Source organism: Hemicordylus capensis, chromosome 4 (genome assembly GCF_027244095.1).
Source record: "Hemicordylus capensis ecotype Gifberg chromosome 4, rHemCap1.1.pri, whole genome shotgun sequence".
NCBI classification, from domain to species: Eukaryota; Metazoa; Chordata; class Lepidosauria; order Squamata; family Cordylidae; genus Hemicordylus; species Hemicordylus capensis.
The window spans coordinates 266,109,174-266,228,136 of NC_069660.1; the positions used below are offsets into that span (position 1 = coordinate 266,109,174).

Below are 118,963 nucleotides of genomic sequence, written 5' to 3' on the forward strand. Positions count from 1 at the left end.
CACCCTCACTAGCTTTGAGAGGGGGTCACCTACTGCAGGTTGGAGTGAAAAATCAGGGGGGAATGTCCCCCATTAAGGACCATTATGGTTCTTTTGTTAACTCTTATACAATTGAGGATGCATCAGCCAAGCATTTTCTGACCATTAGCAAATGATCAAAGTAACAAAAGATAGTCGACTTCCCCATTCTGTCACAGTTCACCCAGCGATATTCACCCCATTCTATCACGGTTCACCCATTGTTTTTAAATGGAGGAAGAATTGGTAATTTGGCACTCTAAAATATCCATAAATGCCTTTCAACATTCTTCAAAACAAAACCATATGAAATCACTGGACTGCTTTTAGAGTCATTCCAAGGAAAGGTGTTGCATCTCCTGACATTTCTCAGAACGAAAGGCCTGAAAGGCACAGGATGACTTTTGTAATCTGTGTTTCTGGATGAGAAAGCATTTGTTACTAAACAAAGATAAATCAAATCAGTGACCTTTCACTTAAACAGAACCATAATGTCTTCCAGTGATCTGATGATTGTTGTTTTTTGTTTTTCTTTTGCTCTCCTGCCTAGTTACCTGGGATGTGAAGACTTCCAATGCTGGTCTTTCAGTTGGTTGTGTGCTCTCCAGAGCTCCAACTTTGCACAGTGCCACACAAGCAGTGAGGATGAAAACTTGAAACATTCTCCAGTATTAGATGGGTGGATGGATGGAATACCCCTAGTCATGTGATGTTCTGCATATTCATCAGAGCTCATGCATACAAACACATCAGGATCCCCAGATCTGGATAATGATAACTTCTCCTTACTAAGAGCCGCAAAAGTCCCAAATGTGTTTGCAGACACACATAACCACTATCTTCTGCCATCAAAGAATGATATTTAATTGGGAATCTTGATTTATTTCATGGCGATAAGATCTCTTACTCTCCACTTTATTTTTCAGTATTCATTTGATATTCCCTCCCACCCACCCCTTGAAATTGCCATTGGAAATACACGGATAGGAATGCTGAAACTCATCATATACATACTTTGAAAATGTCATCCAGTATTTCTTTTTAGACACTTAAACAATCCCATGAACATTCACATCTTCCCATTCCATCTTACCATTTGTGGATCTCCAGGGACGGCCACCCTGTAGCACCCACCTTTAACCCTGGCTTGCTCGCATGAGCCATAGCATCGCCCAGGTGAGCAAAAGGGGAGATGATCACACATGATACCAAAAAAGGTGTTTGAATAGGAATTCTTCTAATTCCACATCAAGACTATGATCAGCGTCCAACCTTTCCTGTTCTAAAGAACAGGGTTTTTTGTTGGTTACTTCTTTGTCCTGATGGTTCATTTGTTTATTTTAAAGAATGCATGAGCTGCCCTTTAGCACAAGCTCTCAGGATAACATACAATTAAAAGACTAAAACAATGCAATAAAAACCAGTCAAGCAAAACAGTAAAAGTACAAAAGCAGCAGCAACATCACTGTTAAACCAGCTGAACCATACAGCGACCATTAAAACTAGCTATTCATCATGCTGGAATGCCTGGGCAGATACAGTCTTCAGCTGGAGCCAAAAGGCAGGTGTGTCTAGAGTTGGCCCAGAGTTCTGAAATTTGTTAAAGATGTAGGTCAGGTTATCAGGATGCTGTGTAATGACTTTAAAGCAGATTGATTAATCCTTTGATTTGTAATATTTATTTATTTTTAATTTTTAAAAAACCTTCAAAATTGTCCTATATTCATGGACAAATTTTCATGGCTGAGAATTACAAAAACTTCTGGAACTGAAGCCCAATCACCCAATCACTGCCTTGGACCATCATTCAACCCCCATGTGGAGGAATCTGCCCATTGACTTCATTTAAAAAGGTAAACATCACCCCCTTTTCACCCCCCTTTTATATTTCCAGGATGGCTTGGCCTAGAGTTCTGAAATTGCAAACAAATGTAGGACATGTTTGCAGGACTCTGTGTGTTTATTTTGGAACAGAATGGTCCCTCTATTATTAGTATTATTATTTTTACATTTTATATCCCACTCTTCCTCCAAGGAGCCCAGAGCACTATACTACATAAGTTTCTCCTCACAACAACCCTGTGAAGTAGGTTAGGCTGAGAGAGAAGTGACTGGCCCAGAGTCACCCAGCTGGTTTCATGGCTGAATGTGGATTTGAACTCAGGTCTCCCCAGTCCTAGTCCAGCACTCTAGTCACTACACCACGCTGGCTCTATTAATTTTTAATTTTTTAAAAAATTAAAAATGTAAAAGATTTTTAAAAAATCTTAAATAATCTTCTTAATCTTTTTTAAAAAGATTTTTTAAAAAGATATATATATGGAGATAATGCTTATTTTGCTGTGGGTAGGATCATTAGGCCTAGGGTCCTAACCTGTCTGTACCCCTGCCAAAAGGACATCAGAACCGGTGCCAGGCAACCTCCTCTGGAACAGGCCCAGCCTCTGCAATGGCTGAAGTAGCCTGGCAAACCACTGCCCCCTACCCCTGCAGCCTACGGAGCACACCCCACTACAATGTCTCCACCCCACCCCAGCCTCCTCACCTTTGGTGGACAGAGTGCACCACAGGACAGTGTCCCCCCACTCCCATCTCTCTCTTTTTTTTGCCGTGGCAGTGGTACTGCTGTTGCCCCTCATCCTCATCCCACTCCCCACCCTTTAGAAAGGAAAGAGGACAGGGTGGGAAGTGGGAGGGCGTCCTCCACAAGGAAAGGAGTCTTCCACTTCTTCACTCTGTTCCCTGCTCTGAGAGCAGGACAAGTGGAAGGAGGAGGAAGAAGGACAGCATGGTAGCAGAGGTGGGCACACTACCACCAGCAGCACTGGAGGATTGGGTAGGTGTGGCCCTGCAGCCACTAATGCAAGGAATGATGCGGCAGGCTTCTGGTGAAGGCAGGTGTGGGTCATCCCAGTCTCTGCCAATCTGCCACACCTCATTAGTGGGCTGGGCTGGCTCTGGGGAGTGCATTTCACATACGAGACACCAGAGCCAAGAAGGCCCTCTCTTCAGTTATCACTTACCTAACCTCAAAAGGAGGACCTCCAATGAAGATCCTAAAGTTTGAGCTCACATATTGGGGCCTTCAGGTTATGCCTTGTACAATTGCACACAATAATTCGCAATATTCTCCATGATAAAAAAGTACAATGAAATAAGCAGGATGAAATGTGTAACTGTGACACAATCATTAACAGGTGAAGGGGAAATTGTCACAATTTAGAGGCGGACAACAGAAACTAGAAACCACAGGTGGCAGCTACTGTATGCTTTCCTAAAGCAACTCCAAATAATTCAGTTGGATTCAAAGTAGTTCTAATATAAGATAAACAGAATGTATCAGGGAGGTCAGGTGTCAGATATCAAAAGTCATATGCTATCAACTATCAAGTATTTTTAGAACTGCAATAAAAAGTTCAAGTAAAATGGAAAATTTTTGTTTGAATAACAAAAGAAAGTCAAACTTGGCCAGTGCTGAATCTGATTAGATCACTTGTCCGAGAGAACAAGGAACCAGATTGGTTATATATCTCTTTTATAGCGGCTCCAAAGGTTTTAGTTAACTGGAAGATACATAGCACACTGTATATCAGTCACAAACTTTGCTTGTATTTAAAAAACAACAACAACAACTCTACAATTGACTCAAGGTTTAAATGTCAATAACGCCTCCTTTTTTTATGCTTCAGGCCAGTTTTAACAAACAGAAGCTTCTTCACATTCCAGCATGCTTGAATATATGTCAGAATCTATAGACTTGACATTTCCCATCCACTCTCTGTAATGAAGGCTGCAAAGATGATATATCACAGTCCTCTTTTGCTGTGATAAAGGTTTAAAAATATTGCACTGTGTAAATTATTTGGCTATGATCGTTCTATAAAAATCGACACAAAAGGCACAATCTTCATGCACCAAAGGCGCAGCAACCATACAGGAGGAGATTATCGGCCAATGAAAGTTAGTTGACTTTGGAGCACAAATAACTTGCAAGACATAGAGAAAGAGGATGGATAGAGACATGGGAATGTTCCATGCACAGGCAGGCCTCTCAGTCCCCCTCCCCCACCCACAACAGGCTGTTGCAATTCCCAAGTACATGTCTATTGGCGTATGTAGTAGTACTACTATTACAAATATTTATTTACCACTTTTCAAGAAAAGGGCTCACACAGAAAAACTAATAAATGAGATGATTCCCAGCCCCCAAATAGCTCAAAATCTAAAAGGAAATATGAGGTATACACCAGCAACCGTCATTGGAGGGATGTTTTCTGGGGTTGGATAGGCATAGTTGCTCTCCCCCTGCTAAATTAAGAGAGTTGCCACTTGAAAAGGTGCCTCTTTGCTCAATTTTAGCGGGATTAGTAGGCAAAGACTGAGGGGAAGAAGCCTACTGAAAACATCCACATGGAGGTGGATGCTAGTACACTTGCCAGCAGTGGAAGCAGATCGTGCTCTATGAATTTTCCTCCCAAGACCAGTTCTTGGGAGGAATCTGACAACCAAACGTCCGTATCAGGGTGGTTTACAGCAAGATAAACAAATTAAAACAGAAATTAAAACCTTAAAACAATTAAAAACCACAGGCCTAATTTAAAAGCTTGGGTGAATAAATGTGTCTTTAAAGACAACTGCAGATGACCTCTCTAGATGACCTCTAGACAATGGGGCTCATAGTGAAGAAGATGTTCTCTTAAATACCCTAGGACTAAAAAGTTTAGGGCTTTATAGGTTATAACCAGCTCCTTCCTTGTTTTTTGCCCAGAAAGCTATTGGTAGCCATTGCAGTTATTTTAATACAGGAGCAATATGGTCTCTTTAAGATGATCCAAAGATCAACCTGGCTGCCGCATTCTGTACCAACCGCAGTTTCCAAATTACATACAATCGACCAAGAAAAGCGCAGCGGGGGGGGGGGACCACCTTCTTCTAATGATATATCTATTTTCTACCCCAAAAAACCCCATAAATAATTCATTAAAATCCTACCAAATTGCTGAAAATTCCTCTTATTTACCTTTCTGTCAGAAAAAGACCACTTCACCATATCAGTTATCCAAAGTTGCATTTCAGGAGTAAATTTGTCCTTCCAATGCTGGATTATAATCCTTTTGGCAATTCTGCACCCCTATCGATGAAGAATCCACAATTATTGATGTAATGCTAGATTCCATATGCTGCGGATGTACCCCAAGAAAACATGAACATCCTTGATAGGCAATGATTACCGCAGAGTCCTGTTAACAATCTTATGTATCTCAAGCCAAAATGACACAATAACCTGACAGGACCAAACCATATGAGGAAGTGAACCCTCATAAAGATTGCACCTCCAACATCTAGAAGTCTGCACAGCCCTTGTTTCTTATTATTTACTTATTTAACATATTTTTATACCACCCATAACTTATGTCTCTGGGCGGTTTACAACAAAATAAAAACAGAAAAAGTAAAACATTAGTTAAAACAAAAACAAAAAGTTTAAAACATTACAACAATTTAAAGATTTTAAAACAATATTTTCAAACAGCATTAAAACCATTAAAACAATATTAATTAAAAGCCTGGGTGAACAGATGCATCTTTAAAGACTTTTTTTAAGCTATCAGAGATGGAGAGGCTCTTATTTCAACAGAGAACGCATTCCAAAGCCTCAGGGCAGCAGCGGAGAAGGCCTGTCCCTGAGTAGCCACCAGACGAGCTTGTAGTAACTGCAGACGGACCTCTCCTGATGATCTCAATGGGCAGTGGGGTTCATGACAAAGATGTTCTCTTAAATACCCAGGGCCCAAGCTGTTTAGGGACTTATAGGTTATAGCCAACACCTTGTATTTTGCCTGGAAACATATCAGCAGCCATTGTAGCTCCTTCAATACGGGCGTATTATGGTCTCTCCGAGTAGGGATGTGCGAACTAGTTCGGTGGTTCAGTGGTTCAGTTGGCGGTTAGGAGTCGAACTGAAACCGCCCCCCCCCCCCCGTTCCACCCGGAGCGAAACCGAACCCCCACAGCAGTTTGTGAATTAATTTTTTTAAAAAAATTAATTACCTCTAGCCCCCTCGGGGGGCTTCCTAAAGGCCATGGGGGAGGGGTGTCCATGAAGGTTCCCCCTCCCCCTCCAGCCTCTTAAATCACAGCCATGGCCCATAATATGATTTTTTTTTTGGCCCGTTCAGGCCTCTGTAAGTGCGTGCGGTGGCCATTTTGCCTGCTGTCTCTGCGAGGCCCTGGACCATGCCAAGCCTTGCAGAGGCCATTTGCAAATGGTGGCAAATGGTGGCATTTTGGTGGCAAAATGGCCACCATGTGCAATTACAGAGACCCGAATGGACCAAAAAAAGGTCACTGCCGCGGCAGTGATTTAAGAGGCTGGTGGGGGGAGGGGAAACCTTTGCGGGGACACACCCACACACCCGCGGCCTTTAAGAAGCCCCCCCAAAGGGGCTAGAGGTAATTATTTTAAAAAATTAAAAAAATTAGCAACCCATGGGGGTGGTTGGAATCCTCGCTCTGGGCTACCCCAGCACCCCCCAAGTGCAGTTGTGGGGCTGCTGAAACCTCCATTTTTCCCTATGGAGAAAAACCTTAAAGCCACTTGAGGGGTGCTGGGGTGGCCCAGAGTGAGTGGTGGTGGAGTTCACAGAGGGTGCTAACCACCCCCATGGGTTGCTAACCCATGGGGTACTGGGTTTTGTTGTTTCTGAAGTGTTCTGAGTGTAGATTCTTTGGTAGCATATACGATTTTCAATGACAAACCATGAATCCACTCTCATTTGTTAACCTTAAAGACACATAAACTTCAAAAAATCACTTAAAAATCAGCCCATTGCCCAATTCCTTTCAAATAATTCTGATAGTTTCCTTGCCCCCCTTGGGCACTACCACCCACCACACTCTGCTCTAGGCCACCCCTTTGCCCCCGACATGAAGTTATACATTTGCTGACACCTCCATGCTGCTTTATGGGGAAAAACCTTAAAGATGCGTTAACTTAAACAATCACTTAAAAACCAGCCTTTTGCACAATTTCTTTCAAATAATTCTGATAGCTTCCTTGCCCACCTTGGGAATGACCACCCTCCACACTCTGCTCTAGGACACCCCTTTCCCCCACAATGTGAAGCTATACATTTGTTGCAATCCTCATTATTCCCTATGAGGAATTCAAAAATACTTTTAAAATTCACCAATAATCGGAGGAGTGTCCGATTGCCTTAGGGTTTTGTGGGTGGTAGGCACCCCTGAGTGCCTAAAAATGAGAACCATTTTTAAATATGGGAACAACTACTGCTGTTTTCCATTGCTCTGGTATAATTCCTGTGCTGTTAATAGATGTAAATAAATTGGCTAAAACTAAGGCCCACCATTCTATATTAGCTTTTAATAGTTCGGGAAGAATAAGGTCTGGACCAGGGGCTTTTCCATTTTTTAAACGTCCTACTAAATTCGTTATTTCTGCAGGAGTAACGGGGGGCCAACAGGGTAACACATCAATCAAAGGTGGTACAAAAACCTGGCTAGGCTGTGCATCATTATAAACTGTAAAAAAGTGGGTTTCCCATGATCTAGCCGAAATCCTACAAGGCATGTTAACTTGGCTTGTTACAGAAACAATTCTGCAAAAAGTGTGGCTATTATTAGTAGCCATTATAAGCTTATTCCAGGCATTTCGAGAGCCTTGATGTTTAGCAAATTTGTGACTGCTTTTGTATGCTTTCTTTATCTGAAAATAGATTGGTGGGAGAGTTTGTTCTGAGCCCAATCTATAGTCTCTGTAAATACTCTTCAATTGTTTACATAGTGTCCTACAGCATGAGTCAAACCAATTATTAGTTGCTCTCTTGCAATGAGCATATGAAGACTGTAACTTGCTCAGACATGAAAACTTTTGTATAAGAATATCTTCTAATTTTCCATAAGCAGTAATTGTTTGTGGGCCCAAATGTGCTTGCACAATAGAGTTATATAGATTTCTATCTTCGGGAGAGTCATAGAACATGGATATCTCACCTTCTACTTCCTTTGACCATTTTATTTTGCACCTTGAATTGATAGAGCTATCATCAAAAACACAGGGGAAAAGATTATCCCTCCTTTCCTGGGGAAGATCTAGATAAATGAACATAAGAAAATGATCACTGAAAATTTGCTTCCCCACCTCAAAGGAAGTGACATAAGGAAGAATAGATTCAGAAACCATAACATAATCCACAACACTACTCCCCTGTGAGGAAAGAAACGTGTATTCCCCAGGAATATCCAGGGGTATAGTACCATTTAATATTGTCAACTCAAATATCCTAGATAGATAGATCAGTTGGGCTCCTGATGAATTAATGGCTTTATCTTTAGAAAAATGATTGGAAGTGGGAGCACCGTCTATACAGTCACCCCATGTCCAAAAAATGGGAGGCCATCAACGTTGTATCATCAGTACTGCATCTAGAGTTGAAATCCCCCATAAGGATTATAGAAGCATAAGGATAGTTCAGTTATAATCCAACTGTTGCCAAATAGTAGAAGAAGAATTGAGTGTTTGACCCAGAGGCAGATAAACATTAGACAATAACAAATCTCCGCTCTTAGCCTTAATCAGAATTGCCATAGCATAAGGGGAAGGTCAGATAATCGAATGGATTCTACATTCAAAGCTAATGATATGCAGCATACTAATCCGGCCTTCAGCCTTCCCTTCTTAGTATATGAATGGGCTTTCAATAAGTAAATAGTATAGCCACTAATATTAATCTCTTCTTTTGTCCATGTCTCCTGAAACACTAAAATATCCCACTGTTGTATGAAGGTAATAAACTCTATATCATATCTCTTCCCATTCCACCCAGCAATATTCCAGCCAAGAATTTTCCAGGTTGACTGTTTACAACTCACATTACAAATCTCCGATTGAGCAGGAATAGATTGTTCAAGTGAAGATTCCGAGAATAAAGCCATTTCCCATCAGTAACGTTAGCACAGGGGATTTCACCTCTGAAAAGCTTTCCATATTCCCTTCAGACAGTGCAAAACCAGACATAGGCATCAAATAATCCTGCTTATCAAAAACAGACTGAAACTGTCATTTCTGCGGAAGAGGACCTGATAACTTTTCCAAGCTACCTAAGGTCTTTTCCAAGGGAGGAAAAAAAATTGAGATTGTCTCAGGTGATGTAAATCAGCAGTGGGCAAGCTGCACAGTTGATCCTTCATGTAGGAGGAGTTAGATTTATCCTTCTTCTGTAAATAAGAATGTGTAATAATATCTCTTACACTTTCCTCCTGTAGCATCTTCTTCCTTTGATTTTGAAAATGAGAAACCAGCAAATTAGATTCTGTACTAGAACAAATCGTCCCATGAGGGAGCAAGGCTGAAGACCTTTCCAAAGTGGAGCTTGGGAAAGAAGTTGGACTCCCAGGAGATACAGTGAGGAAATCTTTCCTAAATTTACGGTTATTGGCCAAGATGGATTCAAGGCGGGATAATTTGGCGATATTCAGCCAAAGGCCGTCCTTAAGGAAGGAGGGAGGATCACAGGTCATATCATCCTCCACCGCAGATGGCTCCTCTGAGAGACCCTGTTCCTTGCCTCCCCAGATTCGACGCATTCTGTGAAAGCCAATCGAGGGATGATATTCCACTTTGCCAAGTGGTCCCTCATACGTAACAAGGCCAAAGGGACCAAATTTCTAGTAAACATCAGTTGTAATTTTAATATATAAGGTGATGTAGAATCCAGCAGAGAAAAGTCCTCCAGATCAACCACGTGAGAATGAAATGCTAGCAGGGAAGCAAGCAAGCTAACAATTTGGTCCTTAGAATGCCATCTGTCACTATTATAAGAGTTCAAAAAAAATTCCAAAAACAGTTGGTTTGGTTGATAAATTAGAGAGTAAGAAGATTTCTTATCAGCACATACCCTCCCCTTGTCAGCCAAAAAAGTTTGTAGAGGGGTTCCTCTATGTTGAGGGCGAGGGCTCTGGGCCAGAGAAGTCAGAAGGGAGTAAGAAGACACCTCTGTCTGGGTCCCCGCTTCAGTAGTAGTGGAGAAGCCCTTGTTAGGCTTATTAAGTGAATTACCATCAAGACGATAACACCTAAAGGCTCTCCTCATCTCAGATAGCAGGTGTTCCAAAAGCTCAGTAACAGCTGTGAGATGATGAAAGAGCAGCTTCAAGGACTCCTGAACTAGAGGAACCATACTGGACGCAGATCCCTCCGAAAGCTCAAACGAAGGCTTTCGACTTGTGGCTAATCCTTGCTTGGGGAGAGGAGAGATGACAGGAGTTTCATGCAAAATAAGAGGTGGTTCCTCAACTCCACTCTCCATCTGGGCAGCAAGCAAAGTGGAAGAATTCTTGTGGGCCACACAGCGTGCAGAAGAATACATACAATAACAAATAGTAGGCTCAGAAGTGTGGCTAGGCGAAAGAAAATTGCCCTCCTCCATCATATCCTTTGAATTACAGCTTAATTGCAAACGGGACAGCTGGGAAGATAAGGAGAAACGCCTAGGAGGAAAATACTCCACTCCTTCAGACTGCAGTACTCTTTCGTCAATCACCGAAGAGGTATTTGCTGAAGGGCAACATTACTTCCCCGCTCTTTTAAGTTTATGGAGAATCTTGGATTTAGAAATAGTTCTTTTTTTGAGCTTAGGACCCATCATTCACTACATTCCCCTGTGTTGGCGTTCCAATAGTCCAGATAGCCCGAATGGTGAAATAGCCCTAATAAATCTGGCAATGCCCTTGGCCCCTAGTAGAACCCAAAGTAAAGAGAAAAAATGGAACAAACCATCCGAGGAGAAGATTTATGGGCCATTAAAATCAAAACTCAGGAGAGCAAAGAAAAACGCTTGTCCTCCCGAGAGCTTCGAACGGAAGTCTCGAATGCACCACTGTTTTAAGGTCGTTTATCTCCAGAAATGGATGTAGCTGGTGTATCAGCCGAAGCTGATAGAAAGCACTCCTGGCCACTGCCTCAACCTGAGAAATCAGGGAGAGGTTTGGGTCCAAAAATACTCCCAGGCTACAAACCAGCTCTTTCCAGGGGAGTGCAACCCCATTCAGAACAGGTAGATCAACTTCCCACAATGAGTACTTCCGTCTTGCTTGGATTCAGCCTCAGTTTGTTCTCTCTCATCCAGCCCATTATCACCTCCAGGCAGGCATTTAGGGAAGTTATACCAGTTTCTGGTAAACTTGACATGGAGAAATAAATGTGAATGTCATTGGCATATTCATAACACCCTGCACCAAATCTCCTGATCATCACTCCCAGGGATTTCATGTAGATGTTAAAAAGCATTGGAGATAGAATGGAGCCTTGGGGGACCCATACAATAACTCTTGCTATGAAGAGCAACAATCTCCAAGTGATATCATCTGGAACCTACACAAGAGATTGGAGCAGAACCACTGCAAAGCAGGGCCTCCTACTCCCAAACCCTTCAGGTGTTCCAGAAAGTCGATTAGAGGCATTCCAGGTGATCCATGGTCAATTTAATAAAATAAATAGTCTTTCCCAAATGAACTGGGATCCCCAAATACATGATTTTAATGGCAAGATTCTAATTCCAGGGTGGGCACCCTGGTTTGGAGGATCCTATTGGCCTTCTGTAATATGCCCAAAGCAAAATCAACAGAGGAACGTTTCTCTTCTCAATGAGAGATTTTGCCTTCCAACACCCACAATCTGACAGTAATATCAACAAGAGTCTTGAAGTGAAATAATTGAAACTGTAATGTTTTTAAAGTCAGATTTAAATCAGCAGACATCGTCTTAAGAAATGTCATAAGATCTCCTTTCCTGGAGGAGAAAATGAGGGGGTAGAAGGAGGCTGAAACTTCTTTCTTCCTCCCTTAAAAGCCATTATGAAATTCAACAGTAGGACTTCCCTAATAGAAAAGGAAACATAACCACCTGTTTAATGACCAAATCTGCTCTGTTATGAGGAGATTAAGCAGTTCAGGATAAGAAAATCAGGCAGGAGGCTCTGGAGCGTGCTGAAGTGCATCTGACTACATTGCCATCTTGACCCGGACGTTTTGCAAATGGTCATTTTAATACATCCCCAGCCACTTAAAGCCAGGCAAACATTTTCACTCACACTGCTTGTGAGTGGATATCTGGATTCCCAGGCAGTTCTGTGCATCTCAAGTGTTTTATAGGTGGCTTGCAAGCAGAACAAGGTGATGGAGACGACTCAAAATTTATGTTTAATGATCCGCTGCCCTTGTCCTTCTGCTACTTTTAATGAAAGGGTGGCAATGTCCTCTCAGTGCTCCAAGCAGAAGGTCTCAGAACTATGAGCCTAGCTATTACAACATACAGTGATCTCCCAAGTTTCCAGTATGTATGAAAACGAGCCTGATGTCTCATATAGTGCCTGCATCTGCTAAGGCCTTTTTGTTTCAACTTTTTGTTCCAGCTTATACTAGTGGTTAGCTCAGGCACAATTTAAAATACAGGTGAAACTCAGAAAATTAGAATATCGTGCAAAAGTCCATTAATTTCAGTAATGCAAATTAATTGTTCTATTCTTCAATCATATTGTTCTATTCTTCAATCCTTGTCTTCTTGGTTCCATGTAATATTCTAATTTTCTGAGATTGTGGATTTGGGGTTTTCATGAGCTGTACGCCATGATCATCACAATTATAACAAATTAAGGCTTGACTTATCTCGCTTTGCATGTAATACATCTGTCTCATATATCAATTTCACCTTTTAATTTGCATTACTGAAATTAATGGACTTTTGCACGATATTCTAATTTTCAGAGTTCCACCTATAAATTAAGAGATGTTTTGATCCAGCAAGATTTGTCACTGCTGTCCAAGATATTTGACAGCATGCCTCTTGGAACTGTATGATAACATTTTACCATTAGCGTAAAACATATCTCCTCATACTCATTGTATTTTCAAAAAGGAGAAATTAGAATCCAATAAATCCCCCCTATCTCTTAACATTCATTAAAATATTCCATATTATCTGAGGCATTGCATTTGCCATGCTAGTAGACATTTTTCATTATGTATTTGCTTGCCCCAGTAATAAGGTCAGATAAAGGTTTGTTCCTTAACTCCCACTTTGACTTTTGGTCTAGTCGAGAGAAAACAAATTTTATTTTTAACTAGCAAACAAAATAGGCAGATTGTGGAAAAATACCTGCATTTGCATTGGTAGCAGAGAAATCAGATATCATTATATGACTATAATGTGGGTTGCTTTACAGGTACTTAATGTTATTTGGTGGTTTTACAGAACTTTAATGCTTTGTGTTTTTATACAACATGTTTTAAATTTTTGTGTTCTACCTTATTCATCTTGTTCAATACACTTGGTTTTTGTTTTGTTTTTTATTTTGTTATGCCATATGGTCAAAACCAATCAACTTTGAACTCAGCCTACATAGCCTCAGGAGTCCTAGTTCTGAAGAGATTCATCACTGCAGGCCATATGTGTAAATCATAACAATCAATGTCTGATGGCATTTACTCTCCAATTAGTTGGCATTTATTTTGAAATGACTCAAAAATGGGCAGCAATTATGTAGATGATTTCACCACAAAAATATCTGAGATTAACAAGGCCTTCCTCTGGGCACCTTACAAGGCAGCTTGTCACTTTTAACAGGTGGGTGGGTTTGTGACAAGGCAGCCGGACAATTTTTAAGCTGTCACTTGAATCTTTCAGAGCATTTGGAAATATGATTTAACAAGAAAGGAAGAAAACAAATGAGCTTTGTGTGAGTCTCCGGGGATTTCAACTGCTGCAAAGAGAGGTGGAGTTATTGATTACAGCTTAATATGCCAGAAGAAAAGATTGAGGTTACAGCATTTGCCCAATCACTTGTGATGTAGCAAATCAAATCATCCCATCTGTGGTGCCAGAACCAATATTTCTCAATGCTAGAATGGAAGCGTTGTATTCTATCTAGTGTGGAGGGTGGAGTCAGAAAAAGGAAAAGGGAGGGACAGGAGAAGGAGAAAATTGAGTTGCTTCTGAATAACGCTTTAGTTAAATCTACATAAGATTTATTTGTGCCTGTGAGGGAAGCAGCTATAAAACATTTGACGATGAGCTTTTGAACCAGCTCAGCTTGTGAGCCTGCAAAGCTTGTGCATGTTCCTGCAACCTCAGAACTGATTTCTACTATCTCTGCTGCTGATTGTTTCTCCAGTTGACCTGCACAACCTCTGAAGGTACTTTCTCCTTATCAGTCCTGGACTCTGTTGTTCACTGGATGCCCACTGCAGCATGGCTCAGATCCCACCACCACCTTTTTTCTTGTCCACCCCAGGAGAACCAGCTCTTCCCTGGAAACAATGGAGGTCCTATTTCTGCTATTACCGCCTCACTATACAGACCCCTGATTTTACTCCAGCAAAGTAGAAAGCTATATTGCTTCACTGCCTGGGCCCTGAAGGTCAGATAATCTATTATATTAATTCTCCGGGGTGTGCCTTGGAATGTGCGTCCCAGAGCCCAGCTGATTGGCTGGGAGGTGGACGTGCCTGATTGGCTGAGGCGCACTCAGGAGGATTGGTTGCTGCTGCTGCGGCCCAGCCATGGAGGCCAGAAATGGTGGGCCCGGCCCAGCCACGGAGACGAGGCCCAGGAGGGGGTAAAGAAAGTGGGAGGGGCAGAAGTGGTAGTGGTGGGGAGGAGAGGTGGCTGGGTCCGGAAGCAGAGACTGAGGCAGAAGAGGGGGAGAGGTAACCACCAGCCCCAAACAGTGCATAGATGCTCTGTGCGGGGTCGGCTAGTATATAATAATTTGCCCTTTCCTGCCACCTTGGAAGGGGATGCCAGTTCTTATGAAGATGCTGTTCAAGCCTTAGATGATCATTTCAACCCTTTGAATGTGATTATTGAACGTTACAAGTTCTATTCTAGTTCCCAACTGCCTGGAGGCTTTACACACATGGCTTTTACTGTGAATCTCCTCTGGAATGGAGTGTGCCAGTCCACATATTAGCTGCATTTACCCTGAAGTCCATGCAGACTATCAGGGACCAGTACAGACATGACTCTGTTTTCCCCCAAATCAAGGCTGTGCATTCTGGCTTAGCCCAAATTATGTCTAACTTTTTAAAAATCCTCTATCTCCGGCAGCTTAAAAAAAACAAAAAACACCCCGAGGCTTTTGTTATGCCCTGCCGCTTCTCCCTTAATGTGTATAGGGGCCATTGCCAGTAATTCAGCATTTTTCAAAACTCAGTGAAGGGGAGTTTGACAGCTGTGTTGGTCTGCTCTGAGTGATTTGCAATTGCAAGTGCGGGGGTGGGAGGGCTTGTGGCAGATAGGTGAAATTCTGTGGCGGGAGTCCAGAAGGGGAGTGGGAGGGAGACATTCCTGATTTAAATGCAAGCACAAACAGCAAAATGTGGGTCTATGTTTTACCTTTAGATAAAAGGTAAATGCATTCAGCTTTAGATATGCATTCCATTTTAGATACGCATTCAGTTATGCATTCAGCTTTAGATATGCAGAATGAAACTATAGCTTCGATGTAACCTGAGCCCTTTTTGTCTGAGCTGATTCGCCTGCATTTTTCTTCATGACAGAGAGAAAGCAATGCTTTAAACTTTCCTGCCTCTTAAATGGTCTGGGGTGGGCGGGGGGACGGACATTATAATTATTGTTGTTGTTATTGTTATTCGCTTTCTATACCGCCCTTCCAAAAATGGCTCAGGGTGGTTTACACAGAGAAATAACAAATGAATAAGATGGCTCCCTGTCCCCACAGGGCTCACAATCTAAAAAGAAACATAAGATAGACACCAGCAACAGTCACTGGAGGTACTGTGCTGGGGGTGGATAGGGCCAGCCAGTTACTCTCCCCCTGCTAAATAAAAGAGAATCACCACGTTAAAAGGTGCCTCTTTGCCAAGTTAGCATGAGGTGATGAAAGCATCACTCACAAAGACAATTTCATTATAAAAATCAGCAAAGATTTGGGTCAGATTCGGCAGGTTCTGCGTTTAATCTGGCTGCTTGGCAACCTGTCATGGCATTCTTCCATAAGCAGCTGTCAAACTACCCCCCCCCCAAAAAAAATGCTCTCTTGCCTCCTCCTCAGCTGGGGATGTGATTGGTTGGAGAAAAATCCTGGCGCAAGCTGTAGGAACGGACAAGGGGAAAGATCTGCAAGGGTTGTGGAGAAGAGTCGACCCTATGTGAACTGTCCATTTAATCACCCAAATTAAACATCTGCAAATCTGCTGCAAAGCAGATTTCCTCTTCAGACACCACGTAGTATGAATCCATGTGTGAAGAACTCCCTGGTGAATCTATCAAATCAGTATATCACAGAATTGTGTACCTTTAGTATAACCTGTGAGTTTGCCAGCTTTACTGATGAACTGATCAGGGATCAGATTGTTATCAAAACAAACTGCTCCAAACTGTGTGGAAAAATTGCTACTGGAGCAGAAACATATCTTGGATAAAGTTATAGAGATGACTGGGAGGGTGGAAAATGCTCTTCACTGTGCCAAATCACTCTCTTTGGTATTCCAAGCCTAACCTCCTGAAATCCAGGCTGTTCAGCCTAATTCTTTTCAAACCCAGTCTTCTCAGAATGCACTGTCTCAGAAAGTGGAAGCACAAGAAAGCAGGAGCAGCCAACACTACCTACTGTATGTAGCGACTCTGCCCACAAAGCCAATTTTGCTCACTTTCCTGCACAGAAGGTCACTTGCAACAGGGGCAAAAAAGTGGGACACTTTGCTAAGGTTTGCAAGTCTGCTGTCCACTCCAGTACTGATTCACCATATGACAAGGATGAGGCAGATGAAACACTTCCTGACAGCATTTTAAGTGCTACAGAAACAAAGCCTGCTTCTCCACATTGTCAAGTTAAACTTAATGGCCATGAAGTGTGAATGCTTACTGATTCTGGTTCTCTGGTACACAAGAAACTCCTTACTATTAGGGATGTGCATGAATCGATATTTTGTTTTGATTTGTACCCGAATCAAATCACCCCTGATTTGTTTTGGGTCTGAATCTGCCCCCCAAATCACCCCAGATTCTATTTGTACCCAAATTTTCTGAATCTGAATCCAAATTGATTCAGGGCAAAAAAAGGGGTCCCGGGGGCAAAAGAGTGGGGTGGGTGGTAGCCACCCTGGTGCCTGCCATGTGGAGCTTCAAGGTTGCTGAAATCCCCATTATTTCCTATAGGAAAAAGCTTAAAGATGCGCCAACGTCAACAATTCTTTTAAAATCACCCCTTTGCCCAATTTCTTTGAAATTTGGGTGGTAGCTTCCACCCATTGGGCACAACCACCCAACCCACTTTGGCCACAAAACAGAGGCCTGAATCTCCAAAATTTGGGGGTCTGAATCTGTGATGATTTGTTTTGTACCCGAATCTGGGCAACTGAGGACAGGGGTGATTTGTTTTGGCTACAAATCACCCAAATCAGCCAGATTTGGGTACAAATCATTTTGTACCTGAATTGTTTCGCACATCCCTACTTACTACATCAGATCTGCACCTGCAGCCTTCAGACATGGATACTTCACTGCTTTCCTAGAATACAAAGGACGTACTGCAGAAGGGAAAGTGCATGTGTCAGAAAAAGAAAAATATTGGGCTGGATACATCAGAAAGATCTAAGGTAGTATTACAGCCAAATAGCACAGAACCCATATTACGGATAATGGAGCATCCATATGCTGATATGATCACTGATTTCTCTGATGTTTTTGCTGAAACTCCTGGCACTGCCATACTTTTCAAATGTAAAATTCAGATGAAGGCAAATGCAATACCTGTACAACACAAAGTGAGGAACATACTCATAGCATTGCACCACCCACTTAGAGAGGAGCTTTCAAAACTAAAGCATGCTGACATCATAGGGCCTGTTGATTCATCTGAATGGGTCTCTCATTGTTATTGTTTGGAAATGAAACAATACTCTCCGAATGTTCATAGATTTAAGAGATGTGAACTCCAACATGGCAGTGGATTGTCATCCATTACCCAATATCAATGAAATACTGCTTACTCTGAAAGAGGCCTCTGTGCTCACAATTGTGTACTTGTCTTCGGCTATCATCAAATTCCTCCGCTTAAAAGTTCTCGCAAATACACAACCCTCATTATCCCAGAGAGTCTTTTTCAATACAAAAGACTGCCCTTTGGATTAGCCTCTGCAGCTTCAGTATTTCAACAAATGATGCGTGTTATTTGGGTCTACGTACGGCATCATTTCAGGATGGCATTTTAATGTGTGGCAAAACCATTTAGGAGCATGATGCTAAACTGACAGACATCTTAAGAGAACTCTGACAACATGGACTTACTATCTCTGCAGAGAAATGTCAGTTTTGCACACACTTGGTGATGTACTTGGGACACACAATATCTCTGAGTGATGTACATCTCCAAACAGACTTGATGAAAGCTACTGGGGAAGCACCAGAGCCACACAACAAGGATTCACTTTGATCATTTTTAGGACTCTGAGTATTACTCTAAATTTGTTAGACAATTTGCCTCCAAAGTTGCTCCATTGCATCTTTTTTTTTAAATGTAGCATTTAACTGGGATGCATCCTGCAAGACTAGTTTTCAGACTTCTTTTGACAACCACACCATTGTAACCATGGAAGCTTCTGAATATGATTTGGGTGCTGTCTTGACCCAGCAAAAAGGGGACAGGGAAGTTACAGTTGTGTTTGCTTCCAGATTGCTTGCTGCTTCAGAGAAGATGTATTCTGTTATTGAAAAAGAAGCTCTAGCATGCTTCTGGGCAGTAAGGCACTTCAGGACTTACTTATGGGGCAGAAAATTCACTTTATATTTGTTGGGAATTCTCTCTGGTAAGAGAAACCCTTTTTCATTATAGCAGAGTGCACAGAGGCACAACAGCGGAATTTGGTTAGGCATGCATGTATGCTGAGAGTAAAATAACTTGGAGCCAGTTCATAGTTTCAAATCAACATATGGAGTATTTATTATAGAACTCCTTTCTAGATAGGAAAGTGAGGAGATAGGATCTCTAATCTATCTATCTAGCTGGATGCAGATGGATTCTGCATCTCTGCACACACGTTGCAGGGAGAGAGGAGCTTGCATGTTGCAAGGTAGAATGAAGGGAAGAGAAAGGGAAGAGGAAGTGGAAGGAAGGAAGGAAGGAAAGAAGTCCCTGAGATTAGCAATCTACAAATCAAAGGGATAGTGTCAGAGTAGTAGAGAAGAGATGACCAATGTCTTGAACCTCTAGCCCTCTGACTCACTACTCTGTCCTCCTGTGTCATTGAGACAAGAGACAGCACATAGTACTTCACTTCCAACACCCTCTCCCGATGTCTCGTGACTCAGTTCACAAGATTCATTTTCTCTCTCAGCTTTTCAAAGCAGGGTCTTGGTAGTGGCTTAGTGAGTAGATCTGCAAGCATTTCATTTGTTGGGCAGTAGATCAGCTTGATTAGTCCATCCTTTTGCAGACTTCTCACTACATGGTACTTCACATCAATATGCTTGGTATGCATCTTTACATCTTCCTTTTTGGAGAATTGAATGCAGCTTTGGTTGTCTTCATACAATGGTATGTGCTGTGGTACATCTATACCTAGATCTTTCAGTAGTTGACACAGCCATTGTATCTCGTGACAGCCCTGTGCAGCTGATACATATTCTGCTTCAGTGGTTGATGATGCTGTTATGTCTTGCTTGGTGCTTGATCAGCTTATGGCTCCATCTCCATAGAAAATTATGTGACCGCTGGTGGATTTCATTTCTGTTAGGTCTCCACCCCGGTCTATATCTACATATGCTTCTAGTTTTGGTTCACTGTTAGCTGGCAGCTTGAGCTTAAAGTGTGCAGTACCCTTTAGGTACTTAACAAGTCTCTTAATCGCATCACAGTCCTTGACTGTTGGTGATGCAGTCTTTCTGCAAAGTAAGCCAACTGCTGTACTAATATCTGGTCTAGTGCATGTACTAATGTATAGAAGCTTACCCAGTGCTTCACAATATCTATGGTTGTCAGATAGTGGCTCAGTTTGATCTTCTTGCATTATGTTGTTCACTTCCATTGGAGTTGGTGTAGGATTCACATCTTCCAGTTTGAGCAGGTTTATCAGGTCTTTAATTTTCTGTTCTTGGTTGATGAGGAAACTTCCATCTTTCTCTCTTTGTACTTGAATGCCCAAGTAGTGTGCAATGTTGCCAAGTCGCTTGACTTCCACATCTCTTTTCAGATGATGCATTATTTCCTTGCTGTCATCTAGATTCTCATAGGCAAGAATCAAATTATCAACATACTCCAAAATGTACTGTAAGTCCATTTGCCATCTCTGAATTTGGTGTACAGGCAGGGATCAGCTTCACTTCTTTTGAAGTTTGCTTGAAGCAGCATATCATTTAGTTTTGTGTTCCATGTTCTGGCAGCCTGTTTTAAACCATAAATGCTCTTTTGCAGTTTGCATACATAGTCCTCTTTGCCTTTCTCTAAGAAACCTGGTGGTTGTTGCATGTAAATGTCCTCTTCTAGTTCACCATGCAAGAATGCAGTTTTCATGTCTAGGTGTTCAACATGCTTTCTTTTGCTAGCAGCAATACTTAACAGAGTCCTTACTGTGGTATGTTTGACTGCTGGTGCTAATGTTTCATCGTAGTCCTCTCCATATTTTTGTGAATATCCTTTCGCTACTAATCTGGCTTTGTAGCGCTGAATCTCACCATCAGCATCATGTTTGAGTTTGAAAACCCATTTGCAGCCTATAACTTTCCTTCCTTGAGGTAACTTAGTAAGAGTCCAGGTTTTTGGTTTTTTTTGTAGAGCCTCAAGCTCTTCAATTGCAGCTTGTTTCCACTTCTGGGCTTCTGGTTGTGGTAGCTAGGATATTTTCTCCCATGATGAGGGTTCTGGTTGTTCCGCCATTCTTGCGAGGTAGGACAGTCTCGCGGTTGGAACACCTCTGGTTGAGCACATTGATTGCCTCACCTCACCCTCTGTGGTCCCTTCCATTATCTCAGGTGCATCTGGTGGATCGCTGGGGGTCTCTGTGTCGACTGCGGTTGGATCTGGATCTGCTGTCTCCTCCTCCTCAATTCTGCTGAGATCAGGAAGCATAATCCAGTCATAAGGATGTTTGGTCTGGTTGCTTGCTTCGGTGTAGGCCCCCTCTGAAGACTTAGCTCTTTCATTCTCATCAAAATACACTGATCTGCTTATGGTTATCTTGTTGGTGTCAGGATCCAGAATTCTGCAGCCTTTGGATTGCACTGAGTAGCCTACAAAAATCCCTTTTGTGGCCCTAGCCCCTAACTTAGTCCTTTTTTCCTTTGGGATGTATGAGTAAGCCATGCTTCCAAAGACATGCAAATGTGTCATGGACAGCTTATGACCATGCCCAAGTTCATATGGTGCTGTTCCTACAGGCTTTATGTGAATTCTGTTTTGTATGTACGTAGCAGTCATTATGCCTTCTCCCCAGAGTTTCTGTGGGGGGTGTGCATCAGCAAGCATGCATCTTACCATATCCAGTAGAGTTCTGTTCTTTCTTTCTGAGACTCCATTTTGTGATGGATTGTAAGGTACTGTGGTTTGATGCACAATTCCATGTTCTCTCAGGAACTGCTGTGTAGCACTGGACATATATTCTCCTCCATTGTCTGTGCACAGGATCTTTGGCTTCTGCTCAGATTTGTTGCTTGCCATGGCCACGTAGTCCTGGAGTTTCTCGAGCATCTGTGATTTCTCCTTTAGTAGAAAGACAATTGTGTATTGTAGGTAATCATCGATGAATGTTAGAAAGTATCTGAAATTACCTATGGTTGCTGGTAGTGGTCCAGATATATCGCTGTGGATCAGCTCCAGGGGTCTTCTGGTCTTCCTTTCACTCTGCTTAGGAAATGGCTTGTTAACTGCTTTGGACTCAAGACAACAAACACAGTTAGTCACAATGTCACATGGTACAAAATCAATGCCATCAGCTAATCCCTTTTCCTTCATGTTCTGGATTGACGCATAGCTCCTGTGTCCTAGGCATTTATGCCACAGTTGCAAGCAATTTTCATGCAGGCATGACTGAGCAAGGTTCACTTCATTGGGCTGGTATGCTTCAGGTTTGGACCAGGCCGGTCTTTCTCTGTCTGTCTTTGATACAGGTTGCTCCTGCACGCTGTACAAGTCTTTGCACTTAGAGCCTACAAGGCAAACTTCTTCATTCTGGGTAGCAACACATTGTCCATTTCTAATATGAAGTTCACAGCCTTGTTCCTCTAGCTTGGATATTGAAAGCAAGGAGCTTGAGAAGTCAGGGATATACAAAACATCCTTCACCAAAAAATGTTTAATTGGTCCACCTGGTAACTCGCAATACAAAATTCCTTCGCCTTTCTTCTTTGCTTTAATTGTAGTATTATTGCCCAAATGAACAATCTCTTCAGGAGTATCAAACAGTTCAGTATAGAAATCCAAACAATTTGAGATATGAACCATGGAACCAGTGTCCAGAATAAATTTTTCATCACCTTGCATCAGGCAAACACTGAAATTCTTATTTGAATCAGCACTCTTATAATCATTCAAATCTCTTTCTGTAAAGTCAGCTTTCTTTGTCTGATTCTTGAGACAGTTCGCCACCTTGTGGCCCAACTGGTTACACAGAAAACATCTAAAGGCATTAGTCCCAGTTGGCCTCATTCCAGGAGCAGTCTCCCTGCTGGTGGTCATGTGACCCCTCTCTCTGGACTGAATTCTCTTGGCAACGGAGCCAGATCTCTTTGTATGCAAATGTGGGGGGCCCATGCAGTTTTCCATTCCAAGTCATTGTCTGGGTTCAGGATAGTCAGCCTGAGCTTTCCCTCTAGATAAGTAGCCATCCTCACTGAGCTCCTTAAAAGGGCAGCTGCTGTAGATTAGCAATTCAAAGTGTCCACAGCTAGATCTCACTGGATCTCCTGGAACAAACCTAACTCTTTAGTTGCAGTACACGCAGCTCAAAATACCGGGCTCCCATAACCTGTTGGGAATTCTCTCTGGTAAGAGAAACCCTTTTTCATTATAGCAGAGTGCACAGAAGCACAACAGCGGAATTTGGTTAGGCATGTGTGTATGCTGAAAGTAAAATAACTTGGAGCCAGTTCATAGTTTCAAATCAATATATGGAGTATTTATTATAGAACTCCATTCTAGATAGGAAAGTGAGGAAATAGGATCTCTAATCTATCTATCTAGCTGGATGTAGATGGATTCTGCATCTCTGCACACATGTTGCAGGGAGAGAGGAGCTTGCATGTTGCAAGGTAGAATGAAGGGAAGAGAAAGGGAAGAGGAAGTGGCAGGCAGGAAGGAAAGAAGTCCCTGAGATTAGCAATCTACATATCAAAGGGATAGTGTCAGAGTAGTAGAGAAGAGATGACCAATGTCTTGACCCTCTAGCCCTCTGACTCACTAGTCTGTCCTCCTATGTAATTGAAACAAGAGACAGTGCATAGTCCTTCACTTCCAACAATAGTCAGACCATAAACCCCTATCTGTTTTATTTACTACTCGGGGATCAAATCCAGCAACCCCAAGAAGAGCCAAATGGATCACCAGACATGGATTTTAATTTCCAGGAGGAATATCTTCCAAGTCTTCAGAATACAGCAGCAGATTGTTTAACCTGACTTCCACTTCCAGGCCAAGAGGAGACCCCAGAAGATGAAAATGAAGGAGTAGTAATTGCACAAATGGCTTTATCTACTCATGGAGTGATCACATCTTCTGAGTGGAAAGCGGCCCTCAATGCTGATCAAGTGCTTACTGAACTTAAGCCTTACATAACAAATGGATGGCCACGCAAAAACAAGGTACCTGAACATCTTTAACCATACATGCATGTAGCCAGGGGAGGGGCCACCATTGGGTGAATGGGTTCAAAGAACTCGGGCCGCCACCAATCAGGGGTCATGAGCACGGCCCCAGACATGCCCCCCGCATCTGACGTCAGATGCAAGAGGTGTTATTTTGGTCCCGAACAGGGCCACACGGCTCTGTTTGGAACCGAAATCAGCCCACACTGTGTTGGCTGGGAGAGCTGCTCCTTAAAGGCAGGGAGAGCCACTCCTGGTCTCACTGACAACGCAGCTATGCTGGCCCTGGGCCGAAATAAACAAGTACAATTGGTCCAATACACTGCCAACGCAGTGAGGCAGATCAATCTCCCTCACAAACGGGGCCACGCAGCCACGTTTGGGAGGGATATCAGCCCGCGCTGCATTGGCAGTGCAGCCGGAATGGTTCTTCCTGCCTTTAAGGCAGGGAGAGTCACCCTGGCCCACACTACCCAATGCAGCATGGGCCAATCTCCCTTCCAAATGGGGCTGCGTGGCCCCATTTGGGAGGGAGACCATGCCCCCTCATCTGACATCAGATGTGGGGGCATGGCTAGCTGGTCCGCTGAGTCTGATGTAAGGCATGGGGGGCGGGGCCAAGGGGCTGTGGTGGTGGCCACACACGGGCCACCGCCAGCCTCCCTATGCTTCTGCATGTAGCGACTGAGCTGTCTCTGTTCTGGTGGCCAGGTATGGACAAACACATCGAAAATGTAATCAGGCACTGTATGGCTTATGCTGTATCTGACAAATTGCAAAAAACTTTTACCACTCTTGTGACTCCAGTAAAGTATCCCAATGGTCCCTGGGGGGAAAACATGCTCTGGATATAATGGGGCCTTTTGAGAACCCATCCACGCAACAAAGAATTATTATAGTGACGGTGGATTACTATTCCAGGTGGCCAGAAGTTTCATTTGCTGACAACATGACTACATACAAGGTGATCCAGTTCATGGCTGCAGTTTTTGCGAGGGAGGTTCTCCCTAAAGAACTAGTGACTGACAATGGGACACAGCTTATTTGAAATGGAGCAATATTTGCATACCTATGGGATAAAACACAAGACATTTTCCTAACTCGGTACAGCTAACAGGGTAAAGAAGAACCCTTTAAAGTGGTGGTTCTCATATTTAGCAAAGGAAAAGCAACTGTCCTTATTCAGTTCAGAAATAACCAAACAACCCACCATGACTAGAACAATCTGTTGTATTGTTGTATCTGTTGTATTGTTTTTATCCCTGTTTTAAATGTTTTTAGCTTGATGTTTTTATTGCTTGATGTTTTTATTGCTTTTTATTGTATGTTTTAATTTTTGTAAACCGCCTTGGGGTTTTCTTTTAACGAAAGGTGGTATAGAAATGTAAAAATAAATATAAATAAATAAATAAATAAATAAATAAATAAATAAATAAATAAAATCTAAATAGGAGTACTCAGACTGTCAACTTAACTTCCACAATAAATTTATCTGATGAACATATCAGAGCCAAAGTGGCTTACATGCTGGATATGACAAAGTACATAAACATATATAACAAGAAGTATTCCCCCAGATGTATGTTACAACTTCCCATACAGGGATAAACAGTTCTTATCCTGTAGATGTATTGGTTCACAGTAGAAGTGCAAATTCCGTGGAATCCAGTGGGGAGGATGTTTCTCTTCTTAATTCAGTAATCTGATGATACGTCTCCTTCTCCATATAATCCAAGTGGAGACAATCTGCGTAGTTTAATCAGATACAGAGCGTGATCCTAAAACATTGGCATCTAGTTTCGGGGATAGAAGGTTGCAATAACCCCACCCCCTCTTTGCTTATAGGAGGACTAGGAATTTAGGTAGCTTTTTGACAAGGGCGGACTCCCTGGAGAAAGGAGATCAGAACACAGGATTAAGAGGCTTTTATCCGTGTGGGAGATGTTCAGTTTGTGCACAAGCGGAAAGCACGATTAGTGTGATAGATCCTAACACAGGGAGTAAAAGGAACTTGGACTTTTTTGCCACGTGTGATACCAAGAGAGTAGTATATGCGCTTAAATGTGCATGCCCCAAACTGTATATAGGTAAGAGTATACGTAAAGTGAGATCTAGAATCTTGGAACATAAATCTAGAGTGAGGACATGTCATAGCAAGTCACCCATAGTAGCCCATTTTTTAGAAAAGGGACATACATGTGATGAATTCAAATTTTTTATCCTTTTTAAATACACACCGCGAAGATTCAGTTATGAAGATATGAATACTACATTATTAAGGAAAGAGGCGTTCTTCATACACTTGTTTCAGACTTATGTTGGAGGTCTTCATACCAATCAAGATCTTTCGTGTTTTTTTGGGAGAACATTAGGAAAGAGAGGAATGCACACAGTTACTTTGGAATATCTATGGATGCTGTTATCATGAGTTTTACGGAATCAGGAGAGAAAGAAGAAGCTACCTGATTAATTTGGTAAAAGGACGCAGCTGTGGGTCATTAAAACTTAGCGTGCTTAATTGGGGATCAGTTTAAAAAGAAAGAGTGAGCGCAGAGATTCTAAGCATGTCTCTACAGGCGTATTAGTCTAAACACCATGGTAAGATAAAGCCGGTAACAGAATGTAAGCATACATTGCTTATACTGTACTTAAAATGGTGAGTGTTTAGAATTGGATCTGTATGTGGGAGAAACAGTATTTGGCAGGAAAGTTTCTATGATGTGATGCATTGTTTTCTTGTTTAGGTTTAAATGAGGAAGTAACAATTAGTTATGAAACAGATTAATATCTGGAAAATCTGAATATTGCATATCGTTTGCTGTACTGCACATGTATTTGGCTTTGAAAGCGTAAGATTAAACTACACAGATTGTCTCCACTTGGATTATATGGAGAAGGAGACGTATCATCAGATTACTGAATTAAGAAGAGAAACATCCTCCCCACTGGATTCCATGGAATCTGCACTTCTACTGTGAACCAATACATCTACGGGATAAGAACTGTTTATCCCTGTATGGGAAGTTGTAACATACATCTGGGGGAATACTTCTTGTTATATATGTTTATGTACTTTGTCATATCCAGCATGTAAGCCACTTTGGCTCTGATATGTTTATCAGATAAATTTATTGTGGAAGTTAAGTTGGCGGTCTGAGTATTCCTCTTTAGATTGTTCTAGTCATGGTGGGTTGTTTGGTTATTTTTGTTACTATCGCGTGACTCCTGTTAGTTTAGCAACACTTATTCAGTTCAGTGCAGCAGTGTGTGTGTGTGTGTGTGTGTGTGTGAGAGAGAGAGAGAGAGAGAGAGAGAGACTGTGAACCCTTTTGGGGGACATGGAGCCATTTTCTCATACTTTTTGCTGTGAAAAGCAGTATATTATTATTATTATTACATTTTTATACCACTTAAATGTTTGGTCTCCAGGCAGTGTAAGAACAAATACAAGAAATCATAATTTAAAATTAACATCATCATTGTTTGTTTGTTTGTTTGTTCTGTTTCTATACTGCCCTTCCAAGAATGGCTCAGGGCGGTTTACACAGAGAAATAATAAATAAATAAGATGGATCCCTGTCCCCAAAGGGCTCACAGTCTAAAAAGAAACATGATAGACACCAGCAACAGTCACTGGAGGTACTGTGCTGGGGGTGGATAAGGCCAGTTACTCTCCCCCTGCTAAATATAGAGAATCACCACGTTAAAAGGTTTAAAATTAGATTAATTTTAAGCTAATGCCTGCATAAATAAATGCATCTTCAAGGCTTTCTTGAAGGCAGACAAGGAAGTCAAACCTTGCATCTTGGCAGGGAATGCGTTCTAAACCTCAAGAGCAACTATAGAAAAGGTCCAACTCTAAGCAGCCACCAGCTGAGCCGTCAGCATATCTATAATCAGACCTCTTTAGATTATCTTAATAAGTGATGGGGTCTGTGAAGAGAGAAAAAGGAGAAGGAGAAGGAGAAGGAGAGCCTACATGCAGACTTATGTTATGCTAAAATAATGCTGTTGCGCTAGTGCAATGACGTAGAAGCATGATGTTCAGCAAAGAAAGGAAAGTCTGTTCCAGACGAGTTCTTGTGCTTGAGAAATGGCATCATGCCCTTGCATTACAGCTGGTGTTCTCAAACTTGGGTCCCCAGATGTTGTTGGCCAGCCTTTGTGGCTGGGGATTATGGGAGCTGAAATCCAACAACATTTGGGAACCCAAGTTGGAGAACCCTTGCATTACAGGTTGCCCAATGTCTTGCACAGCAGGTTGTGCAACCATATATGTGTCCCAGAGGAGGCCTTCCACCAAATGGTTGCGCAACATAGTAGAACACTACAACATTGTGCTTCTCCTCAAACCTAAGTGTGCACAACTTCTTTCATTGCAACACTAGTACAGCACTAGTTTGCAGGCCAGTCAATGTGTAAAGAGGACTCTGGACAATATGTGGCTTCACCTTTCTCTTCAGTGTCCAAGACAGTTCTCTGTGTGTGGTGGGAATATTCCACAGATGCAATGGAGCACCTTGAATCATTGTGGTTATTGCCATTTTAATACACAATAAGTGCAAGAGGGTTTTTTTAACCCTCATTGTGGCTACAAGCCAAACTTTCAACAGTTCATACATCATAATAGCCCTAACAAAATCTCCTCAGCAGCACTGTCAGATCTGTGACTAGGCTGCACTCTCGTGGAGGTGCTATTTACAGGAACAGGTGTGTCCATTTGGGTGTTTTATACAAAGCTTCTATGATTTTCTCCAGTGGCAGTAGCACTTTGGGCAGCCACTGATATTGTGGAGTTCACAACAGCCAGCCACATGTACAGCACCCTTGTGATGTCCCAGCTCATACAAACATTGCCTATACACAAACAGAGCCCAGCCACAAGGCTATCAACAGGACAACATGCTCCCTAAGTGAGGGAAGGTGCCCCAATCTATGAACTGGCCCACACTGTATCATAAAGTTATCGTAGCTTACTTTTAGCATAACAAATAGACCCATATGTCAGGCACACTAGCATACAATGCCCTCCTATTTTTTTAACTTTTTGCTTCCGGAAGCCAAAACTGTTGCACCTTCAGGTGGGGAGGGGAGAAAAAGCAGATCAATAGAAATTATTTTACAGTCTTCACCATTCTTTGCTCATGCTGATAAATGAAGCTAATGAATAAATCATGTTCTTTTGATCTTTTTTTAAAGGCAACTGCATTGTGTCATCTCCATTGATAAAGAGGTAATGGAAATAATTCTTCATCGTCTCCTTACTTCTGTGTCCCATGCATTTCAATAAGCTAACTCTGTTCGCTGTGTGCCAAGTTGAGTTTCACGGGAGAGGCTGGGGCAAATGCTGTGTTAAGAAAAGGGTGTTTTGGGTCTTAGGGGATGTTTGCTGCATTTTGCTCCCTCCTGATGGAACATGCAGTGGCACAGCTGAAGTGACACACGGGCATATACATAGCCACTGTTCATGTATATCTTTGTCGTAATTCAAAGAAACAAGTCTACAGTTTAAAATAACCTTGGGGATTTCTTTAGTCTTAACTGAAATGCATTAACATACATTATTCCCATAGCTATTATTAGCATCATCATTTGTCATTATCTTTTGGCTAATGTTCTTTAATAAGAAGGACCATGAAACACATAAAAATAATGCCCACCAACAATGCTAATTCCTGGTGTCATAGATCAGTGGCACAGCATCTACTTCACATGCAGGAGATCCCAGATTCAGTCCCTGGCATTACCTGGTAGGACTGGGAGAGACTTCTGCCCGAAAACTTGGAGAGCCACTGCCAATCAGAGTAGACAATAATGGAAATGACTCGGTATAAGACAGCTTCCTATGACCCTATGTAATTAGAAGAAAGATCTAAGAAGTATTTGGAGTTGGATTAAGGGGGCAGATTTTGTTCTGAGTGCATCAGTGTCGGGGCAGGGCTTGTGGGCGCACTCTCCGGGAGACATCCTGGAGCATCCCCAGTTTCATACACCCCCATACAGCATCTCCTGATTCCATAACGACTGGGCAGTGCTCTTGATTGCTGCATATATGTGTGTTATGCATGTGACTGTATGCATAGTTTGAGGGTAGCCTCAATTTCTAGAGTTATTTGCTCTACACCAGGCTTCCCCAACCTGCGGCCCTCCAGATGTTGCCCTCCAGATGTTGCCAATCTATTTATTGGCTGGGTATGCTGGGAGTTGTAGTCCAGCAACATCTGGAGGGCCACAGGTTGGGGAAGCCTGCTCTACATGATCGTGTAGTTCTTGAATTTGGACATGTGCTACATTAAATTTGAGAGAGAGTTTGCGGAGATGATTGGTCTGATCACTCATTTTCTGCAAAGGCGAGGGATCTCCACTGGTTGACAGTCTGTCCGATTGTACCTCTCTCTTCCACTCCCACGATATAGATTCTTAATTGTCCACATCCCCACATTCCATATGTGGATTGACCAAGCTCAGAAATGGGCGATAGATGTACTCATCACAATGTTCAGACATGAGCAGTGTCATAATGATTACTGATATAAGATGTGAGCATTCTCAAGAAATATTAGCTGATAAAAGTAGGTTGTGAGAAGGGAAACCAAAGAAGAAAGCTGAAGTTCCAGTCTAATCAGGCCTGAAGCTCTATTCAGACATTAAGGCTGTTGTCACGACCAGAGCTACCTGGGTTAACCCTCTTCTACTCAGGTAGGTCTGGTCATCTGCGGCAGCAGGAGCCCTCCTGATCCAGACGCTCTGTCCCTGGATAGCCCAGCTTGGTTGGCAATCCTGTTAAAAGTGAGATAGCAGGAGAACAAACCTATTCCTACCTCCTCCAGCGGTTGTGTGTGCTGCTACTTCCAACACTGCTTCCAGGCGGGCAGCAGCCATGTTCATCAGAGAGTTGGAAGGAAAGAGGGGCCAGGCAGACTAGAGCTGCTGCAATGTTGAGGGCAGCTTTGCTTATTGCATTGTGGGATCCTTACTGCTTGCTTGCTTATTGCATTGTGGGAGCCTGGAGGATCCAGTATGAATTTCCCCCCCTCCCATTCTGGATCTCGCCATCGCATTGCTTGTGTTCCCACAAGCAGTGGGAGCACAAGCAGCAGAGCCCAGAGGAGGCTCATGTCATGTGGGAGCAGGAAGGTAAGAGCCTGCCTCTCCTTCTATTCCCCCCTGCCATTCGGTCATCAGAACGACTTTATTATGTTGTATGAGTGTACAGATGTTTGCACACTTGTAAATATTCTTGTGTGGATTTTACACACTCCTAAATATTCTTGACTGTAAAAGGTAACGTTGTGCCCTCGCATCGGTGTCGACTCCTGGTGACCACAGAGCCCTGTGGTTTTCTTTGGTAGAATACAGGAGGGGTTTACCATTGCCAATGTGAGATGATGCCTTTCAGCACCTTCTTATATCGCTGCTGCCCAATATAGGTGTTTCCCGTGTTCTGGGAAATGTACCAGCAGGGATTTGAACCAGCAACCTCTTGCTCGCTAGGGAAGTCATTTCCCCGCTGTGCCACCTGCATTCATTTTTAAAATGAACCTGGGTAAAGCCCCCTCAAATGCATAGTACAGACAGGAACTGTGATGTTGTACCTGTGTTCAGCATTACACATGCATAATTGTACCTGTGCACATAGATCTGTACCTGTGTACATGCTACATTCATACAAGTGTTGAACATAATTTGTGAATAGGACTTGACTAAGGGAGCTGTTCTATATACAAAGAAGAATATGAAACACAGGTTAGAGCTGGTAATGAAGAGGTTGGATACAGCAATGAAATGGTGTTGTGGAATAGTATAATTCAAGTGAGTGCCATGTAACATCACCTGGTGGATGCCATCACTTGTGGATGCCATGTCACAACTCCTGCCATTCCTTCAGAGTCCCATCTGCACTGTAATGCAGAGGGCAGAATGAGCCACAAACAGCATATAGTGAAGGCTTACCATTCTGTTCTGCAGCTCAGATGAAATTGGAATTCAGTCTGAGAGAGACTGACCAACTTCTGAAAACTCCTGATGTAAACGTGTGAAGCAGAGTCAGCAGGCACTGCACATTGGGGCCAGCGGGGCGGCGGGGGGGGGCTCAGAAGCATTCACATGAAGATGTGACCTGTAAGTAATATTTATATCCACCTACTCTGTGCAACCCTAATTAAGTCTTGAGAACTGGAGACAGATTTCCATTCCACTCAATCAATGGGACATAAATTTGGTTGCTTTTCTTCAACATGCATGGGCCAATCAATACTAAGCTAAATAAGAAGAACCACAGAAAGGTAAAGCTAAGCCAGGAATTCAGCAGTAATTGCTGTTCAGATCAGATACCTGAATAGATGTCTTTAGGATATTTATCCAGCACTGAAGACAATTACATCGGGAGTCAGCAACCCGAAACATGCTCTGCTTATCCTATTGCCCAATGCCCCTCCCTGGCCCCCTGCAACCAGCTACCAACTGCTAATGTAAGCAGCTGCCATAGTGGTGTGCAGTGTCGAGGGGCGGCCCAAGCTTCTGCGGCACCTGTGGCAAGGTGCCAAATACTTCCTTGCCGCCTACCCCTGGTAGGGGCTGTCTCCTTTCAAAATGACCTTTGCAAGCTTGAAAGTGGTACAGGGGCAAGGAGGAGGAAAGGTGCCAGCAGCAGCAGTGTTCCCTCTAACAGGGATTCCCAGATGTTGTTGACTACAACTCCCAGAATCCCCAGCTGCAATGGCTTTTGCTTGGGGATTATAGGAGTTGTGGTCCACAACATCTGGGAATGCCTCTTAGAGGGAACACTGAACAGCAGCCTGTTCTCATGCTTCTTGTCAGCTTTGCAAGAGCTGTGAAGAGGAGAGGGCAGCTTCTCTCTTCTCCTCGCACTCCTTCTAAAGCTTGCAAAAACCAGGTTGGTCCAAAAGAGCTGCTTCAATGGCAACAGGATATCTTGCCGCCCCCCTGGTTCCCCAATCATATACTGACTGAAGCAACGGCCTTACCCTGCCTCATGAAAGGGCCACCCCTGACTGTATCCCTTTGGGAAAGATAACATCCTTAAGGTTTTATCAGCAATTAATGCTATTGTTAGTTAGTTGTTGTGGATTGACCTGAGATAGAAACCCAATTCAGACATTGTGCTGTACTAATGTACAGATGTCTGGACACTCATACACGTGTTTGTGTGAATGACTGTACTTTTATTCATTCTAAAGTGAATCTGGATACAGGCCACTCAAATGGATGGGACACAGGGGCGGAGCCACCATTGTGTGAATGGGTTCAATGAACCTGGGCCGCCAATGAAAAAGGCCACCAAAGCCTGGAGGGGGGGCATGGTTCAGGCTCTGAAGAGCCCCGAGCTTTGAAGGCTCTGAACTCTTCCCCACCCATGCCTGGACTCCAGAGAGCCCCCCCCCCGTCCATTTCAGGCGGCGTTTGCTGCCTGACAGAATTTATTTCCCTTTCTCTCCCTCCAGCGAGGGAGAGAAAGAGGGGGGAAATGCTGTCAGTCAGGAAGCGCTGCCTGAAATGGACAGAGGAAAGCTCACTCAGGCTAGCCCGAGTCCAGGCCATGCCCCCTTTGTACGTGATGTCACGTTGTTACATGTGACTTAGCTATAGTTACTCCATCTTGATTCTGGCTGAGGAGAAGCAACTGTCTCCTCCATTTTGTGTTCCTGTCTGTATGTCAGTTGAAAGGGATTTGCTTAGTATGCTTTGGTTCTCATACTCTGTGCCTTGCAGACCTTGTAACTTGCAACATATTTTGTATTCTCTATGCCTTTTTGTTCTGGCCTACTGGTCAGGAGAGGTGATGATGCTGATATTGTAACTGCCTACTAAAGGCTGCGTAGATACCGTTAACAATGATAGTATTGTAATCCTGTTGGCCTAATATGGAGTTGTACTGCTGGACCACCTGGCTGGCTTGTGAACGATGACTGTGTTGAAATGTATCAAATATAGTATAAAAGTCCAGGGCAGCCATCTCTAGGCTGCTGCCCTGTTGTGAAGCTATTCCATAGGGTTGCACTTTTGCTCTGCAGAGCAAATAAAGCTTTAAATTTTATCTCCTGTTTCTGGTGAGTTATTGGTTAATCGCACCAGGAAAAAGAACTCGCTCCTTGTAGTTCACAATGTGCTCTAGAGAGCCAAAGCGAGCTCTCCATCGTCCATTTCAGGCAGCGCTTGCTGCCTGACAGCATTTATTTCTCTTTCTCTCACACACTGGAAATAGACGGGGGGAGAGCTCGCTCGGGCTTTCCGGAGCCTGAACCACATCCCTGTGCGCATGACATCACACGCACAAGATGTCACTAGAGGGGCCTCCGGGCAGGGCCAGAAAAAGATTGCCGTTCGGCTGGCTCCGCACCTGATGGGACAGATAGGGTGTACTTCTGTACCTTCATTCAACATAGCATGTGAATGACTATCCCTGTGTACAGCTCTGTATCTGTGTACACTATATAGTCGTATGAGTGATGAACTTATCATGTGAATGTGTCTAGAGTTTTCTCTTGTTCTCTGCACCCTGTTTCTTTAAGACAGCAAAAAATATGGCTATCATCCTGACAAGTGTCCTTTAAGCCTTCCCTGAGGTGCACAAAAAGCCACAGCCTGGTCTCCCAGTGTGTGCGGATGGATGGGTTTTTGCACACACATGCATTTATTTCTGTGTGCCAAAATGGAGATGACAGAGGAAACATCCATAGTATACTGCTGTGGTTTTTTCACAGAAGGAATATACAGTAGCTATGGCTACCTTCAACGTGTGTGCTCTGAGAGAGACTATAGGCCTAGCTGAACAAAGAGACGTCTTTTAAAGTGGTGATTCTCTTCTATTTAGCAAGGGGAGAGCAACTGGCCCTATCCAACCCCAGCACAGCACCCCTCCGGTGGCTGTTGCTGGTGCCTACCTTATGTTTCTTTTTTGATTGTGGGCCCTTTGGGGACAGGGGACCATCTTATTTATGTATTATTTATTTTTCAATGTAAACTGCTTTGAGAATTTTGTTGAAGAGCAGTATATCAATAGTCATCGTTGTAGTAGTAGTAGTAACCACAGGACAGTGCTGCATTTTGATGTGTTTTGGCTGCTGCATCAGTATTCAGTATATTCACAATACTCACCACAGAGTCGTGGGAGTGCCTAGTTTCAATGGACATTTCATAGATTTCTCTCTAAGGATCCTTTGCCTCCTATTCTTCATCTCCTTAAGCAGCATAAATGGTTATATTTATGTAATGCTGATTTGGAAAAATGTGCCCCCTATGTGATAGGTTATTTTAACCCCTCTCGGCTCCTGGTGCATTGGACAAAAGTAACATGCTCAGTCCAAGCCTATGCAGTGTTTTAATATGTGAGCAAGGATTATTTCCCCACAACTCCTCCCACCAAGCTGCTTTGGACTTCTCAAAATAAAGACAAACCACAGGGCAGCAGCGCGGGGGAACTGCTTTTGGTTTTCTCTTGCTAATCTGGGTAGGAAGACCTTTTCATTAAACATAGATGCAACTAACAATAACATAATTACTTATCAAATAGAAGCTTATTGTAGAGAAGAAGCAGACAAACATAATGTAAAATAGTGTAAAATAATGTATTAACAGGATTATGTTGGCAGATGCCTAACTCTGCTACTTGAATTAGGCAGAACAACAAAGCAAAGCTCAAGATTTACATGCATATTCCAAAGGTTCTTTGTTATAAGCCTTTTCAGTGTCCCAAATGGCCCTGATCTCATGGTATCCCAACTCTTCAACACTTGGGGCATCATCAGGAAGAACAAGAGAATACGCTAGGCTAGTTCACATGACTGAAATCGAAGTAGGAGGTGAGCCCAGCCAGAGTAGGAGAGCCAAGCACTCTCCCAATCAGCAGTTGTGTGAACTCCAGGATCAAGGTAGGAAGATGGGAGAATGGGAGGCGGGAACTGGGAAGGATGGGTTTTCCTCTGCCCTCTGTAAAATGCTGGGGAGAGAATCTGGGTAGGGCATGCTCATTGCTCTTCTCACCCACCTCCCTCCTTCTACTCAATCACTTTCCTGTCCTCCTACTCTGATCTTGGAGTCCACACAACCACTGATCAGGATTACATCCGGCTCTTCTATCCTGGCTGGGCACTCCTCCCACCTGGATTTTGATCAAGTGAACTAGCCTACTCTCAATTCTGACTCTTTTTTAAACCTCATTTGTCCGCCACTAATAACAGGATAATGCTTCTGCCTCTAGGTCCTTGGGCCAATTAGAGCTGGACAAGGCATTAATAGCATCCTATGCCTGAGATGGGAACCACACTTCTGCCTAGTAATCAACTGCTTAACACCTGAATTGGCGACTCCTCAAGTAAAGTTTAGTGCTCTCTCTCACTCTCTCAGAGAGAGAGAGAGAGAGAGAGAGAGAGAGAGAGATCAATAATGACCAGCTGACCAAACCTTGGGTATTGGGGCCAATATAGTTCAGGTTAATCACAGAAACAATAAACATGTTTTGGAGCGGGAATGTTCTAGGTAAATCTGCTAATATTCTTGTCTCCTATAGACAAACATAGACCCTGCAAGTCTACTGCAAACTTTAGCCTAAATATAGTTTTTAAAAAGTGATTGTAATAGTTGATGATTCACATCATCCAAATTTAATATCAAAATTCATCCAGCACTTTTGTTGACACCTCCTACACAACTATGGAAGCTATGGATAACCTGCAACATCCTATTCAGTTATTTTAAGCGTATCTTCATATAGGGAAATGCAGCAGAAATTCACTAACGATGTAGCCATACACTATTATAAAAACTGGAGGCTGTTTTAATCTAATTTGAATTCTAACAGTGGTTTTCACATTAGGTCCAAACCAAGCCTTCATAAAACAGAATTTGCAGTTGGTTGCCTTTCACACCTCACTTCACACATGAAATTATTATGAATATATGCAGAGGTTCCTCAAACAACAAATAGAGGTGTGCATAAAATGATTTTAAACAGAAGTGCCACTCAAGTTCTTCCATTTGGTTCCTTTTGCTGTTTTCATCTTGTAGGACAGGTTTGAGAATGAAATTTGATCTATAAATAGACTTTGAATTGTGTAGGTTGGAAGCTGATTTGTGTTTCAGCAAGGTAAGAAGTTTTAATAATGATGTATAATATCCAATACTTATTAAATTCTAGACTTGCATTACAATCAGCACCATAGAAAAATTCATCTGGAACTGCTACTGAATGTTAGACAAAATCCAATATGCTTTTCTCAGAATGGACAGTGGCAATAAAAGGAATGTGTGAAATGCCTCCCTTTTAAGGGATCCACTTACGTTCTCCCACCCCAGCCCAGAATAGCTTTGTCATTGAGTTAGACCAGCAGTAACTCAGCTGTTTACATTTTGCTTGGACTTTATTAACACTGCTCAGATATTCATCTGAACACACAAAGAGGGGAGGACAGAAGTGCACCTGTGTGCAGCCACGGACCCTATCCCCCTATGCACTTTTTGTGTTATGTCTGAAAGAGTCTGTGTCAATGTTCTTCACTGCAAGGCCCGGGGGTCAGATGTGGCCCGCATCAACCCTAAGTGTATCTCCCTGAATAATTGTTTCTGAATAAATGTGAAGCTTCTGCCAAAGCTGAATACTCTGCACAGTCCCCCTGGGACAATGTGGAGACAACCATTCTCGGCATCCAGTGCTGCACTTTGCGCAGCACCAGGGTCTCCTTTCAGGGAAATAAAGTTCTCTTGAGCCCCTGCCCTGCACCATTGTGGAAGGCATGTACAGAGTGCTAGGAAGTGTAGCACATCCCAGTGCTTTCTCTTTATAACTCTTAAGAAAGGGCTCCGTTTCTCCTCAAGGGCCCACCCAGCACGGTGAGGGTTAGGGTTAAGGTTCTAGCAGGAAATGGTTCTAGGCAGTGTTTCCTCTCACAGGGATTCCCAGATGTTGTTGACTATAACTCCCAGCATCCCCAGCTGCAATAGCCTTTGCTTGGGGATTATGGGAGTTATAGTCAACAACATCTGGGAATCCCTGTTAGAGGGAACACTGGTTCTAGGTGTGTGTGTGTGTGTGTGTGTGTGTGTGTGTGTGTGTGTGTGTGTGTGTGTCCCAAAGTAGTCCCTACGTGATTATTTATTTACTTATTTATTTAGTACATTTATATACCGCCCCATACAAAACTGTCCCTGGGTGGTTCACAATATAGTGAAGATCTCTGATCTATGTAAACAAACTGTAGGCATGTGGGCTCCATCTGCACAATTGGGAACTTTGTCTATTCAAAGGTTCCCTGATCACGTGAACTGAGCCTATAAATTGCATATAGTGTATGTGCACATTTATAAGCTCTTGCAGATTTTAAACCAAACCAGCCAGTGGCTTCCAGAAACTACACTCCTGTTCCACCCTTTATGCATGTTCAGACAAATGTCTAGGATGAATGTCACTATCTACCACCACCAGATATATCATTCCTACCTGCTTTTAGTGAGACAAAAAGCGACTGTAAAATTGAGAGTTTTGTGGGTCAAAAGGGTTTTAGTGAGACTTTAGTGCGTTACAAATGCAACCAAATCCTTCCTCGGGAAGGCTGCTCTGTTTTGAGAAGAACAAGGGCAGGCTGTACCAGGAGGTGGGTGACAGGACCACCCCCTCCTTCTTTAATCTTTCTGAACTACCCTATTTTCCTGTAGAATAGTATTCCTCCAAGTTACCAGTATCCTCTGTAAAAAGTACCACCATGACTGGAATCTAAAATCAAACAGATTCTTGCAGTAGATTCCAGAATATTAGGAACATAGGGAGCTGCCATATACTGAGTCAGAACATTGGTCTATCTAGCTCAGTATTGTCTTCACAGACTGGCAGCAGCTTCTCCAAGGCTGCAGGCAGGAATCTCTCAGCCCTATCTTGGAGAAGCCAGGGAGGGAACTTGAAACCTTATGCTCTTCCCAGAGTGGCTCCATCACCTGAGGGGAATATCTTACAGTGCTCACACTTCTAGTCTACCATTTATATGCAACGGACCCTGCTTAGCTAAGGGGACAAGTCATGCTTGCTACCACAAGACCAGCTCTCCTCTCCAGACCCTTGGGGTCTAGAATGTGTCCAGAAAGCTTCCCCCATGCAGCAAGTCTAGCAGAGCTAGTGGGGGTATCAGGAGGGACTATCACATACAGGAACCCTGCCTAAATCTTGCTAATCATGAGTGAAAGCCAGGTACACCTATATAGATCAAGAATGTTGTCAATCTGTAATCACATGTCTCAGTCTGGTCCAGGCCAAAGTGAAACTTTGGCTCAGAAATGATCTCTTACCACCACCAGTAAATATCAGTCTGGATTGAGGCAGTCCAAGAAATCATTTTGCTGCCCGAGATGAAGGACAACATGACGATGACTCATCTGCAGATTGGCATTCAGATCAATGCAGTCTGGACAATTGGTATGATCATGAGAAAAGGCATGTAGACTTATTACTTGTTCTTTCACTGGGTGTGACAAAGTGGTTAAAAGTATCATTTTAAGTACAAGTCTCTCGTTCACCTTTGCATATGAGGAGTTCCAAAGCTCTGTGGCATGCAGTAATCTTCCAAATCCATTATTTTGTCAAGAATGCAGCAAATCATGACAGTAAAAAGGAACTTGTTTTTAAAAAGAAGAAGAAAAAGAAAACAGGTCACTTGCAAGCACTGCAAGTTTTTAAATGCTGAGAAGAAACTCCAGAAAAGGTCACATGCTCAATTTATTTTTGACCCTCTTTAACCTTTTGAGAAAAGGACACACGATTTGCTGAGCTCATTTGCACTAGAGTGAGCTACACAGTTAGAGCGCCTGGGGTTATTATCATTTCAATTAGCAAAAGGTAACTATTTTCCCTGTTAGATTTAAGCAGACATCTAGTCACCTCAAATGAGATGCATTTCACTTCAGATTCATAGAATTTAATATCTAGTGTGTTATTTATTAGATCTCTGCATATGGGTACAGTTTTACAACGCTGCTGAGATTTTCAATTAAATGCAGAAACACTAACTCATTTGCATGAGGGAGCTTTTTGATGCCATTGGGATCATAGGGTCCCCAAATCACAGCCAAAAGCTATTGTTAATGAGACAAATAGTGGCGGGCTGTATGGAAACGACGGAAAGGAGTGCTGCACTGCTGCCTTGTAGTGCTTTAAAGTAATTGTGCATCATCATCATCATCTTCTTCTTCTTCTTCTTCTTCTTAATAAAGCCAATTTTATTTGTTATCCACCTCGTAACAAATGGTTCTCTGGGCGACTCCCAACCACACAATAGAAAACATCTAATAAAAAGACATAAAACAAGACAAACAAATTACAACACAAAATAAAAAAAAATACAGTTCAACACATTTTAAAAACGATTATTTAAGGAATCAATTTGAAAAAGCCTAAGAGAACACAGAAAGGTCTTCTTCACCTGGTGTCTAAAAGAGCAAAGAGAGGAGAGCTGGTCTTGTGGTAGCAATCATTACTTTTCCCATTAGCTAAGCAGGATCTGCCCTGGTTGCATATGAAAGGGAGACTAGAAGTGTGAGCACTGTACGATATTCCCCTTAGGGGATGGAACATAGGGAAAAGCAGAAGGTTCCAGGTTCCCTCCTTGGCTTCTCCAAGATAGGGCTGAGAGAGATTCCTGCCTGCAACCTTGGAGAAGCCGCTACCAGTCTGTGAAGACAATACTGAGCTAGACAGACCAATGGTCTGACTCAGTATATGGCAGCTTCCTATGTTAAAGTGACAATGCCAGATGAGCTTCACTGGGGAGGTTATTCCATAGTTGGGTTGCCACCACTGAAAAGGCCCTCCCCCTGGTACATTATACCATCAGGGCTGCCTTTGAAGTTGCACAGCTGTCCCAGTGCACACTTAGAGTCAATAGAGGGGGGCCAAAGAAAACCACAATGCTTTGTGGGCACCAGGAGTTGACACCGACTTGACGGCACACTTTACCTTTAGAAGGAGGAGGGAAAGAAGTGAGGGCAAGTAGGGTGGGGAGAGCTCCAATGGGCATGTCAGAACTCCAACAGACTTCCGTGAAGACAGCAGGGATCTCAGTTGGACTTCCATCTGTTGGAGGCTCCTGCTGTTGTGGGTGGACCTTTCTCCAGCAATGCCCAACAGAAGGCATGGTGAGTCTGATATGCCTCTCATTGAAAATAGCCTCAAAGCAGTTTACAATGTATTTCCAATGAGACAAGATAGTTATGACTAACTTAAAAGGTAAAGAGTGCCATTGAGTCGATTTCGACTCCCGACACCCACAGAGCCCTGCGGTTTTCTTTGGTAGAATACAGGAGGGGTTTACCATTGCCTCCGTCCTCATGACTAACTTAAGTCCCATTAATTTAAATTGGATTTTGTGATTGCAGATGGCTACTAGGGAGAGGGCCTTTTTGGTGGCAGCACCATGTTTATGGAATAGCCTGCCCAGTGAAGCTTACACCATCACTTTCTTCTTTTAGATGCAAAGTGAAGACTTTCTAGTTCACTCAGGCTTTTTAAAAGTGTGTGTGTGCCTTTAAAATGTTTTGTATTGTGCTTTGTACTTCCTATTTTATATTGTAACTTCTTGTTTTCTGTGTTTTTAATTGAACGTTTTATTCTATTGTTTTATTGTGAGCTTCCCAGAGAACAATTTGTTATAGGGCAGCTAACAAATAAAGTTATTTATTTATTATCATCATTATCATTATCATTATCATCATCATCATCATACTACCTTTCTTTGAACACTATCTAAAGTGGTTCCCTGGGCTACACTAACATAATTGGGGGTGATAATATAATGATGAAATAATTTTGAGATTGCACTGCAGTCATTCAATTTCAAGAATAGGGTGGTTATGGAAATGTGGAGGATGTTATGTCGGAAAAGAAAACAACATTTTGTCTCTGTTGTAGAGGACAGATATTGTTGCTCTGAACTGTAGAACAGTTTGCATTATCACCTTAATATTGGTTCCCCTGGGAGGCCACAACTGTTCTGGGAAGCTCTTCCTACTAATACTGATTTGCCCAGATTGAAGCATGAATTCTACAGGACAGAGTCTCAACATAATTTGAGAAAAATAAGCTCAAACAAACCTCTCTCTACACTTTGAGATACCATCACTCTTGATCTCTACTTTTGACTAACATCAATCAGAAAACAGCACTTTGAGAAAATATTCAGACCCATTGTTGAAGACTGATAAAACTTTAAACTATTTCTGCTTGAGAATATTTTTTTTAAAACAAAACAAAAAGCAATTTTCATGCATTACACAGATATGCTTGTATGCCAGGGGAATATGACATGGGAGGAGACAAGTCTTTGAAGATTGAACTTTTTCAAGATCCTCTGAATTGGCTGATGGATTTCCCATGCTCAGATTTAAATGAATATGGATAAAACATCAGTTATTCTTAGTCTAGGCATTTTGCTTATGGACACCTTGGTTTGAAAAATGAAACAAGTGGCTTCAGTGCAATAATTGATAGGAAATGAGATAATAAAAGTGAGCATATTCAAAGGGCTCATAAATGTTCATAATTAAAACTGTCAATTTGCTAAACTATCCCCTTTGACTTCTTCAGATCTCCAAGTATTCTGTCAGCAGGAACGATGAAAATAACAAAACCAGGATTGTGATAGAACTACATCCTTTCAGAAACAATGGCAGTAAAATAGCTCATTGGTGCCATATCCTAGCTAATAAAAAAGAGTTGTGCAAGAGTTTGCTCAGCTCCTTTTCTTTTCCTTGGGGTTTGCCCAGGAAGCATTTCCCATGGATTCTTGTTGCAGAGAAATTACTTATTCTTTATGAGCAGAAAGCTAACTTTAACTGATTACTTACTAAAACATAGGCTAAGAAAACAATGAATAGATTAACAGTCTCTTATGCAGAGAGAGACACTCTCTCAGTTTAAATTCAGGACAGCAAGTAAGAAGCAGACAAACTGTGACTCCATCCATACCTGCCAACTATCCTGATTTACCTGGGACAGCCATGAATTCCCACCACGTTTCCAGGCTCATGACCATGCATCACAGAATCACGATTTCCAAATGTTCCCCTCTCCCGCCATCTCTGGCCCTTCTCCAGCCCACTTACTGGCTGCTGTAGCAGGCTTCAGGATGTGGGCAGCTGTGGATCTCATCAGAAGTCTCACGAGAGGAGACTTCGGACTCTCATGAGAATTGTGACAAGATCTGCGGCCTGAGACGAAGCCAGAGAAAGGAGAAGGAGGCTTTCCCAGCATGGACAGCCCGTTGAGTCTCCTCCCTCAAAGCTCCAAGGACATGGGAGTGGATGGCCAGATATATAAATGTTTGGCTATGAGGTGCTGTATTTCAGAGCACATGAATTTGCGGAGAGAAGGTTCTAGTATTGAGAGAGCTGACAGCTTTTCAGAATTCAGTGTATATTATTTATTTATTTGATTCCTATACCGCCCTTCCAAAAATGGCTCAGGGCGGTTTACACAGAGAAATAATAAATAAGTAAGATGGATCCCTGTCCCCAAAGGGCTCACAATCTAAAAAGAAACACAAGATAGACACCAGCAACAGTCACTGGAAGTACTGTGCTGGGGATGAATAGGGCCAGTTACTTTCCCCCTGCTAAATAAAGAGAATCACCACGTTAAAAGGTGCCTCTTTGTCAAGTTAGCAGGGGTCTGCTAATCCCCGTGGAAGGATCCAATTTCTTTTGAGAGAGCACTGACTTTGCTTTTCAGAGCAATTTCTCCAGTTTATATTATAATCCCTACAGAGTAGGGTCAAATTTCATTTAAGAGAGTGCAGATTTTGCTCTCCAGAGCTATTTTCCAAGTTTATATTATTGATATAATACCCACGGAATAGCTTCTGGTTTCAGAGAACAGACTTTGCCCTTCAGAGCTATTTCCCCAGTTGATATCTCCAATATAATCTCTACAGAATAGGGTCTGATTTCAGAGTGCAGACTTTGCATTTCAGAGCTATTTCCCCAGTTGATATTTTCAATATAATCCCTACAGAGTAGGGTTGGATTTCATTTGAGAGAGTGCAGACTTTGCTTTTCAGAGCTATTTTTCCAGGTTATATTATTAGTATAATACTTGTAGAATAGGGTCTGGTTTGAGAACACAGACTTTGTTCCTCAGAGCTATTTTTTAAAATTTTATATTATTGGTATAATACCTGAAGAATAGGGTATGGTTTCAGAGAGCAGAATTTGCTTTTCAGAGCTATTTCTCCAGTTTAGATTATGATCACTAAAGAATAGGGTCAGATTTCATTTGAGAGAGCACTGATGTTCCCCATATCCCTGCAATAGGGGAGGTATTTATTAGGGAACTTTATCCTTGGAACTTTATTACTTGGAAAACCCCTCTTTAAGTTGATGTTTAAGACCCTCCAAACACCAGTATGCCTAAGGAGAAATCAAAGCAAAAACATCATGAAACCACATTCAATTTGTCATATTATTCAGATGGCAAGGGATTCATAAAGTCATATAGGGAAGGCCTAAGCTTTCTGCTCAACATATGCCTGTGACTTCTTGGTATCCCACAGTGGGATTCATGATGTAAAATTGTATTTAGTTACTGTGAAGCACAGGACAAATGCGCAAATTTAAAAGAGCTTAAAGTCCTCTCAAGCACTGATGAGCATAAGAACATAAGAACAACCCTCCTGGATCAGGCCCAAGGAGGCCCATCCAGTCCAGCATCCTGTTTCATACAGTGGCCCACCAGATACCCCTGAGGAGCCCACAAGCAAGAGGTGAGGGCATGCCCTCTCTCTTGCTGTTGCTCTCCTGCAACTGCTATTTAAAGGCATCTTGCCTCTGAGGCTGGAGGTAGCTTATAGCCATTAGGGTTGTACAAAACTGGTTCAAATCAAACTTGGTTCAATTTGAACCAGCCTGGTTCAACTGGTTTGAGCTTGAACTGGACTGCCCACCAAAAAAAGGGGGTGGTTCAAGCTCAAACTGAATCACACCTGGTTCAGATCAAACTATTTCAGCCTGGTCTGACTGGTTCAGCCATGCTTGTAAAGGGGAATCTAAGGACAGTCAAATGACAGTCAAAAGAGACTTGTTTTTAAAAAGAAAAAGAAAACAGGTCACTTGTTTTCTTCTGGGAATATTCTGGGGAGGATATTGAGCTTTTGCAATCCCTTTTTTCTCCCTTTATTATTGCTATAAGGTTACAGTATATAAACATAATCAAGGATGATGATAATACATGTAAATATAACTAAAAAGAAAGGGGGGAAAGTGGGGGGAAGAAGTCCCTTAACACAGCTTAACATGAGAGGATACAACCAACGCAGGAGAAGAAGGGGGGGGGAGGGATTTTAAACAAACAAACAAACAAACAAACAAACAAACCACCTTCTTCAAGGATTTGACTTACGTTTCAAAGCACAAACAGTTCATGGAAGTTTGAACAAATCACTAAGAATTCTTTTTTACTTTGGTGATGGGGAAAAAAACAGTCCAAATGCAGATAAAGAACACATATCAGTAATCCAAAATTGTAGTTCAGGTGTACATTTTTCCTTCCAGTGTTGTATTATAATCCTTTTGGTAGCACCCCAAGCATGGAGAATTCACAGTTTTTGATGTACTGCTAAATTCCAGATACTAGGGATATACTCCAATAAAACATGGATGTCCTTACCGGACAATGATAACTGCAATGTCATATTGACTACCTTATTAATTCCAGATCAAAACGGTGCGATAACCAGACAAGACCAAACTGTATGTGTAAGTGTACCCTCATACAAATTACACCTCCAACACATAGCAGTCTGCAACCATCCCTTATTAAATTTACTGATTGAGAAAGTTTCCTAGAGATTACTATACCCAAATAGACCCCAAAAAACCCTCTGGGCACGGCCTAAAACCCCATAGTAGGCTTGTGCCCGAAATGTTTCGGAGGCCATTATGAAAGCCGAAACGTTTCGGCTCCGGGGGCCGTTTCAGTGCTTCAGCACGGGCAGGGGTAGTCCTTTAAGGGAAGGGGAGTGTGCACTCACCCCTCCCACCGCACATCTCCCACCGGCGCTCCGATACTTTTAAGCCCCTCGGGGCAGCAGCGCTCCTCCCTGCTGCCCCATGTTTGTCCTCGGCCAGAAGAAGCAAGCACACATGCACCTGTTGTGGGCTCGTGCACGCCTGTTTGCCATGCGGGCGCATGTGACGGGCGCACGTGTGCTTGCTTCTTCTGGCCACTTCTGGCCGAGGATGAAAACGGGGTGGCAGGGAGGAACGCTGCCGCCCCGAGGGGCTTAAAAGTAACGGAGCACCGGTGGGGGATGTGCGGCGGGAGGGGTGAGTGCACCTTCCCCCGCCCTTAAAGGACTACCCCCGCCAGTGCCGAAGAAACTTCGTGCACATCCTTACTCCATAGCCCACACTCCTCAGGAAAATCTATAAAGCCCAAAGGCATCAAGTCCGATTTACTCCCATTTATGGAATAACAAGAAAAATTGCCAAACTTTTGAATCATAGAAATAGGATTGGGAATTGAGACCTCAGGTTTGTCAATAAAGAATAAAATATCATCTGCATAGAAAATCAACTTGTATTCAGTTCCACCAAGTGTAATATCCTTTATATCAACAGCATATCTGATAGCACAAGCCAGGGGTTCCAATACCATATTGAAAAAAAGAGGATATAAAGGACATCCCTGGCATGCGCCCCGTTCTAGACTAATTAAAGGAGACAATATACCATTGGTAATAACTCATGAATGGGGAGACCTGTAGAGTAGAGTTGAGTATAGTAGAGTATAAGTATTAGTATTAGTATAGTGGCCCAAGTCAAAAAGAATTGTGGGGAGGAGACCAAATTTGATCAGAATGTGTTTTGAGAAGCCCAGATGGACCATATCAAATGTCTTCTCCATGTCTAAGGAAATTATAGCGGCCAGGTTTTGCCAAGTAGAGAGCTAATACATCAATCAATGATCTGATTTCAACGATGCTTCATTAAAACTGTTTATTTTTGAAAGCATCATTGTAGACCTCCAGTAAACTAATATGTATCTTATAAAATTTCACAGTAAATTCATCTGGCCCAGGAGGCCTACCAGAATACATGGATTTAATTGTGATCATTATTTCCTGTAGTGAAAGAGTTGCAGCTAAAATTGATTTGATCTTGTGTTAAATGTGGAAGATGCACCTGTTGCAAAAAGCTATCTATATCTACCTCAGTATTAGATGCGTTATTACTATATAGGCTGTGGGGGGGACTGCTGGCTTATTTATTCAGGGTTTGTATAAACATTGCCTTTAGTATCATGAATACAAGATATAATGTTACGCTGTTTTATCTGCTTCAGTCTGGAAGCCAAAAGTTTACTTGTTTCTTAAGAGATACCATCTGAGCCCTTTGTTGCCTTTTTGTGTGTGAAGAATAAGCAATGATCCAGCCCCACAAAAATGCTTTAAAGGTATCCCAAACCAAAGATAATGAAGTAATCTATCTCGTACAGTTCATCATTTTTCAACATGCCTTTCATTAGACCTTTTCCTCCTTTGAAAATAAAAAAAAATGGTCCCTTCTGAAAAGAACTCTGCATACATGCCTTGTAGCTGTTTTTACAGACATTAAACTGTTCACATAGTATGTCCCTGGAATATACACTCCTCATTCACTTTATTTTATTTATCTATCATATGTGTATACCACCCAAAACCTATGTGTCTGGGCAGTTTACAATAAAATACAAATTTATACAAAATTAAAACTTTAAAATAAAATTTCACAATGTTAAAATAGTTTAAAACTGCACCAAAATCTTTGCACTAAGATTACACTTCAGAAAAACTGTTCCTTTTCCTTCTGCAAAAATGTGCTGCCCATTAGCAGGGTAGATAGGACTTTTATGTCCCATGCTTATCTCAGAGAAATACTACAAATTGTTGAAAGAAATGTGAAGTAGCTCCACTATCCAAATATATTTTATTTCTGCTTTGACTTACATCACCCCTACAGATTTTTTCTTTGGCAGCACACAAATTTTCAACTTTTTCAGCATTATTTTCATTGCTTTCAATTTTGCAAAACAGAAAGACAGTTTTTTCTGGAATTTAGTCTTATTCCCTTTTGTCTGTTGAGAATAATTCCCTTGCTCTTTACTAGGACAAGCATTCCTCAAATGCAAGGTGCTTCCGCGTATAAAACATTGCCTACCATCAGAAACTTTGTTTGCTTTTTCAAATTAAACCCTTGCAAATGTCCCTACACAAAACTCAAAGTCACATTTTCTTTAATTTGCAGGAAATTGACAATATATTCTTTAGGCAAGGTATTAAGCAAAAGTCCCATTTCTACTGGTTCAGGCATATTTATCTCTTGCTGTTCCAACTCTCTCAAAGTTACCCAAAATGAGTATATGTGCTCCTGCAGACTCTCTCCCTCTTTGAATCTTTTGTTACACAATTGCAGCATAAGAGAAACTTAAACATTCATGGTTCTTTGTGGAAAGACCTCTTTTAATCTTTCCCACATCTCTTTTGGTCTATTTTTATCTTCTATATGATAAATCAACTGATCACTTACAGTCAGATATATGTGCCCCTTGGCTTGCTTGTTTGCAGAATCCCACTCTCACAATTTCTTTTCTTTCTCTGTTGGTCTTTGTTCCTCCAGAACATAAGACAGTCCAGGTGTATTCAGCAACATCTTCACTCTGAAGGACCATTTTCTGTAGTTTATTTCATTCAGCAACTGCGGGATGCCTTCCCACAGATGCAAAAATAGTCATCTTGTCCAGCTGTCTTGTCTACAGACTCTTTGTTATCTCACAACTTATTGCTTCACAAATGGGCCCATAACCCAATATTGCAGAGATATTACTTATCCTGTATAAGTAATTGAACAGGAAGCCAACCTTAACTGAGAAACAAGAATTTGATATTTATTATTTACTAAAACATAGGCTAAGAAAACAATAAACATACTCTTATGCAGGGAGAGGGAGAACCTCTCAGTTTGAATTCAGGACAGCAAGTAAGAAGCAGAAAAACAAACTATGACTCCACCCCTAAGCCAATATATAGAGACAAAACATACAGACAAGCATGTCTAGTACACGAACAACAGTTATGAAATCAATATTCCTTTAATTCTCAAACATTGTGCCCATAGTGGGAAATGTGTGGGAGCAGGAATGGGAAGGTTGACACCCATCCATTCAAAATAGGACTCTAGCTCAGAGCTAGAGTATCTGTTTAGCATGCAGAAGGTCCTGGATTAAATTCCTGGTATCGCCAGATTGGGCTGAGAACAATTTTTGCCTGAAATTGGCAACTCTGGAGAGCTGCTGCCAGTCAGAGTAGACAATACTGAGCTAGATGAACCAATGGTCTGACTCAGTATACTTCTTTTAGGATGATATTTATAGGGATGTGCACGAATGTTTCAACAGGGCAGGGAGCAATACCTTTAAGCATGAATAAAGCAGGTCCTTGCTTGCTCCTCTGCTGCCCCGCCGCTTTTCCGGGCGTGGTGCTGCACTGCTCAGAAGTCTATGCATGGCCGCAGGACTTCACCCAGCAGCCTGCGTGCAGTGGTGGGATGCACATGGCCACCGAGCTTGCGTAGCGGCCATGTCCGTGGTCAGTTCTGGCGTCTGCACTGTACACACCCTTGTGGGAATTTTAAATTTAAAAAAAAACAAACAGCTTTTTGACCCTCCCTCCCTTCCCATTTCTATTTCCATACCACTGTGGTGGGAGCAGGACCAGGGAGAGCCAAGTTCAAATCCTTGTTCAGCCATGAAGCTCACTGGGTGACTCTGCACCAGTCACTTCTCTCTCAGCCTGACCTACCTCCATGGGCAGAACTACAATCGGGCAAGGGGAGACAGTCATCTGGGGGCCCACTGCCTTGAAGGGCCCCCCAGAGACATGTCACATGTCTCCCCATTGCCCACCCGCCCAGCCCCAAGGCCAGTCCCCTGCTTTTCCTCCTGGCCAGCAATCTAAGCAGCCTGCAAGCTGCTGCTAGAGCTGCTTCTCTCCCCGCCTCTGAGCTGATAGGTGGGGTTTCCAGAGAGACCTCCGTGTCGGCCTCCCTGAAGCCTGAACTCCAGTGCCAAAGGAAGGAAGGAGGCAGGCAGGCAGAGTGGCCACCACAGTTCTCTGCAGCAGATCCTCTTCCCAGGCCAGCCAGCCCAGCCTTTGCCAAGTAGAATGTGAATTCCTTTTTGTGATTACCCCCCCTTCCATATATATAGGGATCTGCTTGTCATAGGGCTTTGATATGTGGGGGGGAGACTGAGAAGTCTCTGAATATTTAATTTGAAACAGATTGGAAAATTTGCTGGCTTTTAAAAAAAAAACTATCTAAAAAGTCCTATAAGTGGTTTGTTTCATGGAAGAAAATTACAAAAACTTCTGGTACAAAAAATATTTTATTTATTTATCCATTCATTCTTTTAGCCATTCATTCATTCATTCATTCATTTATAAATGCACTTGTGTTCAAGTTGTTTTGCAACCCAGAAGGTCTGAGTGAGAACTGTGACGCATGTGTTGCATTTTATTTTATTTTATTTTATTTTTCTTGTGTGTGAACTGCTCCCCAATAACTCGCAGGGACTTCAGGGTAAATCTGGCCAACATGTGAATGCAGCACCTCCCTTCCAGAGGAGATGTGTGTTAAAGGGCTTTAAAAGCCTTGTGTGAAAAACCTCCTGGAATCAAACTTTACTGAATTTGTTCAGAATTCTGAGAAAACATACATAAGCTCACACTGCATGGTTGAAAGTCGCCTTTGCTAATCTGCAACGAGGGGCCCATTTTAATAATTAGTGTTTCTAGTGTGTTCTAGGCATTAAAAGTAACACAAATATATAGTACTCAATGTATATCACTATATATTGTGAAGTGTGCATGTGTGTATTCACAGTGAAATGTATTTCCAGGCAGCATACATATTTTGAAATATCAGACTTAAATGCTTGGGGGCCTGGGGTGTGCGGAGGCCCTGGACTTTGGGGGGGGGGCATTTTAAAATCTCGTCTCTGGGCCCAATCCAACATTGCTACACCCCTGCCTACCTCACATGGCTGTTGTGTTTATAAACATAACCTTGTTCACTCGGGGCTCCTTGGAGGAAAAGCAGAAGATAAATGCAAAAAACTAACAAACAAACAAAACCAATATAAACCAATCAACAATCCTTAGTACAACCATTATAACAGGAACTGTGCAGCAGGGAGAAACAAACTATTTTCAGCATGGATAAAAAGAAAGCTGAGGGCATAAGTGGACAACATGATCTAAGCAGGATTCCTCCTATTGCCCAAAAGCCCAAGTAAAGAGAATGATCTTCAGGTGGCTTTGGAAAGCTGGAAGCAAAAGGAGAGTATGACTCTCTCCAGGGCAAGTGTTTCGGCAATAATTGAAAAGGTCCTGTCCCACATGCACAACTATTGGGCTTCACCTGATGTTGGCACATAAAGCAGCCCCTGACCCCAGAAGACCTTGTAGCATACGGTGAGTAGATTCACTTGGGAGCAGGCAGGTTTTGAGCCTCCTGCTAAGACTGCCTTGGAAGCTGATCCACAGCCCAGTGTTAAGTACATGACTTTAAGCCAATTAACCTTACTTGGATGAAATTGGCTTAATTAGGTTATGGTTTGTATGTTAGTTACATTTGTATTGCTTAAGAAGCTGGATACGTGCCTTGTGCCAGGATTCTGTAGCTATTAAAGGGTGGCCAATGTGAGAAGACCTGTAGTGTTCCCAGCAAGGTTGAGGAAAGCAAGGTTATAAAGCAGCATGCTTTATAACCGTCCATGTGCTGTAATTTCTAGTATGGAGGGGGGTATGAACAGGGGTGCATCTAGGCATTTTTGGAGCCTGGACCTAAAGGGCTTTGGAGGCCGACTGCCCCCGCCCCGAGAGCTTGTGACGCTCATGAGTCACACTGCACAGGCACACGGAAGCAGCTCACCTGCTATAGCCTCCAGCAGGCCCAGTGTGGGACCAGTGGCTTAGCTGCTGCTGCCGCCACCTCAGAGGCCCATTCAGCTCTCAGCCCCCACCCCCACCCCTGGCCACACACACAAGCAACAGGAGATTGGCATGGTGGGGGCGAGGCAGTGGGGGTGAGCATGGTGGTGGGCTGCAGGGAGGCCCCCTAGGACATTTGGAGGCCCCATCCTGGTGCCACCTTCCACCTGGAAGTCCTGTCCAAAGAACACCACTGGATATAAAGCACGGTCTCTCAATAACCCTTGATTTAAGATCTCAACTAGACATTCTAGCAGCATTTCCCTTGGTGTTTCCAAGTGGGAGGGGGGCACAATATTTTTTGAGAGTTCTGCTACTACCATGGGTATTTATATCTGTATATCACTTTTCAACATAGTTCTCAAAGTGGCTTTCATAGAAAAATAAATCAGTAAGATGGTTCCCTGTCCCAACAGGGCACACAATCTAAAAAAGAAATATAAGACAGACACCAGCAACAGCCCCTGGAAAATGCTATGCTTGGCCTGGATAGGGACAATTGCTCCCCTCTTACTAAATATAAGAGCATCCCTACTTTAAAAGGTGCCTCTTACCTCAGCTAGCAACTGCTCATTCTCAAAAGCTTGGAGCTGCCTTATGAGTCTGCCGCAGACCCAGCACGGAGCATTCCAATGCCAGAATGCTGTCCTTCATGTCAGCCAATATCTCTTTACTTCAGTAATGTAGATTTATTATGCAAATCTTGGAAGAGTAATAAGGAAGAAATGCTTTATACATAGTGAAAATAAATCACAGTAACCATAATAATAGAATTTACAGCCCACCTTTATATTTACCTTTTGGGCACAGCTAAAACACATCCCTGCCATTTAGAAGTACTGAAAAGAACTAAAGCATCTTCTTCAACAGAAAAAATATTTTGTGTTGCCGACTTTCTTGTTGTACCTTAAATTATTGATGTTGCAGCTTTTTGAATAACTAAGCAAACTACTGTGAAGATTTAATTTACTAAGTAAATTCACTTTGTATTCATGACCCTTTTATGCTCATTTTGTGCTGATTACACTGCTGGGAGTTAGCTCAAGCTGTGGCTTTCTAGGTACTGCACAAAGTGATACACATGCCTGCAAAACCATTTGGACAAGAGAACATGATGGGGTACAAAAATAAGCAGGCAACAACAGCTCTGCAAAACCACCTCTAGCTCTCTGAAAAGCCTATGTCAGTACATAGACAAGAGACTACACATGACTTCACATTTCTCCATGTTGTTTATTTATTTATTTTTAATTGTTATTATTATTATTATTATTATTATTATTATTATTATTATTATTATTTCGATTTCTATACCGCCCTTCCAAAAATAGCTCAGGGCGGTTTACACAGAGAAATAATAAATAAATAAGATGGTTCCCTGTCCCCAAAGGGCTCACATTCTAAAACGAAACATAAGATAGACACCAGCAACAGTCACTGGAAGTACTCTCCCCCTGCTAAATAAAGAGAATCACCACAGTAAAAGGTGCCTCTTTGCCCAGTTAGCAGAGGTTGGAGTCACCTGAGCAGAAAAAAAGACTTGGGCTGCAATCCTTTGCAAAATTATCTAGAAGCCAGGGCTGGCCTGTCCACTAGCTGGACCTAGGTGATTGTCTTGGGCACCAATGGGGGGGGGAGCTTTGCAGGGCAGGGGCAGGCACAACTGCCCCCACCGCGAATAGCCTCCATTTGCATGGCAGCTAGGGCAGCATTGGCTGGGAGCGAGGGTGTGGTGAGAAAGGAGGTTATACCTTTCAAAATCCATAAATCTGCCACTGTTGTCCCTTGCTGCTCTCCAGCTCCACGTGAAGTCCACTCTACCGCACACCCTATCTTCCCCACTCCCCCACAAGCTAACCTGGCCAATGCACATGAATGTGTAGGGGGAAGCACCAAAGTCATACTTCACCTAAAGCACCAAAATTCCTAGGACCAGGAAGACTAGATCTCTGGATTTTACAGGATCCAAGACAATAATAGTTATGGGGGGCACCCTTATGATGAATCAATATTGTGCTGGCCCTACTGGATCTAGAGATGTACACAAGCTGGTTCAGCACTTCCTTTGGGAAGCGCCGAACCTGCTCGGGTGCCAGGGTTCGAACTGGCTCGGCGGGGCGGGAAGCAGTTCCGTTTACAATCAAGTAAGAAGCTCCTTACCTGCTCCTTCCCGCTCTGCTGTTCTGGCAGTGGTGCCCGCTCTCCAAAACATCACGCACAGCGGCGGTGCTGTTCCCTGCAGCCTCTGCACGTGGCTGGATGCATGCCATGTGCATGCCGACACCACACAGAGGCCACAAGGAACAGCTCCTCAGCCACATGCAGAATTTTGAAGAGCAGGAGGTGGGGAAATGCAGGTAAGGGAACCACTTACCACCATGCTGCTGCTGGCTGCCCAAGCCATTCGTGCACATCCCTAACTGGAACCAGAAGAGTCTTTCTTGCTGTGCTATAGATGGGGCCCCCATGAGTACAGAGGCCTGGTCAATCTGCCCTCAGCCCCACTTCAGACAGAACTGGCTGTGAGTAACTTCAACAAACCCAACGGGGTATTTCCAAGTAAATATGAATGGGATGATGTGCACAGCCTCAATCCTTAAAAATAAACCATAGTCACCGTTGGTCTGAAGAGCCATCAAACTGAGTTCTCTTCTGTAACATAAAGCAGAGCAGAAATAAATTGTGAAATAAAAGTAATAGACCTCATTTAGTTATTAAACACATTATAATGTGTAAAGTAAAGCCAAGGGTGATTCCATGCATTGCTCAAATGATTTAAAAATGTAATCCACTTGACACACACCTTTCTAATGAGCAGTCGTTCATCATCCCAGAAAATGTATTCCATGCCAATTAGATGGAATAAGAAAATAATTTGAAATGCACAAATCACTTATACGTTCCTTACAAACTACACTCTTCGCATTTCTTAACATAATTTTGCTCTGAGAACATAAGCACTGCTATTACTTGTGTAACTGCTAACAGCATAGATTACTTAATAGGACATGACAAACAAAAGACCAAGGTATATGCTAATTGCCATTTAACTGAGAAGGAAGTGCTGCTGTGACCTTTCCCTGCACAGTGTGAGCAACTTTCAATAGGATAGGAAAGTCGTGATTTCAATGCCATCAAAATGAAAGACTTCTTTGGTCGTAAAAACAGGAATGTGCAGATTCAGTGATACCAACAGTTTCTGTCAAATTCTCAGATGAAGTTCAATTGACTTCAATGTACACCACTAGAGTTTACCTTAATCACATGCTGGCTTACTATGAGAGAAGTCACAGGCTGTTGTATTCTGTTCTGTTTACATGTGGACTTTCAGTTAATAATTAGTATTCACAAGATTTTCTTATCTGCATAAACAGCACCCTATTTGCATGAGAAGTTAAAGGAAAAACAAACAATGATCTTACTAATTTCTTGTTACTGGGAAAAAATATCTAAACATGGAGGTTTGCCAAATCCTTTGCTTGTTGAGATAACCTACTATATGCTTCATTGGAAGGTCAGCATATATGTGATCATTCAGAGCTTTTTCAAGTGAGTGTCCTTTAAATAAAACTGCCCTGAGCCATTTTTGGAAGGGAAATTTTTTATTTGATATAAATCAAATAAATTAAAATAAAATAAAATAAAATAAATATTTTGCATAAGCTTCTAGATTCCTGTCCAGGTCTCCTTTTGCCCTCACATCCTAGGGATTGGGATTCTAAATGGTTTTTTGAAACAGAAGTTGTTTAGTTGCCATGATTTTGCTAACCCATGGTCTGAATAGATGCAGAAAGTGAAAGTAGCCACTCACAAGATCAAGATGCAAGTGAATTCCCATAACAAAGTAACTTGAAAAAAATCACTTTGTAATGCAAAAGAAAAAAGAAAAAGAATAGAATCCTCTGAATCCACCCTTACTCATTCATACAGAAGATGTCAGAAATGCCCCTATGTACTGACTGCCATAAGATGATGTGGCTGAGTGATTCACGTCTTAAAGAAGCTGGCCAGCAAAATCTTGTTCCAAGACTGCTCATGCACATGCTGTACTCTTTTAATAAAATAACTACAGCGTCACAATGGAATTAAGACAACAGTGACCCATTTGTAATCCTGTGCATCATATATCACAGACATTCATTCCAAACTGATTTTTTAAAATATGTACAGGAGATTAAGAAAGGGAAACACTGGCAGACAGTGGTACTAGCCCACGACACTGCTGTCTGAAATGAAGCACCAAATGGTGCCTCCTTTGCTTTCCTGCCTTTTTTCCTGTTAAAGCCACACCCCAATTCCTTTCTGCTTTCAAATCTCTCCCTTTTCTTTCTTTTCTATTAGGAAGAGAAGAGAACAAGCCATTTGGTGCCATTTCATCTTCCTTCCTCTGCCAGTCATCCCTGCAGTGGGTGCTGGCTGGGCTACTGCACTGCCCCTGAGAACTGGTCCACAATCTGCCCCTTGAAGTAGCCCACTTCATCTAGCTTCACGGTAGGGCCACCCTGCTAGCAGCTCAGTCCTAAGCTCAGTTATTTACAAGCAAGCCAAACTGACCCTTCAAGGGCCGCTTTAGACTCTCTACAGAAGAGAAAGCAAAAACAAGGAGCAAATGGTTAGCACAAACAGCACACATCCTAGAGTTGTTTGAGTAACAGCCTTCTTCCAAAAGAAAACTTGGGGGGGGGGGTTCTGTTTTTATTTTGTTGTAAACCACCCAGAGATGTAAGTTTTGGGTGGTATAAAAATATGTTAATAAATAAATATAAATAAATAAATAAACCTGAGGCATTTCAGAAGCTCTTAGAGGGATGAGGGAATCACCTTCAGCATTGTGAATCACCATTATCATGGTCTTATGGTAATAGCAGGTGCCCTCAGGTGCTGGCAGGTAAGAGAGCAGCCAGATCTCTTATTACATCATAAAACCCTGAGCTTGAAAAGGCATCAGCTCACCACATGTTACCTCAGAAGCTCAAAAACCATCAGAGTGGACAGGCTACCTAAGCTCAAACAGCAGATGGATCCTTCTGACTTGGGAACTTAATGCAATCATACCCACGTTAAAATGGTAAAACGAAACTGCACCTGTGGGTCTAGGCACCGAAAGGGTCGGCGTAAGAGAGGCAAAAGTAAAAAGAAGAAGAACAAAAAATGCGGCAGGAAGCTAATCAGTAAGAATGGTAACAGCATACTTGATACTGCATTTGTTCTCATGACTCCTCTAATATGAATTGGAAACTGTGGGTTATTCTTGGTCAAAATTTATGTAGAGAGGTGAGCAAATCAAGGACATATACATGTTAAGGATAGGAAGCCAGACCACCATCCTCATCTCATCTGCTTGTACATAGTCCACAGAAATACACACAGCAACCAGTATCACAGCCCCAAGGTAGATTGCGCTTGCATTTTGCTATCAATATTGCATGACTCTGGTGTTTCTGGCTTACTCCTTATTTTAAAGGCTGTCTTACTCCAAAACTTCACAGTGTTTTGGGAGCTCATGGATAATTTTGTTCCAGGACATCAAAGATGTTCCTTCTTTCAGAATACTATGTTGCTCTAGAACAATATCGTTCCACAATGCTCTTACTATTGACACCTTTTGCATATACAATCATCCGCCCTCAGTGATGTCGCCATTAGTCCCTTTTGTTACTGGCAGGGAAGGTGAATTTAATGCCTGCATGTCAGGCTGATATTCAACTATTTGAATATTTAAGCTTTCCCAACCAAGAAGTGCATGGTAAGCTGTTGAATGTCATACTGTCACATAGCTGTCAAAGACACAGCCCATGTTCTATCCTTGTCAGTCCTTAGCCTACTGCATTCTGGGATTGTGAGCATGTTACCCCACTTCTGGGATTATCACTAGGGATGTGCACAAACCAGTTAGGCATTCCTTTTACAGAGCACCAAACCGGGTTGAAAGTCCGGTGTTCGAGCCGGTTTGGATGCGTGGGGGTTCAGCCACTTCTGGTACGACACTGAATAGGAGCAATGATGCAAAGGTGCAATGACGCTGAATGATGCAAGGAGGTATGCTGCCACCTTGCGCCAGCGATTTTGGGAAGAGTGCTGGTGGGGGGGAAGTGGCAGAGCAGGTAAGAGCACCCTCCCTGCCCCTTAAAGGAACCTCCCTCCAACTCCCGGGAGTGCACGAACTAGTTTGTGCAAATCCCTAATTATCACCCTCAAAAACCATTCAAAAATCTAGGGAAGCTGGGGTGGGAGTGGGGAATGGATAAATAATGTGCAATTCGTAATGTGCAATACAAGTGACAAGCTCTCCATAAGATACAAGTCACCACATAATAGATTTGTTCACACAGTTATAATTAGGGAGGAACAAATGTCCTACCTAGTTTGAAAGCTTGCACACTCCCATTTTTGTAATCAGGTGCAAGGGAAAAAGCAAAGTCGGAGGGGAAGGAAGTAATCGTCTTGGAAAGAGAAGCTGGATCAGTCAGCATTTCCTCCTATCTTAGTAGGGTGCTGTGTATGAAAGCTGGGTAGGACAAGGCCATCCAACTAAGCTCCGCTCTCCTGACCACTTCCTCCCTCCCCGACCTTGCTTTTCCCCCTTGCACATGATCACAGAACAGGAGTGCACACAGCTCCTAGGGTAGGACAGTAGTGACCAGGCAGCGCTGGAGAGACAGTGAGAAGCACCTTTAATGATTAATAAGCAGGTGCTTACCAGCATTTAGGCAGCACCTGCAAGCTGTTGTGCTCGGCCCACAATCCTGCACGGGGCAGAGGTACTCCACCGGCATCTGGCAGGGCATCTGGCAGGAGCCTCCGTGCACGCACAGAGACCAGGGCCACACTGCTGCCCCACCGGATGCCAGGCGGAGCACCGCTGCCCTGCAAGGGATTGTGGGTGGTGTGCGTCAGCTTTCAGGTGCTGCCTAAATGCTGGTAAAGGTAAATTGTGCTGTCAAGTCGGTATCAACTCCCGGCAACCTCAGAGCTCTGTGGTTGTCTTTGAAAGAATATAGGAGGGGTTTACCATTACCATCTCCCGCACAGTATGAGATGATGCCTTTCAGCATCTTCCTATATCACTGCTGCCCGATATAGGTGTTTCCCATAGTCTAAGAAACATACCAGCAAGGATTCAAACTGGCAACCTCTGGCTTGATAATCAAGTCATTTCCCTGCTATGCCATTATGTGGCTCTAAATGCTGGTAAGCACCTGCTTATTAATTCTTAAAGGTGCCTCTCACCGCCGTTGCCCCAGCACTACCCACACCGCCCGCTACTGGGGTGGATACTTGTCCTACCTTAATTATAATCATGTGAACTGCCTTACTAGGTTCTGAAATGGCCACCATGAACTAGGTAGTCATGAGGTTTCACCATATGTGTAGAGTAATCCTATGTTCTAAATAATAAACATGTGCTTATGCTCAACAGGGTATGTGCGCATTACGACCATCTGCCGCTACAAGAAAAAATAACCTCTGATTTCTGGCTTGTCTTGGGAAAGTTTGTCTCATTAACAAACCACCAGTCCTGAAGCCACCTGCTTCTTGAATGTGAACAATGGCGATCAGCGGTCATCAGCTTCAGCATCTAAGAGAGCAGATCATCAGATGGTTGACACTTCAAGACTCTGGAGTTTGTGCCCTATAATGGCCCTAATGGTAGCCTGTCATTACAGTTGTAAAATGCATCTTTTGTGCAATATATTCCTTCAGATTATTTGAGATGGGGAGAGGGAAGGCAGGGTAGAACAGTAAGGAAGCATTTGATATACACTTTGGGTTTGTTTATTTGATGTTCACTTTAATTAGCTTCTCTCTTTGTCTTTCTCTGTAGAATCACCAGGTTAACTGGCAGTAGAATAACAGAGAATGAAATTAAAAGATCTTTGTAATTACTTATCAATATGTATTTTAATTAATACAATTATTTCAGGAAACAATAAGAATCTGATTATCAGTATATAATAATCTTCTTCTTACTGCAAAGTAGTACCCTCAGTTCACATGGACCTGCTTGGCGACACGAGAGCTGTACAACCCCAACCCCAACCCCCGCTGCCATTAACTACAAGTTAATTTCTCGCATTTTAAACTGAAATTGCGGTCATTTATCAAATGTCAGATAACAGTATAGAAGCCAAATGTACCAGCATTGTACATATAGTTCTGTTATTCAATACAATCATATCAATGTAAAAAGTCAGCTTCTCACATCTGAGTAGCGTTGTCAGATTATTGTACCTCCATAGGCGTAGCTTCTATTGGACAAGAAGGGACAGTTGCACCTGGGCCCACGTGGTTTGAAAGGGCCCCCAGGGCAGTCCCCCCTTGTCCACGAGTCGCTGTCATCCCTGCCACCCCGCCGTGCTCACCACTACTTCCCATCTCCACCGCCGGGGTAGCAGTGGTGGGTGGGCTTCCCCCTACTCTACTACCACCAGAGTGTGGGCTTCCCTTCCTCTGAACAGAACTTCTGCACTATTTGAGTATGGAGACCGTCGTGTTCCATGACGTCACAGCACATGACGGTCTCCATAATCAAACAGCGCAGAAGCTTTTAAGAAGAAGGGAAGCCTGCGCCCTGGCTGGTAGTGGAGTGGGAGGAAGCCAGGGAGAAGCCCACCTGCCACCACTCTCCTGGAAGCAAAAATGTGAAGTAGCAGTGACTGCACAACTCCGAGGCTCCCCACCCCCAGAGGTAATTAATGGGGATGAAGTGGGCATAGATGAAGGGGGCATAGTTTTGGCACTGGGCCCCCTCACTGCCTAACTTTGTCCCCTGGCCGCCAGGAACCTCACTACACACCTGTACCTCTATACTATAATTCTCATGATCAACTGTGTATATGATTCTGTACCCTTCAGAGAAGATGCCTTATTTTCTGATAGATATATACGCAAAGGACTAGTCAAAAAGCTGAAAGCAGCAGTAAAAAGAGTCCTCAGAATTAAGAGCTTTAGACTTGCTACTCCTTTGTTGTGCTTTTCTTCTCTCGCATATAGAGGCTGCTGTCACTTGCAGTCAAGAACACACTAAGAAGGCCAAGCCCGGTCTTAGCTGTGTGTGAGAACTGCCAGGATCATGTCCGATCCCAGCGGCGATTCGGTGGCAAACCTGCCTAGGGAGTCCGCCGCCTGAATGAGGTTAAGGGAGTACTACCTTAGCCCCGTTTTCCAGATTGTGTGCAGCTCTGGCTGCGATGCTGCAACACTGACAGGTGCCCGCCCACCGCTGGGGTATCCCCACTTGTGGGAGTTCTGGGGGCTGGTATGATGCATCCCAACCTTCTCACCTCCGCACCACTGGGGGAAGCAGCAGAGCATCTGGGCATGCGGAATTGCGTACCCTGACCCTCCCAGCCCGGCAGCTAGATCATCTGTGGGCTAGGCAAGCTTCTGCTGCCTTCTCTACCACCCACCCTGAAGCCCTCTCATACAATCATGAGAAAGGGCTCAGTGTTTTATATGCTACAGTACTTCTTCCCCTTTCCCCCTTGAACTTTGTGAAATATATTTCTGGGCATTATAGAAACAAATATAGTAATGCTTCTGTCAAAACATTTATACCAAAGTAAAACCAGCAAGAATACATCTTGCTTGATGAACAAACATATAAGTGAAGTACTTCTTCTCCCTACCAACTGAAATTTTAATTTGACAGCAATAAGATTTGAACTCATATCCATGAAAACTTACAGCCTTCAACCAGTACTTTAGCTCTTCAGCCCTACTACCAGCTGAATCATGCATATAAATATGTAATAGACTATGAAATCATTCCGGAAATACTTAAAATGCTTAATTTAAATTGGAACAGAATGCTCAGTGTGTGAAAATGAGCTGCTTTCATCTGATCTGAACAAATTGAGGGGAGGATGTTGAGAAAATATCAACTTTCCATTGAGCTGTATTCTTTTTAATAATAAAGAAGCATTTGCTTCTCCTTTTGTGCAAATGTCACATACATCACCAGAGGAAGCTTGTCCCTGATTCTATTCCCACTGCAGAAGAATACTATTTACTACGATAAGTGAATACACGTTGCATGATACTAGCCCTAAAGTATCACCAAACTGGGCCAACCTGAGGGCACTTCTGACCATGCAAAGGTACCTTTTAGACATACTTCCAGCCACTGTTCCAAGAACTACATCTGAAGATGCAACCCTGTGGGCAGGAGCCAGCTGGGCAGGGAGGAGCCTTCTCTGTTGCTGCCCCAAGACTCTGGAATGCGATCCCTGCTGAAATACGAGCGGGGGGGGGGGCCTTCTCAGACAACATTTTAAAAGCCTCTGAAGACTTATTTTTTCACCCAAGCTTTTTAACTTGTCTGTGGTTTTAAATTCTTTTTAGTTTTTCTTTTTTAATCTGGTTTATGTTGTGAACCGCCCAGAGACAAAGGTTTGGGGTGGTCTACAATTTTGAAAAACAAACAAACTGCATGGCTGACTGAGGATGCTGAGCCTCTGTGAAAAGTCAATGTGATTGGTCTTTCCCAGCCCTGTTACCGAAGTTTCTTTACTACATATTCTTTACGAACACTACAGCATCAAAGGGCATTAACCTAACTATTACCCCAGCTGAATGACTTGAGGATATCTCAGTTATGTATTGCGCAGAACTTCAAATCAAAAGAACCGTGCATGACATAAAATTACATTTACAAGGCTTTGAACTGAAGGACACCATCCAGTTCACTAAGGGTCAAACTATATATCATGAGAAATATATCGTCACATTTCCATTGTTTAATGTTTGTTTAACAGAAGCTGCAGAGAGCCCAATCAGGACTGAGACTGTGGCACAGCAGAGTAAAGGAGTGGTTAAACACTTCCTCCCTGTGCCTTTTCCCTGACAAACTCTCCCCTCCCCCCATGAAAAAGCTGCTATTTGCCCTGGGAAGCAAATAGCACCTTCAGGGTTGAGGTTGATTTCCACTGGGAAAACACTATGAAGAAACAAAAGTTTATTAAACTCTCCGATTTCACAGTCTCAATCTGACTTGAGGCTCCCCACAGCTCCCCCCGCCGCCCGCATTTAAAAGACAGAAACATGATTACACATTTCTCATCACATCTAGTTGGACTTTATACATTACCTTGAGTATCATGGATAGAAGACACGTTATGCTGTTTAATCTGCTTCAGTCTAGAAGCCAAGAGTTTACTAGATCCCACCCACCCCCATTTCCCAATGTCTTTGCCTAGAAGAATTCAACAAAAATTCGCTTTCTAACCATAAGTAAGGTGATGTAAGACTCAGGAGAAGGGTGTAATGCATATAAGGTTAATACATCCTTAACCTGCTTCTCGAGAAATACCATCTGAGCCATTTGTTGCCTTTTAAATATGATAATATTAATATAATAAGCTATGAACCAGCCCCACAAAAATGCTTTAAAAGTATCCCAAACCAGGAATAATGATGTAACAGAGCCCCTGTTAAAATAAAACAATTCCTCCATCTCCTGTTCCATTTGTCTAGTAAATTGCAGATCATTCAGCAAGAATGTATTCATACACTACCTAAACAGAGTAGTGGAACAACCTTCCAAATGAACAACCCACTTAACAGGGCATGATCTGAGATTGCTCTGGTGTCAATTGCATGTTCCAGCAATGTTGCATACTCGAACTTGAGATACTAAAGAATGAGTTGTCAAAAAGTAATCCAACCCTAAAACAACTTTTATAAACAGGAGAAAGAAAAGTATATTCTCATTGAGAGGGATTATGAAGATACCATATAATTTATCCTGAATTTATAAATCAGCATTTTTTGAGGTTTATTCTAAGCTGTATAGCAGTAGTACATCCAATATTGATTCAGACATAGATTGCTGCAAAAGGTGCATCTTCCATATTTAACACATCTTTCTCTACAGGAAATGATGACCACAATTAAATCTATGAAATCCAGAAGGGCCCCAGGAGCGGATGGATTTTTTTTGGAGCTTTACAAGAAATATATTAGTTTCCTGGCTCCAATTTTATTGGAGGTCTGTCATGACGTATTTCCCTCCTTCTTTCAATGAAGCTTATTAGCTGTTCTCCTTAAGTCCAGTAAAGACCCTGGTTCATGTACTAGCTATAGACCTTTCTCTTTGTTAAACATTGATGCTAAAATATTGACAGCCATGCTGGCATGTTGGGTGCAGACTGTGCTCCCTACCATTATTCATGCAGTTCAGACCAGATTTATATCTGGCCACCAAGGATCAGATAATATTAGATTGTTGACTGATGTATTAGCCTTATCCTCGGAGAAGCAAGACATGCTCCATCTGTGCTTCTTGAAACATGTTTTGATTAAATTTGGATTTCCTCCAAGTTTTTTTGACTTGGGTTACTATGCTATACATGGCTCCATATTCACAAGTCATCACCAATAGGCTATTGTCCCCTTCAGTTAGGCTAGAACAGGGCACACATCTGGGATGTCCTCTATCTCCTCTTTTTAGCCCTACTTTCCAGTAGGCTTATGAGATTACCAAGCGTTCTCTGTGTGTGTCTGTATATCCCCACCACCACATCAACTTCGCAACACCTGGACCAATATGAAACAAATTGGGTACAGTTGTAGGGACACATAGCAACACCGGAAAAGCATCATTTGTGATGATGTAATCTACCCTGATTCAAGATGGTGGATGCGTAAACTTTTGAGGTGTAAGTGGGCTAACTTGTGAACCGCCTAACCAATTTGAACTAAATTTGCTACATCTGTAGGGACACATAGGGACACCTCAATGGCATCGTTTGTGATGACGTCATCCACCCCAATTTAAGATGGCAGACACATAAACTTTTGAGGCGCAAGTGGGCTAACTTGTGAACCGCTGAACAAATATGAACCAAATTTGCTACAGCTGTAGGGACACATAGGGATGCCCAAACGATGTGGTATTTGATGATGCCATCCACTCCAATTCAAGATGGTAGCCACATGAACATCTGAGGTGCAAGCAGGCTAATTTGTGGACTGCCTAACCCATTTGAACCAAATTGTGTACAGCTGCAGTGAGTGACACACAGGGACACCTCAATGGCATAGTTTGTGATGATGTCATCCACCCCGATTGAAGACGGTTGATGTGTAAACTTTTGAGGCGCAAGTGGGTTAACTTGTGAACTGCTTAACCTATTTGAACCAAATTTTCTAGAGCTGTAGAGACACATAGGGACACATCAATGGCGTAGTTTGTGATGATGTCATCCACTCCAACCCAAGATGGTGGTCGCGTGAACTTCTGAGGGGCCAGTGCATCAATTTGTGAACCAAATTGTGTATAGTTGCAGTAAGTGACACACAGGGACACCTCAATGGAATACTTTGATACCTTGAGAGCTGAGTTTGATTTATCTTTAAATGCCAGCTGGCAGTTTATTCAACTAAAACATATACCATCACAGCTTTTTGGTTCTGATGGGATTGCAGCTTCTGAAACTCCATTTCTATTATTAGACCTGGAACATCTATTGGATGCACCTAAGCCTGTAACCTTGCTCTATCAGAAGCTTACGGACATTGATAATAGATCCAATTATATTGGGATAGTATATCCAATTATATCCAAGATCTTTGGAACAATGATCTTGAACATATCCTATCTTATTAAATCAATGGTGGGTTGCTTTGAAGGTAGTGAAATATGTTTCTTTGGCTCTCAAAATGAGGCTAATACAGCAGAAACATTTAGTTCATGTTTATTGGACACCTCAGCAAAGGTTTAAGTAATGGCTGAAGACTTCTAGATGTTGGAGGTGTAATTTGTATGAAGGTACACGTACACATATGGTTCAGTCCTGTCTGGTTTTTGTTCCATTTTGGCTTGAAATCCATAAGGTTGTTAACATGACATGGCAGCAATAATTGCCTTTCAAGGACGTTCATGCTTTGTTGGAGTACATCCCCAGAATATGGAATCTAGCATTACATCAAAAATTGTGGATTCTTTGTGCTTGAGGGGTCACCAAAAGCATTATAATACAGCACTGGAAGGACAAATTTACTCCTGAACTGCAACTTTGGATAACTGACATGTGTTCCTTGTCAGCATTTGAACTGGGTTTTGTTTTGTTTGTTTGTTTGTTTTCTCCTGACAGAAAGATTAAAAAGAGGAATTTTCAGCAATCTGGTCAAATTTTAATGAATTGTTTATGTTGCTTGCGGGAGAGGGGTTGGTGTTGTTTTTATTGTTTTTTCCTTTCCCTTTCTTTTTTTCCTAGATAGATTGTATTTTATTATGGTAAAGTTACACTTAAGGGATCTTTTATCTTCTTTTTCTTTTCTTTTTCAGCTATATTCACACATATAATTTCTATTTTTAATTATGCTATGTGCACTGTTGCAATTTTATTGAAATAAAAATCTTTTCATTGTTTCAAATGACAAGATTTTTTAAATGTAGTAAGTTACTAAGTTACAGTTAATTTCCAACATGTTTTGCAGTTGGTGTCAATGCAAAATCTTTCAGAAGCTTCAGTCCATTCTTTATCAGAACCACTTGCAATTCTCATTTGTGGCAATTATATGTCAGATGAGTTCATATGGATTATAAACATGGATCAATAATTTATCTGTGTCTGAAGCTTCAATTTGAAGAAAATAAGATGCATGATAGTAGCCATTAATTTTTCTTTTCAGACAGATGCTCTTGTAGAATCTTAATGTAGAAGATAGAGGCTTCAGGTTAGGTAATTTTTCCATTGTGGTATCCTGTAGTGTGAGTAAGACATCTCCCAGGACTTTTGAATATCCACAGTTTCCTTCCATACCAATTTCACTAATCAGCAAAAACATAATAAGAATGTCCTTTAGTCAGGACTGTGATGCACAGCTTGAGTAAATTGGAGTGAAGGAAATGCAATCATTCAAATCATTCATTCTAGGAGATGTTATTCTTCTCCTTCTTCCCCCACGATCCTTTCAAATTCTCACTTTAAGTATTTTTCCATTTGGCTTCCCTCTTCATTTTTTTTTGTTTTCCACAGACATATATTTCACCAGATTCTTTGATGAGAGAAGAGGGATAGAGAGTATGGAGACCAAAGCTAAAATGCTTTTGATTTATTCTTTGGTTTTGCTTCTTTGACACTCATCTTTAACAGAGTTACATTATCTATATGCAAAGATTGTCAGATTCACTGACAATACAATAATTGGGAATAAAATGAGATATCTTTGTAATTAACCATCAAGATTTTAAAACAGTATTTTAGTCCACACAGTAGCTCATTTGTAAATGGGGAACAGGATGAGTAAAGGGTCAGAATTTTACACTTCTACAAGAGGGATGCCTTCTCCTTTAGGGCCTCCATCACCCTGCCCTTTGAGCTGATGGAGCTCTTTTCATGACCCCACTTCTATAGAATACTAGACACCTCACCAAGAAAGAACCACCTGGATCCTACTCAGTATTCGTTCAGGAAAATGATAACACCTACTTGTTTCCTCTACAATGGAAGGTAGAGTTAAATGATTCCTATAGTTCCACAAGGGATTGAATTTCCTGAATTTATGTAGCATGCTTTTCAGATGCATTCCAGGATGTATACTGAGGGAAAACAAATCATTTCTCTGATCAGAGCAGAGAGCACAGATGAAAAAAGCAAGGTTGGTGCCAGGTTTGGAAAGCCCCAGGAAAGAGCCCAACAGTAATTCCTATGCTCTCTGACATTTTAATTTGTCCAGAAATGTTGGAGATATGGCATGAAAAACACTTGCATTACCTTTAACTTTCTGGGGTACCTTGCATGACTATCCTTCTCCTTCCCAAGGCCTGCATGTCCCAGAGGATGAACAGGGCCACCTGGTGAGAAATGACATCATGACACCCTCTGTGCCACAGTTGTCTCAATTGGGGAGGGGCTGTCTCTGGAAGAAGCAGCCAGATGCATCCAGGCACTCCCCTTCCCATTTTTTAAAAAAATTGTGCATTCCATCATCACCATTGGTCTTCCAAGTTGTGGTGAAGGGTGTATTGAGGTTGTGTAGGAATGATAAAACTGGCTTGGCCCAGCTGACCCACAAATGTTCACCTACCAAGACACTGACAATGGCTATGTCCATTTTCAAGCTACTCATTAGGGATGTGCAGAACATTTTGATGTCAAAACAGTATTTCAAGCTCAAAACAAAACACCCTCTAAATCAGGGCTGCTCAACTGTGAATGGCTTGCCTGCAGATCTTGGCCTACAACTCCCATAATCCCTGGCTATTGGCCACTGTGGCTAGAGATTATGAGTGTTGTAGTCCAAAAACAGCTGAGGGGCCTAAGTTGAGCAGGTCTGCTCTAAATAAAGGGCCTATTTTGAGCTTGGAACAAAACAACCCCATTTCAATTGAAACATTTTAATGTTTCAAAAGCCATTATGGAGGCCAGTTTTTCCCTTGCTGATTGACTTTCTGGGACTGGCTTTTGACTGGCTTGCGATCTCCTTCTTGGTTGGCTTGTTATCATACAAATTACATGTTGTCATGGGAAACTGTGCCCCCATTGGCTGGGGGGAGGGAGAAGCAAGGGCAGAACACAAAAAAGGGAATTCCAAAATGTAGTCAAAGGAACAGGGTGTCAGCAACCAAGCCACCCAGTGTGGGAGTCTGTCCAGAAAGGGACAAAGCAGAGAAGTTGTTGAGTCTTCAGGGCTGGAAGCAGAGCAGGGCACGGCAAGAGACAGTGTTCCAGTCAGAAACCAGTCTGGGTCACAGAGGCTAACACACGGCTAGGAATCTCTCTGGTTTAGGTTAGGGGCTGGTAAATGCTCCACGCAAGACGTGTGTTGTCTTCCAGCCCTAACTGCAGGCTGCAGATGTGATTTATAGTCTGAGCTGATAACTCTCAGCTGGCAGGGATTCAGGGCTTATCAGCTTTCTGAAACAGCTGCCTACTTCTCCTGACTGTTTCCAGCTGTTGGTGCTGTCTTGTGACTCTCCTCTGTTGCGGAGTCATCGGGGGTTGCCTGTTTAACTCATCACCTGATTCCTCAGTCCCTGACTCTGCTGCCTCAGACTGCTGTGTTTGTTCTGTAACAGCAACTGGACCTGCTTTGACTATTTCTTGGGAACTGACAGCTGGGCTCTGCCCCCCAGGTACCCCTGCATTGGCTAGAGGGCTGTCAGTATCCCCTTCCTCCTCACTATCTGAGACCGGGGGCGTGACACAGGGAGGCAGAGAGAGATTTTATTTCAGGAGAGGAGGAAGTTAGGTTTGATTTTGTAGTTTTCTTTTCTCAGCATTGAGTATAATATGTTGTGCTACTGCTGCTATAACTATCTGGTTTTGCTGGATCTCAGATTGACAAAGGCAGAACTTGGGTGCCTGCCTTCCTTGAGTTGTGGTTTGTTTTGTTTGTGAAATAGTGTTGTGGCAAGAAATGGACAGTGGCAGCTGTGTGTCTCTGTGTGTAATATTTTGTGCTGATTGCTGTGATGAGATCCATGTCTGGTCTTAAAACTAACTTGTACTTCACTCACGGCTCTGGTCCGCTCTACAATCTGCATTGCAAGGTGAACTCGGTCAAAATCTGGCTGAAGTTATCTAGTTGAGCTTATTGCTATGCTTATTGCTATGCTTGCTGCTAAGGGTGCTGCTGTGCCAGCTGTTGCAGTGCTGGGAATGTAAAGAAGCATAATAAACAATAAAGTGGGTTGTGTGCTAGAGCATGATGGGTGCTACCTACCACCCAACCCACAAAAGAAATGAGCAAGTGGGTGATTTTAAACAATTTTTTAAGATTAACGTTTTTACATTTTTAGCACAAGTTCTCTTAACCATGGTGTAGAAAATTGTAAATGTGCCTAGAAACATTTATTTTATCTACTTTCTTTCAGTTCCAAAGATGCCCTCAAACACACAACACATAACAAACTTATGGAATTCACTGGCACAAGATATGATGATGGCCACTGGCTTAGATGGCTTTAGCTGAAGATCAGACAAATTCATGGAGAACAGCTTTATCAACAGATATTAACTACGGTAATTAAATAGAATCTCCAGGCTGTGAGACAGCATGCCTCAGCATACTAGTTTCTGGGAAGACAGGGAAGTGCTGTTGCTTTCATGTCCTGCTTGTGGGCTTCCCAGAAGCATCTGGCTGGCCGACCACTGGCTAGAAACAGGTTGCCTGAGAGACTCTTGGTATGATCCAGAAGATGATCTTCTTAAAGTCATTTAAAAAAACTATTCACCAACAGGCATTAACAGTGTAAAGCTTCAAACCAACAAGAACAAAAAACTACAGAGCAAGAGCTAAAATCCAACCACTGTAAATGGAGCTTACAAATCACTAACTAAAAAGCAGTGCATGGGGATTGGAACCACGCAATGCTTTGGAATGGGGAGGAGTAAGTGGTGGGGAGGAGAGATGGCTGACTCAAGATAGGCCATGTGCAGAAGTGGGTCTCACCAGCTATTTCAAGTAGCAAGCAAGCAGGAACAAATGTAAGTGTGGGCTGTACCTCCAACTTCTAACCCTGACATCCCTCTGCCCCAATCACCCACTACTTGCATTGTAAAAGGTAAAGTGTGCTGTCAAGTCTGTTTCGACCCCTGGTGCCCACAGAGCCCTATGGTTTTCTTTGGTAGAATACAGGAGGGGTTTATCATTGCCTCCTCCCATGCAGTATGAGATGATGCCTTTTAGCATCTTCCTATATCGCTGCTGCCCGATATAGTACCAGCGGGGATTCAAACTGGCAACCTTCTGCTTGTTAGTCAAGCATTTCCCTGCTGAACCACTTAAGGTACAGACATCTATTTCCCAGTCTCCACAAAAGGGTTTCTATGTCCTGCCTCTTTACAAATCCTAATCTTGCAATTTATTTCACAGTTGTTTTCCAATATCTGGCATATTGCACAAGATCTCACTTTGGTCCAACAGTGTGAAAGTAAACCCTTCATGTAATTAAATCCCTGACACAAGCATTTTATACTGATCCAACCGACAGAGAATCCAGTGCAGTTCCATTCAACCAGGCACCGGCTGCCTCTTTTTACAAATGAGTTGGATCACAAAGCAAGAAGAAAAATATTTAGTTGTCAAAATGCAGTACCATCTTGTGGCAATTAACAGTATTGTAATCCACAAGCAGAACTGAATCGAAACACAGATAAACTTCCTTGTGACCGGCTTTTAAATGGATTCTGAGCTGCAACACTTGCAAAGATAATTTGCAATTTTACAGTACATCTGAGTTCAGTGGGACTTACTCCCAGGAAAGAATGCATAGTAGGAATGCAATCTTATAGAGCTCTTCGTGTATACTTAAATGTTTTCAATGGGGCTTACTCACAAGTAAATGTGTTTAGGTCTAATGCTGCAAACCTTTGAACACTTACTAGGGAGGAGCTGGCATAGAAATCCTATAGGATTGCTCTACATATCTGCAAAATGCACGGATAACAGATATTAATTCAAAACTGCTTCAAATATGAAGGTTCTCAAGGCAAAAAATTATTGGGCCAAAAACCTTCATGTTACATTCAATTCAGATACACATCAGTCTGTGTGCTAGTGTTGGAACCAAACTAAGAACTAAGTACAGGATTGTACATGTTACTGAATTTAATATATATTTATAATAACTGTCTAGCATAAAATCAAAGAGTTGGAGAGGGCCTCAAAGCAGGAAATCCAGAGCTAGAGCCTCCCCAACAAACAGTTGCCCTGCCTCTGCTTGTAGATCTCCAGCGAGAGTCATAAGTAACTGATTCTATCATCATAAGTAACTGATTCTACTTAACAAATTTATCTTAATGTTCAACCAGAATCTACCCACCTTCTATAAGCCCATTAGATCTAGTCCTGCCACAGAGAATATGTCTTTGCCCTCTTCTATGTGACTGATAGCCCTTCATATATCTAAAGAGTGCAACCACGTCCTCTTCATTTTGCTCTTTCACAGGCTAAACGTACCCAGGTCCTTCAATCTTTCCTTGTCTTACTTCTTTTCCAAGCCCCTTACCATCTTGGTTGCCCTCCTCTGAATTTATCTACATCATTCTTATAATACACAGTGCTCCAGATGAGATCTGACTAGTGCAGAATTAAGTGGAATTATTACTTCTAGTGACATCTCTGAACTAATCAGCTTTCTGAAGATTCAAGGTACATTATTGACTACACTCCAGCATTAAGGAGTCACTTTCCTCACAAAAATAAAGTAATTCAGCTTTTCCAGTCTTCTAGGGCTAGTCTATTCCCACTTTAGCTATCCCCACTTACCACAGTTCCCCTTTGTGTTCACGCTGCCCATTCATTAATTCATTAATTTTGTTACTTTTATATCCTGTCTTTCTTCCATTGTGGAAATGAAATAGGTTTACATGAGGTTCCCATGAATGAACGAGGGAATATTCCTCTCAGAACTGAGACTAGAAACAATAGAGGTGGGTTGGCTTCAACTTCAAACTGTTTCTGGAAGGACAGCAGAATGACCATTTTCATAAAAATAAAGTAGACTAGATTTATAGTGTTAAAGTTTTTAAATTTATATTTATTATTTTGCTGTTAAAGGTTTAATGTTCATCCGTGTGACTGACTGATTGATTGATTGATTAAGTGCTGTCAAATCGGTGTCGACTCTTAACGACCACACAGATAGATTCTCTCCAGGATGATCTGTCTTCAACTTGGCCTTTTGGTCTCTCAGTGGTGCAGTCATTGCTGTCGTAATCAAGTCCATCCACTTTGCTGCTGGTCGTCCTCTTCTATCTTGCTTCTTCAAAGTCCAGCTTTCGTATCCAGAGTGTCACAGGGAAAACCATTGTCCGAACAACTCTAATCTTTGTAGGTGTAGACACGTCACAGCATCTAAATATCCTTTCCACAGCCTTCACTGCAACCCTACCAAGTGCTAGTCTGCAGCACATTTCTTGACTGCTGGATCCTTTACAGCTGATGGTTGATCCTAAAAGGCAGAAGCTATCCACCACTTCAATGTCTTCATTGTCAATTCTGAGCCTGGCTGCTGTACCCGTTGCCATTAGTTTAGTCTTCTTTACATTTAATTGTAGTCCAATTTTTCCACTGTGCTCCTTGACTTTCATTACTAGAGTTTGCAGATCATCTGCATTCTCAGCTATCAGTCGTGTCATCAGCGTAGTGCAGGTTATTGAGGTTTCTTCCTCCAACTTTAAAACCACGCCCATCTTCTTCCGATCCAGCTTCTCTCAGTATATGTTCAGCATATTTCTGGGAGGGATGAGCAAAGTACGCTGAGAGGTATACTCCCAGTATGTTCACCCAAAGCACAAAGGTCATCCCACCTGCCCAGCTAAAGCAAACAGGCACCTATATTGGGCAGCTGCGATATAGGAAGGTGCTGTAGGCAGACAATCATTTCTATGACAACGACAAAGGCATCCTTTCATACTGTGTGGGAGAAGGCAGTGGTGAACCACTCCTGTATTTTACCAAGAAAACCACATGGATAGACAAAATGGAATGATTGTCGCTGTAGTGCTGGATGATGGGCCCCTCAGATTGGATGGTACTCAACATGCCACTGAGGAAGAGCTCAGGATCTGAGGATGTGGTTAGACTAAAGCCTTTTAGATGTCTAGCAGCTGATGATGCCATGTGGGAAAAGAAAATCCGAAGTTGCAAAGACAGAATAATAATGGGAATGTGGAACGTAAGAAGCATGAAAATGGGAAAGCTCAACACAGTAAAAGATGAAATGAATCGACTACAGATTGACATCTTGGGCATCAGTGAATTAAAATGGACTGGAACGGGACACTTTCAGTCAGAAAATCATACTGGTTACTACTCGGGACACAAAAATCAAAGAAGGAACAGTGTTGCTTTCATAGCCAGGAAGGATATAGCAATGACAGTACTTGGGTACAATGCAGTCAGCGACCAACAAATATCAATTAGATTTCGTGGACAACCCTTTAACATGACGGTTCTTCAAGTCTATGCCCCAACAACTGATGCAGAAGAAAAGGAAGATGAGTTTTACGCTCAAGTTCAGTCTGAAATTGACAGAACATGCAAGCAAGATGTGATGCTGGTGGTTGGAGACTGGAATGCCAAACTTAGAAAAGGTAAGGAGGAAAACACAGTCGGCCTAAATGGCTTAGGAATCAGAAATGAAGCCGGAGGATGATTTCTTAGTTTCTGCCAAGCCAACAATCTCTTCATTGCTAACACATTCTTCAAACAACCAAAGCGGCGCCTATACATATGGACATCACCAGATGGAGTACACAGAAATCAAATTGATTACATTATTGGTGCAAGGAGGTGGAAGAGCTCAGTTATAACAGCAAAGACATGGCTGTGGGCCGATTATGGAACTGATCATGAACTGCTTATGTGCAAGTTCCAAGGCAAGCTAAAGCAGAAAAACAAAGCTCCAGCTTCCACGACATGATCTTGAGAATGTACCCACCATTTTCAAGGAGAACATCAGGAACCGCTTTGAAGTTCTAAAGCTCATTGATAGGGAACCAGAGGAACTGTGCAATGAAATCAAAGAAGTGGTTAAGGTTGAATGTGAAAAGAGACTGTCAAAGACCAAGAAACAGAAGAAAGCAAAACAGATGTCAGAACAGATGGTGGAAATTGCCCAGAAAAGGAGAGAAGCCAAAGTCAAGAAAGATAAAGACCTCAAGAAGGAACTTAATAGGGAATTTCAGAAAGCTATTAGAAGAGACAAGGAGCAGTAATACAATGACATCTGTAAAGACCTTGAGGATGGAAATAGACATGGAAAAACAAGGCAAATTTTCCAAAAGATCTCTGAACTCAGAGGGAGGTTCCAACCTCAAATTGGTATATTAAGGGATGCCAAAAGACAGATAGTAACTGACTCAGAGAAGATCAAACAGAGATGGAAGTAGTATACTGAAAATCTGTACAGCGGTGACATCAACATCCAAGGTACTCCAGAAAATATTCACTACTTGCAAGAACCTCTAGTACGAGAAGATGAAGTTAGATCAGCACTCCAGTCATTACTAAGTCGGAAGGCTACAGGAATTGATGGAACAGCTACAGAAATATGGCAGGCAACAGAAGAAGAATCAGTCAAGGCTCTAACCAAACTATGCCAGCAAATTTGGAGAACGACACAGTGTCCAACAGATTGGAAGAGGTCAGTCTACATACCCATACCAAAGAAAGGAGACTGAACAGATAGCGCAAACCATCACACAATATCCTTAATTTCATATGCTAGCAAAATAATGCTCAGGATCATTGAATGCAGATTAGAGCCCTATGTGGAAAGGGAAATGCCAGATGTTCAAGCTGGTTTCAGAAAAGGCCGAGGAACAAGGGACATCATTGCTGATGCACGCTGGATAACTGAGAAAGCCAAAGAATACCAGAAAGAAGTCCATATGTGCTTTACTAACTACAGAAAAGCCTTCAATTATGTTGACCATGTCAGGTTGTGGAATATCCTTAGGAAAATGGCATCCTGGAACATCTCATTGTTCTCATGAGAAACTTATACACAGGGCAGGAAGCCACAGTCCAGACTGACCATGGTGAAACAGACTGGTTCCAGATCGGCAAAGGAGTAAGACAAGGCTGTATACTTTTTCCTTCTTTATTCAATTTATTCATTCGTGTACTGTGCCTTATATCACATAAACGATGACATTAAAAAGAAAGGGAAAATATAAAGAGGTAAATTAAGCTCCAAGTTCCCTCCCTGGCATCTCCAAGATAGGGCTGAGAGAGATTCCTGCCTGCAACCTTGGAGAAGCCGCTGCCAGTCTGTGAAGACAATACTGAGCTAGATGGACCAATGGTCTGACTCAGTATATGGCAGCTTCCTACGTTCCTATGGGTACACTTGTTTATAAAGGTTAAAAAAAAACCCAGATTTAGGATCAAGTACTTATCTTTAGATGCTGTGACATGTCTATACCTACAAAGATTAGAATCGTTCGGACAATGGTTTATCCCGTGACACTCAATGGATGTGAAAGCTGGACTTTGAAGAAGCAAGATAGAAAAAGTATTGACACTTTTGAACTTTAGTGTTGGAGAAGACTCTTGAGGATACCATGGCAGCCAGGAAAACAAACACATGGATCATAGAACAAATCAATCCAGAATTCTCACTCAAGGCACAAATGACCAGGCTCAAACTGTCATACTTCACACACATTATGCAAAAACCCAACTCCCTTGAGAAGTCCATAGTGCTGGGAAAAGTTGAAGGAAAGAGAAGAGGACGACCAGCAGCAAGGTGGATGGACTTGATTACTACAGCAATGAATGCACCACTGAGAGACCTTAAAGGCCAAGTTGAAGACAGATCATCCTGGACAGAATCTATCTAGGTGATCGCTAAGAGTCTGCACCGACCTGACGGCACTTGATCAATCAGTCAATCACTTATGATAAATGTGCCATATAACCCTCCAAATTTGAAGCTTTGGAGTAATTACTGCTACATCTAGAAGGATTGTGACTCGTAAGAGCTTCTCCATCTTTCACTCTGCTGTCAAGAATGTCAAAGGATCTGAAATGCCACCCTCGTCTCGTGATCGAGTCTTTTTAAAGTTTAGACAACAACCCGCAGAATTCCGCAAGGTATCATGGGGGCACAGCTCTCTTCCCTAGCGGTTTGGTGCACGCATCATAAACAGGATTGCTAATCCAGAGCCTTCCTTAAAGGTTTAGAGCTACAAAAGGGAGGTACTACATATTGCCCTTTGCAGGACGCCAAACCTTTAGCTCTGCCACAGGGGAGTGGCAAGGTTGGAGTGGGACTGGACCCAAAAGTTTTTGAATTGTTTTGTTTATTTATTTTAGCTGCTTTATTATATTTTAAAATCTTTGTTCCCGATCATTGATTGATTTTAACTGTTTCCTGATATTTGTGAACCGCCCTGAGCTATTCTGTAAGGGCGGTCTAGAAATCGAACAAACAAACAAACAAGTAAAAGTAAAGATTGGTCCCTGCCTCCTTTCCTTCTTCAGAGACACGTGAGAGAGAGCAAAGAGCAGATTGTGACCCAGACAGGGAACCCCTAGCCTCAGGGACCCAGAGAGACATTTTCCCGCCCGATCTCTTCTTTTATAGCTATACCCCCTACTCGGCCAACTTCCCAAACTCTGAGCGACTACATCCCCCAGCAGCCAATGCTCCATTCACAACCTTACCATTCCGGAAGATCGCGAGAACATTGCATGCCGAGACCTGTAGTCAGTCAATCATTGCCCAGAGTTCATCTATAGTCCCGGCCTCGCTTTGACGGCATATCCGCCTGTTTGCTGTCTCTCCACACCGGAAGCGATCTCTTTGGCCTTTCGAGCTGCCGGTGCCGCGTGGAACGAGGCAAGCCAGCCACTCTTTCCTCTTGGCTTTATTTTTTCTGCACCTGGGGGGGTGAGGGGCGGCAGTTAGCCCCTAGGCGCATCGCGGAAATGGCTGCCCTATCCGTGGAGGACTTGCTGGCGCGCGCCGAAGAGCACGAGGCGGAGACGCAGCGCAGCGTGACGGTGCACAAGGAGCTAGAGCTGGAGTTCGACCTGGGCAACCTGCTGGCGCTGGACAAGAACCCCGTGGCGCGCGCCGTGAGCTCCGCGTCGCAGCGCGAGGCTCTCCTCCGAGCCCTGGCCCGCGACAATACTCAGCTGCTGGTGGGCCAGGTGTGGGCGCTGCCGTCAGAGCGCGCCGAAGGAGGGGCCGGGCCGGTGGTGGCGCGGCTGCCCGAGCCTTCGACCCGCCTGCCCAGGGAGAAGCCGCTGCCCAAGCCCCGGCCGCCTACCCGCTGGGAGCAGTTCGCCAAGCTGAAAGGCATCCGCCCTAATCGGAAGAAGCGCGGCACGCTGGTGTGGGACGAGGCGGCCAAGGACTGGCGGAGGCGCTGGGGCTATCGGCGGGCCGGCTCGGACCCCTCTGGCAACTGGGTCCTGGAGGTGCCTGACTCGGCCGATCCGCTCGAGGACCAGTTCGCCAAGCGGCGCCAGGAGAAGCGCGAGAAGGTCGCGCGCAACGAGTTCAACCGGCTCCGAAACTTGGCGCGCGCCCAGCGGGGAGGCGCCGGAGCGGCGCTGCACCCGACGGGCCACCAAGACCGGGCCGAGCTGGGCCGCGTCACCGGCCTCGCCCGCCTAGCCACCGCCTCCCGCGGCCGCTTCCAGCCTCGCCTGCCCAAGGAGTCCCCCGCCCCGCCAAGCGTCACCGGCCGCGGGAAGAAGCGGCGCTTTGAGCCCGTCCTGGGAGATTTGGAAGGGGAGAAGAAGCGGCACCTCGAGCTGGCCCGGAGCCTGAGCAGCAAAAAGTCGCCTCTGGACCTCACCCGCGCCGTCAACAGGCAACTCCGCGAGGAGGAGGCCGAGGCCGCCGAAGCCAAGGGCAAGAAGCGCGGGCAGCGCGGCAAGAGAGCTCGGCGGCAGCAGCAGAGACCTGGCGGGCCCAAGGGCAAGAAAAGCGGAGGGGCAGCCCGTCGAGGGAACCCTGGAAGCGTGCGCGGCAAGAGAAAAAAGAAGTGAACTGGCCGCGATGGGGTGGCGTGCTAGCCTAGCCGGGGCTGGGGCTTCTTAAATTTAGAAATTTCGGAAGACTAAATATCCCAGCGCCCTGTGTGCGTTTCATATGAATTTGGCATCCTGGAAGCATCAGGGATACACAGCTGACTCTTGCTACATCATTGATAGGAGAAGGTGGCCTTAACTTGCTAAGACATTTGCCTTAAATTCCACAGTGAAGACCCTCGGAGACTTTGTGGAGGTTAATAAGTAAAGGGACATGTGAAAGTTTCCTAATAAGACCTATAAATGTTCATTGCATAATGTGTTATCTAATTTCTCTGACTGAAATGAGGTTGGGGTGCTATTGGTAAGGCTGGAGGCTTTGGGGAAGCCTCTTCAGTTTTTTCAAATATAAAAGGATAATGCAAAGTGACAGTATAGATCTTTGTGTGAGAAGTGTTGCTAAGACGGACCATATCTTTAAAAAGAAGTTAAGGAATCCCATTTCAGGGGCGTGTGTGTGTTACTTTTTTATGTATATTGAATTATTGTCTAAAGAAGCCAGGTCATGATGGCAGCCTGGGATTGAAATATTTAATAGACAAAATAAAAGAATGTCAAACGTTTAATATTCCTTTGCTGTTTTTAATGTTCTCCAATCATTTTTTAGGAACTAGCTCTACATGTCTTAAGAGACAGCACTACACACATGCAAGCAAACGAGCATCAAATTTCATGCATAACTTGTTTAAAAAACTTGTCACATGAATATTTAGGCACAGGCTTGATTTGAAAGGCACATTTATGAGTCTCAAAAGAGATCTCATCTTGAATGCACATAAATGTGTACTGTTGAGGGAACCAGGTATATTTGAGCTTGCCAAGTTCAGTGCATAGCTTGGAAACAGACTTCATAAGAGTTGAGAAACCCAAAAGAGGAGCCTTAAAGCTGTAGTCTTCAAACTATCTGTTCTATACCATCTGTTATATACCAAACTATCCTATACCATAATAATTATTATTATGTTGAGGGAACCAGGTATATTTGAGCTTGCCAAGTTCAGTGCATAGCTTGGAAACAGACTTCATAAGACTTCATTATTATTATTATTAATATAAACATGCAATAAAACAGCCTAGGAAAAAATAATCTGAGTCTGGAGAAGTTATTTCTGTTGTGAGGTTTAGATGAGTCTGGAGTGGGGAGTCTTCCCCATTCTATTAGGCACAGAGACAATACAGTATATGGTTCCCTTTGTTTTGCAAATACTGGCGCTCATTCTGGTAACATGCAATAAGCTCTTAGCCTTTCCTTATTGCAGGAGAAAATTACTGTTCTGCTTTTCAGATTGGGATTGAGGCACAAACAGCAATTTTGCTCAAGCCCATCCACTGAGTGTGTAGGTGAGCGGATATTTGAAAGTAACTCAGTTCTTAACTTGGGACTTGCCATGGGCACTTAATACCCCTGAAGGCATAAAACCATAATGAGTGGTATTGCAGTGATCAGGGTGTCACTGAGCAATATAGTGGGCACAATCCAAGCTAAACTAGTTGCAACTAATTACTTTTAAACTTAATGGGATTTAAGTTAGCCATGTCTCATTTATTTCAGTGGTGCTTAGTTATGACCAACTGTATTTAAGTGTTTGCCTCTTCTAACGGGCAATTTATCAAAGTTCTTCCTTCTTACATTTCGGTTGCTCCCTTTCCTCTGTGTCTTAGCTTGCACAGGTGAGCAGCTGAAGTTCAGTTCTGACACTCACTGTGGAGGAGGAAAATAAAGCGATGATTCCCTTTGCCTGTCCCAGCTCATATGCATGTGAGTCAATGGACGGAGCTAATTTTATTGGATCGTCAACGCTTAAGTCCAGTTATGGTTCCAGCTCTGTTAGAAAACAGCTGCTGATAGTAATTAATGGTGTATCAAAGCGCGACGTTTCATATTTGTATTGCTAGCTTCTCAAGAGAAACAATTAGAAATGCGTTATGCACAAATGAAAAGTAGTGGAGTTGCTCGCTTTTTAGTACAGAAATGGCTCTTTGTTCACAGTGCTTTACTGAGTTGTTTTCTGTACGTCGGAAAATCTTAGAAATGGTTTTCTAATGCCCTTTTAGCAAACGCCAGCACATCTTGAGGATTATGTCTTTCCTTGTTTCCATATAAAGTGAGACAACCACGGGACTGGGGGATAACGATTTGAAACTTGAGCTGGTTGAAACGGTTAAAACACACCCAATGAGACCACCAGTCTCAAATTATTTTTAAAACATGAGCCGATTGCAAAGCCTTCCTTCTCTTGAAGGCTTCAAAATATCCCTCTTGTTACTTAAGCCTGATTGGCGAAGGACTGCAATGAATTCTAACGCCAGAGCAACAGACGGGGACAGCGCTAAGTCAACTTTTCACTTTTTGCCCGCCTATGTTTACGCTTTGCTTTCCCATCATGCCTTGCTGTCCCAAGTGGCTGAGCTATGGCTGGAGGACGCGACAGGGTGGCTCATTTGCTTAAGCAGCTGCAGCGAGCATCGTGAGTCTTTGCTCCTTGTGCCGGAATTGCTTCGTTGTCTTCTCTTCAGTACTCAGACTGGGGGCGGGGTGTGTGTCTACCTCCAGCAAAGCCATCCCGCTTCGCTTCTCACAGAGTTTTGATCAGGTTGAGCCCCTTTGCAACATTTGGGGGGGGCGGGAGTCACAGCGATCTGTGATTTCTCTTTTCTTCAAGAGAAGGGGTTCGAAATCTACAGTCAAGTGGCGTCGATACTATGTATTTTGAGAAGATTGCTTTATCTTTGGAAGTTGTAACTTCCGTCGAGTCGGTGTCGACTCCTGGCGACCACAGAGCCCTGTGGTTGTCCTAGCAGCTAGCAAAAGCTGCAATTTTGTTCACACATCCTGGTTTTTAGAGGAGAGCAGGAATTTGAAGTTTGCTAAACTCACAGAAGCTTGCATTTAGGTTCATTGCAAGCATTAATGTGCAAAAAGGTGACTGCAGCACAGCATTTCAGTATAAAGATGTATTTTTGCCACTGGAATCTTTGTATACTATGATACAAAATCACATAAAATGTATTTTGTTGCCGTTCAGTAGGTTTCTAGCCAGAGGGTCCAAATTGGCATGTGATCAAAGTAAACTCACAGCATTCCTGTTGAGCAGCTCCAAAAGCTTTGTGGATTGCAGCTATAAATTTGTTCCTGTTTTCCCTTCTGCTTCTGGATCTCATTTTTCCTGGGAAAGGTTTCTAAGTTTTAGTAACAGAAATATGAGCATTATTCTGGCTTATACAAAGACAGCTCTGGCTAGTAGTAGAGCTAATTTTCTGGGTAGTAGTGATCCACTACAACCCCTTGTAGTGAGTGATGATCCAATTTTCTTTATTCACACACACACACACACACACCCTTTGTTATTGCCCAAGTACAGCTAGACTGTTCCTGTACTTGGGTTCTCATCTGATCCCTGTCATCGTATTGGAAGACTGAACATGTAAGACTGCTCACCTGTGTAGAAATAAATATCCATTAAGTCATGGGATGTGCTTCATGGTAATGAGGCACATAGCTGTACACTGCAAAATTCTGCAGATTTGAAAATACCTACCCAGTGTGTAATCATTAATCATACATTACTTTCAGGGGCCCAATCCATGTTCAAGTGTGTCTTATAACTGGGATCCTAACCTGCATGCCACCCAGCACAAAGCAGCATTGATTCTGAAGTGTTTGAGCGAAGAATTTAACTTCTCTTTTAAACTTCTGCTTTTATTTCTTGGTGTTGCATGGCCTTCCTACCTGGCTGTATTCATCAGCCCAACACGCGGAAACCAATGAGGATTTTAAAAGATCCTCACAGTGGGATTCACATCATGGACTCTTGATGCTCTGTTAAAAACTAAGGGTCAAGCTACACATGATGTGGGGGTGGGGGCTGGATGTGGATCAGGACCATTGCATGGGAGGAAGAAAGTTTAACGGTTGATGATCTGAATGATTGCTAATGTTTCTAAATTGAGCTCCTCTCTCCATTTAGTCTGCCCCTGCTTCCGGAACAAAGAGCCACGCCCCCAGCACAGGACCTCCAGTGACTGTTGCTGGTGTCTATCATATGTTTCTTTTTAGATTGTGAGCCCTTTGGGGACAGGGATCCATCTTCTTATTTATTATTTCTCTGTGTAAACTGCTATGAGCCATTTTTGGAAGGATGGTATAGAAATTGAATTAATAATAATATAATTTTAGAGTGGTGATTCATATATAGCAGAAGAGAGCAATCGTCCCTCTCCAGTCACAGCACAGCATCCCTCCAGTGGTTGTTGCTGGTGTCTATTTTATGTCTCTTTTAAGAAAGAAACATTAATGTGAGCCTTTTGGGGACAGGGAACCATTTATTTATTTATTCGATTTAGACCACTTTGAGCATTTTTGTTGAAAGGCAGTATATACATATTTGTTGTAGTTGTACCACCTCACAGGGTCATGGCAGAAGAGAAAATGAAGTTAAGTTCAATCCTGCAAACTCTGTCTTGGGGATAAATGAAATGCCCTTCAACTCAGTGGCACTGACTGCTGAGTAAACAGGCTGTGTAGCTAACATCCTAATCATAATTGCTAGAAGGTAGCCAACAGGGATGGTGTCAGGGTCAGCCAAAGTGGGTAGCCCAAGAGTCCACAGCCTAAAGGGCTGTGGACCCATATGGGCGGGCGCAGGAGAAGGTATCAGCCTCACGTCTCTCGTAGCAGTGCTGCCTTCTCCCATCTGCAAATGGGGCTGTTCCTGCCTCTAGGGCCTGTTACCACTAGGGATGTGCACGGAACAAGTTTGGAGGCCCGTTATGAGCCTCCGAACTGGTTCGAAAGACCGGTGGTTCGAAGGTGGGGGGATCTCTTTAAGGATGGGGGCTGCTCTTACCCCTCCCGCTGGCACTGCCTTTTAAAACAGTCCAGCAGGGCAGCAGCGTACCTCCTTTCCACCCCAGTGCCTCCTTGAAATGGAAGTGACTAGAAGTTGTCACTTCCAGTCCAAGGAGCCACCAAGGTGGCAAGGAGGTACGCTGCTGCCCCATTGGACCATTTTAAAAGGCAGCACCAGTGGGGAAAATGTGGCAGGAGGAATAAGAGCACCCTCCTCCATCCTTAAAGATCCCCAGCACCACCTTTGAACCAGCAGGCGCCGGTTCCATGCACTTCCATATTGATGCAAGAGAGTCCCAATGGGTGGCAGCGGCCATCACCATGCAGCAGCTCTTTCACCATCAGAGGAGCCACCGTGCCCCTCTATAAAACTATCCCCATGGAGGAGGGGGTCCCTCAGTGTTCAGGGGCCCACACAGACCTACTTGTATATTATTATTATTATTATTTATTAATTAATTCGATTTCTATACCGCCCTTCCAAAAATGGCTCAGGGCGGTTTACAAAGAGAGATAACAAATAAATAAGATGGCTCCCTGTCCCCACAGGGCTCACAATCTAAAAAGAATCATACAGTAGACACCAGCAACTGTCACTGGAGGGGTACTGTGCTGAGGTTGAATAGGGCCAGTTACTCTCCCCCTGCTAAATAAAGAGAATCACCACGGTAAAAGGTGCCTCTTTGCCCAGTTAGCAGGGGTCTGTATGTGTTCAGGCTACATCCTAGGCACAATTGTTTGAGTACGTTTCATAGAAACCAATGTGATTAACTATCCAGCAAAGAGGACTGAGTACAAAATAACACTGTAACTTGCTCTGAGGCCTTGGGATAAACTCCTTTAAACATATCCCTAATAATTACAATGATTCTTTGATTTTATGTGTATTTGTGAGGAACAGCAAGCAAGACAAATGTGGCTTCTGTGCTTATCTTCATGTGAAGATAATTTTTTTGTTGATGGGTTTTAGTGGTGACTAAAGTGTAGAATCTTACTCTGCATTGGCCCTGTAACCTTCCCAAAGAAGCCTCCCTTAGATAATCTATGTCCTATTTCATACTCAAATTAGATTAGAGTATTATGCATGCATTAATAAACAGAGTGTAATGACTGAGCATTTCAGTAAGACAAAGTGTTACCACTTTAAGACACTAGATGGCAAAATAGGTTTGTTGGAGGGAAATGTGCAATATAACACAGCCCATTTGTTTATAAGAAGATAACTACTTTTCTATACAGGTTTGATAAACTATTCTCCTCCTCCAAAATCACTTTTTTCTTTTCATTAGATGCAGTTGTCCTGCCCATTCCCACACTTACTCCCAAGGTAAGGCTATCAGTTTTTATGTCTATGTGCCAATTATCGTCTGCTGTAACATAATTCTGCAGTTAAACAACAACAGTGAAAATTAGGCCAACAAACTTCTTGACTATCCAAACAGCAAAGGCTTTTTACTGTTTTTCTGATTGCCGCTTCTCACACTGTGTCAGAGGGTGCTTGAAATAGCTCTCTGGGGGTCCCCGTCTCATTCCATACTCCATGAAAATTCTCCCTTATTGCACAACAGGGGAGCAATGCCCACTTAGGGGAGAAAGAATGGCTGCATTTTTATGACAACAGATTTCTCCTTAGGGGATGGGGCTGCTCTGGGAAGATCACTTGCATGCAGAAGGTTCCTTCCATGTTCCCTCCCTGGGATCTCCAAGATAGGGCTGAGGGAGACGCCTGCCTGCAACTTTGGAGAGGCTGCTGCCAGTCTGTGTAGACAATACAGAGCTAGATGGACCAAGGGTCTGACTCGGTAGAAGGCAGCTTCCTATGTTTAGGTGTGGGTTTGGCAAGATGAAGGGAAAGGTGCTGATCCCTGGGTTTATCTGTATCAGAATGTGTACCTGTGTGAATGCATATAGAAGTGTTAATGGTGTGGCATATGAGAGACTGGGTAGGTTCAGACAACCGCTAACAGTGCAGTAAGCCGATAACTTTGATAAAATGTCAGGACACTACGGTGTACATTCCTGGCGGATGTGATGTCTGAACCTGTCCAAGTCTGTTCTTGAGAGTCTCCACCCAACTTCCTGATCCTGGGGATGGAAGTCAGGAGAATTGACAGGTAGAGAATCTTGGGAACTGGACTTGGGAGCGTTCAGCCTCACACCCACCACAAACACATGCCCTCATGTCCCAACTTTTGACTGAGAACTTACTGCCATGTCAGCATCCATTTGAACCACCACCACCACCCCTACTGTCATCCATTCCAGACCACCCTTACCTGGCAATCCAGCACTTTACAAAGCTTTATGGAGAGCTTAAAGCCACCCAAGTGCTCTCATATGTTTTAATCATTTAACTGTTTGTAACTAATGTTTTATTGGTTTTAATTTTCTTCAGTCGTTATATATATTCCATCTCTGTAAAGCACCATAAAATCTTATAACTTGGCAGTATAGAAATGCAATCAGTAAATAAATGCAGATCTGCCATTGAAAAAAAATCTGTTGGGAAGTAATGTTTTAACAAATATATGCACACACATACACTTGGATGCTATGACATGATCCTTCCAAGACCCAGAAGCAGTCCTAATGCATTTTTAAAGAAAAGAGATGTAGAGGCATGGGTCACTAAGATTCATCAGACATTCTTCAGGAAAAAATCAGAACTAGGCCAACCTTGGCTGATTTTTGTTTTGCCAATAAACATGCAGCATGGTAATTGGGTGCTATGTAGGCAGCAAAAAATAAAATAAAAATCAATAGGTCTGCAGAGCAATTATCCAGTCACAGCATTTGCTTGTGTTTTGCTAAATTTTATTCAGGATACAGAGAACATTTTACTTCATTCCCACTCAAGGTCATATACAAACTGGTCCCATTGGGACTCTGCTGCATCAATATGGAAGTACTAAGGGCTACTGTCTATCTGCCATGCTTGGGGCACTGAACCCCAAATATTAACTGGCTGAGCTGCTTCATTAATGCTCAGTAAATAAAGATGGCAGAATATTTGCAGTCCAGCTTTTGTAATAAAAAGCAAAAAGGCCAATTTGGCTGGAATTCATCTGTATGCAGGCCCTAGGGACAGGAATAGCTGTGTGGGACAGCCTGAAGGCAGGGAAGAGGTCCCAGGAGGTAGGGAAGCTAAGCTGCAGGCAGTCCAGGGGCAAAGCAGCTGAAGGAAGGGCGTAGAGTAGGCCATGGACTGAGAAAAGGGGCCGAGGAGGGGACTCTGAAGAGATTGCCTAGGATTTAAGGTCAGATGGGGCTATGTGCAGTGAGAGGGAGATCAGAGTGTTAGGGAGCCTGACCAAGAGACAGCTAAAGGAAAGTAGGACAAAGCAGGAGCGAAAGGCAAGAGCAAGTGACTGAGCCAAGGAGGTGAAGAAAGAAGGAACCAAGGGAATGTAGGGCATGGGGCAACATCTCACATAAAACCTGGGGACATAAGTGGCCCAAGACCTCTTGGTATCTGAAGCAGAATACCCTATGCCACTCCTCACCCCATCCCTAGCGGGGCCATCCCTAGAGGGGTGGGGGGCTGGGGGCAAATCATCATGTGCAGGGCCTCCTTAACATTTCATATGATTACAGAATCATACTGACTGATGACATAGTGTGATAACAGTGTGAGTCAGTGAGTGAGTTTGTTGGACATATAGTGCATTTGTAAGGGGAAAAGTTAAATGCACAACACATGCTGTTTGCCTCACAGTTCTCACTCAGACCTTCTGGATTGCAAGCCAACTTGAGCATAGTGCACTTACAAAGTGCGTAAGTGTATGTATGTATTTATTTATTTGGCTGTGTTTACAGTTCGCTCCATTTTCATATAGAGTGTGAATACCTATCTATGGACAGAGAGAACTCTTTCTGGCAGCTTTACTGCAGTAGGGGAAAGGTTTCTAAAATCAATAATTTGGACAGTCCACTTCATATTAAATACACAGAGCTCTCCCACCCAGCCCTACATTTGTGCTCACTATCAAAGCCCTATGCCAAGCCATTCCAGAAGATCTAAAGGGTGGGGCAAAAATGGGGTGTTTAACCCTTTTTTATGAAGGCAAAAGGCAGATTCCTCCATATGGGGTGGGATGATGGTCCAAGCGGGGGCTTCAGTTCCAGAAGTTTTAGTAATTTTCTGCAATTAAACAAGCCACTTATAGGATGTTCTTAGAAACAATTCAAACAAATTATTAAAAATCAAAGATTGTCCAATCCACTTCAAATTAAATATACTGAGCCCTCCCATGCTGCCCGACATCTGTGCCTGATATCAAAGCCCTATAGCAAGCCATTTGATAAATATAAAAGGGCGAGATGATAACAAAAAAAGGGAAATTCCATATTGTCCATTGCTGACTCTGAGGAGGAGGAAGGCACAGGCTCGGCACAGGACTACCTGTGCAACTCCTGCTAACTTGGCAAAGAGGCACCTTTCAATGTGGTGACTCTCTTTATTTAGCAGGGGGAGAGTAACTGCTCCTATTCACCCCCAACACAGTACCTCCAGTGACTGTTGCTGGTGTCTATCTTATGTTTCTTTTTTTATTGTGAGCCCTTTGAGGACAGGGAGCCATCTTATTTATTTATTATTTCTCTGTGTAAACCACCCTAAGCCATTTTTGGAAGGGCAGTATAGAAATCGGATGGATGGATGGATGGATGGATGGATAGATAGGACTGCAGGGCAGGGGGTATGCACAGTGCTCTGGTGGGCAGCCAGTGCTGGCCACTCCACCTCCTCTGCTGCCTACAAGCCATCTGCCAGTCCCCCCTGGAGAGCTTCAGGAAGGCCAGCATTGAGGCCTCGTGGAGCCCTGCCCACCCACTGAACAGCTGACAGTCCGGTGGTGGAGAAGGAGCTGAAGCAGCATTCATGGAGCCTTTCAATAGCAGGCAAGCCTCCTGATCCTGGCCAGTCCCATGCTGCCTGGGCGCAGAGGAGGCATCTCGGCTGCAGGATAGGGAGGCAGGTGCGGGGCCTGCAGGAACACAGGGCTGGGGGCAGTCACCTTGATCACCCCGCCCTAAGGATGGCCCTGCATGTGTGTGTACGCACGCACGCACCATCCCCTTACCTGACTGCTCAACTTAACAACTGCTGTACCCTAAAGCTGGATAAGAGGTGGAGGTAACAGTAGCTGCACAGATCATTGCTGCTGCTTGCTCCTGCTGCGCTACCTCTGCTCTCCATACCAAGTTGGCAGCAGCCACAGGTAGGTCTCTTGCAGCTGCCCTGCAGCAGCAAAAGGCAGTCTTGCTGCACCCAGCCAGCAGGTAAGTTGGGTGAATAGCTGGAGTTCCACACTTCTTCCTCCCTTTTGCGCACAGTGTACTCAATTTAAATTGAGAATGAAGAGGAAATATGGAGAGGAAGAGGGAGTGGTGTTCATAGAATTTGGCAGGAGAGCTGCCTGTTGCCAGCCATAGCAGATCCTACAGCCAGCAAGTAATTGGAATGGCTCCAAATGCTGCCATTCAAAATCTGATGCCTGAAGTAGCTCATCCTGCTTCATCATATGCCAGGCCTGGGATAGAGCTTGTGCAGGAAAGACATGGACAGGTATGCCAAGGAGACACTGGATTGCTCTGTTTAGAACCTGACAGGGATGTTGTGCCTTTTAGGAATTCTATGGCAGAAGAATTCCGCCAGTTGTGGCATCTAATTGCCGTGCAGCATTGTGACCTGGCAACCTTAAGGGAGCAGTTGAAAGGATGAGCAAATTGAACTGAACCCATTAATTCGAGCTGATCAATCAATTACTTGGCTGTAAGCATCTAGAAGGAAGTAAATTGTACTCTAGAGAAGAAAATATGGAACCAAGTTTAAAGTTCAGAGTGAGTTACATGTTTGACTTTAGTTGGGCTGTATCTGCCATACACTTGTAATTCTGCTAGCACTGAATCATCTGTCACCACTTAATCCTATAGCAATGATGGAGAGGAAGAGGCATGAACCCCATCAGTGCATGTGATGTAGTGGCTAGAATGCTAGACTAGGATTGGGAAGGCCCAGATTCAAATCCCCTCTTGGCACGATGCTAATTCAGTGACGTTGGGTTTGTCACTCTCTCTCCCAACCTACCTTACTGGGCGTCAGCTGTTATATGTGTGAGCCTTGACTCCATGTGGATGCTGCAATCATGGTCACCCCAGTTTCCATGCTGGTAACAGCAAATTATATACTAAACAAGTACATCTCAAAAATGAAATATATTTTTTAAAAAAAATTATGAACCAAGAGACGCCATATTAACACTTGAGATTTAATAGGACCTGCGTAGACATGTGGTTTGTCTTCGCCCCCCCCCCCAAAAAATCTTAATAAATTTGCTATAATTTCTATTCCAGGTACCAAACATGCTGCTTTGGGGAAAACAGATTATGCCTTTGAGGTAAGCTTAATAAATAAGGACATTTTGAAAAATGAAGATGTCTAGCGTTTTCATTTAAAGCTACTCCTTGTTGAACATAGTATACATGTTGGTTAGTTGAAAAAATAACTTGGGTCAGCTTAACTCTAACCACTTTTCTAAAATGTGTTCTTTTTTAATCTGTTCAGATGGCTGTTTCCAATATCCGATATGGAGAGGGAGTTACTAGAGAAGTAGGCATGGTAAGCTGGTGTTTACATCTTTCCATGAGTTGATACATGAAATGAAAACATGAACAACTTCAGTGAAACTCTAGCTATATCCAAGAAAATATACATATGAATCCTAAAATTTGCTGCATCTGCAGGTAAAGAATTAAGATGAGTAAAGGTAAAGTGTGCTGTCGAGTTGGTGTTGACTACTGGAGACCACAGGGCCCTGTGGTTGTCTTTGGTAGAATAGCAGAAGGGGTACCATTGCCATCTCCTGCGCAGTATGAGATGATACCTCTCAGCATCTTCCTATATTGCTGATGCCCAATAGAGGTGTTTCCCATAGTCTGGGAAACCGTACAAGCCAGTTATTGGTCAACATTCTGTGCAGCACAAGGTCAGTTGCACAGCAGCCCTGGTGGGCCCCTAATGTGGAATGTTGGTTATTGTGTTTGGTAGCATTGCAACCAAGGTGTTCAGCATTCCAGAGAGATGTTTTTCTGCAATGCTCATCTCTCAGGCACTGTTCTCAGCTCTACCACTGATGCAGATCTAGTTTGCGGGGACCAGGGCCTTCTCAGTAGTTAATCCCCATCTTTGGAATGCCTTCCCAGAGATGTTTCATCAGTCTCCCGCTTTTATTAGTTTTTTTAAAAAGTTGAAAACCCTCCTTTTAAAATAAGCTATTTAAAATGTATTTTAAATGCTGTCCCCTGTTTCAGGGGTTCTCTACCTGTAGTACTCCAGATGTTGCTGAACTACATCTCCCATCATTCTCAGCTATAATTTATTGTGGCTGGGGATGATGGGAGTTGTAGTTCAGCAACATCTGGAGCACCATAGGTTGCAAACCCCTGCCCTACTTCAAAGTGCAAGGCTATCCTACTTCTCTGTGGCATCAGTGGTGGACAGACAGAGAGATCAGGCTTGAGGAGCTGTTTGCGAGGAAATCAGAGGAAAAGGAAAGAAAAGACTTCTTATCAAGAAGGCACTTCAGTGACATAAACAGTCCATTGCATTAATCTGTACAAAATGTAATATAAACTAGTAATGGTATGATTGTGTTGAAAATCTAGACATAAACTTGTGTGACTTAAGATGACTATTACAAAATCTCTGTTTTAATCAATTTACAGCTTCTCTGTGTGCATTTATTGTTCTGCCCTGATTTTTGTAAATGTCTTTGTTGTACATGGCTCATTGTTGTACATGGCTCATTGTTGTACATGGCTCATGATACAAGTTAACTTTACAAACTTCTGTCTTCATGTTTAGTTGGAATTTGATTGGATTGGTTTAGATTTTGTCTATTTTTCTTTAACTTTTTCTCACTACAGGACTTGAACAATCTGGGTGTTAGAAACGTTTGTGTGATGACAGATAAGAACATTTGTCAGCTTCCTCCCATGAAAGCAGTATTGGATTCTCTGACAACGAATGGCATAAACTTCCAAATTTATGACAACGTAAGGGTGGAACCAACAGACCAGAGGTACTTATTCTTTCATATATTTGTGCAATCTGCCCTTTATCAAGTGGATCTCAATTTACATACCCATTTTGCATCTTCTGATGAGCTAATGTTGTTTACACGGGCCAGAAGTATTAGCTATTTTTTCTTTCCCACGTATTTTTACTACAGTGATACTTCAAGGTCCACACTACTGGTTTTCTGTAGCCTTTCTAGCACAATTCCCATAGAAAATCCTAAACAGTTCAAGTCCAGCACCTCCTTCTCCCTCATATTCGAATATGATCTCTTAAAATATAAATATAATAAATACTAGCGGAACTGGGCGCAGAGCATCTGTGCTTCTAGTTCTCTTCTTGGCTTTCCTCTCGCCCTCCCTGGCTGATGGCCGTCTCTTTCCCCCCGTCCGCCCCTATCACTCCCCAGCAGCTGCTTGCGAAGTCTAGCAAGAGCTGCCACACATGGGATTAGCGCTCTCTCTCTCTCTCTCTCTCTCTCTCTCTATATATATATATATATATAGAGAGAGAGAGAGAGAGAGAGAGAGAGAGAGAGAGAGAACACAAATATTCATTGTATTCGTATTCATAAAATTGACAAGACCCTTCTGCCTATATTACCCAGATATGAAATCCATGCTCTAAGGTTGTTCTTCAGTTGTGTAGTTCTTGCCTATGCATAACCTTATTTTAAAACCAGGGCTCTGTGTGTGTTTAACTGATTAGCTTATATTGGTGGAGGCAGGTGTGATTAGAGTCGGAGGAAACTTATTCTAGCAATTCTTTGTGGTTTTAGTCTTATTGGATATTGCATTTTCTAGTAAAATGATCATTTCTGCAAATGATTTCAACAATAGGACATCTCCAGGTGAATGTTCATTGGTGTGCTCCCCTACTTATTGTGTACTTCAGAACTCTGAATCTAGAATGCTCACTTGGTAGAATGTATTAAGCCTCATACACTTTAGCTCAGGGTTTCTTAACCTTGGGCCCCCAGATGTTGTTGGACTACAACTCCCATAATCCCCAAGCAAAAGCCTTTGCAGCTGAGGTTTCTGGGAGTTGTAGTCCAACAACATCTGGGGGCCCAAAGTTTAAAAAAAACCCTGCTTTAGCTGCAAAATACATGAAGAGATGGGTGGACTCTCCCCACAGCTTCAGGTCCCCAGAACTATAGGTTTCTTAGTGCTTAATTATTAGAGGCTTTTAAAATTGTTGTTCAGAAAAGTCAAAAGAAGAAGAAATCTTTATTCATTTCTGTATGTGTACAGTGGGGAGAATCAGGGTCACTGGACATCATCCTGCAGAGCTTTTTTGTTTTCAGGAAAGGGAAAGAGCCCTGGGAAGTTGTGGGATTTTCCTTCCCATAGCTGCTAATAGTGCCTCATTTACATTTGGGTCTCTGGATTATGGGCCTATATTTTCATACTGTTGAGATCCAGAAATCATTATATTTTCACACTGTTGAGATCCAGCCAGTAATGGAATCCTCCAGGAAGAGACAAAATATCTGAACTGCTAGATCTGTATATTTTGCATTTTTCCCCATTTATTTTATCTTTCAGTTTTAAAATACATTGCGACACTCTGTGAATTGTAAGGTAGGACAAGATAAAACTTTCAAATAAACCAAAAGGTCTTTTCTTTCCAAGTTTCATGGATGCCATCGAATTTGCTAAAAAGGGGGAGTTTGACTCCTATGTTGCCATAGGCGGAGGTTCAGTTATTGACACTTGTAAAACTGCTGATCTGTACGCATCCAGTCCTGAGTCAGATTTCTTGGATTATGTCAATGCTCCCATTGGAAAAGGAAAGCCTGTCAAAGTCACTCTCAAACCACTGATTGCAGGTAAGGAAAGTGGGGGGAGGAGAGGGAGAGGGAGAAATGATAGCATGTGTGATGTTTTTAAATTTTCATTTCTTATATCATAAGGAGGTATTGTCCTACAAGCTCTACCTGGGAACCTTAAGTAAGATGGATTGAGTAAGTGATAAATAAATATCTTCACACAAATTGCCAAAAGGCCTAGTGTTTTCTCTGGAGAGCTGATTAAGACCAAGTAGTAGTATAGTATATAACCTCCATTTTTAGGTTGATTTATGACATTGTGTCTATTGTAACAAAATCAATGCATTCTTTTTCAAAGTTCCTACAACAGCTGGAACTGGAAGCGAAACCACTGGGGTTGCTATTTTTGATTACAAAGAACTAAAAGTAAAAACTGGTAAGGATTATATAAATATATATATTATCTTGGTTCCTTTCCAAGCTCCTTTTGTGTTAAAATGTTCTGATTGATTATTTTCTCTGACTTTCAATTCTTCCATTTTACTGTATTCAATGGCACATCTCCCATGAACAAGTTTCTCTTGGGTAAGGTTCTCTAATGCATGATAATAATGAAATACATATCTATACAGATTTGGGGGACCATAAGGGGAAACACTTGTACAAAACTTTGTATGGTGTACAGCTGGGTTCAGATAGAACAAACCAGGGTTACTAGTGCAAGCTTCAAGCTCATGCATTTCTCTCACTCCACATATGGAAATTGAAATATTCTCGTAATCTGATACAAACCACAGTTTACTGTTACATCTGAACTCATGAAACTTTTTAACAAGCCTAGATATCAAACCATAGTTTGTTAGATCTTAATCTGGCCAGTTTTTTTATTTGTGTTCAGCATAAACTAAGGATTACTCACACATGATACATTTCCTACATGGATATCACTATGTAGCAAATTTCATACACCCCACCTGTATATCTTTGCATATAATACATTTGTACATTGTTTATAAATATGCAACACTTCTGCGGTGTTTATATTGTGAAATATTTGTAGACAGTCTCTTTTTCTAAATAAAAACTTACACAATTTCCCTGTTTAGGCATTGCTTCTAGAGCCATTAAACCCTATTTGGGTATAATTGATCCTCTGCACACTCTCTATATGCCTGAGCGGGTAGTAGCCAACAGTGGCTTTGATGTGCTTTGGTAAGTATATGTGGTCCTTATTGTGGACTTCTTTTAATTTAAATATATTTTGAATTTTCTTGGTTAATGTGTGTTAGTGAAGATTGACTAAATGTTTTAGAGGCAGAATGACAGTCTGACTTAACATTTCAGCATTCACTTGATCTGCTTCTAGTTGGTTTATCTCTCAGTTCCTTATCCCTCTTTCCCTCTGCACATATCCACAGTAGAAGCTTACACAGCTTTAATGCAGTGTAATGGCTATTCCTTCTTGCCATGGAATGCTAACAGAGAATTGTCAGCAGACATACCAAACTATAAAGCTCTATGCAGGTATTAGAGGTCTATAAAATCATTCATGGTGTGGAGAAAGTGGGTAGAGAGAAATTCTTCTCCCTCTCCCATAACACTAGAACTAGGGGTCATCCCATGAAATTGATTGCCAGGAAATCTAGGACCAACAAATGGAAGTACTTTTTCATACAATGCATAATCAGCTTGTGGAATTCTCTGCCACGACATGTGGTGACAGCCAACAACCTGGATGGCTTTAAGAGGAGTTTGGATAACTTCATGGAGGAGAGGTCTATCTTTGGCTACTAGTCGGAGGGCTACAGGCCACTTCCAGCCTCAAAGACAGGATGCCTCTGAGTACCAGTTGCAGGGGAGTAACAGCAGGAGAGAGGGCATGTCCTCAACTCCTGCCTGTAGGCTCCCAGTGGCATCTGGTGGGCCACTGTGCGAAACAGGATGCTGGACTAGATGGGCCCTGGGCCTGATCCAGCAGGGCTTTTCTTATGTTCTTATGTTCATTGTACATGTATGTGTGTTTGTGCGCTTGACTGTATATGCATTCATTTTAAAAGTGAACCTGAGTACAAGTCTCCTCAGTTCAGGGTACAGATAGGAAGTGTACTACTGTATGTGTGAGAAATTGTAGCTCTGTTCACACATTAGACACTAGAAAGAGCATTCCATAGGCAACATGCCATAGCTAAGAAACCCTTTTCCCTAGCTGTCACCAGCCTCACCTCAGAAGTTGGGGGCACCCGGAGAGGAGCATCTGACAATAACTGCAGTATCCTGGCAGGGCAATGTCAGGAGAAGTGGCCCAGTACCAAGTTTCTAAACTGTGTAGGGCTTTAAAGGTCAGCACCATCACTTCAAATTGTGTCCAGAAATGGGCAAGAGCCTGTGAAGTAAAATATGATTGTTACATCCACTATACTGTAGGGACTAAACTCATCCTAAAAGGCTCTATAATTCATTAGTTAGTTGAATATGAATATCTTTATAGCAGTACTTGACCAGATTCCAGCATTCTAGTACAATATTTACATTCAGTATAGTTGGTACAGTCTATCTGTCAGTTATGGTTACATTGCGAAGCTTACCCAAACCAGGAGCACATCCTTACCCAACTTGTATGCAATGGCACAAAATTTGGCAACACAATGGGTAGCATATATAGTCTTATCAGCAAGAAGATAGATTACATAAAAATCCATTGGTCTTCCCTGTAAGTTCAGCTAGTTAGTTTTTATCTATCGATCATACTTTTAGAGAGCTGGTCATGTAGTAGCAAGCATGACTTGTCCCCTTAGCTAAGCAAGGTCTGCCCTGGTTGCATATGAATGGGAGACAATATGTGAGCACTGTAAGATATTCCCCTCAAGATGGAGCCACTCTGGGAAGAGCTGAAGGTTTCAAGTTCCCTCCCTGGCATCTCCCAAGATAGGGCTGAGAGAAATTCCTGCCTGCAACGTTGGAGAAGCCACTGCCAGTCTGTGTAGAGTAGACAATATTGAGCTAGCTGGACCTATGGTCTGACTCAGTATATGGCAGCTTCCTATGTTCCTATACTTGTAAACCACCCCAAACAGCCATTTCTGGGCAGTTTACAACAACATAAAACAGGTTAAAACAAAAATAAAAACCTTAAAACAAATTAAAAACCAGTCTAGTTAAAAGGTTTGGGTGTAAAAATGTGTCTTTAATAAAAGTTGGGGAGGCTCTTATTTCAGCAGGGAGCACATTCCAGAGAATGTGGCAACAGAGAAGCCTCACCCCTGTGTAGCAACTAGAGGAGCTGGTGGCCTGCCCGTTGCCGTTTTCTCCACACACACACACACACACACACACCATTTTGTTTCCCGCCTCGCCTCCTGTGCCACCACTTTCCTCTTCCCCTGCTGGCAGCTTGCTTGCTAACTCTTGTGAGAGCTACCATGCATGGGTTTAGCGACGGGTATGCCTGAGAGAGGGTGAGAGAAAGAGAACCAGCACCTTGTATTTTGCCTGAAAACCTATTGGTAGCCAGTGTAGTTCTTTCAATATAGGAGTCATATGGTCTCTTCAAGATGGCCTTGACACCAGCCTAGCTGCTGCATTCTGTACCAACTACAGTTTCTGAATTACATACAAGGGCAGCAGCCACACACAGAGTGCATTGCAGTAGTCAAATCTGGAGGTTACCAGCATATGTACTACTGTTCTGAGGTCATTTACCTCAAGAAACAGATGCAGATGGTGCATCAGCCAAAGCTGATAGAAAGCACTTCAGGCCACTGCTTTAACCTGGGGCGCGAGAGAGAGGTTTGGACCCAGAAGCACTCCCAGATTGCTTGCCTGTTCCTTCTGGGGAAATGTGAACCCATCCAGAACCGGCAGATCAAAATTGTCTCCCGAGATCCAACCTCGCACATTAAGTACCTCTGTCTTACTTGGATTTAGTCTCAGTTTGTTATCCCTCATCCAGCCCATCACTGCCTCCAGGAGGCTTTACAGACAGGGCTTCTACCCCGAATCTCCTTCAGAAGAGTGTGTGTGTTCACACACCAGCCAGACTTACCCTGAAGTCCCTTTGAGATCCTTGGACCCACTCCACATACAAATTGAGCTTTGTCTTGCGAATTCTAGCTTATCCTGGTGTATTTCTGAGTTTTAAAAATGCTGGTTTTAAGCTAGTTTTTCTGAAATAGGGATAGGCACTGATGTAGAATCATTAGCATGATCAGAGGGATACTCTCTTTAGAAATGCAGATACAGTTCTTTAGTAAGCACTCCCCACCCCATTTGCTAGAAGGAAAACACAGAAGCATGCCATGTGAACTGGACCAAAACAAAACCCAAGAGCAGAGGGGAGAGGCTGCTTCCCTCAATTTAATTAACAGTGTAATTCGACTTGGCTTTGATCAACATTTACCCCGCTGCATGAAGCCATGGGCGAATAACTCCCTGGCAAGCATTTAGGGAGGTTATGCCTTCTCCTGATGCTGATGACATGGAAAAACAGATTTGGGTGTCATCAGTATACTGATATCCTGATGATCTCTCCCAGCGGTTTCATATAGATGTTAAAAAGCACTGGCGATAGTATGGAGCCCTGGGGGATACCATATAAAAGTTCGTGTTTTGAAGAACAACAGTCTCCAAGTGACACCATCTGGAATCTGCCCAAGAGGTAGGAGCAGAACCACTGCAAAACAGCGCCAGGCACTCCAGAAGGATACTATGACTGATAGTATCAAAAGCCACTGATAGATCCAAAAGGACTAACAGTCTCACACTCCCTCTGTCAATTCCCCATTGGGGATCATCTATCAGGGCATCCAAGGTAGTCTCCACCCCATAGCCTACCCGAAAACCAGTTTGAAATGGGTCTAGATAATCAGTTTCCTCCAAGACCGCCTGGAGCTGAGAGGCCACCACCCTCTCAATTACCTTGCCCAGCCATGGGAGGTTGGAAATAGGCCTATGGTTCCTCAACTCTGAGGGATCTAATGCAGGCTTCTTTAGAAGAGGCCTAATGATTGCGTCCTTAAGACAAGGAGGCATCCTGCCCTCCCTCAGAGAAGCATTTATTATTTCCACCAGGCCGTCTACAACAGCCTCCTTGCTAGATAGAACAAGCCATGTTGGACAAGGGTCAAGAGAACAAGTGGTAGGCCCCACTGCTCCAAGCTGCTTGTCCACATCCTCAGGAGTCACAAACTGAAAAAGATCCAATCAAACCACATAAGAGGAGTTGTTGGGCACCTCCAGTTCAGACATCTAATTAATTGTGGAGTCTCCATCTAGGTCGGTCCAAATCCGGGAGATTTTGTGTGCAAAAAACCGCAGCAGGTAACTGATGACTCCAAATTCTGGTTCAAGGGAGGGGGAGCAGATACTAGTCCCCTCACAACCCTGAACAACTCCACTGGACGTGAACTCGCAGAGGCAATAGGGCAGAAAAGAACCGCCTCTTTGCCGCACGTATTGCCTGAGCATAGAACTTTAGATGTGCTCTATGTAATGACACCAGAGGAGGTCGGCGGGGGGAGGGGGAACCTCTGGAACTCCCTCTGTGGCCATGGCAATGCTACCAGAGGTGCTAAGTTTCAGGGTTGTTTTTTTTAAAATTAAGGTAGAACCCCTGAACTTGAACCAAACCAGGGGGTGTTCAGGTGTGCACAAAACCAAACATGCCCAGTCCAGTTCAGACTCAATCCAAACCGGGCATACCGGTTTTGTGCACACCCCTAAGTCCTAGTCATATAAAACCTAACAGCTCTGCAAACATCCATTCATTGCCACTGTTGCTTCTGGATGGAAATGGGGAATAGAAAGGAAGTATTATAATCTCAGGTGCCCTATGGAAGACTAACTAACTCCAGACTAAAGACACTTTGACAATAGAATTGGCTGCATCTTATAGGGAAACATGACTGTGAACTAACCTCAGGGCACAGCGTAATTCAGGAGGGTAGAACAACAGACATGGGCAAGTTCAGGCTTCTCCTAGCAGGATAATAGTCATCTATTCTGGAGTACCTTGCCAATGCCTGGGATTATCAGGAAAGGGTAACTATGTGCAACCTGTCCCCTTAGTACTGGAGAAAACTCACCAATGCAGGTGCAGATTTAACAAAGGATTATATGTAACTCTGACAACTTAGCACAAAGGCTCTTCACACAAGCAGCTAAATCTGGGTCATCAGCCTCTAACCCAGAGTTACATGCACAGGTGAACCAGGGCAAATGTCCCAATCCCTGGTAGCTGAATCTGGGTAACTCTGCTCCTAACTCTTGCTCTTAACTCACATTAGTGAAGAGCAGGGTCCCCAGTACCTAGGCCTGTCAATTGTGTGCCAGCATTTCCTGGTGTGTTCAGGTTCTAGCAGCCAGCCGCCATGTTTGTGAGCAAGCACTCACAAGGGGCTGCTAGCTGTGAATGTGCCACTCTTCATAGCCCACTCTATGGTCCCATGCTAGCAATGGCTTGAATAGGACTTGGCCCGCCTCCTGCCCCCTCATGACCAAAGTGTGGCTGATGACTGGGCTTTGACCATGCTTTGCATTGTCAGAAGGTTCTTCTCTCGATTCTCGGGGGACTTCCCTGATCCAAGCTCGCCATTGCAGCACTCGTCTGGAATCGGGGGTTGCAGAGCCCAACAGAGGCCCTTCTCATCTGTCCAGTATGTAGTAAGGACTCTTCCAGCCCCAAACTACCCACTTCTGGTCGTGTGCTAGAGCCCAATGTATATTACTCACTCACCGTGACACAAGTCTTTCATGGTGCTTGAAGATAGCTGCCTCAGCATGGGGTATGTGTGTATGGTAACCACACAAGAAAAATCAGGAGCAGTCACTCACTCATTCTTTTTCAGTCATACTGATTTTGCAAATCATTATAGGACAAATCACTTGAATTCAAGTTCTTCCATTTTCTGTATTTCTCTCCTCATACCCGATCATCCTGCCAGCCATGCTCTTGAATCCTATACTGCTCTTCCTTACAATCAGCGCAGTCCCTGCCCTTCAAACCCAGTGAGCCGACCAGCTTACCAAGGAAGCAATCCCATCAGTGATGTCTGGGCCATCCATGCACTGCAAATTGTTGCTAAATATTTGAAGAGGTAACGTTTTTCTCATTAACTTTCTATCCTTTCATAAAAACTGTTCCCTAACATTAAGCAAATTATTTTTTTAAAATCTGTTTAGATTATTTTCCCTTTCCCCAACTTACCTTCGTAGATTATTTTTCTTTTCCCCAACTTATCTTTGTAGCCGCTCATAAACGATGTCGCACATCATACAGTTAAGCTTGATGTGTATTAAATTAATGACTGTTGAAATGATTCTTGTTGGTTATTGGAAAACCAATAAAACATTATCTTTTTAAAAATTATGTTTACTCCAAAGTAAGTCCCTCTGAAACCAGTGGGCTTCATCTCTCAAAAGTGTGTTTAGGATTGCAATCTTATTATATTAGAATGTGTAGAACTTTCTGTCTTGAGCCATGCAGTTGACTTCTGAAGGCAGGATGTAATGGCAAAGAGAATTAGGATATATCTAACAGGGTTTACTGTCTGTGCTCAGTTTTATAAGATGGATATGAAAAATAATTGAACAGCTCAAATATGTGTCATGGGAGTTGCATAACTGAAGTCTCAAAAAAAGAGAGATAATATCAGGCAGCCTATAAACCACCTTTCAGTGCACCAGACTACTTGGTTGGGACAGGTGCCTTGGGCAGCAAGCACCAGAAATCATAGTGCTTTATTCTGACCTCTGCTGGTACACATACCCAGTTCCAGTAACTTTCAGAAAGGTAGCTTCCACACTGGTTGATTTTGAAACAGTGATGCAGGTGGGTCCATGACCACTGCTACTTTTAAGGAGCTTGGGGATGCAAATGAATATTTTATCCTGGTTGCTTGCTTGGCATCTTCTAGGATTTCTGGAAACATTCTACATAGGCATGTAAGCAGGTGAGCAAGGATCCCAAGTCTGCTGTGTATAATGCTTGCCCTGCTGATCAAAGTATCTGGATCCTTTCTTTGTGCATCTGATAAAGTAGTTTGTTGCCTATGAAAGCCATGATAAATCTTTTCAGCACAAAAGTGATAGCACAATTTGCTTGTTTCACAGCATGCATACTTACTTTGAGTCAAATATTTGCATTTGCACAGAGCCATCAGGAACCCAGAGGATCGAGAAGCAAGGGCTAAGATGCATCTAGCAAGTGTTTTTGCTGGAATTGGCTTTGGAAATGCTGGTGTACATCTTTGGTGAGTTGGGTACGAGTTTTATTGTGGTACCATGGCTTGGGTTTTGTTCTACAAAAATATGAAATGCAGAAGCAGGATTCCTCAAATATAAATAGTTGCAAATGACAGTTAAGTATGTTTCCCAACAGGAAACCAGAGCACTTAAAATTTGATCTCAGCAGTTTAAAATATGCTAAGAACAATAGGATTATATTGAGTTTTCCAATGTTTGTAGACTGAAATTTTAAAAGGAGCCCACATGTTCCTGTTTATGTGAGGAAATATGAAGACTGATCCAGTGTGGTGTAGTGGTTGGAGTGCTGGACTAGGACCGGGGAGACCCGAGTTCAAATCCCCATTCAGCCATGAAACTAGCTGAGTGATTCTGGGCCAGTCACTTCTCTCTCAGCCTAACCTACTTCACAGGGTTGTTGTGAGGAGAAACTCAAGTACTGTATGTAGTACATTGCTCTGGGCTCCTTGGAGGAAGAGCAGGATATAAATGTTTTTTTAAAAAACCATTCTCAAATGGATCTACAAGCAGGATCCTAGATTTCTGAGGTCCTACTCATGGATTCATCTTTGGATAACTATCTTAATGCAACATTTCTATTTTTAGGCACTCACACAATCCCTTTAAAAAGCTAGTCTATGAGTCCAAAATATTGCATCAGAAGTGGTTCATAGATTATGCAAAATAACCTAATAAAAAGGAACTGATAGCATAAGAATTATTGAACTGTGGTTTGGCATGACAACTCATTGTTGTAGTGCTCAGTTGCCATACTTCAACTAACAAAAAGATCTAGGTATACATAGGAAGTATCTTCTTTGAAAATAATACTCAAACACAAACATAGGTGCTGGTCTGAATAGAACTGAAGAAAAATACTTTAAATTGATGAATATTTTCACAGACTAAGAGTTATATCTAGTTAATAGCACTGCCTAGATTCTTGGCTGAACCAAAGAGACATTTACATTATGTTATCTTTTCTACCACCTATGTACTTAAGCGCATTACCCAAGTGCTCAAGTATGCAATAAAAGCATTCCATAATTTTATGAAAATAAAAATCCACATATTATCGCATTACTGCAGTGGCTTATCCTTTCCCCTACCCAGTGTTCCTATGTCCTGTGCTTTGCGGGGAGGGGGACAACCATTCTGAGTTCATAAACTCATACAAGTTCACAATTGTGTATGGAAAAAGGGCAGATTGACATCTTTCTTCCACATACATAACCTGATCCCACTACACACAGAACCCCAGATTACTGCATAGATGATCAAGACATTGCACATAGGGAAGAGGGCATAAGGTCAAGTGTGATGTTTCCCTTTAGAATGAGTAATGTATGGATATGCTGATGCAGTCAGATGCAAATTGCTATCGACCTCTTTTTGTGTATATGTGCTTCTCTTGGCTTCTGTCTGCAGAACTATTTGCATGTAACTTTTTTTGGAACATGTGCATCTTGGTACATAAGCATCTTGCTAGATATAATGCAAAACCATGGTTTGTTTAGCAAACTCACAGTTTTGACTAGGGATGTGCCAAAACGTGACTCAGCATCCAAACTGCAGGCACCTCCCTTTAAAAATGAGGCCTTACACAGCCACTTTAAAGCAAAGGAGAGCCGGTCCATACCTGCTCCTCCTCTGATTGTCACTATTGCCATAATCCCAGCACTCCCCCCAACTACCCCTATGCAATGCCAGCATGCACATGGCCTTCACTGACCACGCAAATGCTGACCATACAAATGGCCACTACACATGTGCAGCGGCCATGTGCATGCCAATTCCACACGCCCATGCCTGCTCCTCCTCCGATCGCCACCATTGCCATAATCCCAGAGCTCCCCCCTGCTATGTCCATGCATCGGCCGGGCATCTCCCAGCTACCTCTGCACGATGCCAGCACACACAAGGCCTCTGCCGACCACCCAAATGCTGGCCACGCAAATGGCTGCCGTGCATGTGCAGTGGCCATGTGCATGCTGACGCTCTGCGCAGGCTGCAGGGAACGATGCCGCAGCTGCCACAGCTTTGCTAGAGTGACTGCTGCGGCCGGAAATGCAGTGGGGTGGCAGCGGAGCAGGTAAGGACCTGCTTCTTAAGGGAACCGCTCCCCACCCCCCACACCTGCACGAGCCGTTGGTGCACATCCCTACCTGGAACTTTATCCCGAATGTGAGATCCCACCAGCTTTGTACCTTTTTCTCCTATATGTCTATTATTATTTTTGTTGCTATATTGTTATTACTAGAAGATTGTATTCAGAATATATTCCCCCACTTGACCTAATCACAACACAGGGAAGTGGGCTGAGAGGAGTCAAAGAGGTAGGCACAGATCCTCTATAATACTGTCACAACAGTTCCATATATCTTAGTATTCAAATTAAGATTTTTCTTCTTCCTCTCCTAGCCATGGAATGTCTTATCCTATTTCTGGCCTAGTGAAGAAATACAAAGCAAAGGATTATAATGTGGATCATTCTCTTGTGGTAACAACTCAATATTCTTGTTAGTCATTTGCCTGCAACTGATATAATCCTGGTATTATCTTCAATGTATTCTCCCACTGATTTATCAGCAGTATATATTGCCTGACTGATGTGCCCTATGCTTTATTTTCCTCCAGCCACATGGCCTTTCTGTTGTGCTCACGTCTCCAGCAGTGTTTACTTTCACAGCACCAATGTGCCCTGAGCGTCACTTGGAAGCTGCCCAGATAATGGGTATGATTCTCTTGATAACATTTTGAGAAAATGCTTTTGGAAACACTTGACTAAATGTCTTGCAAGATCTAGGACACTAGCAAAATGCTAATACATGATCAAAAAACAATAGATTTAGGGATTCTCAGACTGTGGCATATGGAGCCTTTGCACATTGTTTAAAAACAGTATTCATTTCCCCTTATATAGCAGTACATATGGACATAAGAACAGCCCTGCTGGATCAGGCCCAAGGCCCATCTAGTCCAGCATCCTGTTTCACACAGTAGCCCACCAGATGCCACTGGAAGCCACAGGCAGGAGTTGAGGGCATGCCCTCTCTCCTGCTGTTACTCCCCCACAACTGGTACTCAGAGGCATCCTGCCTTTGAGGCTGGAGGTAGCCTATAGCCCTCCGACTAGTAGCCATTGATAGACCTCTCTGCCATGAAGTTATCCAAACCCCTCCGGGGTGTTGGCTGTCACCACATCTTGTGGCAGAGAATTCCACAAGCTGATTATGTGTTGTGTGAAAAAAATATTTCTGTTTATTGGTCCTAAATTTCCTGGCAATCAATTTCATGGGATGACCCCTGGTTCTAGTGTTATGGGAGAGGGAGAAGAATTTCTCTCGATCCACTTCATGCATGATTGTATAGACCTCTATCATGTCTCCCTGCAGTCATCTTTTTTCTAAACTGAATAGCCCCAGGTGTTGTATCCTTGCCTCACAAGGAAGATGCTCTGGGGCCTGATCATCTTGGTTGCCCTCTTCTGCACCTTCTACAATGTTCTTCTTCAGATGTAGTGGCCAGAATAGTACACAATACTCCAGGTGTGGCTGCACCATAGTTTTGTATAAGGGTATAATATTCGCAGTTTTATTTTCAATCCCCTTCCTATTGATCCCTAGCATGGAATTGGCCTTTTTTATCCATCATGCAAGCACAAGCTGCCCTTAGGTCTGCATTAGAAGTCAGAGAGATGTGAGAGAGATGTGGAAAGCAGAAGCAGGTCTTTGATAGTGAACATGAATTATCCATTTTGCTAAGCAGGGTCTGCCCTGGTTTGCCTTTGGATGGGTGCCTAAAAGCAAGCACTGCCTGCTGTAAGATATTCCCCCTGGGGATGGGGCTGTAGCTCACTGATAGAGCATCTGCTTGCATGTAGAAGGTCCCAGGTTCATTCCCTGACATCTCCAGGGAGGGCTGGGAAAGATTCCTGCCTGCAGCCTTCGAGAACCGCTGTCAGACAATACTGAGCTAGATAGACCAATGGTCTGACTCAACATAAGGCAGCTTCCTATGTTCCTGTGATATGATAATGAGAGAGAAATCTCAGCCCATGGACACAAGGTGCCTTTCTGTTTGCTTGAAGGACTGTCAGCCAGTCCGACTTGTCTGGAAGCATGCCAATACATATGGGGGCAGAGGGGGGAATAAATTGTCCCTAAAAATGCAGTGACCATCCACTGACCCAGAGCGCATTGCAATAGTCAAGCCGGGAAGTTACCAACTGATGCACCACTGTTTTGAGGTCATCCTCTTCAAGGAATGGGCGCAGCTGTCGAATCAGCCGGAGTATATGTAGTAAAAACATGAAGAATGGAAGAATTACTCCTCATGGCAGTTCATATTAATTTGCATTTTGTTCCACGTTCTGCAAAATGTTTTAAAACTCTTTTAAGGATATATAGAGTGACACTATCTTTCACTGAATGTTACTTTTAGGGAATTGACTGTGTGTGTGTACATGTAATATATTCAACTAATGATAATTCAATTGAGAGGCAATTTATTCCCCACTTGCTCAAAGTTCTTCCCTCATTTTAGGAGCAAACATCAGCACTGCCAAAATGAAAGATGCTGGGATTATTTTGGCAGATACTCTGCGGAAATTCTTATTTGATCTGAATGTTGACGATGGCTTAGCTGCTCTTGGTTACTCTAAAGCCGATATCCCTGCCTTAGTCAAAGGCACACTGCCTCAGGTAGGACAGATGACATTTTTCTTAAAATAAACATTTATTTAAAACATTTATATCCTTGGCTTTTTTTTTGTTCTGCTGGCACCAAAGTATAAGGAGCTACTAGATTATTGGATAAAATCAGTAACTGCAGTGTAGAGCAGGGATTCTCAGCCTTGGGTTCCTAGATGGGTCCCAATGGTCTTTGGTTGGGGATTATGGGAGTTGAAGTCGAACAACATCTGAGGACCCAAGGTTGAGAACCCATGGTGTAGAGGATCCATAGAAGGAAATCAAGACTAGTTTTTTTAAATGTGTGTGTGTCTTTTTGTACACGTCATGCATTTTAGGGGTGTGCACAAAACTGGTTTGCTTGGTTCAGTCTGAATCCAAACTGGGCATGTCACAACCTGCAAATGGCCAGTACTCATGCGTGGTGGCCTCCAAAATGGCCGCCGGCAGTGCAAAAAAGTCTGGAAAAGGCCCTTTTAAGACTGGGGAGACACCCCCCCCAGAGGACCCCCCCCATGGCCACAGAAGCACCCCCCAGGACCCCCACTGAACCCGGCAGACCACTGAGTTTAAAAAACAAATATTTTTAAGCTCTAAAACCCCCAAACCAGCCTAGGGGGTTCAGCTCGACCTCAAACCGAGCTAGGCCCAGTCTGGCTCGAAGGCAAGCCCTCAAGCCAGACCAGTTCGATGTTGAACCTGCTCAAAGGTTAGCCGGTTCGCACATCCCTAATGCATTTATCTCCAGAAGGGCTGTCGAATGACAGACTTATCTTCTGAAAACAGTTGTGTTCGTACAACTATACATGATCCTCCAGATATTTCTAAGTCTTGGAGTTACTTGAAGGTGTGAAGAAAGGCAAGGGATTTATTATAATATGTTTATTGCAAGCTTTTGCCTCCCTTCATAGCCAGTCCTGAACATCACACTGATAGTTCAGTACTGCTAGCCCATGGCCCAGGACTCAAAAGCTGTTTTAAGGAATGTTCAACATTTTTCCGTTGAGCAACAGACTCTTTCCCCTCTACCCCTTGCCTGCCCTAATGCCAGATCACAAACAGCATTTGGAATTCCTTCCATCTAAAAAAAAAATTGCTTGGTGAGGGGTGGTTGTACAAGCAATTCAAATGGGCATGCAGGATTAGTCATATAATTCTTTGGATCCGAATATATTGAGGTGGTTGTATTCTCAGAATGGTCTGACACATTTTGTAATAAATGTCATATTTAGAAGCCGCTGCGTTCCTTCCAATGGCTTTCTTTTTCCAGTCCGAGGGGGGTGATTTCAGATATTTTCTCTGATTTATAAATTCTTGGATCTTTTCATGCTTTTTATTCTTTTAAAATATCTCTGGAGAGGGTGGGAGAGAGAGAACACACACGCACTTGCTGGAGCTTTAATACTGACAACTTGAGATGTAAAGAAGCACTAGTCAACATGATGGCAACCCTTCATCAATGTTGGGAACCTGCTGGGGCAGCTATGCAACTTGAAAGGCAGTTGCTATGGTGTAGCGTGACAGGGCTGTTGTGGAATGACTAAAACCCACTTTCGCACAGTGCTCCTTCCATTGGAAACAACATGTTGACCACTGTCTTTACTAGAAAATCAGTTAGGAAGATAACCCTGTGGTTTGCTGAATTAGCAGGGTAGGGTTCTGCAGAATAGCTGGCTACTGAATGCAGGTAAACAGTATCATCTGATAGGAAGCATTGCCTGCTGCAGGGCATGGTTCGTTGTGTGGAAGATACCCTGAGGTATGGACTGGCATGGGAATCGAACATTCAAAAGGAGCATCCTGGTCAATAATAATGACAGCATGTTTAATGAAAAACAAAGTAATGACAGCATCCTATATAATAAAAGGCTAAGTGAGTGGCCGTGGCTTTGGAACGTTGGGGATCTGCGTCCCTGCCTCCCTGGGCTGTTCTGGGCCTGCGCAAAGCGCAGGCCCAGAAGAGCCCAAGGGACACAGGACCTCAGACACCAGTGTCCCACAGCCACGGGCGGCCATTAGCCGGTGTGTGGCGGCGGCGGAAAGTGAGGAGGCCGAGGCAACCAGAAGCGGCCGCCCTGAAAAAGGTGAGGGCAATGGCGGCGGGGGAAGACCGAGACGGGGGACAGGGAAGCTGGGCAAGGTGGCGGCGAAGCCGCCAACGAGGCCCCCGCCCGCTCACAGCCGTCGCCGCCGCCTGCTCACCCGCCCTCCCAGCTGCCCAAAATGAAGCTGGGGGAGGTGGCGGCGAAGCCGCCAATGAGGCCCCCGCCCGCTCACAGCCGCCGCTGCTGCCTGCTCACCCGCCCTCCCAGCTGCCCAAAATCACCTTCCCCGCTCCCCCCCCAAAAAGATTAAGGGCCAAAATGGCCCATGAGAAGGTCGCCGCCCCCGCCTATCGCCCTCCCAGCTGTTGAAGACCACCTTACCCGCTCCAGCCCGAGGGAAAAGAGAGGAGCTCACGAGCAGAGCTCCTCTCTGTGCTAAGTCACTGCTCAAACTGCCGCTATGGACGCAAAGGACGCCTATTGCGTCCATTGCGACAGTATGGGCAGCAGCTTAACACAGAGAGTAGCTCTGTTCCCGAGTTCCTCTCTTCTCCTTCGGGCTGGAGCGGGTAAGGTGGGCTCCGGCAGCTGGGTGCGCGGGAGGGCGATAGGCGGGGGCGGCCACCTTCTCATGGGCCATTTTGGCCGTTATTCATCCACCCCCCCCCAAAGTAAAAGCAAAATAAGGAAGAACAAAAACAGAGACAACAACAAAACAAAAAACAAAAAGAGAGAGGGGACAAGGGGGGGGAAGAGACAGAAAGAGAGAGAGAGAGACAGAAAAGACGGGATAGAAAGCTAGCGCCCGTTATCATAACGGGCTTAAAAATACTAGTTAGTTTAATAAAATATTAGCAAAGGGCCCATCAATATGAAGAGTCATGTTGTTACCCCTCCCTCCTGTTAGCCCCTTTCTCACTGTTGCTTTCCCTTCCTCCTTTCACTGCTTGCCCCACTTCTCTGGATATCATTGTCTGATTTGCTCTGATGTCACTGTGGGCTTATGATGGCTGGCAAAATGATGGCCCTTCTAGCAGCTATTTGATTAGCTACTCTTATGTCACAAAGAATCTAGCTAGCTGTGGTCCAAGTATATAAGTACTTAAAGAAACATGCAAGACCTTGAAGTCCTTGTGTATCCTATGTGAAACTAAACCCTCTCACTGATGGTAGTATGCCATGTCAAAGGATACCTGACAATGCAGATGGAAATTGAGTGGTGCCTTCTGCTGAAAAAGAGCAAATTGCACTTATTGTTTGTGTAAGGATGCTCTATATACTAGATAGAATCAGTATTTACAAATCTTGGTTGAAAAGCTCATTAAAATAGCCAAATGGGCAGGTTTGTCCACACAAAATCAATAGAAGGTGTGATAGGAAAGTATGAAAGATCTGCATCAAATGATAACAAGAGAGAGGAGAGAGAGAACATACACCCCTGCTAATTTGGCAAAGAGGCACCTTTTAACATGGTGATTCTCTTTATGTAGCAGGGGGACAGAGTAACTGGCCCTATCCACCCCCAGCACAGTACCTCCAGTGACTGTTGCTGATGTCTGTCTTATGTTTCTTTTTAGATAATGAGCCCTTTGGGGACAGGGGTCCATCTTATTTATTTATTCTTCTGTGTAAACCGCCCTGAGCCATTTTGGGAAGGGCAGTATAGAAATCAAATCAAATAAATAATATACATATCTTCATTTTCACCATATGCAACCTAATCCTCTGCTCGTTTACTGAGAAAGAAATTCCACAGTGTTCATTGGGGCTTACTTCTATGTAAATGTGCAATACTGAAAACCACATATTCTGGAGTAATTAAATTAATTTCACTAGGACTACTTTTAACTGTGAAAAGGCATATGCTCCAATGAATTACTCATGTGTAAAGGAACTTTCAGTTATAGCCATCAGTGCATATGTATCCTAACAACAGGTATTTTGTCAGAACCTTTAGATAATTCAATTTTTACTTTTTTCTTTTTAAGGAAAGAGTGACTAAGTTATCTCCTCGTCCACAAACTGAAGAAGAGTTATCTACCCTGTTTGAAGCATCCATGAAATTGTATTAGTTTTGCAAATCTAATGCTTTAAAGTTCTAAAGTTTATTTGTCAAGGGAGAATGAAGCAGTTCAAAACATAAAGAGTACTGTGGCGCTACCAACTACTCAGATTTGTATAATTCATGCTCATTTCTGAAAATTCACATTTCCTCTGCTTGTTAGTGGAAAAAATCAGTGATGGGTTTTCCCCTCATAACAGTGCACTAAATGAACGTTTAGTTGGTCATTTATTGTCTTTGCTATGAAGAGGGCCAAACATTACAGATTAAAAAAATAAAACTTTACAAGTTTGGAAAATGCTTCTTCTACAGCCACTTCTCATTCACGCCTTCCATTCAAACAAAGGATGCTTTGTATTTTATGACTACATTGATCTCTTGACTCAATAAGATTGCTTCCCTCCTATTCTGTGATAGGACTCTTTTATTACTGTATACCGGATGTGGGTCTGTAAGTCAATGTACTACTTATAAAAGAAGCTGAAAGGAAGAGGAGAAAGTTGAAGGCTTTCTGTTTACCCCAAAGATTATGCATCATTCAGATAATAGTCGTGAAATCTGCTATGTCAGCATGGCCTTGCCTGCTCTGAGAACCTTGAGCACTCAGAAGTCTCCATGTTTTGGACTTCTAGGAAAGTGATAAATAAAAAATATGGTACTGCATAACTGAATTGCTGAATACATAATATGAAGATCCTTATAACCTCAAGACATATGGTAGGTTGGGCAATAGCTCAAGATCAGTTAGATTATATATATATATATATATATATATATATATATGCCATAGACATAAACTGGCTGACATACAGACTAACACTGTGTTAGTGCAAATATACTCCATTAGTGCAGAGCTGTGCAACTTCAGCTTTTCAGCTGCTGTTGGGCTACAACCCCCATCATCTTGGACTGTTGGTTACTGTGGGTGGGGATGATGGGAGTGGTAGTCCATCAGCTGGAGGGCTGAAGTTGTGTAGCCCTGCATTAATGCAAGGATGCTGTAAAGGTAGTGTGTGCGTCAAGTCAGTGTCAACTCCTGGTGACCACAGAGCCCTGTAGTTTTTCTTTGATAGAATACAGGAGGGGTTTACCATTGCCATCTCTTGTGCACTATGAGATTATGCCTTTCAGCATCTTCCTATATCACTCCTGCCCAATATAGGCGTTTCCCATATTCTGGGAAACATTACTAGCTTGTTTTCCAGATTAGTGTTGTGCCAGTACAACAGACTGCACTTCACAATCTGTGGCAAACCACCTGCTGTGAAACCACTTCCTTAGTCAATATATGTTGCAGGAATGTTCCAAAGCTATCCACTATTCTCATTGCACGAACACACTAAAACTGCAAGAGCTTGTGTAACTTTGAGCATACACTCACCTGTGCCGGCTTGTATTGTTGGTTACACACCTTTTTTTTTAAAGAACTGTAATTGTGAGAGATCAAGGGCTCTATAATAGAGTGTATCCTGACTACAGAACCCAAAAAGCTATTTGGGGAAAGCAGTGATCATTATATTGGTCTGATGCAGATTTTTATTTATTGCCATCACCCCTGCAAATATACCTGGACTTATCTCCTGCACAGTATGGCACTTGCATTCATTCCTGAAACCAAGAAAAAGGTATTGTACAACCTGCTAGAACAGCAGCCTTTTTAATACTCTGATCTTCTTCCAGCGTACATGTCATGGAGATGGCTGGGCATTTAGCAGTGCATGTGTGAAATGCACACGTTCACACAGTCCCCGATAAGTAATCAGAAACAGGAAGCTTGGGGCCAGTTCACACCTGATGCAGTGGCAATGCTGTGTTTGCCATGGAGTACAGGTTCATCAGGTAGCTGTAGCAGCCAATCTTGGCTTTCTGACAAATGTACTTCTCTACACCTGTGCACGCATTAAAATAATAATAAAATTTGCCAGGTTCATACCTTACATTTTTACAAGTATACCTTCTACATGTAATGTGTAAAGCAGCCCTGTTATCCTACAAGAGCTTGAGCCTGCCCTCCACACACTCATTCTCCGTTGTGTGTGGGAAGGAATTTTTTGCCTAAAATGTCTCACTCACACATTCGGTGACCTATATGCTGGATTTTGAACTTTTAATGAGATACACAAACTTGAACATTGGTCCCAAAGGCCTTCAGTTCACTACTTGGCATTCAGATGCTTATTTTTCAGCTGCTGCTAAAATGGTTAACACATCTTAAAGATGGATTGACTCTTTGATTGTCAGAGGCTCGAATATGCCGCTGCCCCTTTCCATTGTGATGTCACTTGCTTCCCAGCACTTGAAGGGCACCAGCTATTGCCTGACATTGTTGGTGTTGCTGTGGATACAGCTGTAGCTTTGGGAGTCTCTGTGCTGTATATATCTTCTTCCAAAAAAAGGCCTGATCCACCTAAAGCTGTGATTGGAAAAGATGACTAAACCAGAGGAGAGCTGGTCTTGTGGTAGCAAGCATGATTTGTACCCTTAGCTAAGCAGGGTCTGCCCTGGTTGAATATGAAAGGGAGACTAGAAGTGTGAGCACTGTAAGATATTCTCCCTCAGGGAAAGGAGCCACTCTGAGAAGAGCAGAAGGTTCCAAGTTCCATCCCTGGCTTTTCTAAGATAGGGCTGAAAGAGGTACCTGCCTGCAACCTGGGAGAAGCCGCTGCCAGTCTGTGAAGACAAAACTGAGCTAGATAGACCAATGGTCTGATACAGTATATGGCAATTTCCACTCAAATTAAAATCAAGATAAATGTGGGGGCTTTTTGTTTGTTTGTTTGTTTGTTTGTTTAACATTTTCAATCTAATGATTATTTGGGTTAAAGGGAAACATTGTTTTCCATAAAGGCTACGAGAATTATTTCTTCATGGACTGGCCTCTATCACAGAAGTCCAATAGCTGTCCTTCCTGCTATCCAGAAAGGCCAACAGTTTTATTGTTGTTGCATTATATAAGGTCCTGCATCTTTCAGTATGCCAGGGAGGTGCAGAACACTTGGTGAGTAAAGGGTAGCCCCATCCCAGCTGATTCCAGTGGCCTTGCCTGTAGGTGTAACATCCCAAGCCTTAATTGGCTAGTACAGTAACTTGCCTAGGAAGCAAGAGGCTGCTGGTTCGAATCCCCACTGGTATGTTTCCCAGACTATGGGAAACACTTATATCAGGCAGCAGCGATCTAGAAAGATGCTGAAAGGCTTCATCTCATACTGCATGGGAGATGGCAATGGTATGTTGGGCCCTGTTGGGGGTTGTTAATTTTTACCCCCAGTAAGTAAAACAGCAGAGCACTAAGGAATGAGCACACACTCCAGTTACAGAGTAGGTAGCAGAGGATGGTTTAGTTGTTGCAGCTGTTTAAAGAAAATACATGGAGATCCATGTAGAACTAAGTATTTATTGGTTAAGTACACTTGGATAGGAAAGACCTAAACCTAATCCCTAAGAACTACATAATGAATAGGTAAGAAAGATGTTTCCATCTGCTCTCTAGGAGGAAAGGAAGGATTGTGACTCAGCACAGGAAATGTGGAAGAGTCAGATCAGGAGTCTTAGAGTAGAGACAGGTAGAGCAGTTAGGGAGACCCTTACTCACTATCTCTACTCCCAATGCCCCTAGTGGTCATTAGGATAGTTGGTGCAAAAGGTCGATGTACTGGAACTCCATATCCAAAATGGTAAACCCCCTCCTGTATTCTACCAAAGAAAACCACATGGCTGTTTGCTCTCCAGGAGTCGACACCAACTCAACAGCACAACTTTACCGTTACCATAATTTGAGCTCTTTCCTGGAACTTATTTCCAACAATAAGTTTAGGGTGTACCTGAGCATATGAAGAGCACCTTTTCTTCATGGCAGATTCCATTACAGCTTTTAGAAAGTAAGTAAAATCATGGCTTTTTAACCAGGCTTTTATATTAGTGTTTCTTGTTGCTACTGCTTCTGGGCTATGGTTTATGGTTTTATTGTACATATGTCTACCTTTTTAAATAGATTTGTATTTTTTCTTATATTCCAATTTAATACTTGTATTTTTTTAAAAAAAATTGTAAACCACCTTGAGATCATGTTAATGAAAGGCGGTATATAACTCTAACAATCCTATATAATAAAAGCCTTGAGCGTGATCCCGTGTGCCCGTGTCTTTTTGGGCCGTTCTGGGCATGCGCGGAGTGCATGCCCAATCGGGCCAAAAAGATACAGCCGCCCAGACATGGGCGGCCATGTTGGAGCCCAAGAAGCGGCGGCCCAGGAGAAGCGGCCGCCGCCGACAGAAGAAGAGTGCTAGCAAGGCGGCGGCGGAGCCGCAGCCTCAGCCAGAGGTGGCGGTGGCCGCGTCGGGGCAGCTGGCCCCGATGGCGGCCGCCACTGCCACGGCGAGAGTCTGGGTGAGGCGGCGGGCAAAATGCCCCCCGCCATGTTTAAGGGACAAAATGGCCCATGAAAATGCCCCCGCAGCTACCGCCGCCAACCGCCTGGCGCCCACCTTACCCAGAACAGAACTCTCCTTCCCGGGGCCACGTCCTGCAAACGCTTAAATTATTAACTTAAAGAAGGAGAGAGGAGCTCGCATGCAGAGCTCCTCACTCCCTAAAGCCTCTTCCCGTACTGGCGCTTTTGCCGCAAAGGACGCCATAGGCGTCCTTATCAGCCAAAGCGGCAGTACGGGAAGAGGCTTTAAGGAGTGAGGAGCTCTGCATGCGAGCTCCTCTCTCCTTCTTTACGTTGGTAATGCAAGCGATAAAAGGACGTGGTCCCGGGCAGAAGAGGTCTTGGCAGCTGGGAGGGCGGGCGGCTGTTCACCGGCGGAAGCCCCGGGGACATTTAAACGGGCCATTTTAGCCCTTAAACATGAAATGGGGGGGGGGCAACAACCAAAAAGGAAAAAAAACCCAGAAGGAAATAGGAAAAAAATAAGAGAAAGAAAGAGAGAAGAGGATGGAAGACACAGAGCACAAAAAAAAACCCAGATAATGAGAAACAGACAGACAGGTAAAACCACACAAACAAACAAACAAAACTTAACTGGGGGGGGGGGAAGGCTAGTGCCCGTTAATATAACGGGCTTAAAAATACTAGTATATAAATAAATATCAAGTAGCTGGTAAGTGCAGAGCCCTACCAGAGAGGACCAAGTGTCATCCACCATACAGCTAGCGAATGCAGGATCTGATGAAGGTTCAGCCGGTGCACCTTCTTCCATGTTCTCTGAGCATGTTCTACATTCTCTCTGTTGTACACTGTCAACAGGGCACAGGCACAACCAAGTTTAGCTATCCACTGCCTGTAAATATAAATAACACTGTCTTCTGAATAAAGAGGCAAACTTTCAGGACCAGAAACCTGAAAGTCACCTGCTTCTGCATGAGAATCATCAGAGTCACTTCCCCAGGTCCCCTCACTTGCACAGGTCAGACAGGTGACAACTAGAGAGAGGGTTTTCTGCAGTTGTACTCCAAATCCCTCTCATGGAAGAGCCACCTTATAATTTTGTGGTTATCTTTTAGACAAAGTTCTGTCCTATTTACTTGTCTCTTTGTTTATGTAACATATTTTTATACTGCCCCAAACCTGCATTTCTGGGTGGTGTACAATAGAAACAATACTAAACCAAAAAATGATTAACACACCCCACATTAAAAACTAATAAAGCTATATTAAAAACTAATAAAACTATAATAAAGTTAATTAAAAGCCTGGGTGAACAAATATGTCTTCAGTGCCTTATTAATACTTGCCAGAGATGGGGAGGCTCTTATTTCAACAGAAATATTCTGTTGAATATTCTGGGGCTGCAACAGAGAAGATCCATCTCTGAGGAGCCCTTAGACGGGCTGGTGGCAACCAGAGACTAACCTCTCCAGATGATCTCAACAGGCGATGGAGCTCATGGCAAAGAAGATGTTCTCTTAATTTTATTTTATTTTATTTTATTTTATTTATATACCGCCCTTCCAAAATTAAAACAATTACAATTAAAACAAACCACTAAAACAGTAAAGAGCTAAAACAAATTAAAAACAATATAACAAGAATTAACAATTTAAAAACATTTTAAAACAACAATTAAACAATTACAGTGATTAAAAGCCCCAAAATCAGGTTAGAATATTAAAACCAATTTAAAAACCCTGGAAAGCCAGGCCAAACAAATACGTTTTAACAAATTACTCAGAGCCTAATCTATTTAGGGCTTTTAAGGTAATAACCAGCACCTTGTATTTTGACTGGAAACTTATCGGTAGCCAGTATAGTTCCTTCAACACAGGAGTAATAAGGTCCCTCCAAGATTACCCGGAGACCAACCTGGCTGCTGCATTCTGTACCAACTGCAGTTTCTGGACTACATACAAAAGCAGCCCCACATAGAGCACATTGCATTAGTCCAGTCTGGAGGTTACCAGCACCACCATTTTGAGGTCATTCATCTCATGAAATGGATAAAGCTGGCGTATCAGCTGAAGCTGATAGAAAGCACCTCTGGCCACTGACTCAACCTGGGGCACCAGGGAGTGGTTCAGATCCAGCAGTACACCCAGACTGTGTACCTGTTCCTTCTGAGGGAGCGTGACTCCATCCAGAACAGGCAGATCAAAATCATCTCCCGAGTTCCAACCCTGCACAATAAGTACTTCTGTCTTATCTGGATTCAGCCTCACCTTGCTATCCCTCATCCAGCCCATCACCACCTCCAGGCAGGCATTTCGGGAGGTTATGCCTTCTCCCAATGAGGTTGACATGGAGCAATAGATTTGGGTGTCGTCAGCATACTGATAACCCCCAGCACCAAATCTCCTGATGATCTCTCCCAGGGACTTCATGTAGATGAGGGACACCATATGAAAGTTCAGATTTTGAAGAACAACCGTCTCCAAGAAACACCATCTGGAATCTGCCAGAGAGGTAAGAGCGGAACCATGCATGCAATCCCCGCAGATGGTCTAGAAGGATACTATGTTCAGTAGTATTGAAGGCCACCAAGAGATCCAAAAGGACCAACAGAAGGTTGGTGACAGGCCTGTGGATGCTCAGTTTTGAGGGATCCAAGTCAGGCTTCTTCAGAAGAGGTCTAATGAGTGTCTCCTTGAGACAAGGAGGCATCCTGCCCTCCCTCAGAGAAGAATTTATAATCTCTACCAGGCCCTCCCTGCCAGATAATATGAGCCATGTTGGGCAAGGATCAAGAGAGCAGGAGGAGGGCTGCACCATTCCAAGCAACTTGTCCACATCCTCAGGAGTCACAAACTAAAACTGATCCAGGGTATAAGAGTTTGGGACATTAGAATTCCCTCTTCCCAAAGGGGAAAAGAAGCAAAAAACAAAGTACCTAGACTTCTGAATGCTCTTTTCCCCTTTGGGAGAAGAGAATTCTACTGCCCCAGTCTCTTACAAGGGTCACCACATAAGAGGAGATGCTGATCACCTTGGCATCCTTAACAATTGTAGAGTTTGAATCTAAGTCGGCCCAAATACTAGAAATTTTGCCCACAAAAAACTCATTTAAAACATCACAGTGAATAATTGTTGGCTCCAAGTTCTGATTCAAGGGGGAAGGGGCATGCACTAGCCACCTCACAACTCTGAACAACTCCGCTGGATGTGAACTTGCGGACACAATATAGGCAGAAAATAATAGTTTCTTTGCCACACCTATTGCCCGAGCATTGATCTTCTAATGCACGCTATGTAATAATCTGTCAGATTCGAGTCGAGTCTTTCTCCACTTGTGCTCTAGTCATCTACCTCACTGCTTCAGCCTCCGTAGTTCTTCTATATACCAAGTAGCCGGTTTCGAAGTGGGTCAGAGAGGATGCTTAGGAGTGATCATGTTGACTGCCCTGATGAGCTGACTGTTCCAATTCACCAGATCATCAACATTGTCACCAGCAGAGTCAACGCTAAATCCCTCCAAGGCTTCTCGGAATCCTATTGGATCCAACAACCTTATTAGCAGACCATCCTAATCGGCCCCTCACCTTGGTGGAGATGGTACGTGATCACGAATCCAACCTTAACCAGATGGTGATCCATTCATGACAATGGGGAAATCACAGGAGTCCCCACCCACGGAACACCACCTTGTTCAGAGTGAAAGATCAGCTCAAGTGTGTGACCAACAATGTGGTCACTGATTTAAACTGATTTTTTGGTGGGTTTCCCCTTTCTCTGCCCCTCATATCATTGTCTTAGCTGCTGCCTTATGGTTTCGTGATGTTTGTTTTACTGGTTTTTAAAGTTGTAGCCTATTTTCATATCTAATTGACTATTTTAATTATGCTCTATTCTTGTGGTGTTAGCCCTCTGAATTCTGCTTGTAGAAGAAAGGCAGTAAATAATTAAAAACAAGAAACAAATAGATGTCTATCTGCCTCCGATCTATATGTCTGTCTCCCACAGCACCTTCTGTCAGATGAAGTACTTGCATGCAGCATTTCACATTGTGTAAGCATGCATGGATCAGGGCCAATGTGGACATATCTGGTGCAATAAATCTGCCCAAAGTTACATGATTGCTGTGCCATTCCAAACACACAATTATTTGCTTCAGGGGCGTAACTACCATTAGGCAAGAGGAGGCGGCTGCCTGGGGGCCCCCACGCCTCAAGGGGCCCCCAGAGGCAAGTCACATGTGAAGTGAGTGTGTGTGTATCAGCGAGGGGCACATTTTAAAATTTTGTCTCTGGGCCCACTCCAGCCCCGTTACGCCCCTGATTTGCTTAGAGATTACAACTATATGCATTTTAAGTTTAATAGGCTGGATCAGCGGACAAATAGGAATCATCATCTCCTTCTCATCAGGAAAAGAAACCCTGGGAGTCAGGTGATATGAAGGGGTGTGTGATTGCCCTATATATTA

General features: G+C 43.1%; 2 protein-coding genes and 3 long non-coding RNA genes across 8 annotated transcripts; 4 read left to right on the top strand and 1 right to left on the bottom strand.

Annotated features, from left to right (window-relative positions):
• The first annotated feature begins 25,585 nt into the window (after positions 1-25,585).
• LOC128324111 (uncharacterized) lies at positions 25,586-26,995 on the top strand. Its single transcript, XR_008306651.1, has 2 exons — positions 25,586-26,507; positions 26,596-26,995. It is a non-coding gene; the product is annotated as an uncharacterized LOC128324111 (long non-coding RNA).
• Positions 26,996-39,765: 12,770 nt separating this feature from the next.
• Positions 39,766-54,224, bottom strand: LOC128324112 (uncharacterized). Its single transcript, XR_008306652.1, has 4 exons — positions 52,425-54,224; positions 49,293-49,497; positions 48,410-48,745; positions 39,766-40,138 (listed from the first exon to the last, which is right to left on the bottom strand). It is a non-coding gene; the product is annotated as an uncharacterized LOC128324112 (long non-coding RNA).
• Positions 54,225-56,850: 2,626 nt separating this feature from the next.
• Positions 56,851-59,549, top strand: LOC128324110 (uncharacterized). The gene is made up of 2 exons (XR_008306650.1): positions 56,851-57,050; positions 59,291-59,549. It is a non-coding gene; the product is annotated as an uncharacterized LOC128324110 (long non-coding RNA).
• Positions 59,550-77,051: 17,502 nt separating this feature from the next.
• RRS1 (ribosome biogenesis regulator 1 homolog) lies at positions 77,052-78,941 on the top strand. The gene has a single exon (XM_053248268.1). The coding sequence runs from the start codon at positions 77,263-77,265 to the stop codon at positions 78,331-78,333; it is 1,071 nt and encodes a 356-aa protein (XP_053104243.1). The 5' UTR covers positions 77,052-77,262; the 3' UTR covers positions 78,334-78,941.
• Positions 78,942-80,755: 1,814 nt separating this feature from the next.
• On the top strand, positions 80,756-110,408 carry ADHFE1 (alcohol dehydrogenase iron containing 1). 4 transcript variants are annotated; one of them, XM_053313324.1, is made up of 14 exons: positions 80,756-80,843; positions 84,514-84,551; positions 89,579-89,622; positions 89,790-89,843; positions 91,151-91,305; positions 92,936-93,132; positions 93,431-93,508; positions 94,179-94,284; positions 100,011-100,163; positions 101,220-101,318; positions 103,732-103,810; positions 103,948-104,044; positions 105,856-106,013; positions 110,035-110,408. In XM_053313324.1, the coding sequence occupies exons 1-14, from the start codon at positions 80,788-80,790 to the stop codon at positions 110,116-110,118; spliced, it is 1,398 nt and encodes a 465-aa protein (XP_053169299.1). In that variant the 5' UTR covers positions 80,756-80,787; the 3' UTR covers positions 110,119-110,408. The 4 variants fall into 4 exon arrangements, with proteins under 4 accessions (XP_053169299.1, XP_053169300.1, XP_053169302.1 ...); XM_053313325.1 differs by having other exon boundaries at positions 80,775-80,969; XM_053313327.1 differs by lacking the exons at positions 80,756-80,843; positions 84,514-84,551 and adding an exon at positions 88,926-88,997.
• Positions 110,409-118,963: the final 8,555 nt, after the last annotated feature.

Bases quoted from the DNA above. Each gene is read 5' to 3' on its own strand.
- RRS1 (XM_053248268.1), top strand. From the start codon at position 77,263: ATGGCTGCCCTATCCGTGGAGGACTTGCTGGCGCGCGCCGAAGAGCAC.
- ADHFE1 (XM_053313324.1), top strand. From the start codon at position 80,788: ATGGCTGGAGGACGCGACAGGGTGGCTCATTTGCTTAAGCAGCTGCAG. The intron at 89,623-89,789 runs GTAAGCTTAATA...TAATCTGTTCAG, and splicing joins AAACAGATTATGCCTTTGAG to ATGGCTGTTTCCAATATCCG. The intron at 93,133-93,430 runs GTAAGGAAAGTG...TCTTTTTCAAAG, and splicing joins TCTCAAACCACTGATTGCAG to TTCCTACAACAGCTGGAACT.